The 144,179-nt window shown below is 38.3% G+C and overlaps 6 protein-coding genes across 8 annotated transcripts; 5 read left to right on the forward strand and 1 right to left on the reverse strand.

Moving 5' to 3' along the window:
* The first annotated feature begins 36,546 nt into the window (after nt 1–36,546).
* Nucleotides 36,547–38,087, forward strand: LOC131990093 (complement C1q-like protein 2). Its single transcript, XM_059355497.1, has 4 exons — nt 36,547–36,736; nt 36,904–37,038; nt 37,557–37,682; nt 37,763–38,087. The coding sequence occupies exons 1-4, from the start codon at nt 36,553–36,555 to the stop codon at nt 38,041–38,043; spliced, it is 726 nt and encodes a 241-aa protein (XP_059211480.1). The 5' UTR covers nt 36,547–36,552; the 3' UTR covers nt 38,044–38,087.
* Nucleotides 38,088–53,882: 15,795 nt separating this feature from the next.
* LOC131989197 (tryptase-like) lies at nt 53,883–80,486 on the forward strand. Its single transcript, XM_059354396.1, has 6 exons — nt 53,883–53,940; nt 57,072–57,237; nt 58,131–58,396; nt 58,485–58,624; nt 59,630–59,965; nt 80,451–80,486. Exons 1-6 carry the CDS (start codon nt 53,883–53,885, stop codon nt 80,484–80,486), a joined length of 1,002 nt encoding a protein of 333 aa, XP_059210379.1.
* Nucleotides 80,487–84,483: 3,997 nt separating this feature from the next.
* Nucleotides 84,484–85,977, forward strand: LOC131989915 (A-kinase anchor protein 9-like). Its single transcript, XM_059355275.1, has 2 exons — nt 84,484–85,169; nt 85,648–85,977. Exons 1-2 carry the CDS (start codon nt 84,543–84,545, stop codon nt 85,891–85,893), a joined length of 873 nt encoding a protein of 290 aa, XP_059211258.1. The 5' UTR covers nt 84,484–84,542; the 3' UTR covers nt 85,894–85,977.
* A 6,046-nt stretch (nt 85,978–92,023) lies between these two features.
* On the forward strand, nt 92,024–107,179 carry LOC131989198 (tumor necrosis factor alpha-induced protein 2-like). Its single transcript, XM_059354397.1, has 15 exons — nt 92,024–92,042; nt 92,233–92,406; nt 93,234–93,320; nt 94,367–94,404; nt 96,095–96,493; nt 97,151–97,380; nt 98,173–98,287; nt 98,415–98,537; nt 99,108–99,205; nt 99,284–99,376; nt 99,638–99,758; nt 99,825–99,950; nt 105,236–105,385; nt 105,460–105,581; nt 106,181–107,179. Exons 1-15 carry the CDS (start codon nt 92,024–92,026, stop codon nt 106,359–106,361), a joined length of 2,076 nt encoding a protein of 691 aa, XP_059210380.1. The 3' UTR covers nt 106,362–107,179.
* An 11,113-nt stretch (nt 107,180–118,292) lies between these two features.
* Nucleotides 118,293–132,939, reverse strand: ccnb3 (cyclin B3). Of its 3 annotated transcripts, none has more exons than XM_059355598.1 (13): nt 132,801–132,939; nt 132,436–132,573; nt 132,152–132,235; nt 130,313–130,351; nt 127,997–128,109; nt 127,749–127,905; nt 126,779–126,877; nt 124,598–124,690; nt 123,084–123,221; nt 122,250–122,405; nt 121,367–121,516; nt 119,858–119,988; nt 118,293–118,969 (listed from the first exon to the last, which is right to left on the reverse strand). In XM_059355598.1, exons 2-13 carry the CDS (start codon nt 132,517–132,519, stop codon nt 118,900–118,902), a joined length of 1,314 nt encoding a protein of 437 aa, XP_059211581.1. In that variant the 5' UTR covers nt 132,520–132,573; nt 132,801–132,939; the 3' UTR covers nt 118,293–118,899. The 3 variants fall into 3 exon arrangements, with proteins under 3 accessions (XP_059211581.1, XP_059211582.1, XP_059211583.1); XM_059355599.1 differs by having other exon boundaries at nt 132,436–132,570; nt 132,801–132,931; XM_059355600.1 differs by lacking the exon at nt 130,313–130,351.
* Nucleotides 132,940–133,079: 140 nt separating this feature from the next.
* On the forward strand, nt 133,080–143,062 carry si:dkey-171c9.3 (uncharacterized). Its single transcript, XM_059355407.1, has 2 exons — nt 133,080–133,301; nt 142,041–143,062. The coding sequence occupies exon 2, from the start codon at nt 142,047–142,049 to the stop codon at nt 142,851–142,853; it is 807 nt and encodes a 268-aa protein (XP_059211390.1). The 5' UTR covers nt 133,080–133,301; nt 142,041–142,046; the 3' UTR covers nt 142,854–143,062.
* The last annotated feature ends 1,117 nt before the right edge of the window (nt 143,063–144,179 follow it).

The raw sequence follows: 144,179 nt of genomic DNA on the forward strand, positions 1-144,179 counted from the left end.
ATTGATGCATTTATGTAAGTGCTTTAATTTTTCTAAAGACATGGCTCATTTTAACTACTTAATATACTGTTATAGGATTTAATTTTTAATTAATCAAGTTTGTATATGTTAAATCTCAACCTGAAAAGTAACTAAAGCTGTCAGCTAAATTAAGTGGAGTGAAAAGTACAATATTTAACTCTAAATGTAGTGAAGTAGAAGTATAAAGTTACATAAAATGGAAATACTCAAGTAAAGTACAAGTACCTCAAAATTATACTTAAGTACAGTACTTGAGTAAATGTACTTAATTACTTTCCACCACTGGGAAGGAAAAGGTGATTTTTTAACATGTTTCAAGTCAAATATAAGCAAAGAAAAGTAACCTTTTTAAATGTGAATAGGTTGAAGGAGATTTTCTAGGAAGTCTGAGAAAAGAAAAACTGAAAATAGTTGTTAAACTGTTAAATGTTGACATTTTTGACAGCAGGGTTTTTAAAAAAAAATAAAAAAACTGAATTTTAGTCTCATTAAGTTGTAAAAACTGCTGTAATGGTCTACTGAAGCACAGATTAAAAGGCTTCCTTGTAAGCCCAGCAGCTCTTTATTTGCTTTTTCCATATAACAACCTTCAAACAATGAAGTCTTGGATGCAGAATTCATTTACAAAAACTATTAAGTGAATGATCAAATGTGAAATGAAAGGAAAGTCTTACTGCAGCCTTCACTGAGGAGAAATGACTGGCTGCCATGTCTGGCCAGCCTGTCAGACAATCGATGCTGATGCATCCCCAGAGAATAGAAAGGATCTGTGTGTGAATGTGTATTATGGTGTGTGTCTGCACAATGGCCAAAGCGTGTGAAGAAACTGCGTATAAAGAATGGATGAGTCTGTTGATGTCAAAGAAAAAGGTTCAGTAGAGAAAAAGAAAATCACAGTGCAGAGAGGCAATTTCTATCCTAAACAATATTTCTGGGTTTTATTTTCAAGGTCTGACAGAAAAGGAAGTGAGAGACTCATCAGCTAAAATGTCAGTAATTTTTTACTGGAGGTGTGATCACACCAATTTCACTTTCTTCCAAGATCTTTCACTGGGCTCAGATGAGAGGAACATCTGGCTCGTCTCAGACATCAACACCTCCCTCCTTTTTAACAATCAACTCTTGTTTTTTATGGATTTTGACAGTCTTACACAATGAGGATCACATTTTTTAGGCATGCAAGCTTGAATAGCATTGTTCCCATTGAGGTACATGAGTCACAGGCAAGTCAGCAAGGATGATAAAAGTAAAGGTTTTGTTTTTTTATTATAGCAGGAGTTAGAGACGTCCTTCCCCAAAAATGTACCCCATGGGTCTGCTTCATTCAAAATTCCTCATGCGATTGATTGGGCGTTATCATTCCAGAAAGTATGGACAAGTACGATTTCCACCTACTAGAAGGTCCAGCAGGTTGTTATCAGCTCATTCAATGGGCTGCTATATTAAACCTCTGAAGTCCAGAAGAAAAACACACAAAAAATGACAGGAAAGAAAACACAAAAATTACAAAAAACACAGATAAAAACACACAAAAACAAATACAAAAAATACAAAGAAACACACGAAAATGACAAAAAAACAGATAAAAACACACAAAAAATTACAAAAAAAACACACACAAAACACAGAAAAAAACACACACAAATTTACAAAAAACACACAAAATACGCAAAAAAACACAGATAAAACACACAAAAAATAACACAAAAACACACACAAAATAGCCCCAAATCCTCCAAAACCATCTCCATCTCCATGGCCTCCGCTTTCACTGTTATGCTGACGACATCCAACTTTTCATCTCCACCAGAACCATCTCCAATAGCCCAAAATCACACAAAAAACAGTAAACAAAAAAAAGATTGCATTAAAAATGTTGAAACAAGCTTGAATAGCATTGTTCCCATTTAGCTACATGAGTCACAGACAAGTAAGTGAGGATGATAAGAGTAAAGGTTTTGTTTTTTCATTATAGAGTCTGCTTAATTCAAAATTCCTTAGGAGATTTAATGGGCGTTATCATTCCAGAAAGTATGGACAAGTACGATTTCCACCTACTAGAAGGTCCAGCAGGTTGTTATCAGCTCAGTCAATGGTGGATTAACTAACCCTAACCCAACTGGAGGGATTAAAGGTAAAAAAAAAACACTTACTTTTAATAAAATCACACTTCTCAAGGTATGAACATTTTTGAAAAAATCTGGATAATGGGAGTCCACATACGTCTAGTCAGTGCAAAACAGTTCAATGCGAAAATATTAACCATGAAAGTATTTCCAAAATTCCTAAAGTACTGAATGGTTTCACTTCCTACACCAACGCAAAAGTGTTTGCTTTGTGTTGAATTTCCTGTTTAAAAAGCTGTTTAGAACTCCACTGTCAAAGCAACACTAAATGTTCACATGGTAACTTCATTAAAGTCTGAAATACTTCAGATGTTACTGATGTTTCCACTGCTTCAGGGTAAAAACGGAGCCTTGACAGAATAAATATATATATTTAAGCTGATTTCATGTCACATGTAGTCTCATAATTTGTCACGGTGCAGAAAAAAAGAGAAAGCATGACCCAAAACAGTCATGAAATCACAGCTTTCACAAAGACACCAAACTTCAGAGCAGTTTGTTCAGGCTGAGTGATCAAAGTCGCGTCAATAAAGATCACATCAGTAAACTTTACATCCCGAGGCTGCATGTTCACCCTCTGAGCTTCTTTAGCTCTATGGAGTCTTGGACTATTTCATCCATTCTTGAAAACCTTTCCATGTCTTTTTGTCATTTTGTGTCTTTTTTGGTCATTTTGTGTCTGTTGTTGTGTCTTTCTTTAGTTATTTTGTGTCTATTTTGGTCATTTTGTGTCTTTTTTGGTCATTTTGTGTCTGTTGTTGTGTCTTTTTTTACTTATTTTGTGTCTTTCTTGGTCATTTTGTATCTTTTTTGGTCATTTTGTGTATGTTGTTGTGTCTTTTTTTAGTTATTTTGTGTCTTTTTTTTGTCATTTTGTGTCTTTTTTTGTCATTTTGTGTCTGTTGTTGTGTCTTTTTTTTTTTAACTTATTTTGTGTCTTTTTTGGTAATTTTGTGTCTTTTTGTGTCTTTTTTGTCATTTTGTGTCTTTTTTGTGTGTCATTTTTGTGTGTCTTTTTTGGTCATTTTGTGTCTGTTGTTGAGTCTTTTTTTTAATTATTTTGTGTCTTTTTGTGTCTTTTTTGGTCATTTTGTGTCTGTTGTGTCTTTTATTGGTCATTTTGTGTCTTTTTTTTTGTCTTTTTGTGTCTTTTTTGGTCATTTTTGTGTCTTTTTTTGACGTCATGAAGAAGTCTTGCTCTGGAGGGTTAACTGAAAAAATCTGAAATGTACTGCCATACAGAATGCAAACAACATCAAAAACAAACCTACACAACAATAAAAAACATCAATACAAATGAAGTAATAACCGCAAGATACACAAATATTACTATTGCAATTAATCCCCCCCTCCTTTTCTCTCATTATGTATGACTCACTGGGGATGGAGATAATTGATACATGTAGCAAAGTATCTGTGAGCTCGCTGCATTTATAATTGGCTCTAATGTAATTAGTCTGCGGTGTCACACACACACACACACACACACACACACACACACACACACACACACACACACACACACCATCATGGTACTAATAACTCCTGAGAATCTTGTGCAAAACTACAAAGGTAACATGAACACTCACACGTGCAGTCCATGAAGATGCCAGCAGCCATAATTGACACTGATTCACTGCGACTCCGACATACTCACATGTTCAGTTACACAGACACACAGGTGAAGGCCCACGTGTACCTGACAGCCATTAACCCATTTAGGCCTAAAACGCCTGGAAAAAATGCCTGTAAAACCTCTGGGCGATTTTAAATCAAGTAATTAAGTAATCAAGAATTAAGTTTTTCTGGAAATTCAACAGAAGTGTCAACTCTTCCTACTAAATAATAGATTTTTCAGCCTCTGTAGCAGATAGAAATGAAATTCAAAAAGTATTTGAGAGCTTATAGCTGTTATATCTGAGCTCCCAAACCTATAGTCGTCTTCCGCCATGATTGCAGTTCTGGAAAAGTCCCATGTTGCATTGTGACACTCCCACATGTATTCTGATTGTGTCTTTTTTTTTTGTCATTTTGTGTCTTTTTTTAGTAATTTTGTGTTTTTTTGTGTCTTTTTTTTGTCATTTTGTGTCTTTTTTTTTGTCATTTTGTGTCATTTTTGGTCATTTTGTGTCTTTCTTTAGTCATTTTGTGTCTTCTTTTGTCATTTTGTGTCATTTTTGGTCATTTTGTGTCTTTCTTTAGTCATTTTGTATCTTTTTGTGTCTATTTTTTAGTCATTTTGTGTCTTTTTTTAATCTTTTTGGGGTTTTGTTAGTCATTTTGTGTCTTTTTCTGGTGATGATTTCAAATGTCTGGAAAAGTCCCATTTTGCATTGCAACACTCCCACATGTATTCTGATGCATTTCATTGGCCAAGAGACCGAAAATAGGTAGAAAAAATTACAAATACTACAAAACGACGTATCTGATTTCCCAGCTTTAATGGTAGAATAACGGAACAGCGCCCCCGGTTTTAATGGTAGAAATGCGGTAATGCTTTCTGGCTTAAATGGGTTAACACCGTGTCCATCTCATTTCCAGCCCGCCCAGACTTTTCTTCTTCTGTTCCTCAAAACTTTCTAGTAATTTATTTAGAAGGAACGAGTAGAAGTGAAAGACCCTCACGGAGAAATAAGGACCCTTGCACAAAGGAAAATTACCAGGCGGCAACCTCCTGGTCTGAGCAGGGAGGCAAACCAGGAAGTGCCTTAAGCTGCATTCTACCCAAAATTCCAGCAGGGGGCGCTAAGTTTGGCTGCAAAAAACATTTGTCCATTCATTTCATTGCAAAATGAGGAAACTTCTCACTTGATTTGTTACCTCAGAAATGTTTTTTAGGACAACACTATGGTCTCAATCACTATTAAAAAATCTTCTTCAAGACAATTTGATGTTAATAGTGCAAAAAATGGCCCCATTTAGAAGAAAATAGAAGATAAAGAATCGTATGATTTGGATGTTAAGGGACTTAGTTTGTCTTTAATTTTGGTAATGATATTACTATACTATTGTGTATAGTGATGCAACTACTATACTCACATAATTCTGGGTGTGTCTGGATTGGAATAAGAATTAAAAGAACAAAAACTGAAGATTGCAAAAGTTGCCAATCACTTACTGTTAAATAACTGGGTTTTACAGTTAATTTATTTTAAAAAATGGATAACATACGGTAAATATCTGTACTTAAAAAAAAAAAAATATATATATATATATATATATATATATATATATATATATATTCTCTCTCTCTCTCTCTCTCTCTCTATATATATATATATATATATATATATATATATAACTATAATATGTTGGTAAGTGTTCTTTCTTTCGTTCTTTTCACATTATTTTTTACTGTAAGAAAACAGAAAGTTGCCTAAATTTACATTCAGCAATATGATGATTTTTGAAAAAAATTAAATTCACTGTAATTTAACATTCAAGACAATTGGAAAAAAAGCAATTAAAAAAATACTTTAAAAATCTTTTATATTAATTTACAGATTTCGACTTCCATTTGATCATTAATATTTGAAATAAAAGTAATTAACTTTTTTATGGAATTAGCACATGTAGAAAAAACAATAAAAACCCTGTAAAATGATATAGCATATTTCTGTGAAATAACTTTTGTACAGTGTACAATTACACCAAATATGTTGTTAAAAATGCCTATTAGCTATAGATATATATTTTCTCTTATCTCCTTCTTTCTTTCACTTCCTATCTTCTTCCTCCCTCACATGTTATCTCCTCCTCCTCCTCCTCCTCCTCCTCCTCCTCCTCCTCTCATCTCCATCTTTAATCCTCCGTAGATGAGTCTGGTAAATGGAGGATAAAACAGGTTTCAATTAAACGCATCAGAATTCAAGTCACATTTTCCAACAGCGGCTACTGAATGAGATAGAAGATCACACACACACACACACACACACACACACACACACACACGCATTCTTGTATTTCTACCTTTGTGAGGACCCTCATTGAAATAGGAAATTCCCTTGCAAGGCTATAATAGTTTTGAATTTTTCATTAGTTTTAAATTTCGTTGTGAATTTTTGTTTTCAAATTCAGTTTTAATGAGTTTTTAGAGTGAGTTTGCTAGTTTTAGTTCAGTATTTTTTTTCAAATTATTTAATTTTAGTTTAGTTGTTATTAGTTTTAGTTCTTTGTAATGGGGTATTTGTTGGGTGGGAGATTAAAAGAGGTCACAGTAAATTTTGCCTTTATTTCCTTTGTCTGATCCATCTTCATTGTGTATGCAAAAAGTTGACAAAGACGAAAACGAAGGACATTTTCACTATTATTTTAGTTAGTTTTGTAACCACAAAATACAGTTTCAGTTAATTATCTTTTTTTTTTAACCCTCTTTTTTATTTCAGTTAACAAACATGTTTTTTCAATTCTAGTTTTCGTAATTTCGTTAGTTTTGGTTAGCTATAATAACCTTGTAGCTGACATGTCCTCACATTGCAAAAATGTCCTCACTCTGTTGGTTAAATAAGTGTCCTGGTCCTCATTATGTAGGAAGTACAAGAACACACACACACACACGGACAGATCTTGAGGCTGTTTGGTGTAAGCACTGCATTGTTTTCAGCCATATCCTATTAAAATGCGTGTCGTGTCTGTGGATGATTACAATCGGTGTCACTGTGTACGGAAAATTGACTGTCCTGAGGAATGTGTGTGTGTTCACACTTGCAAAATTGAAATGGTTTACTTATCTGTTTGGAGCCTCTGTGTGTGTGTGTGTGTGTGTGTATGTGTGTGTTCTCTTAAGAGGGACACGTCGCAGCTCTTGGCATGTTTTTCACCGTGGCGGCATCTTCTAATCGCTTTTGTCTGAGCATTTGTTGTGGAGCAGCCTCTCTGTGGGTGTGTGGGTGCATAAAAGTGCATTATGATTGCCTCTGCCTTTCATTTCGAGAAGGCTTTTGAATGTGCAATAAACTGTGGCTGCAACAAACAATTAATCAATTAATCCGTCACAAAAGAGTCCACCCACTGCCATGTCCCAGCGGACGGCAGCATGGCTTCAGTTTTACTTTCTATGTCCGAACAGACGTTCAACTCATGAAACAGAGAAAAGGCAAATCATCTCATTTGAAGAGCTGAAACCAATAAATATGGCATTTTTTGCGTGACAAATAACTAAAACAATTGCCTATCACTATTGCTGATTAAAACCAATCAGCAGAGAGTCATGATTATTTGACTAAGTTTTGCAAAGCGATTTGCAATTATGACAAATATTACACTTTGTGTTATTGCACGTTTTAGTCCAACCAAACTTAACACCAGTCATACCTTGTTTCATCTATTTACTTTAAATCAGGGGTCTCAAACTCAAATTACCTGGGGACCGCTGGAGGCAGTATCAAAATGACCAAAAAAGACACAAAATTATTAGAAAAAGACACAAAATTACCAAATTTAATAGTGTACACACTGCCGGTGTGTGTACACTATGATGAGATTCTTCAGAGATTTCAAACAATTAATACAAGTAATGTTATGATACTATATTATATACAAGGAGCACACCTACAACAAGCATTCATTTCCAAGTATTTATTTATACAGCAACCTATGCCATTTAAACTCAAAATGTGTGTATGTGTGTGTGTGTGTGTGTGTGTGTGTGTGTGTGTATGTGACCATAATACCTATCATTGATCCGACTTCACTTTGAGCGTCCTGAGTTCTTCCTGAATGTCTACATATGTTTGTTTTTTTAAGAAAAATGAAAAAATAGCCAATGAGGCTGTTGGTGGTGTTGGTGGTGCATCTTTGCGTCCTACGCCCAAACTATAACTCTGACAGCTTTACCAGAGGATTGTGAGTGAGAAGACTAATTTTCCTACATTTCTATGTATAAATTGTTTCTGTAGAGTGGAATTTGCGGCCTGGAGCACAGTTTTCAAATTTATATTTTGACAATTTTTTCTCTCCCTCCACACTCTGGCGATGATGTCACACACTGTGACACGAACATTCCGTGCAATAGACACTCATTATAATCTCAGAATTTCTCCCAAAATGATCATGGTCATTGAACAGGGATTGATAAAAAACTATATGACCTATCGAAACGTGGATTGATACACCAATACACAACTGTTTAAAGTTTAAATGGAGTCTCTAGGTGAAATTATGCCGGAGAAGAAGACGTTTAAAAATCTCCAATTATTGTTCTTTTTCACTCATTTTTTGTCGGCCGTCCCATTCATTTCAATGCAAAATTTTGGGCAGTTCATATTCTGTAGAGAAAAGTAATAGCACACCGATCCCGATCAAACCGCACGTTATGATATATAATTTGTCCTGCAACTCTTCAAGTTGTAGGACTAGTAGCGGGACGAAATTGCATCCGGAAGAGGAAGAAGAAAAAATCCACAGTATAACAATAGTGCTCGGTGCGATTGCCCCGTGGCCCTAATAATATATAATCAGTCCGGGAGCAGGATGTGTAAAAGAGCCGTGCTTCGCGCGTCCGGTGAAAGAGGGAAATTAGAGACGCTCATGGCCGCTGCTGATTGGTCCGATGGTGTGATGTCACTATCTGTGACATAGCCTAATATTTGCTGATTGGCTGAGAGAAGTCATGTGGTTCTCCGACCTCCCTGGGCTGCATAGCAACGGCATTTTGGATGTCTGCGGAAGTGACCATATATAGTTCCTTACCGGATAAAGGCTTAAATGTACCTGTGTTGCTAAATTAAAGATGAATTCTGCTTCAAAAACTGAACAATAACAGGTGGTTTATAACATAAGTTTATAATATAAGTGATGACAGTATTCACAGTAGGTTTCACCAATTTCAAATGGAGTGTTGCTCTTTGTACGTAGGCTGGGTGGCTAAAAATAAATCACATTATCCTCCTGGATCATCTTAAGACGAAAAGTGGAGAGAGGGAGGAGGGAAGACGGAGACTTGGGGACCAATTGAGACACAGTGAGAGAAGACAATGGGGCTATTTATGCTGCATCTTGAAGACGGATGAGTCATCCCCGCTCTTATTCCCCCAAAAGAACAGACAGAGTGAAGAACACGGCTAAAGGGATGTCTGGGGTTTAAAAGGTTTGATTAGTTATTCGTTTTATTATGAATGATAGCGTTGTTGTTTAAACCTCTGAAGTCCAGGAGGTTTTGGTTCAAATTTGTAAACTTCCTATGCATTCGTTTCTGTTTCTGTTTAGCTTCTTTCAGTCTGTCCTTACATCACATGTATAGCTCCTTTTTTTCACCAGTCAGATTTTACATTTTATTTTAATTAACAAAGTATAAAGCTGTCAGGAACCGAAAATACAAACAAAAGACACAGTCTATGGAAATGTACCATTATTATTATTTTTTTTTTACCATTTATACACAAAAAAAAAGAGCAGAAAAAATAATAAAACTACAAAACAGTCAATTCGCATGTAAATTAGAAATAGTAATAGTTTTCATTGTAGAAAGAAAATTCACATTTTAAAAATGGTCGACATCAGGGGTCTCAAACTCAAATTACCTGGGGACCGCTGGAGGCAGTATTAAAATGACCAAAAAAAGACACAAATTAATACAAAAAAAGACACAAAATGACCAAAAAAGACACAAAATGACAGAAAAAATACACAAAATTACCAAAAAGACACAAAATTATTAAAATAAGACCCAAAATGACACAAAAAAGGCACAAAATGACCAAAAAAGACACAAAATGACACAAAAAAGACAAAATTATTAAAAAAAGACACAACATTATTTAAAAGACACAAAATTACCAAAAACACACAAAATTATTAAAATAAGACCCAAAATGACACAATAGGACCAAAAAAGACACAATGACAGAAAAAAAAGTACTTAAAAAAGAAACAAAATTACCAAAAAAGACACAGAATTACCAAAAAGACACAAAATTACCAAAAAAAAGTAACTTTACTCAACACGGTAAAGTGCCATTCATATCACATAAAAGACATTAAACTTTCATATCAAGATGGGGGCCACATGATTGAACTTTAAACTGGCTTTCTCAGCTTGTCTACATAGCATATATAAATTAAGTTATCACTGTAGATAAAATGTGTATTTTCAATAAATAAATGGTTAAATAAATGTTACGAGACTTAATATCTGCACAATATGCTATTATATCCTGGTACCACGTAGTGTGTGTTTGCTCATGTCACTGTTCATGCAGTGTATCTGCCTTTGCTGCAGCTCATTTTTACCCAATAAAGCCAGACTGAATCTCACAGGATCAGATCTTTATCTGGGAAACGCTGACTGAAAATTGATTGAGTCTGACAGTCAGAGCATGAACCAAACGGCCAATTAAAGAAGTCGTTTAACTGATAATGACGACTGGCTTCGCTCGTACATTTTAAATTCAAAGTCAAGTTCAACTCCCAAAATTCAAAGTCAAGTTCAACTCCCTTACCGCCTGAAGAGTCTCCATAAGCAGTAAAGCATGGCTTCTTCATCACATTCAAACATAAAAACAAAGCAGACCAAAAAAAGACACAAAATGACTAAAAAAAAGACACAAAATGACCAAAAAACACACAAAATGACCAAAAAACACACAAAATGACCAAAAAACACACAAAATGAGAACACAGAATAACCAAAAAAACCCCACAGAAGACACAAAATGACCCAAAAAAAAGACACAAAATGACCCAAAAAAAAGACACAAAATAACTAAAAAAGACACAACAACAGAGACAAAATTACCAAAAGAAGACACAACAGACACAAAATTACCAAAAAAGACACAAAAATGACCCCAAAAAAGACACAACATAACTAAAAAAGACACAACAACAGACACAAAATTAACAAAAAAGACACAAAAAAGAAACAAAAAGACACAAATGACCAAAAAACACACAAAATGACTTACAAAGACACGAAAAGACATGAAAATGATTTAAAAATGGACAAAATATCCCTATTAGACTCCAAAGAGTTAAAGTCACAAAGTGCAGGAGGTGGTATCAAGAACGTGCTGCATGCTTCTTCTGATGTTACCACTAGGTGGCGCCAAATAAGTTTAGTCTTTAGTAGCTATGTAGAATAGTATATGAACTACATATAATTGTCCGGATATGAACCCTTAGGGCCATTTAGGCCTTCAGAAAAGGCTATCAACATTTACATTTTAACTTTTTTTCCTTTACATCAGAAGACTTTGAAAAGATTTGGAAAAGACTCCTGGAAAACTATCAGCTCACATCTAAAGACAAGTGTTTAGAGTATTTAGTCTCAGACTGAGATTTTAGAGATTAAGACTACAACTAGATTATTTTAGCATTTTTTTCCCATCATGCTATTAGTAAAAACTTACAAAATGGAGGAGAAGCAGCTTTTGGCTCAAGCTGCTCTAGTGCAGTAGTTCTCAACCTTTTTGAGTCACAACCCCCAATTTAACATGCATGTTGTCCGAGACCCCCGCTCACTGAACAGGATCTCACAGTTGAGATCATACAAACTCAAGTTGATACGACGAATATTGGACAAATAATGAAGCAGACAACAACTAAGACATCTCTCTGACCAAAATTACCAAAAAATGACATGAACTTAAGCAAAAAAGGACTCAAATTGATCACAAAATGACAAAAATGACCACAAAAAGACACAAATTGACCAAAAAAGACACAAAATGACCAAAAAAAAAGACACAAAATGGCCCTTAAAAGAAACAAAATGACCAAAAAAAGACATAAAATGACAAAAAAAAGACATAAAAAGACAAAAAAAAGGAAACAAAATGACCAAAAAGACTAAAACACATGAACACTTAAACACAGTGGAGACAGAGCTGACTTCCAAAATGATTTGGCGACCCCCAGAAATCATCTCGCGACCCCAATTGGGGTATAATAGTATCTTTAACCCTCTGGAGTCCATCTTTTTATTGAAAATACACTTTTTTTTTTTGTTTGTTTTTTTACAGTAATAACTTTTTTTTTTACAGTAATAACTTTATTTATGTATGATATGTAGCTGAGAAAGCCAGTTGAAAGTTCAATCATAGGAGCTTTCACAGTGTGCCATTTATGTTTCTAGACCATTTTTAAATTGTGAATTTTCTTTCTTCAATAAAAACCATTACTTTTTTAAATTTACATGCAAATAGACTGTTTTGTAGTTTTATTTTTTTTTTCCTGCTGTTTTTGTGTGTATAAATGGTAAAAAAAAGTAAAAAAAAAATGGTAAATTTCCATAGACCCCAGTGTATTTTGTTTGTAGTTTCGGTTCCTGGCAGCTTTGTTAATTCAAATAAAATGAAAAATCTGACTGAAAGCCAAGTTTGTGTGGAGAAAAAGGAGCCATGCATGTGATGTAAGAACAGACAGAAATTAATGCATAGGAAGTTGACAAATTTGAACCAAAATCTCCTGGACTTCAGAGGTTTAAACAGGACAATTAGATAGATTTACGGAGCATATTTTTAACACTTCCCAGAGAAACCACCATGTTTTTTTTTTTTACCAGTTTGCAAATCTGGGGAAAAGCTATGACACCCCAGTGACAAAGATGTTTACTCATCACCATAAATCAATTTTAATTCCTGACACAAAGGAGAAAGCATGCCAAGCATTTATGAGTTCAAGGCGGATCTACTGACCTGCCAAAGTCTAACCTGGTAACCAGCTGTACCTTTGGTCCACACCCACTGACTCACCTGTTCCTGTGACCTTCTAGCCTCCTTCTGGAGAAGAAGGAGGCAATAAACAAACCATAACAACAAACCATGACTCAGACTAAAAGTGCACTCATAGGCAAGGCAAGTTTATTTGTATAGCACAATTCAACACAAGGTCATTCAAAGTGCTTTACATAAACATTAAAAACAGCAAGACACAATTGAAAACGGTAAAAACAGTCAATTAAAACAGGGAAATGGAAATAAAACTACAAATAAGATAAAATGGAGCTCATGGAGCGAAGACCTACACCAAGGCTATGCCCTATCTCGCAATGTTACTACTGAAACTGAAAAATCACTTCTGTATCTGCCCTGTGATTGAAATCATCTCTAAAATGTATTTGGCTCCTCCTTGGCCAATGCTACACCCTAAACGACTAAACGTTAAAGTTTTGCAAAGACGTTTGCTATTATGACTGATATTACGCTTTGTGTTATTGCACATTTTAGTCCAACCAAACCTAATACCCCGTCCCTAGTCATACCTTGTTTCATCTATTTAAATCTAAATGGAATTGTAATTTACAAAATTAACATCATGCTGTATTAAAGAAGGCTCGAAATTAGTGATTGGGACAAAAAAATCGTGATGAGAATGTTTGTTTTGGACACAAAATGATTTTAAAAAGACACAAAATTACCAAAATAAGACACAACATTACCCAAAAAAAAGACACAAAATTACATTACATAACATTTCCACTTCTTCCGGTAACAGCAACACGGCAGATAATAAACGGTCCGGTAGCAGCTGCCTTTCTTTTTGTTAACCTCGTCATAGAAACAAGTGAAACAAAGCTCTAATACTGTATTAAAGAAGACTTGAAATTTGTGATTAGGACCAAAAAATCATGATGAGAATGTTTCCTGAGGTAATAAATCAAGTGAGAAGTCGGGTCATTTTCCTATTGACTTACATAGAAATGACTTTTTTTTGCAACCAGTGGAGGCGCCCCCTGCTGGCCACTAGAAATAATGCTTCTTGGGAACAACACAGTTAATATAGCTTTGTCTATTTTACACTCTCCAGCTCTCCGTTCCCTTAGCGGTGGGGAGACTTCCTGTGGTGAATTATTGTAGTATTAATTAGTATAAATGTAGTATCTGCCCTGTGATTGATATCAACTCTAAAATGTATTTGGTTCTTCCTTGGTCAATGCTACATCATTTGACCAAGTTTCATGAAAACTGGGCTCGAAGTTTTTCTGTAATACTGTCAACCAACAGACAAAAAACACTCATAACCAACCTTTAAGTTGATAATAGAAAGAAATAATTTCGTTTTTCTGGGGTTTTCTTGGGAATTGAAATTATATATTAATTTAAGAGCTGATATCTAGCCATTTTCCATGGTTTTCTTGTTAATGATTTTGGTTATTATCTCGTATGAGCTATTTCTGTTGTACCAGGCATTAAAATGAACAAGAAATTGAGGAAAACAATGGTGGTCTAATCTTTTTTTTCCATGACTGTATATGAAAAGTTATGTTTCAGATTTCCTTGATATTAATCCTCACCATTACATCAGCAGGATTGAAACACGTTTTTTTTTTAATCACCAAAAATAAGCTATTTTAGAGAGAAACACTTGAATGGATCATAGGTTACAAAAGTTTCAGTTCGAAAAAGTAACCAAAACAAAGCTTAAAATTGGGATATTTCTGTTACTGTGAAGCCAATTGAGGCAATTGTGGCAATTCAAGCCTCAACTTTAGATAACCTCTGAGTGAATAACATTTAAACCTTCCACACTACTGGTCAAACCACAGAGCTAAGACATTGTACATTGTGTAATTTGCCCTTGCAAAAAGTGAGTTTGTACCGAGTCCTTGTAGTGGAGCGGCTAAGTCCTCATTTTTGGCAGAATCGTTCAGTTTATGATACAAGCGTGAAAATTGGCATGAACACTCTCCATGGGTCACTTAACAAGAAAATTGTCTGAGACATTTGAAATTTTAAGATGGCGGCCATTTTTCAAGATGGCTGACACCTAAGTGGAGCAGTTAAGTGATAAAATGATTTATTTGGTGATACAAGCATACAAATTGGCATGAGCAGTCTCTGTTGGTCACTTGACAATAACCCACCCACAGTTACTTGAAATTCCAAGATGGCGGCCATTTTTCAAGATGGCAGACACCTTAGTGGAGCAATTGAATGATATAATGGTTTATTTGGTGATACAAGCATAAAATTGGCATGAGCAGTCTCCATGGATCACTTAACAAGAAAATTGTCCGAGACATTTGACTTTTTTTTTTTGGAGCTTAAAATTTCAAATGTCTCGGACAATTTTCTTGTCAAGTGACCCATGGAGAATGTTCATGCCAATTTTCATGCTTGTATCATAAACTGAACGATTATATAACTTAGCAACTCCACTATTGCCAGCTTCAGGCAGGTATGCTGTGACGCAGGTCCATGTACTGTTCTCTTCTATAAAACCTCCCCAACATAAGCTTCAAATTACTTCCCTCATTATACCAGATGTGAAAGTGGTCGTGACTTTTCTTCCTCTGCTGGTTGAATGACCTTCCCTCCTCAGCCTGTGAACAGCAGGGTCTCTTTCTGTCTCGACTGCAGGGCTGAAAACCCATCTATTTGAGAAAAGCCTCACGTTATTCTCTCCCCGATGAGTCATACCCCCTCGCCCATAACCGTCCTCGTGGGTTTGCTCTAATAAGCTCTTATCATGAAAAAGAATAATCCTTTCTACCTCTCTTCTTGGCTGTTATTGCTCTTTTTCCTTGTCCTGGTGCCGCTCTTTGTCATGATCACTCAAGGGTCAAAGCAATAACGTCAGGTCAATAAGGCTCTTCGACCTGTTCACCTCTTGCTGTTTGTTGCTTGTAGCAGTGAAGGAATTGGATTTAATTCTACTGTTGCCTTCACTGTGCCAAATATTTGAAATTCTGGAGTAGCAGGGCTCCTCACAGTTTGCTGCTGTCTTTCAGAGAAGACATGAAAAAAAAACGGCTTGGTTTGACAGACACCAATGACTTTCAACTCTGTGCAAAGAAATTGAATTACAAACTTTGGTAACACTTTATTTGACGTGGTATGCATAAGATTGACATGACATCTGTCATTAACTCTATGGAATCTACTACTATCGACTAGTAGTAGTAATCGACTATTTTGTCCATTTTTGAAAACCTTTTCATGTCTTTTTCTGGTCTTTTTTGGTCATTTTGTGTCTGTTTTTGTGTCTTTTTTTAGTTATTTTTTGGTCATATTGTGTTTTTTATTTGGTCATTTTGTGTCTTCTTTCTAGTCATTTTGTGTCTTTTTTTGTAATGTTGTGTCTTTTTTGGTCATTTGTGTCTTTTTTCTAGTCATTTTGTGTCTTTTTGTGTCTTTTTTTGACGTCATGAAGAAGTCGTGCTCTGGTGCTTTCGTGGACTCCAGAGGGTTAAGGTAATACAACCTGATAATGTAATAACTTCCTGATAATGTAATAAAGTGCATTTCCCAATAATGTAATACATTTTTTACCAATATTGTAGTAAAGTATAACATTAATGGGAGGTTATTACATTATCAGGTTAGCCTTCATTTCGCAAGCCCTGATAATGTAATAATTCCCCAATATTGTAATAATTTAACAGCAGACCACCCATTACTTGGGTTCAAGTGGTGAAACTGTGTAGGCAACTCTAGCTCAAGAGCTCTAGCGCCACCAAATCTACCTCTTGGTATACCAAATCTACCTCTTGGTATAAATAAAGTATCAAATAAAAAAAAACAGGTCAAAGTTGAATGTTTATTAACTTTTGACCCGTTCATCCATTTTTCACAAACGAGGTATCCATGACACACGAATGCATTCAACAGCTTCTTGAAATCTAAAGGTGCTTGGTGTTATACTTTATTACATGAACTGAAATCAAATGGGTTAATAAACATCCAAAGCTCACCTCTGGGATGTCTTTGTTTCTCAACAATGACTTTATTTGTGGAAATGATTGGTAGTTGTAGTAGTACATCTGTTTATTTGTGGAAATGATTGGTAGTTGTAGTAGTACATCTGTTTATTTCTGTCACTGGGTCATTGTAGCTTCCCATAAAAGGAAAGGCTGGCAAGTTCGCATAAGCCTCGTTCAGAAGCAAACAACATTAATGATTTGGGTTAAACTGTTGGCTGTGACCTTACTCCAAATAAATTTTTCATTTAGTGGTACCAGCTGCTCACAAGCATTGAACTACTGACCATCTTGCAATAGCGTTACACCATTTGTGAAGTCAAATCAATCCAGGGGCGTAAAGCACTACTTCCTATTCTAATACTTTCAGTGATGTTGCTTGGACTACACCCATTTTTAAAATACACACCTGTAAAGTTCCATGACTGCAAAGTTGTCACACGCATGCGTTTACATGCACAGTTTAATCGAGCTATGCTTAAAAATCGATATTTGCGTCTACATTACATTACATGTCATTTAGCAGACGATTTTGTCCAAAGCGACTTACAATAAGTGCATTCAACCTGAAGGTACTAGACATAGACCACAGGAATCAAGTAAGTACATAACTTTAAGAGCTAACTGTCATCGCTACAGGAGTGCTATATGTTAAAGAAGAAAAGAATAGAAAAGAAGAAGAAGAAGAGCAATTTTTTTTTTTTTTCAGACCTGCCATGAGGGAGTTGCAGTAGTCCAGGCGTGAGATGACCAGCGCCTGGACCAGGACCTGAGCTGCCTTCTGAGTGAGAAACAGGCGGATTCTCCTGATGTTATGCAGCAAGAATCTGCAAGATCTGGTGGTGGCGGTGATGTTTGTGGAGAGGGACAGTTGATTGTCAAGAGTCACGCCAAGGTTCTTGGCGGTTTCTGTGGAGACAACCAGTGTGTTCTGGACAGTGATGTGGAGGTCAGTGGTGGGGGAGCCCTTCCCTGGGAGGTAGAGTAGCTAGTCTAATCAGACTTCTGTCCTTGTCCCAGTTTACATGCAACTGAGAAAATCGAATAACTGACGGGAACGTGTCCTCCTCCTCAACACTCGTGGCGATATGTGTCATTTCAGTGGGTTAATATGGCGCCCTTTCCAGTTGACCTCAGTTCGAGACTTTGTGCCGTCGCTACTGACTGGCTAATGTGCGACCGGCTAATGCGAGACCGTCTAATTATCTGGGTGTCCTAATCGGAGTTGGAGAACTCCGACATCAGTACGACTAACACCTTTACATTCACTTCAGTTGTCCAGTTATAGTCAGATTAAGGGAATAATTTGTTCTGAAACTTCGTGAAATTTGAGACTGAAACTTCTTACAAACTTGTCTTGCTTAACTTTGTGCTTACATGGTTAATTACACAGAAATGCATCCCTCCTCAAGTCTAAACCCCAAACAGGCCTTTCAACAACTGAGGACTGGCTGAAATGTCCTCACTCTGTTGGTTAAACACTTCCCATCCTCACAATAGGAAGTACAAGAACACATTTACACACAAACAGGGTTACATGGTGAGAAAAATACCAGCCACATGCTGTTACAGCTGGAAATATCACTTGTTGAAGAAGCTAAGCAGGGTTGAACCTAATTACAGCCAGCAGGGGAGAGGCCGAAATGGCATTTTCAAAATATTTTAGTGCCAAATTGGATTGGATTTAAATAATCTAATTCAGTTGATTTGGTATAGTGATTTTTTTTCGGCTCTGGCGGTCGGCCCAGCAGGGTATGCCCCCGTAAAAAAAAACACTGTAGCTTGTGCCAGAAAAGTTGAAACAAACTCAACTTCTGGAGAAAAAAACAGTCCAACGTCATGCTGCAGTGGCCAATCACATGACCAGCAAGTTGGAGCGAGAGTACTGTAGCACAAGCACTTATCTCCAACTGCTCAGTCTAATAGCTGACTTCATGGATGCTCGTTGGAAAAATCTGTTGGGATTTTGATCACGTTTCCTTCAACAAGATCCAACACAAGGCACAGTCTCTTTTTTACCGGTGCTGTGAAATGAATGAAGCTGCATTAAAATGTGGTTGGAAATGTCAATAACACAAAAAACTCTGGTAGAAAGCAATAATTGTGAACTATACTTTAGTATAACTATGAGGTTGCAAAACATGTTTTTATGTGCAACATAAATTCATATATCTTCAAAATGTGTGAAAAGTGCTGATTTTGAGACGTTGCAGACACAAGACCACAACACATTATTGACTTGTGACTGCCATTGCTAAATCCTATGTCATGATCGCTGTTTAAAAAACTATGATTTTAGAGAAAATGGGTTAGGTTTAGCCACCACACCCACTTCCTTAAGGTTAGGAAGAAAGACAAGGGTTAGGCTTAAAAAATGACTATTTGCGACTTGTTTTTGATATCTGACTGCACAAGATTAGTGAAATGCAGTCACAGGCACAGTTTTAAACACCAGAATTGCCCATTACAAACACTTTGTAAATGCTGCACAACAGTTCCAAACCACTTCCTTCGGGTTAGGAAAAAAGAACAGGTTTCCAACAACGGGACACAAACTCCAGGTTGAAAGAGTCGAGGTTTGACCCATCTGCCACACACACCAAAGGCGACTTACTTGGCTTTTTTTATTATGTTGCATCGTCACTAGAGGTAGATCGATATTTCGGCCGGACGATATTTCGGCCGGCCGATATATCGGGCCAATATTTGTGTTTTTTACTTGTATTGGCATGGGCAAAGAGTCATGATTATTTGGCTAACATTAAAGTTTTGCAAAGAAGTTTGCTATTATGACAGATATTACCCTTTGTGTTATTGCACGTTTTAGTCCAACCAAATCTAATACCCCGTCCCTAGTCATACCTTGTTTTAGAGGTAGACCGATATATCGACCAATATTTGCGTTTTTTACTTGTATCGGCATCGGCCATTACATGCGTGCGTACGCCGATCAATTAGCCCATTTCACTGAGCCAACACCAGGCAAGGCTCGGTGCAACATCTGCCATTCTCTGGTGAGCTGCTGCTGATACCGGAAAAAATAAAAACACATCAAATATGTGGATCATCTGAGGCGCCACCACCTCCAGGCCTAGAACAACATACACATTGTTGCTATCCAATTGTTAATATGTCTTGTTTTTTTATTAATAAAAGTTTATTTTTTTGTTTAAATTGAGACTTGTGTAACATTTGTTATCATTATGTCATTTTTATCATGTAAATGGAGGGAGAAAAGGCAATATCGGCTTCAAGAATCGGCCCAAAAAAAATCGGCAGCACATATCGGGGATCGGTTAAGACTGATGTCAAAATAATCGGTATCGGCAATCGGCATTAAAAAACCCGTATCAGTCGACCACTAATCATCACAGATAAAAGTTTTGTGGAATACCTACGAAATCCGGTGCATGACTTTTAAAAGGAACCAGTCCTTCGTGGTCTGAATGCACCCATATTTCAACTGAAACCTAAATTAAACAGTAGTACTTCTAGACTTAATTTAAAAAACAAATCTTGACTCTTCAACAGCTCAGAGTCCAAGTTGGAACTGGACACTCGAGAACACACACATACACACTTCCTCCATGTGTCTCAGCTACAGATTAGGAGCTGCCACTGTGAGTCTGCAGGCTAGAGGAAGAATATTAACAATGGGCCCGACTCCCTCTGCATGGTGCAAACAGCAGAGCATGACTCATCCAAATGGAGCTCATAGTGGTGAGTGGGCTGCAAACAGTTTGGAGCAAAACACCCCTTAACATCTTAACTCGTCTGGGGTGAAAACACACACATGCAGACGTCACACATCCATTGTTCCATGATCTCCCAGCGGGCCAATGGATGCAACACTTCTCAAAGCCACCATGTCCTCGGCCCATGATCCTCTTTGATTGTTGCCAATCCAGGGTCTTAACCCGACCACCGATCCCTTTCATTCCCATTCCCCGCCTGTCACCTCGGCTCCACTCAGCTCTAATTTACCATTCCCATCCAGGTTTGATCAAACTAATCAGGTCAGCGGTTCTGCTTCCTCACTTCCTAGTCGTCTTGGCTGTCCCAATTGGTCAAACAGAGCGGAACTGGTAGAGTCAAGGGGAAGGTTGAGGGTAATTCATTCATCAGGAAATTAGATGCAGGGAACACAAACCACACACAAGGAGCTGGATAAAAACATACACTGTAAACAATTGTCTTGTAAATTAACAGTAAAATACAGGCAGCAAGGTTGCCACGTTTTCTACTGTTAATTTTACAGTTCCTCTACTGTTATTTACTTTACAGGATGTTACTGTGATAAAACCACATACTGAATCACAGTAAAATCCTGCATTTCATTGATTTTTACAGTAGACTAAAACACAGTGCTGTAGCTAGTTGCAATATTGTTGCAGTATACAATGCAGTCAGTTTTGTAAATAGAGCATATTACTGTCTGAAAGCCAATTACTATGAATTAAGTGCTGTCTAGTATCTCAAAATAATGACTTAGTATCCAAAAATTACTTAATATCTCAAAATAATGGCTTAATATGTAAAAAAAAAAAAAAAAAACAGACTAAGTATGTCAAAAATATGATTTAATATATCAAAATAATGACTTAATTTCAAAGTAATGACTTGGTACATCAAAATTACTTAATATATCAAAATGAATGACTTAATATCTCAAAATTATGACTTAAAATCTCAAAGTAATGACTTGGTATACCAAAGAAATTACTTAATATCTCAAAATAATGATCGTTATACAATGCAGTCATTTTTTGTAAATAGAGCCTATTACTGTCTGAAAGCCAGTTACTATGAATTAAGTGCTGTCTTCACTGTAACGTCAGTAATTTTAATATATCATATACTGAATGAGTTAGTTAAGTAAAATACAGCCATTAAAAATGTATACAAGAAGAACCTTAGAAAATATCATATATCATATATTTTATGGGAAACGGCAAGCTACCTACAAATATTTCCCAGAATGCATTGCTTTCTACAGTATAATACCTTTTTAATGGAAAACAGTATGTTACTGTCATAATTTGGCTGTTTTCTTACAGCAATCTGTTACAGTGTATTTAGTTTGCAGAGACCACATACGCTCACGGTTTCCAAATTGCCTGAGCCATGACAAAGCGTTTTCAAGGTGAAGCATTTGTTTAAATTATTTTTATTTCATCAGGGAAGTGGGTTGTTTGTCTTTTTCTCCTTCATTGACTTTTGGAACATGAGAGAAAGAGGCAGACAGACAGAGAGAGAGAAAAAACGCCCTTGCAAAGTCTCAGTGTTAAGTATAAACCAATTAGTTCTGCAAGAGTTGGTGACGGCCCAAATATCATCGGCTGTTTATGCCACAGTTGTAAATCAATTATTCAATCAGGTCATACTTTGTCATTGGCACTAAGCTTCCCTCTGGCAGGATCACGGGCAGGTTGTGACAAAGACGCAGGCAGAATGGACTAACAGACAAATGTCACAGATATTTATACTGTGGAAATGTTCCGGTAGTTGTCCTCCCAATGTTAATTTTTCCAAACCCTTATTTCTATTATTGCTAGAATCCACGTGTCAACTGTGCAGATGCTTTGAATACTAAACTTGCTACATTTATGCTTAACCCTCTGGAGTCCATCTATTTATTGAAAATACACATGTTTTATTTACAGTAATAACTTTATTTATATATGATATTTAGACAAGCTGAGAAAGCCAGTTGAAAGTTCAATCATAGGAGATTTAACAGTGTGTCATTTATGTTTCTAGACCATTTTTAAAATGTGAATTTTCTACATTTTCTATTTATTTTTTTCTACAATGAAAACTATTACTATTTTTAGTGTGTATAAATGTTAAATAATAAAATAAAAATGGTACATTTCCATAGACACTTTCGTCTTTTGTTTGTATTTTCAGTTTCTGGCAGCTTTATACTTTGTGAATTAAAATAAAATGAAAAATCTGACTGATAGCCAAGTTTGTGTGGAGAAAAAGGAGCCATGCATGTGATGTAAGGACAGACTGAAAGATGCTAAACAGACAGAAATTAATGCATAGGAAGTTGACAAATTTGAACCAAAATCTCCTGGACTTTAGAGGTTTAAAACTCAAATACGACTGCAAGCATTTAATTGTTACATGACTATTTTAATAAATGCATGCAGTTCCATGTATTTTTTTAGTAAGTAAATGTGTTGTATGTTATTATAATGACATTGACATTTTGTATTTCCATGAAATGCTGCCGATTGCAAAGTGTACATGAAAAAACATTATTCAGCTTTGAGATAATGACCTGCGTAAAATTACAAATAAATTCAGTTCTGAATATCATAATTGGAATTACAAGGATAACATTTAACTGACCTCCAACTCTGGCATTGAGTGGGTAAAAGAAAGAAGATTGCTTCAGTTATAAAGTCTCTGTGGTCAAATGCTGCATACTTATTTTGAAGGTAAATGAGCAGTTCAATCTGATTTACACTGGAACATTGCTTCCTGTGTAAATGAGGCTTATTTGTGAGCCGACAGGTGTAACTCGCTGTCTGTTAAAATATCAATATTCCGACTACTTACCAGAGTAAATCAGATATCACTTTTGGTTGTAACCCATCTTTGTGTTTCGCTATTGTGATCAAAGTGACGTGCATTAACTTTGGTTATGTCCCTTTGTCTTAAAGTGGAGAATACTGTATGTAATAAATAATTCACTTTTATTAATAATTTAATTAGATTCAATCAATTTCCTGTGTTATCTACTGGCTACAATGCTGCTGAAAATAATGACAACCAAGGTGTTGACGCTTCACATTTATGACATCATTTGACAGGGTTTGATTTGAGTAAAAGTTTTACAACTGGGTGAAGTTTTGTTACCAATTTTAAGCTTTTTGTTTTTTTGTTATGATGCTAATGAGGGTAGCCATTCGTCCGGCTTTTAAATGCCCTGTCTGGCTACAGGCGCAGCCTAAAGCCGGACACTCATTTGTCCTCCTTTTGAAAAAATAACAAAAAAGGTCCGCCTTTTGACACGTTACCTTGTGAGTTTAATACTTATTGGCTAAAAATGTGTGTCAAAAAAGCTGTGTCAAAATAAGTAATTTCATTGGTTACATTTTCCTGTCTTGACCTATCAACACATGGCTTATTTCAATATTCAAATGAGCCATGACAGTTGATTCGCCACAACACGTGCTCGCAGTTGCTACCACCAGGCTGGCAATCAAGCTCTCAGACTGAAAGTCTGAAAATGCCAAAGCAAAAGTCCTCCTCTAGCCCAAAATGGGCAAGAGAACATGGGTTTGTTACAAGAAGTAAGAGGGAGTTTCATTTTTTTTGTACATTATGTTGAAGTGATGTAGATGTGAGCAGCAAAGGCAAAGCAGCTATCGAGAGACATGCTAGCACTGACTAGCATCGAGCTAATCAGAGTAGAACTCTCTTAAAAAAGGATCATACCAAACAAATATCTGCTTGCTTGTCCCTGTGTGTGCAAAGTGTCCTCCTTTATCCTACCTGGTCTCACAGGACTCCGTGAAAGAGCCACAGATTTGCTTAACTCAAAATTTGTGGAATAGCAACGGAATCAGTCAAATTTCCGTGAAACTGACACGGATTTCGCTACAATGCAAGTTAATGACAGTCATATCCTGTGGCTATTCCAACATACAAAGTGATTATGTACATTCACTGAGTGAATATTTAGAAAATAAAACATATATTTCTCGCTAGAAATGTGATCAAAATCCTTTTTTATGCAGAAACTAAGTTAAAATCTTGATTTTTTTCACTAAAAATGAGAGAACTGTCAGGACCTTGGAAGTCACGTGACTTGGACACAAACCAATAGGAAAAATTATCCATGGAATAACCATGGGATATGACTGTCATTAACTTGCATTGTAGCGAAATCCGTGTCAGTTTCACGGATTTTGAGTTAAGCGAATCCGTGGCTATTTCACGGATTCCTGTGAGACCAGGTTCCCTTTATGATGTGAAGGAAATGGCCACCGTAATGCTAATGCAAGCCAGTAGTAGCCATCAGCTAGATTAAAAACCATACAGATGCTACTGATTAAATCATCCTGTTGTATAAAGCCATCATATGTGGCGCTTTCAAAATTAAGTCTGTAATACACATTGTCAGAGATTTTTTGGAAGTTGTAGAACCTTTTTGCCATCTTTCGTTCAGACTCCAGTCTGTTCATACTGAAATGTACTTTTGGCGCTCTGCTCTCCTTTACTGTTAGAAAACTATTTTGAGGACCTTAGAGACCAAAGAAGCGAGTATGACACACGATTTATATTGTTTTTTGGTTGAACTATTCCTTTAATATTGCAGTAAATTAGCCCAAATATGTAGTTTAAGTAAAATGTATGCAAACAACAAAAAAGCACCCATAAGCAGAGATGAGCATTACAAGGGTGAGTGGTGTATTGGTTTTTTTAAGGCTCATTATCATCAGTTTCCCCATTTCATGCAGTATTTATTCCCTCTACTGATCAAAACAATCTGGAAGTAATGGATCTGAAACTTTCAAGCGAGCCATCTGCTGTCTATCATCACAACCATTTAAATTCACTCAAAGAGCACTGATAGACTTTTACCCGAAAACGGTAAAAAGGGTCTTGCAGCATACATTTTTTTTTCAGTTGGTTTTCCTGCACAGATTTCCCATTGCTGCAGCGCAGTGCTCTATGTTCAAGTCCTCACGGGATTCCCTGATTTTCCAATATTCTGATAAGCATCTTCACTCACTGAGTTTTTCCACACTAACACGGACAAAGAAAGGACACAGTCATGTGTGTTTATCCTGGGAAGGGTATCAAAAGAATCAAAAGCTCCCAGGATCCACTTTCCATCAAATAATCAACTTCTTAAGGACTCTGAAAGTGTGTGGTGTGTTCAGGGACTCTCCTGAGAGCTGCTGTTTGCTCGCAGTTAGGAACAATAAACAGCAGCTCCTAAGATATCAGTTACAACCTTGAATAGTGCCGGAAAGACAGCTTATACCGACATAATCAGCCGGAGCGAGACAGAACATCTTGTGCATCATCTAATTTAGCTCATATGCTGAACTACCCCTCCGGCTGCTTATCTTGAAGAAGGGTGCCAGCTAAAAATCAATGTTTATGTGACCACAAATCAGCAATCTGTAGAAATGACATTTTAATAGTACAGAACAGGACTTATCTGCTAAAGTTATCACTGCTGAACAACTACAGTGACACTGACATGACAGGCACATTAACTATCTATTGATGGAGTCTGAAGCTCTCTGCTGAATGTGTGCAGTTGGAGTTGTTTTTTTTTAAACAAAAAAAAGAACAGTGGATTACTTATTAGGAGCCACAATATGAAAACAAGACACTAAAACACAATTCTAGACCAGCTATTCTCAACCTTGGGGTCGGGACCCCAATTGGGGTCGCAAGATGATTTCTGGGGGTCACCAAATCATTTTGGAAGTCAGCTCTGTCTCCACTGTGTTAAAGTGTTCATGTGTTAATGTGTTCTAGTCTGGTCATTTGGTCTGTGATATTCTCAATAGCTTTAAATGATTCTTTGACCCAGAAAATGTAGATTTTGACACCAAGATTGACCTTCTAAGTGGCTTGGAAGACATATTGGTTCTCATAGACTTTATATGGCTGCCATCTCCGATTTGCAATCTCGATGAAGTGGCTCCCACCAAAAATTTAAACTTAAGGGGTTATAGAGAATGTGGAAAAAATGCTTTTGTGCGTCTTTTTTTTTTATCTAAGCAGCCTGACTATTACTATTAGGTTTAGGTTTAGGTTAGTGTGTGTCTGTGTGTGTGTGTGTGTGTGTGTGTGTGTGTGTGTGTATGAGTCTATTGAGCGTGTTCTTCAGGAAACCCCTTCTGAAGACACCATGCATTGGTGAAAACCTTTGAATTAAATTAACTTCACGAGCGTTCTCTCACCACAGCTTCTGATCCCCCACTGAGGTTATTTATTACCCACCGAGGCAGAAACACCAATACACACAAAGACTCAGGGAAATATTTGCATTCACACACTCTCATGCCACACACTTTACCCACCTGGCATTGCTTTGTAACAGATGGGTGACATCTATGAATGCCAGACTAAAATATGACAGCCAATATATCGCCGTGTGCACAAGCTAACAAATCCATTCACTTTGCTCTGCGCTTGTTCACTGTGACATCCACTCACTCACCATGTGTGTGATTCGCCAGCTGTCAATTTACTATTTCATGCTATTTCACTTTGCCGGGGATTCAAGTCTTTTTGGTGTGTTTATGTGTGTGTGTGTGTGTGTGTGTGTGTTCTTGTACTTCCTACATAGTGAGGACCACAACACGTTTTTAACCAACAGAGTGAGGAGATTTTTGAAAAGTGAGGACATTTCGGCCGGTCCTCACTTCTTTAAAGGTTTTTTTTTTTTTTTTAGATTTCAGACTTTGTTTTAAGGGTTAAAGGTTACATGATGATGATAATTAACTGAAACTGTATTGTGTGGTTACAAAACTAACTAAAATTATCGTGAAAATGTTTGTCAACTTTTTTCATACATAATGAAGATGGAGAAGACAAAGGAAATAAAGGCAAAATTTACTGTGACCTCTTTTAATCTCCCAGCCAACAAATACCCCATTACAAAAAACTAACACTAATAAAAACTAAACTAAAACTAAAGCATTTCAAAAAAAATAAATACTAAACTAAAACTAGCAAACTCACTCTAAAAACTAATTAAAACTAACTGAATTTGAAAACAAAAATTCACAACAAAATTAAAACTAAAACTAATGAAAAATCCAAAACTATTATAACCTTGCAAGGGAATTCACTGTTCCAATGAGGGTCCTCACAAAGATAGAAGTACAAGAATGTGTGTGTGTGTGTGTGTGTCAGCAAATCACACAATCACACAGGAAGGACACATTTGCAGTAGATTAAATTATGTTACTAATTTGAAGCAAGTAATTTAAAGTAATGGAACACATGTGCTGACACTAAGTGCTGAATGTAAAAAAGCTACTGTTCTAAAGAGGAAACACATAAAAGACAGCCTGAGAGAGTAAAATAGTTACCCACAGGGGAAAAGAAAATATGTCTTTATTTCTGTAAGTGTTTTCAAATGATGTTTAACCCTCTGGAGTCTCCAAAAGCTCCAAATCCAGACTTCTTCATGACATCCAGACTAGAAAACAAAGCAGCGTGGAGCCCTACTGTAAATTTACCTCTAAAGTTCTGGCTGTAAACTCCATGAGGCCAGTTTCAGTTTGATGATGATATACCAAGTAAAACTGGAGACAAGCTCAAATATATTTAGTATAAAATGATAGAACTGGATGTAGCCCTCTTATATATTATATTCTACACCTTTGTTCACATTTGCTACATCTAAAATTCTTTATTGAGCATTATAGTGTTTTGGAAAAATAAAAAGATTCTAAATCACATTTTATGTTGGACTAAAGGACTAAAAAAAGACGCAAAATGACAAAAAAAGGACAACAAAAGACACAAAAAGATGCAAAAAGACTAAAAAAAGACACAAAATGACCAAAAAAGACACAAAATAGGCAGTTCTCTATAAGTGCTGATTCATGGATGAGGAGAAGTTGTGATAAAACACAATATTAGTATGTGGAGAAAGAGGTCCCAACACAGCTTCAGAGCAAAACACAAATCAGAAATAGAGAAAGACTGATGTAACTGTAGGCAGTTGTCTAAAGCTGTGCGTCATGGTTACGGAGAACAAATGATTAAAAAAAACAATAGTAGTATGTAGAGACAGAGGTCCCAAAAACGGCTTAAGAGCAATACACCAATTAGAAATTCAGAGAAACTGATGTAATTGTAGGCAGTTGTCTAAAACTGTGTGTCACGATTAAGGAGAACAGATTATTTAAATAAAAAAAAAACAATAGTAGTATGTAGAGACAGAGGTCCCAAAAAACAGCTTAATCGCAGTACATCAATCAGAGATAAGCAGTAATGTTTTATCTATATTGACTGACAGCACAGATAGTCACTCCCAGAAACAAGCACTTCATTCATGGTTTTGGATTTTTTTTAATTTAACTTGGCACATCATCTATATATCCTTTGGAAGCATGTGTCATAGCATTTACCTTGATATGAGGCCTCTCAGATATCCCCTTCCAGCAAAGAGTTATTAAGCAAGTTGTAGTCCCCAAATTCCTATGCAAGCACTGCTTACTAGCCCACAAATTCATAAACTTATTGGAAGGCCTGCAAATATTACAATTCCTGCATTAAAAAAAGTAAATAAACAAAGTTAACACAGCTGTATTAATTAGAAACAGTTGCCAGGTATGTATGTCTAACATAGATTAACATGGAAATACTGAAATTTACATCTGAGTGATGATCATGTAGCAGAAAATAAATCAGCTGCAGCCATAAAAGCTTGGCCCGAATAAAGTTAGTAATTATGGTGTAGGTGTATTCACTCGAGAGAACAACAGGTAAAATGTTGTGTTGAGTCACACAATTATTTCTATTACGGACATAAAACAACCAAAGCTGTTTGATTCATTATTGCTGTAAAATAAACAAAGGGACCTTAACTTGTAATTACTGAAGCATTGTTTATTGACAGTGTGACATCTGCAAAAAGACAATCACGTCCCAGAAATGCAAAAATCCCAACTGTGACGCTCCCCTGCAGCCCTCAGAGGAAATTATAATTATTTTATTGTTCCCTACAAACTCTGTTTCTCTCTGCGGTTTCATTCAGCTTTCTTGATTGATTTCACTCAAACTATTTGATTGAACTTTGTTCTACAGTACATTGATTTGATGAGAAAGTCGTGAGATTGTTCTTTTCTCTTGTACACTCTTTTTGATTCAATATTGTCTTTGATTTCTTGCTTTTAATGAACGTCACTTGTGCCTGAAAAACGAAACGCCAAAACTTTGATTTCTCTGCACAAACACACATACAGTTGTTCTTATAATTCTACCTGAATAGATATTTGATCAGGTTGATGTTGGGCGCAGCTTGAAGTTACACTGATGCAAAAACAGCAAGTATGACACAGAAACAATGATGCATAAGGAGAGGAAGGTCATGAATATTATTAATATCAAATCTACAAATCACAATTTGTCATTAAATTGTCTTTTAACCCTCTGAACCCCAAGCTGCTTCAGTGTTTTTTTTGCTCTTTTTACATTTTACTCACTGTGTCCTTGTATTTCACAGCAAAAAAAACAAACAAGTCCTGCAGCTCTATGGAATCAGTACACGTTTTTTTTATCTTGATCAAATTGAATTTCCAAGTGACATTATTATTGGAGAAAAAAAATTGGTGTCAACATGTTATACATATTGAACTATTTACACTTTTACAACCTCTACGTACAACCTCTCCTGTCCTCAATCATGTTTTCAGTGTCTCTGAGGAGCCGAATTTTATGTTTTTAACAGGATCTAGTTATTACAAACGGGTTATTTCTTCTTTTAAATGAGACATGTAGCATAAAGAGATTTTGACATAAATATCACAATTAAATAAAAATAGTTATTCTCAGGGGAAGAGAGGATATGTCTTCATTTCTGTAAGCATTGTCAAATAACGTTTAACATTTTTGACTCCATCAATTAGCTTGAATAAAAGGGTAGAAGGTTCATGTCTTCAAGTAATTTCCTGCAAAAGGAAATCTGTGTTTATATATTTATGTCTTATTTATGCAGCATGTTCAGTGATTTATCTCATTGTGATTTTTAAAAGACAAAAATTTGACCCACATTTTTGGCCTCACCGACTCTCCTGTTAGTTTTCCTGTATTTGTTTCGGTGGAACAAATAAAACTTTACCATTTCTGTCGTCCTTTTATATCTTTGTTTTTGTTCCATTGAAGTGTCCTGATAAACCATGACACTGTGCACAATATGAGGACACTGAAACTGAGACATCAATAATAATATAATATACAAATGTGCTTCAAAGACAAAAACAGACTGTTTAACAGATTGTTTATTTTTGTGATGTTTTAAATGAGACATGTAGCATGAAGTGATTTTGACAGAAATATCACAATTTTAAGCTTTGTTTTGTTTTGTTTTTTTGGATGGAAACTTTCATAACCTATGATCTGTTCGAGGAATGTTGGAAAGTTAAACTTCCGATAATAGTGCTGATTTTTACAGTTTCTATCGACAATAAACGGTGTATTTTTGGTAATATTTTAAAGAAAACATAAATTTCGATCCCGCCGGCAGGACACTAAAAAAAAGAATCTTGTGCTTCTCTGCTCTGACATGCCAACAAGGAAATGTTAAAAGGGCATATTGTACTTTAAAGTTCTCCTGCTCTAAAAGGTTAAAGAAAACAACATTGACATGTCGGGCAACAAAAGCAAAGAAGAAATTGACCAACGAACACCACAGTGCTCGTCTGCTGTATCCACAAGGACACACACACACACACACACACACACTCATGAGTGCGCAGTGTGGCTTATAACAGCTGTGGGTTATTAAGAGATAAGCAGAGTGAGGTCAACAACCACTGCAAGCTTTGACACAGATGCAACACACACACACACACACACACACACACACACACACACACACAGTCACGGCTTGCAAACAGTGCTGTACTCTCTCAGGTCAGCAAAAGAGGTCAGGAGAGGTAACGCCTGGCAGGTGGTTGGGATGTTGGGATGTGTGTGTGTGTGTGTGTGTGAGAGTGTGTGTCTGTGTATGTGTGTGTGTGTGTGTGTGTGTGTGTGTCTGTGTGTGTGTGTGTGTGTCTGTGTGTGCGTTTTTCGAATACGTTTTGCATAATGTCTGGAGGCGTACAATCTTTCTTTTGCATTTTCTTGAGCTGCACAGGTGTGTGTGTTCCTCTGTGAATTTATATAAGACACCAGAGTTTTTCTCAATATTTTCACTGTGTGTGTGTGTGTGTGTGTGTGTGTGTGTGTGTGTGTGTGTGTGTGTGTTGTTTGCATAATGTTGCATAATGAGGGACTAAGAGTGTGTGCATGTCTCTGTGAATGAAAATTCATTCCTCCTGGTGAATTTTTCTGACATGCAGGGTGTGTGTGTGTGTGTGTGTGTGTGTGTGTGTGTGTGTGTGTGTGTGTGTGTGTGTGTTATTTAAAGAAAGGATTAGACCCACCAGAGACTCAACACCTGATTAATGCAGAGAGATGGATTGAACAGGGGATCTGAGCCATTGGGTTTAAACACACACACACACACACACAAAGAAAATTGCTATTAAATACAAAAATAACCCCCTTACGCAACACTCAGACAGAGTCGATGTGGAGAAAAGTTCACAGCTCTGATGTCTGTCTCTATTGACATTTGACAGACAAACAGGGAGATGCTGAGTGACAAATGACACAAAAACATCAAGTGAGAAAGTAAGACAACAATAAAACACACAAAATATAACAACAGGAAGTCAGCGAGGCAGTCAGTCAGTCAGCAGCAGCAACAAAGACTTCCTAAGAGAGGGGGAGAAGTTTTAAGCATCCAGATTTGGGCTCACACCGAAGCTGGGAGAAGTTTTCTAAAGATTGTTTGACGTCATCGAATTGACTCCCGATTCTCCGTCGTCTCCCCCACAGAGCAGCGTTGTTGTTGTTGTCAACTCTCGTCAGATCAGAAGGAAAGTCAGAGTCACAAATAAACAAGCTGCATGACAACGCAGGAATGGAAAAGAGATAAAGAGAGAGAAAAAGGCCAAAACTGATGGACTGAGCAGAGAGAAGCTTCTGCAGCCGAGGCCGGTCGCTACGGTAACTTTTTGTTGGACGACATATTCTCCCAGAAATAACTGTTATAAACTATATTATTATCATTTTAAGACCAATTTAATGCCACTGATATTATGATAATATAATTGGATTATAATAGAAGTACCCCCCTGCTAAGAGCAATGACCTTTCAATCTTGAGAATATTTGGAAATTACGATTGCAATGTGAACATATATTATTTATTGTTTTTATTTATTTTTTTATTGTTATTATCATTGTTATTGTTATTATTATTATTATTATTATAATTAATAATAATAATAATAATAATAAATTGTCACATAATTGTTAATAATAATAATAATAACAATAATAATAATAATAATAATAATAATAATATCCTATATAATAATAAATAAAAAAATACACACAAAATTACAAAAAACACAAATAAAAAACACAAATAAAAAATATAAAAAACATACATAAAAACAAACAAGAAACACACAGAAAAATCAAACACAAAAACAGTAAACACAAAAGATTGCATTAAAAATGTTGAAACACACACTGCAAAATTTTAAAAATCTCTGCAAAAAAAAACAAAAATCATGTTACTACACTTGACTTGGACTCCAGAGGGTCAAAATGTAACTTTTCTATACATTTTTTGTCCATAAATAACAAAAAAAATTACCAAAATATCAAAAAGGCGATTAGTCTAAAAAACAACAACAACCCAACATATAAGATTTTCTTACAGGCTTCAAAGTGTAAGCTCCAGCTTCTAACGCCTACCACTATTAAGTTACATAACTTATTTGGCTTCTGAAATTAATAAAAATTAATATTTTAATTTACCACACTGATGTTATTAATAATGCTATTTTTATCATACATCCCACTGAAGAGCAAACTTAAAACCTTTAAGCTTTTCAGTGAAGTGTTCGCCTTTAAAAATATGATACAAATAGCAATCTGGAAACTTTATAAAGTGTGAATAAGTGCGTTCACAGTTCAGTTCCTGATGAGTCAGATGGAACAACATGATAAAAGTATCACTGAATCCCCTGTGTGGCTAATTTGTGGAGCTTTTTTTTTACAGCAACAAGCAGGCAGAACGGTCCTGAAAAAGATTATACAGAACATTATTAATTAGCCGTGAAAGGAGTACAATGTCAACGCACTCTGGTGTGTGTGTGTGTGTGTGTGTGTGTGTGTGGGTGTGTGTGTGTGTAGCTGCCATCCAAATGCTTCCCTGCTGCTATATCCATATTTGAGTCACAGAGCTGCAGAGAAAGAAAGAGAGTCATAATTGGTAGTGATCGCTGCAGCTTCTCCTATCACATCACAGCGTGCTCCCATGAATGAATTATGTTCTTCCGTGTGTGTGTGTGTGTGTGTGTGTTCTTGTACTTCCTACATAGTGAGGACCAGAAGGCATTTTAACCAACAGAGTGAGGACAATTTTGCAAAGTGAGGACATTTCAGCCGGTCCTCACTTCTTTAAAGGCTTTTTTTGAGATTCCAGACTTTGTTTTAAGGGTCAAAGGTTACATGATTATGATAATTAACTGAAACTGTATTGTGTGGTTACCAAACTAAATAAAATTATAGTGAAAATGTCCTTCGTTTTCGTCTTTGTCAACATTTTTCATACATAATGAAGATGGATCAGACAAAGGAAATAAAGGCAACATTTACTGTGACCTCTTTTAATCTCCCACCCAACAAATACCCCTTTACAAAAAACTAACACTAATAAAAACCAAACTAAAATTAAAGCATTTAAAAAAAAATAAATACTAAACTAAAACTAGCAAACTCACTCTAAAAACTAATTAAAACTAACTGAATTTGAAAACAAAAATTCACAACAAAACTAAAACTAAAACTAATGAAAAATCCAAAACTATTATAACCTTGCAAGGGAATTCACTGTTCCAATGAGGGTCCTCACAAAGATAGAAGCACAAGAATATATGTGTGTGTGTGTGTGTGTGTGTGTGTGTGTGTGTGTGTGTGTGTGCGTGTGTGTGTGTGTGTTGCAGAGAGTTAGACACAGAAAGAGAGAAATTTTAAAAATCTGCCCACAGAAGTAAAGCCAATATTTGATATTTGCCGTTGCATGCTCTGAATTAAATGTTAAATCGGGACGACTTCAGCTTCGTTTAACACGCCATTAAGTGATGCAAGTGCACACACACATTTACACACTTGCACAGGTCTCCGAGACGCGCCGTGTGCCGGCATGACTCACAGGAAACAGAAGCAAACAAACTTCGAAAACAACAGCAACCTCTGGTCACACACACATATCATTTGTTTTGTCATATTTATATCCTTTCTCTCTCACATTTCATCAAATCGCTTCACACAGTCGACTCCTCCACACACACACTTCAGTTTCTTCCTCTTCTGAGCCTGTACAGCCGGCATGAAGGCAAAAGGTTTCTGCGTTTGTACTACTAATCAGCATGAAATAGCTTGTTAGCTGCTAATCTGATTGCATTCTGCCTCAAAAGGCCAAAAAACAAATTGATCCAGAAATATCCTCCAACAAGGCCTCAGCTCTGCATGTTTAGTTTTCTTTTGTTTCAAATACCAGAAGCTTTTTTGAGCAGCTGTGAAGAAGAAGCTCTAGCGGGGACATAAAGGCGTGTGTGTGTGTCCGCTGCACGCACACACACACACACACACACACAAACACAGACACATAGGTGCAGGTGAGATTAAAGGTAGAAATGAGTGAAGGTTTGTTTCCACTGCTGATTCTATGAAACAATCATTGACAGTATTCTGGAGCAGGAGGAGGAGGAGGAGGAGGAGGAGGAGTAGAGGAGGAGAGGAGGAGGAGGAGGAGGAGGAAACACGCTGCTGAAGGTTTTACAGCGGGACATCATCCAGAATACTGTCAATGATTGTTTCATAGAATCAGCAGTGGAAACAAACCTTCCCTCATTTCTACCTTTAATCTCACCTGCGCAACTTGATGCTTGTTTTCTGTTTTCTCTGAAAAAGAAAACAACAAAATAACAACAAGGAAGGAGAAAGTGGATTCTAATGTATAAAATGTTTTCATCAAATAAAGTTTATCCAGCAGTGGAAATAAAAGCTTTAAGATGTGAGTCACTCAGACGCTGCAGGAGGGTTTCTACCTCATAATCACTTTAATGTTAATGTTTGACTATCTGACCTTTGACCCCTGACAACAGTTTTTATTGTCCAAACTGAGTATTCATGAATGATTCAGAAATGATAATATCAGATGTCAAAGACTGTCCCAATGTTCTGACAGAGGAGAGTTTTTCTAGAGAATGAGGTCAGTCGTGAGATAAAGTGAAGAGAAGCTGATAAGCATCAGTCAAACTAAAAGGCCTCAGCGTGATGACGCAAACGTGATGAAGTGTGTGTAAATAAAATTAGCTTTCCCCCCCAAGCAGATTTGCCACTTTATATCTCTTAAAATCTGCAACTTTTTTTTCTTGTAAAGTGGCAACTCTACGAGAAAAAAAAATGCAGATTTATGAGATTTGAAGTGGCAAATCTGCGTGAAAAAAGTCACAGATTTAAGAGGAAAAAAGTGGGGGGAAAAGCAAATTTTTTCTTTACCACTTTAAATCTCATAAATCTGTGCATTTTTTTCTCGTAGATTTGCCACTTCAATCGCATAAACTTTTTTCTCAAAATATTACCCCCCTCTACACATTCCACAGTCCACATTCTGGCTGTATGTAATATCCTCCAAAATTCTCTAGGGTTGAAATTTGGAATTTGCAAGTATTTCAATGAGTGCCGTATTAAGGGTTAAACACGCTGAATGCAGAGCTGGGACTGCATGAGAGGCTTTCATGGTCAAAGTGTTCCAGCAGCCTGCAGCAGCTGGTATCTTCTCACCTGCACACAGATCATATCGGGTCATCTGAGGCAAAACTAGAACACGTCACCCCAAACAGGATCCTTGGAGTATGGGGAGGATATAAGACTGGCAGACTGGACCTCTGCACCTTTGTGAAGACGTTTGAACTGAACAATGAGGGCTGTTGGTTTGCTGCTGCTGCTGCTGGTTCTGTGTGGGTCAGGAGCTCAGGGGGAGCTTCAGGAGACGGAGACCACAAAGACAACCACATCTGATATCTGGGCGGAGATGAGGGCTCTGAGAGACATGACGGAGCAGCTCCACGTGTACGTGGAGCTGCTGCAGAGAGAGAACTCAGGTACACACTGATTACTGTTCATGTTGTCTCTAAGTTTTCATGGATATTTACAGCAGTTTTCAGTGTATTTCTGAGGTAAAATGAGGGTCAAACTACTGTAAATAATGTGTTGTGCATGTTAACAGCGTGCTCTGCTCTGTAATTCACTGTCATTGCATCAACTCCAGACCTGCAGACCAGACTGAGCAGCAGTGAGAGTGAACTTCTCACCAGCAAGTCCAAGATCGAGACGCTGATGTCTTTGGAAACTCGACTGACTGCCACCGAGAGCAAAACAAGTCGCCTAGAAACAAAAAATACAGGTATTTCACTGACACCCACACCTTATCAATAGATCTCCATCATTGTTTCTCTGTTTCTGATTGAAGCATTGCTCTCAAACTACATCAGCACTTCTACTTAACCATGACTCAGCACTTTTAGACAAAACAGGGCGTAAGTCATGGGTCTCAAACTCAAGGCCCGTGGGCCAATTGCGGCCCTCGTGATGATATTTTGTGGCCCCCACCTTGATATGAAAGTTTAATGTGAGTTTTATATGAATGGCACTTTACCGTGTTGTTTGTGGAAGGTCCCTTTAATGACTTTTTTCGTAATTTTGTGTCTTTTTTTGGAATTTTTTTTCTTTTTCTTAAATAATTCTGTGTCTTTTTCAATAATTTTGTGTCTTTTTTCGAATAATTTTGTGTCTTTTTTCAGTAATTTTGTGTCTTTTTAAAATAATTTTGTGTCTTTTTTGGTACTTCTGTTGGTTTTTTTTTGGTCATTTTTTTAAGTAAGGAAGTTCAACGACTTACACTGACTTTTTTTCTGTTCTCAGAGACGAAGATCGCCTTTTACACAGGTCTGACTGATGACGGATATGTTGGACCGTTCAGCTCAGACACCACATTGACATACAGCAAAGTCTTCACCAACATCGGCAATGCTTACAATCCATCTACAGGTAATTTACTGCAGCTCACATCAACATGTTTACTCATGTTTATCTACATTTGTTACAGTTTTTCTTTTTCTGCTCTGTAGGTTCCTTCACAGCTCCAGTCAGAGGGGCCTACTACTTCCAGTTCACTATGTGTAATGTGCTGACAGGTCACATGGGTGTAAAGGTGTACAAGAACAACCAGAGGATCATGTTGAATCTAGAGATTAAGGAAGAGACAAGTTATGAATACATGACTAACTCTGTTATCTTGGAGCTGATGGCAGGAGATGAAATCCGCCTCGTTCTCCCATCAGGCTTTTCTCTCTTTGACGATTCACTGAACCAGAACACCTTCAGTGGCTCCCTCCTCTTCACACTGTGAGGATCCTTCAGCTGCTGTGTGACTCTTTATTGGCTACCCTGTGCTTTACTGCATGTACCAAATAATGAGATTCTGCATCTGACTTCTCTGTTGTGTCATCACATGAAAACAACATTGAAATAAATCTATGAAGCATTCAGAAAACGATGTTTAATCCCTCTGATTTACATCTGTTTGGTCATTTTGTGTCTTTTTTGGTCAATTTGTGTCTATTTCGATAATTTTGTGTAATTGTTGTGTGTGTGTGTGTGTGTGTGTGTGTGTGTGTGTTTGTGTGTGTGTGTGTGTGTTTGTGTGTGCTCACACACAAACACGCACACACACACACACACACATAAACACACACACACACACACAAACACGGACACACACACACACACACACAAACAAACACAGACACACACACATAAACACACACTCACACACACACACACACTCACACACAAACACAGACACACACACACACATGAACACACACACATAAACACACACTCACACACACACAGCCTGTTTCTCTCTCTCATTCACACACTCAGAGTCAACACTGCGCTCTGAATACAAGTGTTAGCCTGGGGGGATTATGAAAGGAGCCGCTGTTTGTACGGGTAAAGACGTTGTCGATATATTGACCAGACAAATGTACAAGCTGAGATAAATGAGCCAACAGCTGCAGCTGTGAATCTGTTACATTAACTCGAGTAGCAACAGCAGCGGAAGTTAAAAGCAGATAGTTTATGTGATGTGACACAGGAGAGCGAGAAAAGCTGAGAAAAAGAGATTTTCAAAAGTACTGTTTAAGAGGGAAAGTGCTGCAGTGTTGTATAATTTCAACACGTCTACTTTCAGTTTCAAGTGATGTTGTTTTTAGAAATAGTAGACCAGATGATGATAGATTTCCGCAGGTTCAAGCCCCCTCTTCAGCCAGTGAATACCTGTGGGGTGGACATGGAGGTGGTGCCAAGTTAAAAGTATCTAGGTGTATACCTGGATAATAAGTTGGGCTGGTCCCTAAACACAGACACTCTACAAAAAGGGGCTTTTTCTTCTTGAAGCTCAGATCTCTGGACATGTGTAGTAAGATGCTGCAGATGTTTTATCAGTCTGTGGTGGTAGTGTGTTTTTTTATGCTGCAGTCTGCTGGGGAGGCAGCATCACACACAGAGATGAAGGCGGTTGTAGTATATTTTATTTTACTTTTAGAAGTTCTGCTTTACTAAGAGAAGCCACAGTCTGACCTTTTGTTCAGAACAGAACTGTATTAACTGGTTGAAACCAGAATTTTGAACTTTAATATATGGGAGTTGTCAGACAGTGAAGGTGTTGGAATTTTTTAACATAAACAAGTATAGGTTGTATCCTTTTAAGGTTAAAAAGTAAACTTAGCAATGTGCTCATGCCCGGGAAAACGTGCCCATGTGTTGCGTATGGGCTGGAACATTCGAATTAAATGATCTTACACACAGAGAGAAAAGTCAGAGAGAACACCTGCATCATTGGAGGGACACCTTTTTTCACAAACACACACACACACACACACACACACACACACACACAAACAAACACAAACATACACACAAACACACACACAAACAAACACACACACACACACACAAACACACACACACACAAACAAACACAAACATACACACAAACAAACACACACACACACACACACACACACACACAAACACACACACACACAAACAAACACAAACATACACACAAACACACACACACACACACACGCACACAAACAAACACAAACATACACACAAACACATACACACACACACACACACACATACACACAAACAAACAAACACACACACACACACACACACACACATTATGATGACATAAGAAATCATGACTGTTTATGTCTTATATTACAGCAGTGTATTCTGATGTTTGATAATAAAGAAAACTAAAAGGAACTTCGACTTGGTCTTTAATCCTTTAAACTTTTCTCACTCAGAGAGGTAGTAAATTTACACCACACGGTTGGACAGACTGGTCTAAAGAGCTGGTTCTGTGGTTGGAGCCAGGTTGGACACACTGGAGGAGGTGGTGGAGAGATGACCTGTCAAGATGTTCCAGGCCATCTTGAAATACCTGGATCATCCACTACACAAAACCTTTATGGAGCAAAAAAACAGCGGCGGACGGCTCCTCTCTCTCTGTTGCAGGACGGAGAGATTCAAAAGATCCTTCTCTCCTACAGCCATCAGGCTGTCTCATTCTAACAGAGCTAACAGACTGAATTTCCCCTCAGGGATTAATAAAGTCATTTTGATTTGATTGATCTGATTGATCATATCCAGAGCAGAGACATAAGAGTGACACCAGTGAACTGAATGAAGGATTGGCAACATGACAACAGGAGGAAACTGAGCAATGGATTACAGGTTTATTCTGTCTGCCGAGGACGCCTAGTGGACAATAAAGGAACCGTCTCTATGCAGCCATCAAGGCCCTGTAAACTTTTTTCAGGGTGGACAGTTTGACTTTTCATAAAGTATTTCAGTGAGTTGGCCCAATGATAGGTTACCACATCTAGGTGACAATTTAAGATATTCATATTAGCCAGGGTACGGCTGGGCGACACAGCCAAAATCTTCTATCCTGATATAGGTAATTTCGTATTTCAATAACGATATACATCACGATATAGAATGTTTTCTGGTTATTTGGTGAATACATTGTCTATATGAAATAAACAACATGATAAAGCTTATTTGTTTATGTTGCATACTCAGAATGCAGGATGGTTTGCTCAAGCTTTGCCCCCACTTGCAAATATCAGAACGTAAAGCATAATCTAAATAATGAAAACCTTGTGGTAACTGAATTCAGCCACTGATTTTTGACATTGTGATACAAACATTATAGAAAAATATACACAATACAACAAGCATTTTTATATTGTTCAGGTGATATATAGTAATATTGCCCAGCCCTGGTGTTTGTTAGTATTAAATTAGACAGTGTAATTTAGTATCACAATATCTCAATTCTTACTGTATTTCTCTTGCAATCTGACTATATCCATCTATAAACTATAGACGATCACATGTTCAATGTAAAAAAAAAAATGAGTAGCCTATCTGAAATGAAGACCGTTCCTCCTAAAAGTCTAATACCATCGCTGTTGGTATGGTTCAGTGAAATCTCCCCCTTTTAGTATGTAAGTACTCATCTAAAACATGCAATTTACAACAGGTGAAAGATACTGGAAAAGCTTGAAAAATTACCTTGAAAGTCCTTGAAAAATGCTTAAATTTGACCACAGCTAAAGCGTACGAACCCTGTGAAAGAAGTGTTTCACATTAATATGAGTACAGTAGAATGTAAAAGTACATTTTTTTGGACACAGATGATTCATCTGTGAAAAGAACACATCTCCAAAGTGCCAAACACCATCGAAGGTGAGCCTTTGCTCGCCCAAGTCAGTCATGACAAGCACTCCAAGAGCCTCCCTGAGACAGAAATATTTTGGTTGTGCAAACCAACTGTTGGTGGCTGGACTTGGTTGGTTGATTTGGCAGATAAAGGAAGTCAGAGAACCGGTTGTGAGGCCAGTTAAATGTACCAACTAGTTCCAGAAACAGACAGTTCAAGGTAGTCAAAACAACAAAGAATTGGTGGGACATTTGTGGTACTGTTTCGCAAAACCAGTAGCCTTTTATTGTGACCAGCCCAAGGCAAGGATCATGCCATTTAATCAGCATCTTACTCATCATCTGATGTCAAAATCATGTTTGAGAAGAGATGAGAAGTTTTGTTTTGAAACAAAATTTTTAACTGGGCCATGTTGGTTTTGAAAAAACTGACTCTTCAGAATGAAACAGATCACTTTTCAGTTGCAAATCTTACTTAGATCTTTATTGTTTTTAATTACATACATTTACACCGATTTTAACGACTTTTTGCTCAAACTTCGAGAGAAATAAGCCTATCGTCTGCATAGAAAAAGTCTCAGATTTTTTATTTCAACTTGGGAAATATATACTGCACACAGGGAGTAGTTTTTCATTTGAATGTGGTTGGAACTTGTTTAGATAGGAGTCCCCAAGAAGTAGTCTCACTAATATACCTTTCTGTTTGTGTTTTTTTAGTTATTCTCACACTATGATAAAAGAGTGGGCGGTCTTGGCTCATTGTTCAGTGTCTCTAGACATTCATATTCAGCTTTTTCCCCAAAATACCTCCTGTTGTCTTGCACTTTGTTTGAACCTTATTACGTGATGTGATTTGCTCCACCTGCTCAGCTTCACTTGAGAACAGCCAGTTCTGTACCCCAAACCGAGCCACAAATATTTTTGCAAAAGCTCCAAAAATTAATGCTTTTATAATTTCCTCATTTTACTGAAGAGCAAAGAGATCATTTGCATTTGAAAAATGACTCAATCAAGATGATGCTGTTCCGAGTGAAAGTAGAGGGAGAGAATATGGAAATTGGTAGTGGATGTGATTCATCAGCACCGGAGGCTGATGTCTGCATAAGGTACAGACTATTCAGACACCAAGAAATGTATGTGTTAAAAACTTGGCTGCATGCTCGGCTCTGATGACGATAGTATGGTGGATGCTTGGCCAAAAAGTTATAAGGGAATTCTGCTCTGCATCCCAATAAACAATTTCAATGGTTGTCTTGACGTCTTTGTTACCGTGGGAAGCAAAGTAACCATTAAAAATCAGTGGAAAGGCATTTTCATGTGATCACTACTTGGAGGAAGAAGGGATGCTCAGCTTTAATATTTAATTATAGATGATGATAGTCCTAATTGCACTCGCTCATTTAAGCTCTTAGGTTGCACACTAATGACTAGTTTTAATTGCTAATCCTGCCACGTAATTATCTAGAATCTAAAAGACAAAAACGATGCATAGAATTTGAACTTATATGGTGAAAATGCTTTGAACAAAACGTCATAATGCTCACAATGCTGTTATAATGCTCATTAGCATGCTAAAATAGCACATATGTCATTATACACACATGTACGGTTCACGGTTGTAAAAAAAAGGCTGCAGTTTCTGAGAATTTATGCTACAGAATCACTGACCTAGGTTTAGAGCAAAAAAAACCCTGGTAAGGTGTTATAAAAGACAGTTTAAACAGTAAATAAATGTACAGAAATGTTGGCAGTGAAGTAGTTACAAGGGTGGCGTGAGCCAAAGAAGTTACATAAATTAATATGTGATTCACAAGCAATGAGTCATGGAAGTCGTTACTGAAGTTATGTAAACAAAATAAGCAAAGTTCAGCTGAGGCTGTTGGAAATGATAACTTCAGTATTGGACAACTTGAATGTCTATACTTTACATTTTTTTTGCAACCCATCCACTAGCTTTTGAGAAACAAAAACTTCAGAACCAACGTTCAGAAGATATTGTTGGCTACTAAAATGTTACAATTAACTTTGATACATTGAAAACTCACAGTTCTAAAATGCAAACTGCAGTGCACCATGGTAGTCAACTGTCAATCATAAGAAAGCCACACTTCAAAGCATACCCTGATTATAGTCTTTTTTTACTCTAATTGGGTCTTTATTTAACACGCTGTATTAAAAAAGACTTGAAATTAACAATTGGGACCAGAAACGTATTATGAGAATGTTTATCGAGGTATTAAGTCAAGTGGGAAGTAGGTAATTTTCTCATAGACTTCTATACAATCTAACTTCTTTTTTTGCAACCAGTGGAGTCGCCCCCTGCTGGCTGTAATCGGAAGGTTGGTTGCACAATATCACTTCTGAAAAAAAAATCTAACACAAGTAATGTTTTGAAAAATCACAACCGCAAACTTTTTCTGACTAATGGCTGAAAATGGGATATAATTAAAACGCCAAATGTCCCCAGCTTTGTGGCCGGCTTGATTAGTTTAAGTGGTGCACTGATGGGATTTTAAATTGTCTTTGAAAATGTAACCTGATTTTTTCACAGCAGTGTGTTTGGAAACACAAGCTGTGTGACAGCTTGGTGATTATAATTTCTGAGTCAGACTTGGCCATTAACCCGGCATGAGTCGTTATACTTCATCATGCGTCACCAGTCAAAGACTCTAAGCTTCATAAAAAATGCAGCTGGATGTTGAGTCGCAGGAACTGACCTTTGCTTCTGACGCTCTACTTACGACAGAAATAACTAATGAGAAAGTTAAATAAGAGAGAGAAAAGGATTTAGTTTTTGAAAGACTTACACAGCAAAGTCCAGTTCACTTTACATCCAACTCTCCCTCTCTCTCTCTCTCTCTCTCTCACACACACACACACACACACACACACACACACAGATTCTTGTACTTCTATCTTTGTGAGGACCCTCATTGGAACAGTGAATTCCCTATCAAAGTTAAAATAGTTTTGCGTTTTTCATTATTTTTGTTGTCAATTTTTGTTTTCAAATTCAGTTAGTTTTAATGAGTTTTTAGAATGAGTTTGCTAGTTTAGGTCAGTATTTTCTTTTAGTTAGTTTTGTAACCACAAAATACAGTTTCAGGTAATTATCATTATCATGTAACCTTTAACCCTTAAAACAAAGTCTGAAATCAAAAAAAAAAAAGAAGCCTTTAAAGAAGTGAGGACCGGCCGAAATGTCCTCACTTTGTAAAAATGTCCTCACTCTGTTGGTTAAAACGTGTTCTGGTCCTCACTATGTAGAAGTACAAGAACAAACACACACACACACACACACACAGGAGGAGACCTGCCCTGTTCGTTGCTCACCTCCAATCAATATTCCTCCCTCTGTCTCCGTCCATCTGATTGAGAGGGATGAGGAGGTTTCATGTGATTGCATCAGTTAATCAGCATCATTACAAGAGTCCGGCTGCTGCATATCAGCCACAATCAACCTCCCCCCACCTGTCAATCTATTCTTACCGTCAATTTACTGATACTTTTTTTTCCTCTCTCTTTTGAATTCAGCTTCCATGTCTTTGTACATTTTGGCACCATAAGACACCTTTAATTCCTCCTCTCTCGCCTCAAAAGATTGCCATTGATCCCGGTCCGGACAGCCTCAGCTAATTGCGACAATTTCCTCTCATCACACCTATTTTCTGTCAATAAAACTTTTAGACAAAGTTGAGACTTCTTATTGGACAACACACAAAACCAGTTGCTGGTTTTATCTTGATTGGGAAACTGCACTGCACAAATTTACTTAATTTTACAGGGGTTTTCTTGTTTTTTTTTTTGTTTTTTTTTGGGGGGGGGGGGGGGGGGGGGGGGGGGTTTACATTAAATGGAAAAATAAAAAAAATGTAAAAAACGGTAAAAAGTCTCGCAGCAAAAGTTGTTAAACACTTACCATCATAGTAAAGTAAAAAAAAAAAAAAAATTCACAAAACTTGATTTAACTCTTCTTAATGTGTTCCATGAAGCTGAGCTTCTGAGAAGTTTGTGCAAAAATTGGTAATTTTTTTTTTTGGGTAATTGGTAATTCTAATAAGTTATTTAATGAAATAATCATCTTTTTCGTTTTAGTTGTTTCATTGATAGTTGAACTGCATATAACAAAATAAAAGCCTTAACCCTTAATTCCTAGTTCTGTGAACTTAAAGTCATTGCTTTCTTTGCTGCCCTGAGATTTTTTTGCTGTCAAACAAATTGATGAAAGGTGACTTACTGACCGAAACAAAATGGTTAAAGTGGCCTCGCCTCGAAAATGACCTAAAAAATTCCAGACCTGAGTGACACTGACCTCACAAACAATATCAGAAGTATACAAATTGGATACTCATTAAATCTTTTAACTGTCATTAAGTCTTTAAACTTCACGTGAAAAGGTCTCGTGCTGCATGCACACGTGATTTATTCACCGAACACGTGAATCAGATTTTATAGATGTGCACGTCATAGCTTTACAAACCATGCCAGCCATCACAGCCACTTGTTCGGGCTACTGGAACAATAAAAATGTGACGCCTCAGGTGTTACTTTTAACTATAAGCTGAAGGTGCTCCGTGTTGTTGCTGCTTTTGGATAAAGATTGGTAGTATTGGTTTAAATAGTCTTCTGATTTTCATGATTCTTCATGATCTAAAAAACTGTGTTTAACAATTAACCTCCCATTAGTTTCATGTGCACAAGGGCATAAAACTTCATGCGGCTATTTCGCAACACCCTGATGCTTGTATGTCCATTTCTGAATTATTTTCATGTCTTTTCGTGTCTTTGTAAGTAAGTTTGTGTCTTTTTTGGTAATTTGTGTCTTTTTGTGTATTTTTGGTAATTTTGTGTCTGTTTTTTTCTCTTTTTTTAGTTATTTTGTGTCTTTTTTTTTGGTAATTTTGTGTCTTTTGTGGTCATTTTGTCTTTTTTGGTCATTTTGTGTCTTTTTTAGTCATCTTGTGTCTGTTGTGTCTTTTTTTAGTTATTTTGTATCTTTTTTTAAGTCATTTTGTGTCTTTTTTAGTCATGTTGTGTCTTTTTTTTGGTCATTTTGTGTCTTTTTTTAGTCCATTAGTCCAACATAAAATTTGATTTTTGAATCATTTTTTTACTTTCAAAACACGATCATGCTCAATAAAAAAAAAAAAAAAGAAATGTTGCAAATGTGGTAAATTTACAGTAGGGCTCCACGCTGCTTTGTTTTTACGTCTGGATATGATGAAGAAGTCATGCTTTGGCGCTTTTGGAGACTCCAGAGGGTTAATAGCAATGGGTGGATCTGTTATGCACACCATTATTAATTTCTTATTTTAGCAATGAGGTCCCTGCTGCGTGTAGACTAACAACTCACGCCTTTTTATCTGAACAATAGGTGCATACTTTATAGCGTGAGGTGCCAGAGAGCTGTCGGCTACCGCTGAAGAATGAAAAGCAAGTTCAGTGTTATGCAAATATGTCGAGAAAACAATTACCACACATACAGAGCGGGGCATGCAAAGTGGCGAATCAATGCTCAAAAAGCTGCAAAATAACCTAATGCATCATTAGTTCATCATATTTGGCAAAGGACAAGGTTTTGCTTGTGTTACATGCATGTCAGATATTTGACCTAATGCTCATTAAAGCTTTGCAAATCTTTTTAATTCGCTTTTAGTATCAGTGCAAGAGGGTGCAAACCACCATAAATATGGAAAATTATTTTTTAAATGCTGTCATCAATGCTGTTATCATGATAAAATAAAATATGAAAAATATAATTTAAAATGAGCATTAGCATCAGAATCAGAATAATTTGTATTGCCAAGTAGGTTTTCACATGCAAGGAATTTGCTATGGTGCGATTAGTGCAAAATATATATACAGATAAAGGAAACAAGGACTTCCTAGTCAAAATAACAGCAGCATAAATGGAAAATATTAAGAATAGAAAAAGTAAACATGCAATCAATATTAGTAGTAGAAACAATATGTACAAATATGGAGTCGTTTAGATGAGGGAAGGAGCTGTGCAAACAGGAATGTGCAGGTTAGATAAGATCATGACGAGCTTATTGAGTAACTTTTAATTAACCACATGAAAACAAAACATGATGCACTCGTTCCATATCTTGCATCTGCCTCTGTGCATATTGTAAAACCCTTTCTTATAAGAAGTTTAACCCTCTGGAGTCCATGAAAGCGCCGGAGAGAGATTTCTTCATGACGTCACAACGTAAAAACGGAGCAGCATGGAGTCCTGTCGTCCAATTTATTGCGTTAACCCTTTTTTTAGCAAAGGTTAAAAAAAAAAACACCTCGAAGTGTATTAACATGATTTTACTTGTAATTTAGCTTTGTGCATTTAGCATTTGTAATGCAATCTTTTGTGTTTGCTGGTTTTTTTTTGGGTTGTTTTTTTTTGTAATTTCTGTGTGTTTTTTTTATTTTTATTGTGTTTTTGGTGTATTTGTATGTGTTTTTTGTAATTTTGTGGGTGTTTTTGGTTTGTTTTTCATGTTTTATGTGTTACGTAAAAAAATTTGTGTTTATGTGTGTGTTCAATATGTTGATCCAGTAAGTCAAAATGAAAATAATAATCAGGTCATATAGGTGAGGTTGTGCTGAAAACAATGATACCAACTAGTCATGGTAAAGATTTTTAAGTGGTTTATATACAGGCAGAATGAAAAGGAGTCCAAAACCAACAAAAGAGCCCCAAACTCCAAAGGGTAAAGTATTGTGAATGCTTAGACTTCTAAGGATTAAACAGAAGTTCTCCTGTTGTAAGTTCCCCTCTCATTTGCCAGGGCAGAAATGAGCCCTGAGGAATAAGCTGCCAGCCTTTGCAGCTGCTTTTCACACAAAATAAAAATGAGTTTTCATTGATTTTTGCCGTGTCATATTGCGTGATGGAATGCCGGGCCCATCCTGACTGTTTACTGGTTGTGTGTGAAATATGTCTAGAACATATGTGGGTGTGTTTAGTTGGAGATGTGGAGGGAAACGCATCCTCATGCAACCAGTAATTAAGTGACATGATTCACCTGTTGCAAGGTAATTAGATAAATATTTTAAAGGCGTTATCATCGGCTGAATCCCCGTGAGTTTTACAGTCTGGTTTACGGAGATAATTGGGACCTTTGGTTTTCTTGGGAAATTTTGTTAAGGATCCAGATCCTACAGGGGATTTTCTTTCACAATTATAAGATATTTTAACCCTCTGGAGTCACCAAAAGCGCCTAAGCACAAAATGACATAAAAAGGACACAAAATGACTGAATAAAGACACAAAATGACCAAAAAAGACATAAAATAACAAGACAAAATGACCACAAAAAAAACACAGAAGAAGACACAAAATGACACAAAAAAAGACACAAAATAACTAAAAAAGACACAAAATGACCAAAAAAGACACAAAATGACTAAAAAATACACAAAATGACCAACATTTTTACGCTAAACACACAAGACACAAATAAAATAGAGTCCCACTAGAATAAAAACCAGAATTGGATGACAGGATCACACACAATCACAAGATCACATTTATGTTGGTTTTTCTTTGTTTCTTTTTGGTTCAAAATGTTGATCCAGTAAGTCAGAATAAAAAAATAAATTCTTATTAGGTCATATAGGTGAGGTTGTGCTGAAAAAACATATACCAACATGGCATTGAAACATTTTTTAAGTGGTATATACAGGCAGGATGAAAAGGATTCAAAAATGGACAAAATGGCCCAAGATCTCCGACCTAAACGACACATATTAGCATTGTTGTGGCGAGCTGTACCGAGCATTTAAAAAATAGCACACAAGTCATTATACATACACGCATGGTTCGCGGTTGTAAAAAAGGCTGCAGTTTCTGTAATTTTGGATACAAAACCAGGTTAAGGGCAAAAACCTTCTTGTTTAGGCGTTATAAAAACAGTTTAAACAGTAAATAAATGTATGTAAATGCCGGAAGTGAAGTAGTTACAACGGTTATGTGACTACTGACAGTTACGTTAAAAACGTAAGATACATTCAAAAATGCGAAACACGTCATTATGGCTTGTATTTCGCTGCCTGTACACAGGACCTGTATTCAGGTTTTTGAGGGGAAAACAGGCTGGAGCCACAGAAGTTGTTACGCAAGTTACGTAAACAACATAAGTTATGTAAATAATGTGAGTTACGTAAAAAAAAAAAAATGTAACACGTAAACTGTGAGCCACACGAAAGATATATGTTACAAAAGACATATGTGAGTTACGTAAAAAAATGTAATTCGCAAACCTAGACCCACGGAAATAACGTAGACAACGTGAGTTAAGTAAACAACGTGAATTAAGTAAACAACGCAAGTTATGTAAAAAAATATACATAAAATGCAAACCCAGACCCACCGAAATGACATAAACAACCTGAGTTAAATAAACAACATGAGTTACGTAAAAAATAAATAATTAATTCACAAACCCAGACCCACGGAAATTACGTAAACAACGTGAATTAAGTAAACGTGAGTTACGTTTAAAAAAATGTAATTCGCAAACCCAGACCCAAACAACGTGAGTTACGTAAAAATATATATATATTATACGCAAACCCAGACCCACCGAACTCACGTAAACAACGTGAGTTATATAAACAACATGAGTTACGTTAAAAGAAAATGTAATTCGCAAACCCAGACCCACGGAAATTATGTAAACAACTTGAGTTACGTAAAAAAAAAAAAACGTAATTGGCATCTCAGACCCACAGAAATAACGCAAACACCTGAGTTAAGTAAACAACTTGAGTTACGTTTAAAAAAATGGAATTCGCAAACCCAGACCCATGGACGTTACGTAAACAACGTGAGTTTTAAATTTTTAAAATTTAAAAAGCGTAAAAAAACGTGAGTTGTAAAAGGAAAAATGACTTTTGCTCATCTACGCTAGATAATGGGTTAATAAAGTTACAGTAGACTCCAAAGTCGCAAACACAAGATGCATTGCTCTTTACTTTGACAAGTCTGCACAGGCAGCACAGCAAAAACACATTTTACTTGTGTTTGGCAACAGCAGAATGGGTTACTGTCAGTCATGCAGCAAAGCACAGGTAATGAAAACAGCTCGGGCCAGAAGTTATCTAAAGAAAGAAAAAAATAAATAAGTTGGATAGCAGAGGGAAAAGCCGGGGTGACAGGGTGTTTTTCTGCTCCTCGGAAATGAACAAACTTGGATCATACAGTTTGTTTCTCACACAAAGAAAACATGAGTCATCCGGAGCTCTAAACCAGCATTTGAAAGTAAAATTAAAGTCTCACTAATAATGTGATTCTAGTCACAGTCACACCTACGAATTAAGTTCTGAATTAAACGTATTTAAAAGCTTGACTGATATGACTGATAACATGAAGTACTACTTAGCTTTTTGTGACATTTTGATTTATTTTCTATGTAAATGGTCAGTAAATTACAATAACATGCAGTACTAATTACTTTTTATTGTATTTTTAATGATTCTTTATTTAAATGGTCCGAAATTGATTAATACTGAACACACAATACTGAAATTTACTTATTTTATTTGTATTTATTCTTATTTTTTCATTTCTATAATTGATTGACAATGTTACATATTGTATGTTAAATAATGTGCAATAATATTAAATATTCTTTAATAAAGTTACTTGTTTAAAATAGTGTATCTGTGCAAAATCTAACAAAGGAATTCAGACTTTATTGTGTGACTTCATCCTCTGGTCATAACTCCACTATATCTTTATGTAGTAAATGTTTACAGCACTTTTAAATATCTGTTTAATATCAACAAAACCTGCGAATAAAATACACACTTTTTTGTGGGTTTTTTTCCCACACTGGATGCATTTTTTAAGAGGAGGCTCTGGGAGCTGATTTTGCATTTTGAAGTCAACGTATTTACAACAATTTATAAGATATAAGACCATAATGGTGGCTTCAGGGAGCAGAACCTCACAGAAAACACACCAACAAAACAAAACAGATTCTTTCCCCTTATGTGATATGAGCCAATGTGATGTGTGTGTTTGTGTATTGTAGCTCTACTTCTCTAATCTAAAAGGGCAAATATTTTACTTTTTGCTCCACTACTTTTATTTGATACCATAGACTGTATATAAATAATGGATGTAGTCACCGTGACGTCACCTGTTGGTTTGTGGACTGAGAGAAGTCGCTGCTAATTCATGTTAGCATTAACTGGGATGTTAGCTTTGGCTAGCAAAAAACAAAAACAAAACTTATCTGACCAGCGACTCCTTGGAGTGTCTGTTAGTCCAACCAAATGCTGAACAAGACATTTTTAAATAAATAAACTTTAAAGTCATTAAGTGAAAATACAGTGAAAGAGTCAAAGTTATGGGACCAAACCGCTAAACGTCCTTTTTAAATATCTACATAACGTTATATATAACTTTATTGACACGTTGCCGTGGATACGCATTGCTCTGCTTCTCTCCTGGTGACGGCTCGCCTTGTTAGTGACCTGTCAATCAAAGGTAGCCACGCCCCAAATCATATGATTCTTTATCTTCTATTTTCTTCTAAATGGGGCCATTATTAGAACTATTAACATCAGATTGTCTTGAAGATTTTTTACTAGCGATTGAGACCATAGTGTTGTCCTAAAAAAATTCTGAGGTTATAAATCAAGTGAGAAGTTTTCTCATTTTTCACTGAAATTAATGGACAGAAATGTTTTTGCAGCCAAACTTAGCGCCCCCTGCTGAATTTTTTTGGGTAGAATGCAACTTAAGGCACTTCCTGGTTTGCCTCCATGCTCAGACCAAGTATTGAATCATATAGATGGACATACTTTTCAGAGGTCAACATAGTTTTTAAAATTGGTCTTTTGTAATTTTACATTTTTTATTAAATGTAGACCATAATCATTTAATTATAATGATTATGGCCTACATTTAATTAAAAATGTAGAAATTAAATAAATAAAGACATGAAATGTTTCATTCTGTGTGTAATAGATCTATATAATGAGTTATTTCCACTTTTTGAATTGAATTACTGACATAAATAAACTTTTCTTTGATATTCTAATTTATCGATGCACCTGTGTGCCATGTGTCAAAATACCATTCTGGATTTGTTTGGTCAAGATCCTCACAAAAAACATTGTTTACATTTTTTTTAAATAAATAAATATGATAATTTCACTTTTATCAATCATATAGCAGCTGCAGAATCAATCAAAAATCATCACAATTAGATATTTTTCTGAATAATTCAGTCATTTTAAAAGTAAAGACATATAACTGGTTGTATATAAAAGGTATGAAAACATAAAGACATAATAAACCCAGTTGTGTCTGCTGCTGTGCCAACCATAATTATTATAATCTCATAAAAAGGGAATGTGGGGAATTCCAACCTGTTACTCAATATGACGCAACTGCATTCTTCTGTGTGTCGCTGCAGCCAAACAGTAAACAAGACAAACAGGTTTGACTTGTTGCTTTTCTCACGACTTCATGCCGAGCTAATTAGAACACGGGTATTATAGTATTGAAATTAGTCAAAAGAAAGTTACACATTGACCTGTCAAAAATTAGGTAATGAAACTACTTAATTACTACTACTTAACTACGTAATTACTTTATTTTTATTCTAATAAATGTGCAATTCCACATCATTTTGGAGTTTGTTTGTTTTTCTGGGCCAATAAACTGATGACGTTGACATAGGAGTCTATGGTAGATGGGCTCTTGATGATTATGCAGGGCAAAATTGCCCATAAATTAAATATTCAGATCAAGGTTCTGAATTTTGATTCTAAAAATCAAAAGATCTTTTTTTTTTATTTTACAAATTGAGTCTTTAAGCTTAATAATAAAATAAAATAATAATAAAAATAATAATAATCCCGCGACTTGATTGCAGATAAGCGATTAAGAATAATGAATGAAAGAATTAATTAATAATAATAATAAAATAATAATAATAATAATGGTCCAAGATGAAGTGAAATTGGACATTTGTTAGAAAAATAATAATCATATAATAATATTAACATAGTCATTCAGATTCAGATAATATTATAGAAAAAAACATTTCCATAGGAATCTTCCCAACACTGCAGATTTGCACGTGAAATAATATCTATAATCCTCATTTCTTTGTTGTGTGTGTTGCATTGTCTCCTTGCACGTCTTCTGAATATTGTTTGTGTATTACGGGAATCATTTTTAGTTGTTTCCCGTTGCAACGTTATCAATTGGCCTTGATAACTATAATTAATAGGTTTAGTTTTACGGTAACAGCACTATGCTGTAATTAGTGTGCAGGCTGCAAACAAACAGGCATGAAGTCAAACATGTTGCGCCTATGAAGGGGAAGTACCAATGATGAAGGTTACAGGAAAGTGGGGGTGGAGCTGTAGAAGGATCTGGCTATTTAATGGAGAGGGAAAAATGAAATCGACACAGCTGACATGGCTCTCTACCAGTTTCTGTGCACCTCGGCGGTGATGATCACTCTCTTATCCAAAGGTAGGAAAGACAATTTGATTTTCCTTTACAATATTGTTTTATTCTTAGAACACGGCTGATATTAAGGATAGCAAAAATTACTTTCCTGAAGTTTATGCAAGCTCACTTTGGTTGGTTGTTAGTCTACTGTAAAATTTTTCCATGTGTCACTTTGCAGTTCAGCGATGTTCCTCTTAATTACTTTTCTATATCAAAACTAATGCAGAAAACCCTCTTAACTGTGTCAAAACAGCTTGATTTTTATATATCATCTTTAATTTTCTCCCTTCAGATTACAGAGCAACTATTTAATCTACCAATGACAAAAACAAAATTACCGATTTAAAATTACCGAAAACATAATCAATTAGAGCCCTATGTGCTTGTAATCAGTTGATTTCATTCATTTGGAAAACCCTTTTTTGCCGGATACAGATTGGATCTAGGTGTGAATCAGCGTATCGGCCCCACGATATAATTTTATCCCGATACTTGAGTGACGAAACGATATTATTACGATTTTATCCAGATACTTGAGTCACGATGCAGTATAATTACGATGTTATCCCGATACTTGAGTCACGATACGATATTATTATGATTTTATCCTGATACTTGAGTCACAATACGATATTATTACGATTTTATTAAGATTTTATCCCGATGCTTGAGTCACGATACGGTAGTATTATGATTTTATCCCGATACTTGAGTCAGTTGAAACATGTACGGACGACAACAACTGCAGCGTTTTATCAAACTTTCAAAAACTTTAAGCTTCACTGCTCTGAATAGCTTCGATACGGCTTTGTCCGAGAAAGGACATCACATACCTGCGTCTTTAGCATGCGCAACTTTGCAGCGTTATTTCGACAACTTCCCGACATGACATCCTGACGCACATGGCACCTATAGATTCCTTAGATCTTCTAGTCTTATATGATACTGACGCTAAATATCGATACTTGGCGGCCATGGATCGATATTATTACGTCGCAAAATATCACGATACGATGCTGTATCGATTTCTTCCCCCACCTCTTATTGGATCCCATCTTTTCTACAATTGATTTTTCTTTGACAAATAAACATGGACAGCTATAATATTGGTACATTTATCTAAGTTATTCTTTTACCTGAAAGTGCAGCGTCAGTACAGAACTGAATAATTTTGAATCAGATTTTTCCATTAGCGTTCACATACAGCAGGGTATTATGAAAAGTCACATAAACAACAACAATAAGTTGCAACTAACCATTATTTATTATATTTATTATTTTCCTCTATCAATTGTTTTGTCAATAAAATGTCAGAAAATAGTGCTGGGTTTAATTTCCAAAGGAGGGGCTTTAAATGCTGTTTTATCTGACCAACAGGCCAAAACGTCGAAGTTGTTCAGTTTATTATTACAAATGACAAAGAAAAACATAAAAATATCGCATTTAATAAGCAAAAAAAACAGAACGGCAAGTGTTTGACTGTTTTGCTCAAAAAAACAAAAACCTAAAATGATTTAAATATGTTGCAGTTCTATTGTTTTAATAGTTCAAAAATGATTCACTGTCATTAAAAAGCTGCTTTCTTAACAACTAATTAACAATTAAAATGAAAAAAAATGAAATATATTTTTTGACTAGGTAATTCTGCATATAATAAAGTTTGCCATTAATCTGCACAATATTTTGCCAATTGATTCCATAATTTTATCATAAAGAAAATAGTGAAACAAGCCGTCTAATTTACCAGAGCGGTGACGGTAATCAATAATTAGCTCTACTGTGGTGATCTTTAAAAAGTCAGACTGCTTTTCTAAGACTGAGGGAGAGTCCAACAAGCTTTTAACCCTTTATGACGTAACATAGAACAAGTCCACCAGAGCAGATATTTTGATTTTTAAATGCTGTGTAAAGTGCCATTTTTTGGAGCATTTTAATATGCTATAAATCAATACAACCCTTACATCCCAAATTTTAATATATTTAATATTTAATATATATGGACTTGTGACCATACTAATGAAAAAAATTGCTTGAAAGTGAAACAACAACAAAAAACACAAAAAAATTAAAATAGTTTTTGGTTTTTACACATTTTTTTAAATACAGAAATGTCAAAAGTGTAAATGGCAAAAAAAGATGCAAAAAAATCCTTTTTTTCATCCTTTATCCTCATTCATAATTTATTTTGAGTGTGTTCATATTTAATTTTTATAAGCAATAACCAAAACGAAAATAAAATGCTCATTGAGCACAATTTGCAAAAACACAGCATGTATATCAAAATAAACTATTTACAGTTACTATTTATAGTGTAATAAGAGGTTGATAGTTTAGCTGGAAGCTCCAAAAAATGAAAGCAGTTTTTAAAACATTAACCAAATTTGCATTGCATGATTTTCCACTTTTGCTCTTAGTGTCCTCTGTGTCACAAGGTCGTTGTTTTTTATATTGTTCCTGAAAACAATTAGCAGTGATTTAATTCACAAAGCATGTCAAAGTAAACGCCCTGGCTATGACCAAAGTAAAGGTGTAGCTCTTGAGTCATGGTTAGGTGCAATAGTTTAAGTCTCTTCTCAAAAGATTCTTTTATCGGAGAGCCTTTCATGGTTTTACTTTAACTTTAACTTTCCTTGAACTGTCTTTTACTTGCTCAGACTGTTGTCATTTTCTTAGCAGACTGTTTTGTTATTTCTACACTAGAATTACTTTTATCTGTTGATTTTTATGTCTGTTATTAATTTGCATTTGTGAAGCACTTGTGGTTTGAAAAATTATACTATAGCACAACGAGACAGTCACCATTTCAAAAATATTAAATCTAGACCTTAAAATTAACTGGTGGGTTAAATATGACTTTTAATCAACCTGGGAAAATTTTGGAAGTGGGGATTTCTACCTTTATGTGACAGTTCGGCTGTGACTCTTAGTGGAATGTGCTCTTAAAGTTCATCATCTGCTTCACCCTGTCGAGGTTTGACTGACCGGTTTTTCTTTCTTGTTTTTTAGGATGTCATTCACAGAAACTAGGTAAGCATCCAGGAACAACATTACATTAAGTTCTTCTTTTGTTTCTTCCTGCTATAAACAATATATGTCAGTTACATGGAGGAGTTGTTTATACTTGTTTTTATTCTCTTCACTTCACTTCACAGCCGAATGCGGTCGTGCTTTCAGCAACAACAAAATCGTGGGAGGTCAAAATGCGTCTCCAGGAAGTTGGCCCTGGCAGGTGGTTTTGACCGCTAACAACATTAGCTTCTGTTCAGGGTCCCTGATTCACCACCGCTGGGTGATAACAGCTGCTCACTGCCTCACAGGGTAAGAGATTAATGTTGCATGTTTTTCTCTCATTATCTTTATGTTTCGTTTGTTTGAGACAAGCAATACACTTAATATTAGTGAGAGTCAAGCTCATCGATGCTTAGTATCTACCTGAAAACGAATGTGGTGGTGGTCTGTCTTGCATTGTGATCCAATCTCAGCCAAATTATTATTTGTAAATGCAATATAGTGACACTATATTTTTATAGGAATAGTTTTTATTTCCCTTATTGGTGGAGAATTATTGGTGGGAATTTTGTTTGAATTCCCTGTTTATTCCAGTTAATTCCCATAAATCCCTGTTAATTCCCATTAATTCCTGTTAATTCCCATTAGTTCCTGTTAATTCCCATAAATTCTTATTAATTCCTAAAAAATTCTGTTAATTCCCACAAATTCCTGTTTATTCCCATAAATTGCTGTCAATTCCCACAAATTTCTGTTAATTCCCATAAAGTCCTGTTGATTCCCACAAATTCCTGTTAATTCCCATAAATTCTTGTTAATTCCCATAGATTCCTATAAATTCCTGTTAATTTTCAATAAATTATTGTTAATTCCCATAATTTCTTTTGAATTCCCATAAATCCCTGTTCATTCCCATAAATTCCTGTTAATTACCATAAATTCATGTCAATTCCCATAAATTCTTATTAATTTCCATTAATTCCTGTTAATTCACATACATTATTGTTAATTCCCATAATTTCCTATTAATTCAGATAAATTCTTGTTATTTCTCATAAATTCTTGTTAATTTCCATGGAAAGTTTCCACCTTGAAAAATTCCCAGAATTTTGCAATCCCAGACACAGGTCACATGTTAATCATGTTAACAGATTCCCAAATTACCTTAAATTTACAAAAATTCTCCTTTCTTTGTCTTCCAGAGGGGACCTGGACACCACCGAGGTTGTTCTGGGCCGCCACAGCCAGTCAGGAACACACTTGAACGAAGAGACTCGGGGACTCGACAGGATCGAATGTCATCCTTCATACAGATTCCTGACCAACGACAATGACATTTGTCTCCTGAAGCTGTCGGCGCCGGTGACGTTTACGGAGTACATACAGCCGGTGTGTTTAGCATCGGCAGACAGCACCTTCCACGCCGGAGTCATGAGCTGGATCACTGGTTTTGGCTCCACCGACCCTGGTAAGATCACAGACTTTCACCACATTATGATGCAAACAGTTGTCTTGTCTTGAATATTAACCTTATATACCTAAATATCTCTGATTAGACACAGATTCTCCGGCCGACGTGCTGCAGGAGGTGGATGTCCCAATAGTGGGAAACAACCAGTGCAGATGTACGTATCCGCTAATCACAGACAACATGATCTGTGCCGGACACGAAGATGGAGGGAAGGACGCTTGTCTGGTAAACAAAACTCTGTGCTTTGTTATCTGATGTCTTGTTACTTAAATCCATAGTTTAATTGATTACTATACTAGAAATTCCACTTAGATCCATTGTTTACTTGTTTACTATACTATGAATTCAACATAAACCATTGTTTACTTGTTTACTATACTATGAATTCAACATAAACCATTGTTTACTTGTTTATTATACTACATATTTTACATAAATCATTGTTTACTATAAATTCAACATAAGTCTTTGTTTACTATACTAAAATTTCAACTTAAAATTATTGTTTACTTGTTTACTATACTATAAATTCAACATAATACCATTGTTTACTTGTTTAATATACTATAAATTCAACATAAATCTTTGTTTACTTGATTACTATACTATAAATTCAACCTCAAATCATTGTTTACTTGTTTACTATACTATACATTCAACCTCAAATCATTTTGAGTTCAGTTTATTTGTTTATTATTAATTCAACATAAATCATTGTTTAGTATACTATAAATTCAACGTAAGACCATTGTTTATTTGTTTACTACTAAAAATTCAACCACAAACCATTGTTTACTCGTTTACTATACTATAAATTCAACCAAAAACCATTGTTTACTCGTTTACTATATTATAAATTCAACATAAAACCATTGGTTATTTGTTTACTATACTATAAATTCAACCTAAAATCATTGTTTGAATGTTTACTATACTATAAATTCAACATAAATCATTGTTTACTTGTTTACAGTGCAATACATTCTAGAATTGAAACGGTTACATGTTCCAGCAGATTTTAACCCAAGGCTAGTGGAGGTTCAGGTTAACTCCTTGTTAACAATGCTATTGAACAGGTTGAAAAGCCCTAAAGACGTCAGGCTTTAACAGTTAGGGATTGAGGGATGATTCAGCAGGTTGGATACTTCAAAGACACATGCTCTGCTAAAACATACCTATGCTATGCTATGCTATGCTATGCTAATAACATTAATACATTTCTTTCTACAGGGAGACTCAGGGGGGCCTTTGGTGACCAAAAAGGGTTCTGCCTGGATCCTGAGTGGAATTGTGAGTTTTGGTAAAGGCTGTGCCGTGCCGATGATACCTGGAGGTTACACCCGTGTGTCCCGGTACCAGGAATGGATCAAGAGCATCACCGGCTACAGTACACCCGCCTTTGTTACCTACGTCTCCTCAGGAGAGGACAGTGATTTAACATATACCTGTTCAAAATCATTAGACAGCGAACCGATCGCAACCAACACAATTAAAACCACCACAACAACAACAACCACCACAACCCCAGCTACCACAACAACCACCACCAAAAAGAATAATAAAGAGGTTAAACCAAATAAAAAGGAAAAAAAGGAGCATCAAATTGCGATTAGGAGTGTAATAGACAGTGGTGAGAACTTGAACCATTTCTCACACTTCACCTCACTCTTTCTTCTAGCTGTTTCACTCTACGTGCTGGTTGGTGACACATAGCATGAAAAATGTGAAACTGTTAAAAGCCAATTTAAAGTATATTAGGTGTAATTCAGTGTGTGAGCACATCAAAGGTTAGTAAAGTTAGTTGCATATAAGACTGACGCTGTAGCTGTACATCTATTTAGCTAGCTAGCAGCAAGCTAAAGCACTCTCTCTCACACACACACATACACACACAGAATCCTAATGTCTGTATAAAGCAAGATTAACATACAACTTTGAATTATGTAGCTACACGAATATCACAACAGATTTACTTAAAAACACACATATAAACCAAATCATTAACCCTTCTAATGCACAACATGGGTCAAAAATAACCCCCATTCATTCCCCATGTTATTTCATGCTTGCTGTGTGTTTCGGTGCTCAATCTTTTGATATCAAATTGTTTTATGATTGAATATTCCAAGTATTCTTTAAATATCTTGTTTTTGATAACAACAGATCATTATTTCCATTTTGCCTCTCATACTTTATGAAGAAAAAAACATTTTTGTATTATTACATAGCTAACTACTTGGCTAAGTAGCTTGCTAAGCTTACTATTTAGCCAATAAGTTAGCTAAGTAGTTAGCTTAGCAAGCTACTTAGCCAAATACTTAGCTAAGAAGTTAGCTAAGTAGTTAGCTTAACAAGCTACTTAGCTAAAAAATGGATTTGGGTCATTTTTGACCCATGTTGTGCATTAGAAGGGTAGCGACTCAAAAAGGTATTTTATTCACAAATTAATAAAGGAAAGCATAAAAAAAAATAGGATGTATGATGATCAAAAACAAACTAATTGAGGAAAACCTGCAATACTGAATGATGAAAATAATTTATAACAAAGATATAGAACATAAAAACTCTGTCGGGTCACTTTAGACCCATGTTGTGCATCAAAGGGTTAGTTACAGGTCAAATCCTTTGACTAAAAAGGGGCATTACATTGAGAGTAGGAGCGTATTTGTCAGTGGTGAGAACTTGAACTATTTCTAACACTTCACCTCACTCTGTAGCTGTGTCACTCTATGCACTGGTTGGTGACACAAAACATGAAAAATGTGAAACTGTTAAAAGAAAAAATTAAAGTATATTAGGTGTAAATAAGTGTGTGAGCACATCAAAGGTTAGTAAAGTTACTAAACTGAGCCTTCTTTCAATGGAGAGAATATGAAAGTAAAACCACACAGCTGAACTATTGTTGTTGCAAACAACGAAAAGTCTTTAGGAAGGAATTATATTACAATAAAAGTATATTACGTTACATTGTAACAATGGGATTGCAAAAAGTTTGTAAAAAAATGTCTTGTAAAGAAATGTTTGTTTTGAAATTGTAATAAAAACATAAAATGCACATTTTTGGTTTAGGTTTTTTTTTTTTACTTCTTGGGGGCAGCAAGAATTTAAAGCAGCAGAAATAGAAAAATACATGAATACAAAGGATGCTAAATATATCTAATTTTGCCAAAATGTGAAGTACTACACAGAAAAAAATATTTTAGGGTAAAAAAAAACAAAAACCCCAAATGTCTTTTTTAATCCGTGTATCATTCGTTCTTTCGAATTTTCAAAAATCAAATAATGAAAAATTGACTGGTCATTTTGTTATTTGTTTTCAATTATAAAACAAAAAACTAAAAATGTATTGGCAATTGAAAATGGAAAGAACGAATGATACACAGATTTTTTTAATACAAAAACCCAAATGTCTTTTATACAAAGTGAACATTCTGTCATAAACTGTCTTTCTGTACCTGAAACAGTGGGAGCATTGGTTTGTTTTACTGCTCTGTCATTTCCCATAGAGGATTACTCATGCTCACACTCGCACACAAACACACACACACACACACACACACACACACACACACTCCTGTTAACCTGGCAGATAAGTACAACACATCTCCCCTGGCCTGCAGGATCAATCAGGTGAAAAATTACATGCACTGATTCCAAGTGTGTTTCAGCACTCATTAGGTGTGTTAATGTGTGTGTGCACATGCTGGCATTGGTGAATTTGTACTTCACGTTGTCCTTAAATGCCCTTCAAGGTCCACAAACCTCTGAAATGAAACCTAATTGCCCCAAATGCATCATATTTTTATATTCCCTCTCACTTTTTTTAACATTCATTTTCAAATATTCACACATGAATGTCCCCAGCAGGTACAGCGGATCATTTATGACGATCCTGCGCACTCCAATATGTTCTGGGTGGCTGGTCGGAAAACTAACTAGCAAACAGCCCGAAGCAACAGCCTCATTGTTATTCTGTGGCTGTGATGGTGTATTATTATTTTAGTCTCAGTGGTGTAAATTGTGTGTTTGTGTGTTTTTCTCACACAGAGCAACACAAAGATGACAAAAAAACAAATCTACCTCGAGGGCGAGGAACCCCCTCCTGAAAATAAAGCGGATTTCTTTCCCTGATGTAGAAGCACTTTGTTTCTTTGTGTCACTCCCTTTCGCCTCTTTCTGAGTGAGAAATATTCTTCATTTTCATTATACTGTTACCAGCCTTTTTCTATCAGTCCGAAGGCTTAAAAGAGAAGAAAAACTATCAATTTTTGTGCCCATAATCATTATTACTGAGTGCTTGTGTTTCTTACATAATAAATCTCATTTAATCTCTTTTGTAATGTGTACTTTATATAACATAATTTCTTCCAAAGGAGAAAGGAGAAAATTGTTCAAAGAAAGAATATGTACCTGCAATATATTTTCCACCATGTGACTCAGAGCTTGTTGAAGGTTTTCTTTTCATCATATTGGTGTTAAGAAGAGAAGAAGAAAAAAGTGACCCTGTAAGAAAGTCAGAGAAAGAGCTAATTAAGAGACAGAGCGCGGTGACTCTTTAATGACATTGAACAAAAACACATGGAAATGTGGCCGTTATTACGAAATGACAGTCAGACACTGTGTGTATGAGAGTTTTGTATCTGGTCTGTTGAGAATTTTTTCGCAAGTCTACTTTTTAAATGGAAATTTAGCGTATATGTCAGCACATAAAGACATTCTGTCTGTCCTACATTCACCACAGTGGAAAATAATTAACCTGTGCAGCAGCATTAAGATCCTTAAATACAGAATGTCAGGAGTAATGGCAGATGAAAAAATGAACCTTTAATGGAAGAAGTTCATAATAGAGAGAAGTGGTGCTTTAGAAAAAACTAAAGCTGTATGTGAAGTGGCAGAAAATCGTTGCAGCAGTTAATGCCTTTTTTTTTTAGAAACTCACACATTTAAAAAAAGAGAGATCACACTGGGAAAATGAGGCACATCAGAGCACATAAAGGCAGAAACACCAGTAAACACTGGCGGTTTTAAACAGGACTAAAACAGTCGTAAACATTGGCCTTAAACAGAGTTATAATACCAGTAACATTTGCCTTAAACGGGGCTAAAACAATTGTAAACATTGGCCTTAAATAGGGCTCAACACCAGTAAACATTGGCCTTCAACTGGGCTAAAACACAGGTAAACATTGGCCTTAAACAGAGTTATAATACCAGTAACATTTGCCTTAAACAGAGTTATAATACCAGTAAACATTGGCCTTGAACAGGGCTAAAACTCCAGTAAACATTGGCCTTAAACTGGGCTATAACACCAGTAAACATTGGCCTTAAACAGGGGTAAAACACCAGTAAACATTGGCCTTAAAGAGAGTTATAACACCAGTAAACATTTGCCTTAAACGGGGCTATAACACCAGTAAACATTGGTCTTAAACTGGGCTGAAACACGAGTAAACATTGGCCTTAAACGGGGCTGTAACACCAGTAAACATTGGCCTTAAACTGGGCTATAACACCAGTAAACATTGGCCTTAAACTGGGCTATAACACCAGTAAACATTGGCCTTAAACTGGGCTGAAACACCAGTAAACATTGGCCTAAAAGAGAGTTATAACACCAGTAAACATTTGCCTTAAACAGGGCTATAACACCAGTAAACATTGGCCTTAAACTGGGCTGAAACACGAGTAAACATTGGCCTTAAACTGGGCTGTAACACCAGTAAACATTGGCCTTAAATGGGGCTAAAACACCAGTAAACATTGGCCTTAAACTGGGCTGTAACACCAGTAAACAATGGCCTTAAATGGGGCTAAAACACCAGTAAACATTGGCCTTAAACTGGGCTGTAACACCAGTAAACATTGGCCTTAAATGGGGCTAAAACACCAGTAAACATTGGCCTTAAACTGGGCTGTAACACCAGTAAACAATGGCCTTAAATGGGGCTAAAACACCAGTAAACATTGGCCTTAAACTGGGCTATAACACCAGTAAACATTGGCCTTAAACGGGGCTAAAACACCAGTAAATATTGGCTTTAAACAGGGCTAAAAAGGCTATGAATACTGGACTAAATAGTGCTAAACACCAGTCAAAACTAAAATAATAACGGGGCTAAAACACCAGTTAATATCTGGCCAAAACAGGACAGAAACAAGTTATATTAATATATTATTAAAAAATAATAATATATTATTTAAAAAAAACCTGAATAAACCAACAGCAAATAATAGACAAAACAACAGTAAATATTGGACTAAACTGCCTTGAACTTTAAATGTGAATAATGGAGTCAACAGGGATAAATACCAGGCAACAATAAATATCAAACAGAATATATCACCAGCAAATAATGGACAAAGTCAGGGCTAAATCAATAATGAGGCTGAGCTAAAATAATTCAATATTCAGCCAACTACTTTAAAATATTGGTCAATATTAGAACAAACCAGTACTAAAACACCAGTGGATATTGGACAAAAGAAGAGACACCCATAATAAATAAAACCAGGGCTAAAACATAATCAAGTAAGAGCTAAAACACCAGTGAATATTGAACCAAACCAGGGCTAAAAATCAGTGAATAAGAGTCACAGCACCAGTAAGTATTGGCATAGTAACAGCCCCATTATCAGTGTAAAAACAGGACAAATTAGTTCCAATGACACATCACTTTAAAAAGAGAGCATTATAAACAGCAGCACACTGTGCAGCTTGTTGCTGCTCTGTCTCAGTGCTGACTCACTGTTATGTGTAATGACTCATGGTGAAGTTAAGATTCTGCCATTTGTTGCTGTTGAACCTCAACACCTCATCACTGTTACACAACCTAATGCCAAAGAGTCATCATCAATCTCTGTGGATGTCTTATCCTTACCTCGATGGAGTCTTGGACTATTTTGTCCATTTTTGAAAACATTTTCATGTCTATTTTGGTCATTTTGTGTCCGTTGTTGTGTCTTTTTTTAGTTATTTTGTGTCTTTTTTGGACATTTTGTGTCTGTTGTTGTGTCTTTTTTTAGTTATTCTGTGTCTTTTTTGTCATTTTGTGCCTTTTTGTGTCTTTTTTGGTCATTTTGTGTCTTTTTTTGGTCATTTTGTCTCTTTTTTTGTCATTTCGTGTCTTCTGTTTCTTTTTAGGTGATTTTGTGTCTTTTTTCTAGTCATTTTGTGTCTTCTTGTGTCTTTTTTGGTCATTTTGTGTCTTTTTTCTAGTCATTTTCTGTCTTTTTGCGTCTTTTTTGGACGTCATGAAGAAGTCATGCTCCGGCGCTTTCGTGGACTCCAGAGGGTTAAAGCACTATTAATGATGGCCCACATTTCCCATTGTGCCTATTGCTGAGCTTGGTTTTCAAAAGGCAAATGTTAGTTGTTTTTTGTTGGTTTGTTATATATCTGTTTACAACATGTTAGTTTGGTTATTGTCATTTTTGTGTGAAATGTGTGTTCAAAATTAAGCTCAATTAAGGCCTAAAAAGTGACATTTAACAAAGACACATGGACATTTGGCCAATATTACTAAATGACAGTTAGACTGTGTGAATGAGAGCTTTGTACCTGATCTGTAGAGATCTTTTTTCGCATTTCTACTTTTTAAATGGAAATTTAGCATTTATATATATATATATATATATATATATATATATATATTTTCAGCACATAAAGACATTCTCTCTGTCCTACATTCACCACAGTGAACACAATTAACCTGTGCAGCAGCATTAAGATCCTTAAAGACAGAATGTCAGGAGTAATGGCAGGTGAAAAAATGAACCTTTAATGGAAGAACTTTATAATAGAGAAAAGTGGCGCTTCAGAAAAACAAAAAGGAGTATGCGGAGTGGCAGAAAATCGTTGCAGCAGTGAATGCCGCCATTTAAGAAGCTCACACAAAAAAAATAAAGTGATCATGCTGGAAAAATGAAGCACATCAGATCACATAAGGGCTAAAACACCAGTAAACATTGGCCTTGAACAGGGCTAAAAAAACAGTAAACATTGGCCGTAAACAGGGCTGAAATACGAGTAATCATTGGCCTTAAACAGGGTTATAACACCAGTAAATATTGGCTTTAAATTGGGCTAAAACACTAGTAAACATTGGCATTAAACAGGTCTAAAACACCAGTAAACATTGGCCTTAAATGGGGCTAAAACACCAGTAAACATTGGCCTTAAATGGGGCTAAAACACCAGTAAACATTGGCCTTAAACAGGTCTAAAACACCAGTAAACATTGGCCTTAAACAGGTCTAAAACACCAGTAAACATTGGCTTAAATGGGGCTAAAACACCAGTAAATATCTGGCCAAAAAGGGGGCCAAAAACACAAGTTATATTGGACAAAAACCTGGATAAACAACAACCTTCTTCAGCCTTTAAACTCTATTACCCAGAATGCATTAGTGCATACAGCTCAGGACAGGGTTCTCTCACCATAATAATGCAATTTGCAGTTCAAATTAAAAAGAGTAGAGCTTGGAAGATCTAGTGTGATAGCAGTAGCAGGTAAAGAGTAATAACAGTAGCAGCAGGAGCAGAAATTACAGAACCATCAATCATAGTAGCAGCTGAATCATGCAGTCATGGATTTACTTTATATTCTCTTAAAAAATATGTACATCCTTGAAGCACTGAGTCACTGTTACGGCCTGTGATGTGTGTGAATGTCTTCTTTCTTTTCACCTCAACTTTCTCATTCCTCCATCTTTGTTTTCTCTTTTTATTTCTCCGCTTGTGTTGTCTCTCCTCTCTGTCCTCAGTCTCCTGCTCTGGGCTCGAAACAAAATGAAAAATCACTGAAGTCAGCATCTGTTGATTCCTGTGCAAGTGTGTGAGTGTGTGTGTGTGTGTGTGTGTGTGTGTGTGTGTGTGTGTGTGTGAGGGGGAGAGAGAAATCAAGTGTGTTTGAGAGACACAAGAGTAAATTGCTTTAATCTTCCTCTTTGCAGCCTCAGCTACAGTCCTGAACTGGATATTGTTTGCTTCAGTAGCCGCAAGTGTCTCACTTACACACACACACACACACACACACACACACACACACACCTACACAATCACAGTTATACACATTTTATTCACTCCTTTGTTATAAATCATATTGATGCAATTGTCTTCACAGTGCTATGAGCAAGGAAAAAGTTTTTAGGTATGCAAGACGACTCGGAAACCTTTAAGCAAACAACACACACACACACACACACACACCTGCTTGTACTTCTATCTTTGTGAGGACCCTCATTGGAATTGTGAATTCCAATTGTGAGGTTATAATAGTTTGGGATTTTTAGTTTCGGTTGAGTTTTAGTTTTAATTTTCGTTGTCAATTTTTTTTTTCAAATTCAGTTAGTTTCAGTAAGTTTTTAGACTGAGTTTGCTAGTTTTAGTTCAGTATTTTTTTTCAAATGCTTTAGTTTTAGTTTAGTTTTTATTAGTTTTAGTTTTTTGTAATGGGGTATTTGTTGGCTGGGAGATTAAAAGAGGTCACAGTAAGTTTTGCCTTTATTTCCTTTGTCTTATCCATCTTCATTATGTATGAAAAAAGTTGACAAAGATTTTCAACTTTTTCGTTTTCACTATAATTTTAGTTAGTTTTAGTTAGTTTTGTAACCTCACAATACAGTTTCAGTTAATCATTTTTTCTTAAAGGAACACTCCACCGTTTTTTCATATTAAAACATGTTATTCGGTCAAGTAAGACGAGTTGATACAGACCTCTTGCGTCTCAATGCGTGCACTCAATCGCCCTGGCGCGCGGCGCCACTTGGCTAGCACTTAGCTTAGCCCAGTTCATTCATTAGGATCCAAACAGATGGACAGTTAGAAGAGACCAAACTCCTCCACGTTTTCCCTATTTAAATACAGCTACACGAGTAGTTAAACGACCAAATATGGCGACACAAAATAAAACGTGGCGCTTTTCTAAGCGGATAAAAAGGATAACTATAATGTATGGCGGAATAGCACTTGGGAGCACTTCGACTCGGCGCAGTAATATCATCACTCCTGAAAAATCTTCTCCCCCTCCCTCTCCCTCTCCCTCTCACTTCCGTCAACAGAACCAACGTGAGCTGCACCAGGAGTAGTAGTTCGAGCAGAGCTGACGAAGTATCAGGTTGTAGGAAGATATTTGTGAACAATCATGGTTATAACGTGCATCGTAAAGGGTTGCGATAACAAGCAGAAGTGAAGTGAGAGGGAGAGGGAGAGGGAGGGGGAGAAGATTTTTCAGGAGTGATGATATTACTGCGCCGAGTCGAAGTGCTCCCAAGTGCTATTCCGCCATACATTATAGTTATCCTTTTTATCCGCTTAGAAAAGCGCCACGTTTTATTTTGTGTCGCCATACTTGGTCGTTTAACTACTCGTGTAGCTGTATTTAAATAGGGAAAACGTGGAGGAGTTTGGTCGCTTCTAACTGTCCATCTGTTTGGATCCTAATGAATGAACTGGGCTAAGCTAAGTGCTAGCCAAGTGGCGCCGCGCGCCAGGGCGATTGAGTGCGCGCATTGAGACGCAAGACGTCTGTATCAACTCGTCTTACTTGACCGAATAACATGTTTTAATATGAAAAAACGGTGGAGTGTTCCTTTAAGCAAAATATTTTTTCAATTCTAGTTTTCATTATTTCGTTTAGTTTTCGTTAACTATAATAACCTTGTTCCCTAGCCCCTTAAGTTAACCCTAACACATGGTTACCTTTACATAAACCTAATTGTAACCTTTAACCCTAAAACAAAGTCTGAAATCTCAGAAAAGCCTTTAAAGAAGTGAGGACCGGCCGAAATGTCCTCACTTTGCAAAAATGTCCTCACTCTGTTGGTTAAAAACGTGTTCTGGTCCTCACTATGTTGGAAGTACAAGAACACACACACACACACACACACACCCTTTTACTTTCCTTTCTTCTCCCTGAACTCTTTCTGTAGGAGGAAAGCCTCTGCAGTGATGACAGTGCAGCTGATATTAGGCTCCAAACTCCCCCACTGATACACAACTTTATCCCCCTGAACTTTTATTTTCTCGACTTATAGCTGCGTAAAATTCAAAGGAAAGATTTCTTTACTAAATGGGTATTAACTGTCTGGGTGGCACCGACATAAGCAAAACTAAAGACCCGAAGTACTCGCATCATGCCCTCTCATTTATTAATTTCATCCAAAAGTAAAACATCCAGTAAAACGAGGAGATCAGATCTCAGGAGCTCTTATCCTTCAGACCCCTCATTGTGCAACATTGTGGGAAGTAAACACCAGATCCAGACAAATCCGTGTATCATTCGTTCTTTCCATTTTCAATTGGCAATCACAAATCAAATAATGAAAAATTCACTGGTTATTATTATTATTATTTTTTTATTATAACACAAAAAACCAAAACAAAATGCTTGTTTTTTCATATTTCAATATTAGGCTCGGATCAAAAACCAAATGGAAAAACGAGCACCAGGACTGAATTTGATTTTAATATTTAATTGGTCGGGTTTTCGTGACCCAGAAGTTTCTCTCTGCTATTTTAAAATGAATAAACTAGACACATTTTCTGCTTACAGAAACACAAATTTGACTTTGTCTTTGCATCTCCACAACATGTATCAAAATTGTGACATTAATAGTGTTGTTTAACAACAAATTATTTTTTAAGATTTGTTTTTAAGTAAGAAATTAATAATAAATAAAAACAATTAATCATTTGCCTTTTAGGACACCCTATTAATGGGTTTTAGAATTGTTAAATGGGTTTAATGTTAGATTTTAGAAGATTTAAAGTGTTTGTTACAAGGGTGTCACCATAGGTTCTTATGGGTTAATTAATGTATTTATTTTTCGTATTGACAGCACAATGGGGATGGGTTTGGGATAAGAAAAATTATATACACTGTAAAAAAATATCTGTTTAATTTACGGTAAAATACCGGCAGCTGTGGTTGCCAGAACATCACCATAAAAAATACAGTGGGTGTATGTAAATGTAAATATCAGCAAAAACTGTAATTTATACAGAATAATACCATTACTTTTAGGATAATTGTTTCATCATGGTATTTCTCCATTAACTTTACATGAAAAATGTATAGTTTTACAGCAAAACTTTGTGTTTTCTACAGTTTATGGCGGTAGAATTTAAAGTTTTATACTATTCTTTGATTTACAGTAATTAAAAGTATCTACTACGGTGATGTACAATGTTTAATTTTGCGACCTATTTCTGATGCAATTTGACAGTGTTTAACTGTAATTTCCACAACCATTTTTTACAGTGTATGTTGAATATCTGTAATCAATATTCATTTCTTCAAATAAAAGCTTGTTAAAAAAAAAATACAACTCTAGTGAGATATGAAAACAAGCTCATATGTAACAGGTCTTTTGACAGCAGCCAGGAGGGAAATCTGACTCTGGAAGTGCTCAAACTGCGAGACGGCCAACCAAAAGTTCTGACTTGCCAGAAATCCGTCCGACCACTCAGGAGCCAGACCGTTCAGAATATTAATCATGACCCTCGTCCCGTTCCAGTTTCCCTGCAGCTTTCCATGCTGCTCTTTCCTTGGCATTGCCTTTGATGTGTGATTGACAGGTTCATTAATCAGCTATGCATATTTGTATGCATCGGGCATTTGAGCCAGTGGAAGCGTTGCCCTTCACTTCTATCAGAACGGACGGTGCTGATGAATGCCTTTGTGATTGATTGATTAGAAGGATATAGTCGTCAGGTTCTCTGATGTCGACTAAATTACGTCTTCTTCAGCATTTCCCTTGCCTTTTTGGAATAAGTGGCCGCACAAAGACAGACTGACGGTGGTGTTTGTCATGTTGACAGAACCATAATTGGGGGAATGGCATTTAGATCTAAATACATGGGCGCCAAGAGGATCTTAAATTTATAAGTATAGCCTCTAAATTGGAGCAAACCTCTTGAATCCCAAATGAGTCCATCTTGTTTTGTCTAGAAGACCAAGCCTCCTCTTTTGATCTCCGTCTCAGTGGAGCGTTGCACCATCTCAATTTATACAACATGGCTTTGCTTGGAAGATAAAATTAATTAATCTTCCTCTTCATACATATTATACATATTTGATGAATGGATTGCAATTTATATGCAGACGCTGACAGTTCCCAGACAAAGGACTCCACTGATTTTGGTGAATCAGACTTTTGCTCAACATTTTCAAATATCTCTCCATATATAAGAGGTAGACTAGCATTAGTGCCATGCAGGTGTATATGTAGTGGCTTGATACTCTCTCTCTCTTGCGTTGTGTATTTTTACGACGAGACAAAGACGACCATCTCAATTCACCTATGGCTAAGCCCCGCCCCCTCCACTCACTCGGACAAACTGTCAACATTCGGTGACGGGCGCTATGGCAGCTGTGACAGTCAGAGAAATTTCACAGGAGGCAATTAATCACTTTTGGAGACAGAAAAATGAAATATCATCTCGAAGTCACCAAAAGGGCCTTCATTAACAGGTTAGAGGTTTTCACTCGTCTTTTCACCCCACTGACACCGCTCATTCCGGTGCTTGTTGTAAACAAACAGAGATCGCTAAGTGAACACCTCCTGCAGCAGCAGCACATACACACTGTACTGCTACAGCGCTAACTGTAGCTAACCGCCGCTAACGAGGTCGGCCGGCTCCTTAACAAGAGGCTGTTGTTAACGAGCCGGCCGACCTTGTTAGCGCTCGTTAAGACGGAGTTGCTGGATTTGATATTGATAGATATTGATTTCTTACGGCACACTTGTGTGCCGCGGAACAGCGGTTGGGAATCACTGCCATAGGGAACCGGGTTACTGCTCCCATAATATTGGGCTATACCTTGTGTCAGAGTTGCATGTACCCCATGCACACCGTTTGACCATCTTAAACTTAAAATCTCAACAAAAAACACATAAAAATGATTGAAAACGGACTAACTCCAATGCATTTCAATGGATGTGGAAGCAGAGAATGTCCGAGTGTATTGAGTTAGCTATGCGCACTGTGATTGGCTCATCACGTTTGGGGGTGTGGCTTAGCCATAGGTCAATTGGCATCCAGCCATTTATTCTGGCACAGGATTCAATTGTACAGTCAGTCAGTTTTGCTCTCTCACACACACATAGACATCTGAAAAATATAAAATGAAAAGACAGTGCAGGTTAGCTAACTTATAGCACTAGCCATTTTGTAAACAAAAATGAAAGAAAAACACCGTCAACTTTCTACGAAAAAGGATGTTCAAACAAACACAACGTAAACCACCCATTTGCAGTGAAATTAAAGTAATTAATATAAAAAATATAACAAAAGACACAAAATGACCAAAATTGTGATGCTAAACACAAAATGACAAAAAAGACACAAAATGACTAAAAAAAGACACAAAAAGACACAAAATAACTAAAAAAAGACAACAAAAGACAGAAAATGACTTAAAATAGACACAAAATGACAAAAATGACACAAAATGACAAAAAAGACACAAAATGACTAAAAATGACACAAAAAAGACAAAAAAGAACTAAAAAAGACAACAAAAGACAGAAAATGCCTTAAAATAGACACAAAATGCCAAAAACGACACAAAATGACAAAAAAGACACAAAATAACTAAAAAAAGACAACAAAAGACACAAAATGCCTTAAAATCTTAAATTAGACACAAAAGGGCCAAAAAAGACACAAAATGACAAAAAGGACACAAAAAGACACAAAATAAAAAATGTTGGACTAAAGGACTAAAAAAGACACAAAATGACAAAAAAGACACAAAATGACTAAAAAAAGAGACACAAAATAACTAAAAAAGACACAAAAAAAGACACAAAATAACTAAAAAAGACACAAAATGACAAAAAAAAGACACAAAATGACGCTAAACACACAGAGGTTGTGCTGAAAAAAACAATTCAAATTCAAATTTTTCTTTGTACCATCTGGGAAACATCAACCCAACACATTCAATTTTCTGAATCTTTTCCAGCACTTAGGAACTGAGGAAACTCAGACCCATTGCTGTGTGTTGTAAATCTTCTCAGCCAATCACAGTCATGCGAGAGACAAGAATCAGTTTCAAGGTGAACACCAAAGATTAGTGTACCTGACCAACCGTGATAGATGGCTACAGACTCCTCTTCGGTTTCTGAGGTGTCATGATGAATAACAGCCAGCAAACCTTGAAGAAAACAATGATTAGACAGTGAAGTTGACCCTTGACCTTTTGGGTAGACATTTGCTGTGAATTTTGTCAGAAATAATACTGCATATTACTTAATTCAATCAGTGCAACATTTTTTACGCTTAAAAATATTGAGTTGATTTGAAAGGTCTCAAATCGGTTAAACAAAACATTTCTGTTTTTTGGCAAATATGGGATTTGTGATTTTGGGCTATATAATAAAATTGACTTGACTTGATCTTGATCTTGCAATCAGTCCATCCTTGAGTCCAAGTGGACGTTGGTTACTTGAAACGCACACTTCAATTATGGAGCGTGAGGATGTAGTTGACGCGTGTCTTAAGCCGAAAAAATCCCACAGTTTCTTTCTTTTGGTTTATTGAAACCTTTCGTTTGAGCATTACACTCAATAAACTGCAGCAATCCAAAAAATAATAATAATTATGAGCACGGTCAAAAACTAGTGTGCTCTCCTCGTCTCCATAATCCTAATTAAAACAAAGTATGCAATTATGACGTTACACAAGTCTCAGCCAATAAGAAGAGTGCAATTCCTACGAACCAATAGGCATTCTTACAACTTCAATAAAGAACTATGAACTATGAAATACAAATCTGAATTATTTATCATCTTTTCCACAGGTCTGCCTGCCAAAGCCATCCGACCTCTACAACTCATCCAGAATGCAGCTGCTCGATTGGTCTTCAATCTTCCCAAATTTTCACACACAACACCCCTCCTCCGCTCCCTGCACTGGCTACCTGTGGCTGCGGGGATACGCTTCAAGACTCTAGCTCTGGCGTACTCTGCTGCTAACGGTTCAGGTCCTACTTACATCCAGGACCTTGTCAAACTCTACACCCCTGCCCGTCCTCTCCGCTCTGCATCAGCCAAACAGCTGGCGACTCCCACCTTGCGTGGGTCAACTTCCCTCAGAACCACTTCCAGACTTTTCTCTGTCTTGGCTCCCAAATGGTGGAACGAGCTCCCTACCGACATCAGGACCTCAGACAGCCTGTACATCTTCCGCCGCAGGCTGAAGACCTATCTCTTCCAACAATACCTCGGTTAAGTCATGGTCACCTAACAGATATATTAAAAAAAAAACAAAAAAAAAACTCTTATTCTTTTCTCTTCTTTTCTGCTTTAACATATAGCACTCCTTAGCAATGACAGTTAGCTCTTAAAGTTATGTACTTACTCGATTCCTGTGGTCTAAGTCTAGTACCATCAGGTTGAATGCACTTATTGTAAGTCGCTTTGGACAAAAGCGTCTGCTAAATGACATGTAATGTCATTTAGCAGACCATACAAAATGGCTCTAACAGCCACATTTGAAGAAATCACCGTCCAGGCATTCCTGAGATACCTCAACCATGATGGGGACGACCTGGCAACATAATGCCTCGGTCCCCAGCATGAAACCAAGGTTGGCAGACACTGGGAGAGTCAAATCAACAAAACCAAACTAAGAAGCAGCAGCAGCCTGGAAGAAAAACCAGTGTGACACTAATAAAGTTATTGCACAGGGAGGAGGAAGTGAGCAGAAGTGATAATTTGATGTTTTCCCACTGCTGAGCCAGATATTGATAAGATTCTTCATCAGGTACAGAAGTGGAGAAGAAGGCTCCTTGCAGGTTTAATTCGCTTTCTTCCCCTTTTATTTTCCTCCCTACTTTTATTACTTTTATCACCCCATTTTCTTACCACATTCCCACTTTATTGCCCCTCCTCCCACAAATTTTAATCTTCCTCTTCCCACATTTTCCATTCCCTGAATTTATCTCTCCTCCTTCCCTCGTCCTCTCATCAGATTCCTCCACTTGTACATACGTACGTTATTTTACAGTCACTGTAAAACGAGGCAGCGTCGGAACGAAGAAGGAAACCTCCCAAAGGCTCGGTTTCAATTCAGCATGAAGGGAGATGAGATGGATATCATTTAATTCCATATTTCTGTGGAATTTGTCGGATGTTCCTGGAAGATCCATTTCATATGAGATAAGACTGCTGGAGGGACGATTTAAGGGATTCATAAGGAATTGGCTTATGTGAATACTTTGTCCGAATCTGATGTGTAAAATGCAGATAAGAGTCTGTGATAGTGGATATTATTTGACCCTAAGCTAGTTCTCATTAAGAGGACTAATACTAGAAGCTTTACTGGCTGCTGCACATGGAGGTGTGACTTCATTACCTTCCAATAAGAACAGAGGACCCAGTTCACCTCAAGTCACTTAGTAATGAATTTGTCCTCATTTTGCATCAGAAAAGGTTATGAAGTCAAAAAAAAAATGTTTTAATTTGCTTTAAATCATTGTATGGTAAGTTAACTTCTTGAGTTATTCTAGAAATGAACTTTACACTCATGGCAGTTCACAAAGTTTAATTAAAATGTAAAACAATTCACAAAATAAGACTTTTTGTGACACTGAAACACATTTGTGTGTGCGTGACAAATATTAAATACATTTTTGTTGCGTTCTTTCAAAGGGCTGTTGTTTGTTTTGTTGCTTTGCTGCTTTGTTGTTGATTTTTTTTAACAAGGTTTGGTCTAAATGACCAAAAAAGACACAAAATAACTGAAAAAAAACTAAATTACTTTAAAAAGACACAAAATTATTTAAAAAAGACACACTTATTGAAAAAAGACACAATTGTTTTTTTTTTTAAATACACAAAATTACCAAAAAAAGACACAAAATTACCCAAAAACAAGTAATTAAAGGGACCTTCTACACACAACACGGTAAAATGCCATTTATATAAAACTCACATTAAACTTTCATATCAAGGTGGGGGCCACAAAATATCGTTACGAGGGCCGCAATTGGCCCGCGGGCCGCGAGTTTGAGACCCATGGGTCTAAAGTGACCCGACTAAGTTTTTATATTCTATATCTTTGCAATAAATTAATTTCATCATTCAGTATTGCAGGTTTTCCTCAAATAACTTCTTTTTGATTATCATACATCCTCATTTTTTGTTTTCATTTCTTACTTTTTAAATAAAAACCCTTTTTTTATCACTACACTTCTAATGCACAAGGTCATTTTTTTACCCATGTTGTGCATCAAAGGGTCACCAATTTCAAACAAACACACACTCAGACTCACGCACAGCACATATTAAAATGCATCTTTTCGATTAAATCAACAGTAATTATTGGATTCCCTAAACATCGCTTCCATGACAATAAAGGCATTTTAATTGTGTGCAAAAGGAGCTTTGGAGTATTTTTTTTGTGAGCAGCTTATTCACACATCCAGCAGACGTGAAATGACATTAGCATTCATTCACAATCCTGCATGTACCGGCCAAACAAATGTCAGTCCAATTTTCACCCTGCTTTTAGTTGCCTTTTTTATATTTAGGAAAGGATAATATCCGTCTTTACCTTTTCAAATACATTTCTCCCCTCCTGAGCCTGTGAATTTCACCTTTCCCCCACCTCAACTCCACTAAATTCTTTCTTTACGGCAGATTTCTCTCTCATTACAAGCTGCTCACACCGTCCCACGTTTAAAAAAGGCTTGACATTTCCGCTTCATTTCACGGTAAACGGCTGCTATCTGCGTGAATGTATCGATATGAATATCACTTTAAGTGGGAAATTAAATTCGGGATTAGGGATTTAGTCCTTTCTTATCCTTCATTCATGCCTCGTCCTCATCCTGTAATCTTCTTCTCCTCCTTCTAAAGAGCAGACAGCTGGAATCAGAGCTTGTTCCTACAAACAGATTTAGCTCTTCATCAAAACTGTCACTCGTCTCCTCCTTAGTGTCTTTCTCTGCCTTTAGAGTGGAGGCTTCCTATCATGGAGACCTTTTCTGCCACAATTAGAGACGTTTCTTGATAATCTCTCAGTTGTTCCCTAAAAGTATCAACAACTTTATTAACATATCCTCAGTTCTGCTTCTAAAATCTGCTCTAAAATTAAAGAATCTCTTCCGCTGACACATATGGGATAAAATATCGTCCAGATGGACGCACACGAAAAGCCAAACAGCAGATCGGTCCGCAAAACAAAACGAAAAGCATCTTAAGGGGGAAATAAAAGACGGTGTTTTCTAGTTGTGTAAATTAAGGTAAAATTTTCATAATTTTTCAAGCCAATTAGCTTTACTGTATGATAAATAAAATAATAATATAAAACATTAAATTAATTTACAGAAATTTACAGTAAGACTTTACAGGATTTTTCTTTTTTCTACATAAACTGACTAATTTTTTTTTTAGTCTAATGTCTTTTTTTAAAGTCTAATGTCTTTTATTTATTTGTTTTATATTATTTATTACTTAATTCATTATTTTTCATTCATGTATTTATTGAGATTATTATTTTATTTATTTTATTATTTTTATTTATTTAAAAAAACACGTTTTAATTAATAAATTAATAATATTTATTTATCATTTTATTTATCTATAATGATTGTTTGTTTTTATTTACTTATAAGACATTAGGTCGTTTGTTCCTACCTTCTAATACTATCCACAGGAGCAAAATTTGTCTTTAATGAAACACGGCTATTGGCATGTAGTTTATGAATATTGTGTCTAAATTTCAAACGAAAATGCACCTAGCATCTTATTCTACCTGTTTTTTAAAGGCTCACCTACATTTTGATAACAAGTCCAAATTCCCATATAAAGTGTGTCTACTGTATTATCTCCTTCATTAGCTCTGCAGTCTTTGGGAAGACTCAGGAGTCAGCAGAACGCTGAGCTGTAAACTCTGCGGTTGGTTTCCTTCAGCTCTTCACACATCTAATCACTGACTTACTGTGTTTGTGTGGCTCATTAAACAAAGCAGAGCACTTGTTGTGATTGTTTCTGTTTCTTTCCTCTCTGAGCCTCTGTGAGTCTCTGTGAGCGTGTTTGTGTGTGTGTGTGTGTGTGTGTGTGTGTGTGTGTGTGTGTGTGTGTGTGTGTGTGTGTGTCGGATAATGTACGACGGTTGTTTCACGCACTCGTTGCTTCCTGCATCATTTGTCTGGCTGATTGTTACTCGTTCTGCCACATGAATGAACACAAACACACACACACACACACACACACACACACACACACACACACACACAGAGTAAGGGAAACAACTGTTTGTTGTGAGAGTGACAGCAGTTTATAATGATGGACCACAGGTACGGAGGATGGAAGCTTAAATTATTTAAGTTGCATACACAGACGGATTGAAAAAGAGTCAAAAACCAACAAAACAGCCCCAAACTCAACAGATTGAACTGTCTAAAACAAAATGTAAAACAAACACTTTGCAGGTCAGACATCAGTCAAACAGTTCCCACAGATCCTCGATGTTTGGTGTCATACGGCCTCATCAGTCAGGGAGCTTATGTCAGATATCAAACGGTTTGATGCTTTGGCTTTTATGTCCAAATCGAGGCAGATCTGACAGCCGGCTGAGATAGAAACTACTGAGGAAGATGGACCAAACAAACTAGAGGAAGGACGGCAAGAAGAAAGGGGGAAGGAAAGGCAGCAAGTAAGATAATTTACATTCTAATTTACAGTATTTAAAATTATAAGGTTGTTAATGTTATTCCTGCCTCCACTCTCTCTGGTTATTTCTGTCAGATGTTGCAACCTGAGTGAGTTAGACGGATTATAAGGTCTGGTTCAAAGTACACGTTAGAAGCTTAAAATTGGGATATTTCTATAAATTCAAGTTGAAGGACTTCAACCCTCATCCACCATCCTACCGGCAGGATTGAAACGTGTTTTCTTTGAAAGATCACCAGACATCCACCTTTTATCGTAGAAAGAAACAGCTAAAACAGGCATTTCGTTGGAATTTGAACTTTCCGACAGTCCTTGAATGGATCACAGGTTCTGAAAGTTTCCATTAGGAAAAGTAACCAAAATGAAGCTTAAAATTGTGATATTTCTGTCAAAATCACTTTATTCTACATGTCTCATTTAAAACTGTGCCAAAAAAGAACCTTTTGTAATAACTAGATCCTGTTAAAAACATTAAATTCTGCTCCTCAGAGAGACTGTGAAGCCATGATTGATTCTGCTGAGAGAATAACGGTCACGTGACATATTAACGGAAAACCTGTAATTTTTTTAGGGGGGGCACAGCGGCGCAGTTGGTAGCGTCCTGGGTTCGATTCCCGCCAGGACGCTGTGGGCGTTGGAGGCGTGTCCCCAGCTCCATGTCTCCGGTGTCCGTAGCGCTGGTCGGTGTCGGCAAAAGGGCCTTTCTGTGTAGAGTTTGCATGTTCTCCCCGTGTCCCCTGATGATCCCCTTACAGGGACCTCTCACAAAAACATGCATTGATCCTGGTCGCTATAGAGCCTCCCTCTGGTCGGTCGGGTCGCCTGATGGGGGATGCGGTCTTCTAACTCTGCATGTATCGGTTCAGCACCCAGGATCAAGATAGGACAAACTGGGTGATAAATAAAATGGGTTACAAAAAAAAACTGAAGACCTGTTTACATTGTTGAACTATTGACATTTGTAAAAATGTCAATAGTTCAATCATATATTATATATATATATATTATATATACACATATACAGTGGCTGAGGCTGGACTCCAGAATATTCTCATTACGGGAACTTCAGCTTATGAGAGGCTGCCTCTGAACATTAAACAGTACAGAAAACCTAATAAAAAACATACATTGTCTTATCCACTTTAATGAAGGTTAACAGGTCAGAATCACTTTTACTGCTGCCGTTTCTCTTGGAAATCACAGCTACAAAAGCCAGAGTTTCATGGATTTTCGCCCCTCGAGCTTGATTTCCCAATCACCATCACCATCACCATCAGGTCTTCTTGAATCGGTGCGCGAGGCCAGCCACCCAGAGAAACCTCATTTCAGCTCATTCTCTCTATCTGCCGTCTCATTCTTTCAGCCGCTGACCATCACCAGGAGTCAGAATGAAGACTGACCGCTGGATGGAGAGATCTGCTCTGTGATCTCCTCTCTGACGGGACCTTTAATGGATATGGAAGCTATTTGACACATGGCCCTGGTGCCTAATAATGCATGAAAATAAAGACTTTTTCTCAAAACCCAGACTCATATAAACTGTTCATTTGCAGAAAAATGGGGCAGCCTAAGTTCTCTCAGATTGTGTTCCAAAAATGTGGGATTCTTGCTTTGTTTTCGGTGAAACGTTCGAGGGCATCCCACTTCAAATAGAAGATCTGTCTGTGCAACTAACCCTGAAACACAATATCGTGAGCTCATTACAGACTCCATGCAAAAAAGGGCTTCTAATATTGATAAGAGCCTGTTTATTGTCTCTTTTTTGTCTCTTTGTCATCATATTGTATGTTTTTGTTGTTGTTTTATGTCTCTTTGAAGTCTTTTTGTTGTAATTTTGTGTATGTTTGTAGTCATTTAGTTTCTCTTTGTAGTCAATTTGCATGCTTTTTGTTTTATGTCTTTGACATCATTTTGTGTCTCTCTTTAGTCATTGTGGGTCTCATTGTGGTCATTTTACATGATTTTGTTGTTGCTTAATGTCTCTTTGTAGTCATTTTGCGTCTCTTTGTAGTCATTTTTTGTCTCTTTGTCGTCATTTCCTGTCTCTTTGTAGTTATTATGTGTCTCTTTGTCGTCGTTTCATGTCTTTTTGTAGTGATGTTTTGCTTCTTTGTGGTCATTGTGGGTCTCTTTGTAGTCATTTACCGTGTCTTTTTTGTCTTTGTAGTCATTTTGTGTACCTTTGTAGTTATTTTATGTCTCTTTGTCATCATGTTTTGTTTTTCATTTGTCAGTCTTTTTTTTACATGATTTTGTTGTTGCTCAATGTCTCTTTGAAGTCTTTTTGTGTCTCTTTGTAGTAATTTTGTGTCTCTTTGTTGTAATTTTGTGTATCTTTGTAGTTGTTTTGTGTCTCTGTAGTTTTTGTGGGTCTCTTTGTAGTCATTTAACATGTGGTCGTTCTTGCTTTAGGTCACTTTGTAGTAATTTGTGTCTTTTTGTAGCTGTTTTGTGTGTCTGTAGTCATTGTGCTCGTCATTTAACACGTTTTCGTTGTTGCTTAATGTCTCTTTATAGTCATTTCGTCTCTTTGTAGTAATTTCCCATGTCTTTGTTGTAATTTTGGGTGTCTTTTCAGTCATTTTGAGTCTCTTTGCAGTCATTTTGCATGCTTTTTGTTGTTTATCTATGTCTTTGTCATCATTTTGTGTAAGAGCTCACTATGAGTCAGTTCTTTCATCTAATGGTGCCACCGTCTTATCACCAACAGGCCAAATTTAGACATCAGAGGTAAAAGCTTTAGTATCGTATCCCCTCAGCTTCATTCACCCACATTCAACACTCACACCGGGTTTCAAATTCATCACAGTCGAGGCAGAGATACCAATTTTCCCCCCACAGCGGCTGAAAATAGACCAGAATGCAATTCAGCCACGAGACAGGGACACAGCTGCAATCAGACCAACGGCAAAATGATCATGAACTGAGCAGCAGCGGGCTTTATTACATGACCGTAGGCCTGGCCCTGATTGAAAACCACACGTTTATGTCATTGCCATGTGGGCTGATGAAAAGCATCCTGGGAAATGTAGTAAATCGTATATCATGGCTGTCACATTGATGAAATGAAATAAAATTAATCTATGAGGAGATTCTTTACAGGTTGCCCTTTTTAAAGGTAGAATGCACCGCCAAAATAAAAGCCTAAAGTGAATTTTCATCTCTTTAAGATTAAACTAGGGATGCACGATATTATCGGCTCCTTATTGGCCGATATTGGCTTGAAAATGAATGAATCGGACATCGGCCAACACTCCGATATCCCCCGATATAATAAACTGATTAAATAATGACATCACCTCTCTGTTGCACCTTGTTTGTAGCTCATAGAATTGTGCAGTTTAGTCTGAGCCCACCTATTTATTATGTTCTGATTAGGGACTGGAGCTTTTTGCATGTTTTTGTTGTTGTGTTGTGTCTGTGTTGTTGTTGTTTTGTGTCTCTTTGTAGTCATTTTATATTTCTTTGTCGTCATTTTGCATGTTTTTGTGTTGCTTTACGTCTCTGTGTTGTTGTTTTATGTCTTATATTTTTTGTACTTTTTATGATTTTGTTTGCACAGTGCAGATTGAGTCGTCACATATTGGGCTCCTGTTTTAAGTCAAATTTGAATTTAAGGTACATGTAGTTTTATTCAATTTGGGTTTAATTGCTGCTGTACAGTTACACTTTTCACATGTTCCCAGTGAACACAGGTTATGTTTACTCATTATGTCAACTGGGAAATTGGCCAAATTTGCCCTGATTGTGGGTATTAGTTGTGCGGGAAAAAAATATCGGTATCTGTAATCGGCGAAATGAGTTGTAAAAAATCCAATATGGTGCATCCCTAGATTAAACTGCTCTAACTTCATCTGACACACACATTACATAACATTTATGAGATGTGATTTAGGTCAGACATGAGCTTTTAGTGGCTTTGAGTGTTGTATCCAGTTCCCTGGATGGAAATTTCACCTCTTTGTTATTCTCTGGAGGTTTCAGTGGCCTTGTATTGTTCCTCCAACATGAACCTGCTGAGGTTCACCGTGTGTTTGTGTTCATGTCTCGGTGTCTTCACTTTCTACATTTTTCTCCCCAGAGGCTGGTCTCTGTCTTTATCCTCTATCTTTTTATTCTAACACCCACACACACACCAGTCTGAATTCTGATGAATTCTGGCTACAATGATTTACTTTAAAATTCTAATAATTTTTTTTTTGTCTTATTTTTCTCCTCTCTCCTGTAATTATATATACATATATATATATATATATATATATATATATATATATATATATATATATATATATATATTAATTCTATTTACATTTTAGTAGTACCACTTTCTCTGCCTAATAATGATACATAATATTTATTATCATATATTAATACTTAAGTGCCAGATCTAAAACTGAAACACACACACACACACGCACATGTTCTGAACACACACACACCTCTTTTCAGCCCGGAGGAGGAAAAGATCAGCCTGTTGATGTATTGTTGGTCGTGACAGATGATAAAGGCTGCCATGTCTCAGTGTAATGGAAGAGAGGAACTCTTTGAAATACTGTCTTTTGTTGAATCAGAAAATTGTAATTGAGGCCGGTCGGCACGCAGACATCCATCAGAGAGGTGACGACCAGACAAGGTCAACATGACGTATATGGGACAGTTTATTTTGTGCTTTATTTTGACAGGTGGAGGAAACTTCTAGAAGTGCAATGTTTTTATGAAACTTACAACAGACTGGATACTGTGATAGAGAACTTTTAATAAAGTTTGAGTGTTGTTGTGAGGTTAACATTTACATTTTTAGCACTTTACAGCTGTATAACCCAGTTTAAAACTTTTGTTAGAAAAGTAATCAAATATAATAGGATTTATTACATTAAAGTGACTAAAATGTTAGATTATTCATGACATTTTTAACAAGGGAACCTAATCTGTAAACTATTACATTTCACAACTAAACTTCCCAACATTTGAGGTTTAAATCAAAAGTTCCATCACGATATCAACACAAATCTTCTTTTTTTAATATCAAATATTTGGACAATGATACAATCATTGCTGAAAACACAAAATTATTTTTCTTTCTTTCCTTCTTTCTTTCTTTCTTTCTTTCTTTCTCTTTCCTTCTTTCATTCTTTCTCTCTTTCCTTCTTTCATTCTTTCTCTCTTTACTTCTTTCATTATTTCTCTCTTTACTTCTTTCATTATTTCTCTATTTTCTTCTTTCATTCTCTTTCCTTCTTTCTTTACTTCTTTCTCTTTCTTTCTTTACTTCTTTCTCTTTCTTTCTTTACTTCTTTCTTTACAATTAAATGGAATAGAATCTACGGTAAGAATGGAATGCTGCATGTGTTGTTACATCACATTCTAGAATGTTGAGACTCCAGCTGGAGCGGATAGGTTCAGTTCTCTCAGTCAGATGTTTCACTGAAGCCAGAAAGAACCAGAGAGAAGAAACATGGAGAACCAGAATAACAAAGATCTTGATGGCAGCTGGAGAAACACCAGGGACTTTGCTCGTCAGGGCAAGTTAGACTTTAAACTCAAGGATGTCAGAGTCAGACACGATCACATGGACGAGATCTCGGCTCTGGAAGCCCAGCTGGAAGACTCCAAGTTCCAGCAGCACCTGTATCGCTGCAAATGGGCGGCGGCGGAGAGAAAGAGCTGCGATTTCAAGGCCCAGCTGGAAGACGTTCGCATTAAGTTTAAGTACTCCACTGTAGAAGCTGAAGGAACCATTAAGGAGCTCAAAGAGCAGCTGGAGCGAGCTAGCAGCAATGAGACCAAGTCTTACCAGGAGGAGATTCACAAGCTCAAATTTGAGCTGAATGAGGCCGGAATCGTAAGAATCAACGCCGTCAACAGGCTGATTCTTGCTGATACGATCATGGCAAGGCTGAATATCAGACTGGATGAGGCCAGCGAGAAGCTAAATAGCAACCCTGCTGAAGACCCGAGACCAGGCCCTGTGGAGCTCCAGCAGCAGCTCCTAAACACCAAGAAAGACCTGAAGGAGCAGGCTGCTAAACAAGAAGCTCTCTGCTGTCAGATCCAGAAGATCAGATCCAAACTCTCCACCAAGGTTATAATAGTTTTGGATTTTTCATTAGTTTTAGTTTTAATTTCGTTGTTAGTTTTTTGTTAGTTTTTTAATTAGTTTTTAGACTGAGTTTGCTAGTTTTGATTAGTTTTTATTTTTTGGAAATGCTTAGTTTTAGTTTAGTTTTTATTAGTTTTAGTTGTTTGTAATGGGGTATTTGTTGGGTGCGGGATTCAATAAGGTCACAATAAATGTTTCCTTTAGTTCCTTTGTCTTAACCATCTCAGCTCCAATAAGTTTATTAGGTCATAAAACCAGATGGATGAAATAGATTTCATATCAACCAAAAACGTTTTCCTATGAAAAAAGTTGACAAAACGAAGGACATTTTCACTTTAAATTTAGTTCGTTTTAGGTTGTTTTGTAACCACAAAATACAGTTTCAGTTAATTATCGTTTTTTTTAAAAACTCTTTTCGTTTTCGTTAACTATAATAATAACCTTGCTCTGCACCACCGAGGTCCTGAAAGAAAAGAGTGAGGTGTGCGTCCAGGACTTGGAGGAGGAGGTGAAGAATCTCAAAGCTGACTACCTTGCAAAGCTAGAGCAGCAGCAGGAGGAGAACTCCAAGCTGGCGTCTGCGGTGCAGAGAGTAGAGGAGGAGAAGGTGTCGCTGCAGCAGACCCTGCAGACGAGAGAAGACGAGTGGGCTCAGAGGGAAGCCGCCATGCAAGCCAGGCTGGACGAAATCCAGTCCACCATGTAGAAAATGTCGGATCACCTTGCTGCTCAGCTGGGTGGTGACAGGACATTGTCTCGTGACTTGATTCTGCATAGTAACAATAAAAATGTCATAACTGTGATGTTTGACTTCTGTAGAAAGTCATAAGTTGCACATGACAACATGATTTTTAGGGGGAGATAGTAGGTCAACAGTAGATGTCATATCCAAGTGGTGTACATCATCTAAATCATGGGTCTCAAACAACGATATTTTGTGGCCCTCACCTTGATATGAAAGTTTAATGTAAAAAGACACAAAATGACAAAAAAGACACAAATCACTGAAAAAACACTAAATTACTAAAAAAAGACACGAAATTACCCAAAAAAGACACAAAATGACAAAAAAGACACAAAATGACAGAAAAAAACTAGATTGCTTAAAAAAGACACAAAATGACCAAAAAAAGACACAAAATCACTTAAAAAAAACACATTATTAAAAAAGACACAAATTACCAAAAAAGACACAAAATTATTAAAAAAAGATACAAAAATACCAAAAAAAGACACAAAATTATATATATATATATATACATATAAAAGACAAAAAATTAAAAAACACAACGCGGTAAAGTGCCATTCACACAAAACTCACATTAAACTTTCATATCAAGGTGGGAGAAACAAAATATCGTCACGAGGGCCGCAATTGGCCCGCCGGGCGCGAGTTTGAGACCCCTGGTTTAGAAGCTACTTAAGCGGAGCATCAGCTGGTATTGATAGGGAGGCCGACAGAGGGAATAAATTCACTTGGTGGGATCAGAATCTGCTGCCAAGAGAGGAAGAAATTTAATGACGGCGGTTTCTGAGTCTTGGTGTGTAAATGGGCGAATATTTTTATATGATAAAAACCTCGTCTTTGTGGCTCAGAACAAAAATAAGAAGAAAAGCAAAAGGGGTGAATTGTGTGCCAGAGTTTGGAGAACAAACTTTTTTATAAAGGGTGTGATCATGGGGAATGAGACTGCCCTGTGTTGCAGAGTGAAGATGAGGCTGCAGTATCTAACAAAAAGAAAACTGAAAGGAAATGACAGTAAAGGAATTTGCTCGGCTGCACAGCTGAAATAACCTTTCAGAGGTGGTTAGAATCGAGGCAGGGGAGGAGAGGAAGTACCCTGGTTTGGTAAAGAGAAGTGACAATAACAGATGACTTGATTAATGTCCAATTTACCTCAGAGGGATGAAAAGAGCCCAGGCAAAAATCCAGAATAGCCTCTCTTCAGGGACGGATGTGATGCAGAAACACCTCCAGAGATGAAGTGAAACTGTATTTCATAAAACCACAGAGATCCAGATCAGAGGGAAGATACTGGACCAGATTCAAACAAACCCGGAAGCACTTTCTTCACCGACCTGGTATCGTTCCGTGGCCCTCGACAACCAACCGGATTCATCCTCCGAACAGGTTCAGGACTCGATTTCAAAACGTTTGTTCCCAAAGTGAGCGTGGCCTTGTGATTTCAGAGGAACAAATTGTGCACTTGACATCATGACAAAGAGCTAAAAGCCCGTTGCATGCTTGCCAAAAACTCTTTGCTGCCATGGCAACTAGATCTCTATACCCGTTTCCCTGTGAAATATTTTTATGTCTTAATTATTTAAAAAAAAACAACAACAGTGCAATGCAAAAGACTGCTCACAAAAATTAAGGTAATACAGACACTATTGCTGCTGAATATAATTGACTACGAACTTGATTTGGAGCTGACATTAAATGATATTGTTGCATTTGTAGTCTGAGGGAAAATGAAATGTGATTGTTTTTACTTTTTTTAAGTATTTTAAATGTATTAAAATTATTATTATTGGGAGTTTTAAGTACGTACCATCCCACCGGTGGCATTGAAACGTGTTTTCTTTAAAAGGAACAGCTAAAACAGGCATTTTCGTCGGAATTTTAACTTTCCGTCAGTTCTTGAATGGATCACAGGTTCCGAAAGTTTCCATTAGGAAAAGTAACCAAAATGAAGTTTAAAATTGTGATATTTCGGTCCGCCGGCGGGATTGAAACATAGGCTATGTTTTCATATGTTTAAGCTGTTTTGTTATGGCGTTTTTATCACAGGCTAAAGATCTGGGCCACTCGGGTCAGAAAATGAGACGTTTATGCTGTTATTATTCCAGTGGTTATCCCCTTTAGGCTCTTTTTTATTTTACCCACTAAGCAACATTAAAGCGACCTTTTAAGATATTGTTGCATTTTTAAAACACACTCACACAGCGGTGTCTCTGATGATGCATTCATTGGCTCTGCAGCCCCGGCCGCTGCATCCATATTCATGCTGCTTGTTTCAATTCTCAAACGTCTGGCACATGCACACACACACACACACACATGAACACACACAATCACAGGGAGCAACAACAGCCAAATCCAAGGAGCTCTATTGTTTTGGCTCATCTGTTTTCTCGCCTCCCGCTCCGTCTTTCCTCTCCTCAATCCCTCTTTCCTCCGACAGGGTGAGTTGCCCTTTCCTCTCCGTCCAGCTGGGGAATGCTAATGTCGGCGTGGCCAGGCCGAGACAATTAACCACATACACACACACACACGGACGGACGGACGGGAGCCGGTGAAAGCTAACGGCCCCCCAAAACACAGAGCGAGTATCAGTGAGCAACAGGAAACACAGTGTGACACATTCAGACACACAATGAGAGCAGAGAGGAGACAGATTCTGTTATAAACCTGAAGAGCTGTCCAAGAAACAGAGAGACAGACAGGGAGAGAGACAGGGAGAGAGAGAGAGACAGACAGACAAAGAGGAACAGAAAGACAGATAGACAGACAAAGAGAGACAAAGAGGGACAGACAGACAGACAGACAGACAGACAGAGAGAGACAAAGAGGGACAGACAGACAGTGTGGAAAAATAGTATTCGATTCTTGATATTTAAACAATAAACATTTCCACAACATTTAATTAAATCACGTCTCATAGACAAATGGGCAGACAGGCCAACTGCAGGGGATTAACATGTGTATTGCATTGCAATTAACTGAACTGGTTCCCAATCCACGTTTCTATTGTTTCTTTGAAGCTTATGTGTCTCACTACTTTGCAATGTCTGGTTCCTGTATGTTAATCTCATTAAGACGCTACTTCACCTGTAACTTCCTCCTTTCTTTGATCATGTAAGACTAAAATTTTGTATATAAGGAAGAAAGTTTACTTTGTCGGGAGAGATTGCTGAGGACTCTCTCTCCGTGTACACGTAACTAAAGGCTTTGATTGATCACAACGGCTCATTTCATTTTTCTTCAATATTTTGGGAAGAAACTGCATCTACATTTTTGGCGTTGTTGGCAGGGTGGACGTTCCGCTGGCTTTCACCGCGAGGGATTAACAAGTATGCGCCGGCAAAACAGGGAAATTCCGCTCTGACAAACAGAGGACAGGTGTGGGACAGCGGACGCTCCATCCACTTTAATACGTGAGTACGGGTGTTATTAGGGACCGAGCACTAACGGTGCGAGGACCCTATTGAAATTGAAGGAATTATTATTAGGGACCGAGCACTAACGGTGCGAGGACCCTATTGTAATTGGTCCGTTTATTATAACGGCAAATGAATCGCCTTTTTGAGGCCTTTATCATATTCAAAAACTCCCCAAACTCGGCACAAAATTCAATCGTGTTGAAAATGTACATATTTCATTGCTTTCAGAAATGGGCGTGGCAAAATGACCTACTAGCGCCCCCTAGAATTCAGCCCCTCACACAGGTTTGTCATAGAGACACGAAATTTGGTACAAACATTTATCATGGGAAGACGCACCAAAAAGTCTCAAGAATCCATACCCTAAAATGTACAGGAAGTCGGCCATCTTGGATCCAATACGGAATTTTTGCCATTTCCAGGTCGCATACTTTAACGGACTTCTCCTACAGATTTCACCCGATTTACTTCAAACTTGGTCAGTACCATCACAAGGCCTTTGGGATCTAAAGTTGTATAAATCTTTACCAACGATCACACTATGTGGGCGTGGCATTGCGGCAAAATATGGCGTCTCGCCATAAAACACGAGATCGTTATAACTTTCCCATTCTTTGTCCAATCTGGTCCAAGCTTCTCATGCTTCATCAGAGTCCAGCCCCTAACACTTCTAAATGACAATTTTTCATAAAGCCCTGCCCCTTATGCTTTATCCACACCCCCTTTCATCACATGACCACCTTGCATACTTCACATAACTCCTCCAACAGATTTAATCCCATTGACTTCAAACTTGGTCAGTACCATCACAAGGCCTTTGGGATCAAAAGTTGTATAAATCTTTACCAACAGTCACACTATGTGGGCGTGGCATGGCGGCAAAATATGGCGTCTCGCCATAACACACAAGACTGTATAACTTGACCATTCATTGTCCAATCTGTCCCAAATTTCACACACATGATTAGGGTCCAGCCCGGAACACACCCACATGTCAATATTGACACACAGTCATAGCGCCCCCTGCTGGCAACAGCAAGTAACTTGTTTTATACTTAGCCCTTGCACTAGGTTTCACGTAGAGATACGAAATTTGGTACACACATGAATCATGTGAAGACGCACCAAAAAGCTTCTTAGACCCATACCTCAAACCCAATAGGAAGTCCGCCATCTTGGTTTGAATATCGCACTTGTCATCGTTTTTGGCCATTTCCAGGTCGCATACTTTAAAACGAGATTCTTTGTATTATGTTTTACACCTACCCCAAGCACAGTGGTAGGAGACACGCCATTTGGTACGCATAGGGACTGAGCCCACAGCGTCGCGCCCGACGTGGCCTCCCCCGACGGCTCCACTCTGCTCGGTCCCGTTCAGTCCTGCTTGCAGGCTGAGTTATTGTTGTTATTGCTATTATATTAAATGATAGTAGGCCTATAGTACAGTAGGTGGCGCTGTCGGCCTGAAACTGCAGGATTCCCTGGTGGAGGTGTTTTTATTTACCTGTCCCAGGTGTTTGGATCATTCTTCTTGTTGTTGTTCGCCTGTGTTGAGTGTTGTCTGTATGTTTGTTGTATCTGATGTCTGAAACATTAAACTTGTTAATTTAATCAACTGTCTTGTTTTATCCTGTTCCACTTCATCCCAGAAACCCAATGAGAGGGTGTAGTTGTGTTATGTGTCCACTAGATGGAGCGAACTACCGTCTGATGAGCTGAAGATCAGCTGTGTTCTAATGAAGCATCATGTGACACAACGTCACATTTACATGGATTTATTTTTAAATCAACGATTTACAATAATAAAAAAGACAAATGATTATGAACTGCACTCTTTTGCAATAATCTGTACCCTTCACTCTGTTCTTCAGTCTGGATTCACTAAAGTGTTCTTAAGATAAAACTTAAGAAAATTCTGAAGAAAAAAATAACATGTTCCTCAGAATGTTCTACTGTTATACTATTATAACTACTGTAATACTATTATAACTACTGTGATACTATTATAACTACTGTAATACTATTATAACTACTGTAATACTATTATAATACTACTTTAACCCTATTATAATACTACTGTAATACTAATATAATACTACTGTAACCCTATTATAATACTACTGTAATACTAATATAATACTACTGTAACACTATTATAATACTACTGTAATAGTATTATAATACTACTGTAACACTATTATAATACTTCTGTAATACTGATATAATACTACTGTAATACTATTATAATAGTACCAGGAGGTTTAAAAAGAATAATTCTGTGTCTATTGAGTCTTCTGCTTTAAAAAAGGGCCCAGTCTGAGCTTTTGATCGGTCTAAACCAGAATAACATGCTGGAGGATCTGGGATTAGTCAGACAGTAGAAATATAAACAGTATAGGTTGAATCCTTTTAAGGTTAAAAAGTAGACTCAGCAGAGTAAAACGTGGCCATACGTTGGTTGTGGGACGTTACAAACAGAATTGTTTAAATATTCTTAAAGACAGAAAATCCAGAGAGAACAAGGCTTCATTGGACTCGGGGACACCGTCTGTTCAGCAGCCTTGAAATGTCTGATCATAAAGGAAACTAAAAGGAACTTTGATTGAGCTTTGATTGATCTTCTCACTCAGAGAGGTAGTAAATGGAACTACAATGGCCGCCGTATAGAGACAATGGTGACATCCAGCTATGGTCAGACACACAGAGGAAGCAGGTTGTCATGGTGATGCTCACGTGATCAGCAGAGTCTAAGCAGCCAATCAGCTGCCAGAGACTGTGTGTATGTGTGTGTGTGTGTGTGTGTGTGTGTGTGTGTGTGAGTGAAACATGAAAGTGAAAGTAAACTGCTGACAGAGAGGAGGAGATGCGCTGACTCACCCAGACTGTCCAGACCTGATCCGACACATTCTGGACCCTCTGGACCCTCTGGTTCCTGGTCTTGGACCCTCTGGTTCCTGGTCTTGGACCCTCTGGACCCTGTGGTTGTGGATCCTGGTCCTGCTGAGGATGTGGAGCTCCTTGGTGTCCAGCAAGGGGCAGCAGAGCAGCTCAGCAGGTGATGATGGTCGAGATCACATGTTGATGCAGAACCAGAGATGGAGAGGAACCAAGTTAATTTACTCTAGTACCCTACAACTTGTCTTATTTAGTCATTTTGTGTCGTTTTTGGTCATTTTGTTTCTCTTTTGTGGTCAGTTTCTGTCTTTTTTTGGTAATTTTTGTGTCTTTTTTTGGTCAAATTGTGTCTGAACAATTAAATGTCATCTACAGACATTAATTATTACTATTAATACAGACAGACAGAGAGACAGACACGCAGACAGAGAGACAGACAGGCAGAGAGACAGAGAGACAGACAGACAGACAGACAGACAGATGGCAGCCCGCATCATGTTTCCAGCCCATATCATGTGTCTAGCCCCGCCCCCCCGGCGGGCTGCCCCGTCAGAGCAGAGGAGGAGATGAGTGGTGAGACGGTTCTCTCTTTATTTACCTTTAACTCCACTTCACTGGCTTTTATTGTGAAAGGTGATTTATTTCCGCTCAGATAGGCAGTCGGGTTATTGATCGGGTTATTGATCGGGTTGTTGATCGGGTTCTGCTCCGTCAGTTGAAAGTGTTGGAGCGTTAATGATTAACCATTAATGAATGTGACATCACACGGAGCAGGGGAACTGATCCCGGTTCAGCTGGAACCCTCTAATATCTGGACCAAGTCCGCTAGAACTGGACTGGTTCAGGTTCTGCTCTGTCTCTTTTCCTCTGTTACCTGATTTATAACAACATGTTCCAGGAGGTTCTCTGAAGAACTGGTTCCCTCTGTTTGTTAGTTCTAAACCTTCTGAAGATGGAGAACGTGTTGTTGATAAAAGTTTTGTTCAGCAGAAGGAGAGAGGAGGATGCCCCACCTGAAAAACCCCGTCAAGGCCTGGAGGAATCGCAGGCAGCAGAACCACACCGACACTGCAGGTCAGAACCAACAGAACCTTTGATAGAACACCGTCAGGTCAGAACCAACAGAACCACACATAGAACACAGTCAGGTCAGAACCAACAGAACCACACTGACACTGCAGGTCAGAACCAACAGAACCTCAGAGAGAACACCGTCAGGTCACAACCAACAGAACCACACTGACACTTCTGGTCAGAACCAACAGAACCTCAGAGAGAACACAGTCAGGTCAGAACCAACAGAAACTCAGAGAGAACACAGTCAGGTCAGAACCAACAGAACCTTAGATAGAACACCGTCAGGTCAGAACCAACAGGACCTCAGGGAGAACACAGCCAGGTCAGAACCAACAGAAACAACAGAACCTTAGATAGAACAACATCACGTCAGAACCAACAGAACCTTAGAGAGAAGACCATCAGGTCAGAACCAATAGAACCTCAGGGAGAACACCGTCAGGTCAGAAACAACAGAGCCTTAGAGAGAACACCATCAGTTCAGAACCAACAGAACCAACAAAACCTTAGATAGAACACCGTCAGGTCAGACCCAACAGAACCTTAGATAGAACACTTACAGGTCAGAACCAACAGAACCTCAGGGAGAAAACCGTCAGGTCAAAGCAACAGAACCTCAGGGAGAACACCGTCAGGTCAGTACCAACAGAACCTTAGATAGAACACCGTCAGGTCAGAACCAACAGAACCTCAGGGAGAACACCGTCAGGTCAGAACCAACAGAGCCTTAGAGAGAACACCGTCAGGTCAGAACCAACAGAGCCTCAGAGAGAACACGTCAGGTCAGAACCAACAGAACCAACAGAACCTTAGAACACGTACAGGTCAGAACCAACAGAACCTCAGAGAGAACACCGTCACGTCAGAACCAACAGAACCTTAAAGAGAACACCATCAGGTCAGAACCAACAGAACCTCAGGGAGAACACCGTCAGGTCAGAACTAACAGAGCCTTAGAGAGAACACCGTCAGGTCAGAACCAACAGAACCTTAGAGAGAATACTTACAGGTCAGAACCAACCAGGATGTCGTGCTTGTTGCAGAGTCGGAATGTGAGGAGGATCTAGAGCAGCTGGAGGAGGTCAGCAGGACGCTGATCTTCAGGGAGGAGCAGCTGTTCTCTCAGGACTCCCCCAGCGAGGAGGACCAGGACCAGCTGCACACGGACCTCGAGGCTCTGACCCTGCAGCTTTGGACCGCTGTCGACAACACTTTCACCTCCTCCTGCTCCTCCTCCCCAGACCACCTGGAGGTCCTGAAGAGTGCTGTGGCCTCCATCCAGCAGCAGGAGGAGCAGGACCGGCGGTGGACCGACTGTCCTGAGGAGCGCGTCCCGCCGTGGCGTCCTCAGAAGTGTCTCAGCAAACATAACACTCTGCTGCAGAACCTGGTGGAGACCAGACTGACTCATGCCGCCCAGAACCAGGACAGCAGCACCGACGGCCTATCCTCCTCTCTGAAGAGACAGGTGAGTCCTCCCTCTGGAGAACCGCAGAACCACACCAACACTGCAGGTCAGAACCAACAGAAGCTCAGGGAGAACACAGTCAGGTCAGAACCAACAGAAACTGAGGGAGAACACACTCATGTCAAAACAAACAGAACCTCAGGGAGAACACAGTCAGGTCAGAACCAACAGGACCTGAGAGAGAACACAGCCAGGTCAGAACCAACAGAACCTTAGAGAGAACACAGTCATGTCAGAACCAACAGAACCTTTGATAGAACACCGTCAGGTCAGAACCAACAGAACCACACATAGAACACAGTCAGGTCAGAACCAACAGAACCACACTGACACTGCAGGTCAGAACCAACAGAACCTCAGAGAGAACACCGTCAGGTCACAACCAACAGAACCACACTGACACTTCTGGTCAGAACCAACAGAACCTCAGAGAGAACACAGTCAGGTCAGAACCAACAGAAACTCAGAGAGAACACAGTCAGGTCAGAACCAACAGAACCTTAGATAGAACACCGTCAGGTCAGAACCAACAGGACCTCAGGGAGAACACAGCCAGGTCAGAACCAACAGAAACAACAGAACCTTAGATAGAACAACATCACGTCAGAACCAACAGAACCTTAGAGAGAAGACCATCAGGTCAGAACCAATAGAACCTCAGGGAGAACACCGTCAGGTCAGAAACAACAGAGCCTTAGAGAGAACACCATCAGTTCAGAACCAACAGAACCAACAAAACCTTAGATAGAACACCGTCAGGTCAGACCCAACAGAACCTTAGATAGAACACTTACAGGTCAGAACCAACAGAACCTCAGGGAGAAAACCGTCAGGTCAAAGCAACAGAACCTCAGGGAGAACACCGTCAGGTCAGTACCAACAGAACCTTAGATAGAACACCGTCAGGTCAGAACCAACAGAACCTCAGGGAGAACACCGTCAGGTCAGAACCAACAGAGCCTTAGAGAGAACACCGTCAGGTCAGAACCAACAGAGCCTCAGAGAGAACACGTCAGGTCAGAACCAACAGAACCAACAGAACCTTAGAACACGTACAGGTCAGAACCAACAGAACCTCAGAGAGAACACCGTCACGTCAGAACCAACAGAACCTTAAAGAGAACACCATCAGGTCAGAACCAACAGAACCTCAGGGAGAACACCGTCAGGTCAGAACTAACAGAGCCTTAGAGAGAACACCGTCAGGTCAGAACCAACAGAACCTTAGAGAGAATACTTACAGGTCAGAACCAACCAGGATGTCGTGCTTGTTGCAGAGTCGGAATGTGAGGAGGATCTAGAGCAGCTGGAGGAGGTCAGCAGGACGCTGATCTTCAGGGAGGAGCAGCTGTTCTCTCAGGACTCCCCCAGCGAGGAGGACCAGGACCAGCTGCACACGGACCTCGAGGCTCTGACCCTGCAGCTTTGGACCGCTGTCGACAACACTTTCACCTCCTCCTGCTCCTCCTCCCCAGACCACCTGGAGGTCCTGAAGAGTGCTGTGGCCTCCATCCAGCAGCAGGAGGAGCAGGACCGGCGGTGGACCGACTGTCCTGAGGAGCGCGTCCCGCCGTGGCGTCCTCAGAAGTGTCTCAGCAAACATAACACTCTGCTGCAGAACCTGGTGGAGACCAGACTGACTCATGCCGCCCAGAACCAGGACAGCAGCACCGACGGCCTATCCTCCTCTCTGAAGAGACAGGTGAGTCCTCCCTCTGGAGAACCGCAGAACCACACCAACACTGCAGGTCAGAACCAACAGAAGCTCAGGGAGAACACAGTCAGGTCAGAACCAACAGAAACTGAGGGAGAACACACTCATGTCAAAACAAACAGAACCTCAGGGAGAACACAGTCAGGTCAGAACCAACAGGACCTGAGAGAGAACACAGCCAGGTCAGAACCAACAGAACCTTAGAGAGAACACAGTCATGTCAGAACCAACAGAACCTCAGGGAGAACACAGTGAGGTCAGAACCAACAGAACCTGAGAGAGAACACAGTCAGGTCAGAACCAACAGAACCTCAGGGAGAACACCATGAGGTCAGAACCAACAGAACAACAGAGAGAACACAGTCAGGTCAGAATCAACAGAACCTTAGGGAGAACACCATGAGGTCAGAATCTACAGAAACTCAGATAGAACACCGTCAGGTCAGAACCAACAGAACCTCAGGGAGAACACCATGAGGTCAGAACCAACAAAGCCTCAGGGAGAACACCATCAGGTCAGAACCAACAGAGGCTCAGATAGATCACTGTCAGGTCAGAACCAACAGAACCTCATTTAGAACACCGTCAGGTCAGAACCAACAGATCCCGAAGTCCTCCCCCTGAGGAGAATCTGTACCTGTGCAGGTGTGTGGTATGGGGAGGCGTGTGAAGGAGGACCTGCTGGTGGTGGTCCGGGCGGTCCAGGACTGTTACCCTCCTCAGATGGACATCCTGAACCTTTACTCCGGACTCTTCCATCGGAGCTTCTCGGCCCGGCTGACTGAACTCGCTGCTGCCGGACCCGAACCAGAACCAGAACTAGAACCAGACGACCGCAGCTACCTGCTGTTTTGGATCAACCACTGCTATCCACAGTGAGTCCCCCAACAGGCCTCTGGCAGTTTTAGGTCTTTAGGATCACCTGTCTCCGCTCCGATTGTTCCCACCTGGGTCCTTACCTTGTGTCTATATAGTCCGTGTCTCCCTTTGTCCTGTCAGTTCATCTTGTCCATCAGAACCAGAACCAGAACCAGCGCTGTGTCTGTGTCACTGTCAGGTCTTGTTGCTTTCATACTTTGTTTTATTAGAGTGATTTTTTTGTTTGTTTAATAAATCAGTATTTTGCAGTATTTTGAAACTTTGGTCAGAATCTCAGGGAGAACACCATCAGGTCATAACCAACAGAACCTCAGAGAGAAAAACATCACGTCAGAACCTCAGAGAGAACACTGACAGATCAGAACCAACAGAACCTCAGAGAGAACAAAGTCAGGTCAGAACCAACAGAACCTCAGGAGTTGTGTCTTTGGGTTCTGGTCCATGGTTTTGGTCTTGACCCGCATACGCTGAATGTTCTCCAGGCTTCAACCTGTCTCCTCTTTACTGACACTGTTACTCTTGATGTAAAGTTAAAAAAACACAAATCAAAAGGTTCTGAAACCAGATCAGAGCACGGATTATTCCCAGTCTGAATGTGGGACTCTGGAGGAAACAATTACATTACATTACATTACATGTCATTTAGCAGACGCTTTTGTCCAAAGCGACTTACAATAAGTGCATTCAACCTGATGGTACTAGACATAGACCATAGGTCTAATGAGCTCTCTCTGATCTGGAACCAGTTCTACCTGTTCAGTCTCAGGTGTGTTTGTTTCCTCCGGCAGTGAAATATTAAACCACGAAGAGCTGAAAGGAAAGATAAAGACCGCCTGTCTGGGTTCTCTGCTGCTGCAGGACCATCTGGACCGACTGGAGGACCAGTACCTCAACCACCAAGAGGTAAAGACCAGCAGACTGATGGAACCTGGTCCTGGTCCCAACAGGTCTTTAAGGGGTTCCAAGTGTGTTGAGAAGAGTTCAGGTGTCAGTTAGAGAAAAACAGAGTGACATGTTTTTCTTTCTTCAGGACAAATTGAAGCTGTGGCTGAACGCAGCTCTGAGGAAAGAAGAGGAGAGCTGGCTGAGCGGCCAGAACCCAGAACTCCTGGACCGGTACCGCTTCAGCCCGCTGGCCGTCGACATCATACAGGTGAGACCAGGAATGCACCACAGGTGGGATTCACAGGTGGGACCCTCAAGTGTAGGACCCTCAGGTGTGACCCTCAGGTGTTACCCTCAGTTGTAGGACCCTCAGGTGTTACCCTCAGGTGTGACCCTCAGTTGTAGGACTCAGGTGTTACCTCAGGTGTAGGACCCTCAGGTGTTACCCTCAGGTGTTACCCTAACGTGTTACCCTCAGGTGTAGGACCCTCAGGTTTGACCCTCAGGTGTTACCTTCTGGTGTGACCCTCAGGTGTAGAACCCTCAGATGTGACCCTCAGGTGTTACGCTCAGGTGTTACCCTCAGGTATTTCCCTCAGGTGTTACCCTCAGGTGTGACCCTCAGGTGTTACCCTCAGGTGTTACCCTCAGGTGTGACCCTCAGGTGTGACCCTCAGGTGCGACCCTCAGGTGTTACCCTCAAGTGCGACCCTCATGTGTGACCCTGAGGTTTGACCCTCAGGTGTTACCCTCAGGTTTGACCCTCAGGTGCGACCCTCAGGTTCGACCCTCAGGTGTGACCCTCAGGTGTTACCCTCAGGTGTTTGTTGTGTTACAGGTGATTGACAGCTCCCTGTCGGAGGTCAGCCATGTGATCAGAGACCAGAGCAAAGGGCACAACAGGGTCACAGCTCACCTGGACAGCTTCCTCAGCAGGTAGGCCCCGCCCACTGACCTCATGAATATTAATGAGCTGATCCAGGTGTGAGTAACGACCAGGTGTGTGTGTTTCAGCTATGAGAAGTGTGTGGAGGAGTTTATGAAGGGAAACCACGGTAACGCCCGCTCAGTGATCAAAGCTCAGCTTGTTTGTGAGCAGCAGCTCAGGTACGTCTCACCTGTCTCTCCACCTGTCTCACCTGTCGCATCTGTCTCCACCTGTCTCACCAATCTCACCTGCCTCACCTGTTCCATCTGTCTCATCTGTCTCCACCTGTCTCACCTGTCTCACCTATCTCACCTGTCTGACCTGCCTCACCTATCTCAACTGTCTCCACCTGTCACACCTATCTCACCTGTCTCATCTGTCTAACCCGTCTAAACTGTCTCCACCTATCTCACCTGTCTCCACCTGTCTCACCTTCTCAGGGATTACATCACAGCTCAGACAGGAAGTTTGTCTGAGCCCCAGAGACAGCGCTGCGTGGATGCTCTGTCGGCCCTGAAGGATTGTGGGTACAGGTGTCTCACCTGTCCACCCCAGCTGAAGGTAAACCAGCTTCAGCTGTCCCCCCCCCCACACACACACACACGTTAACTCCTGCTTCCTGTCCAGGTGGGTCTGGCACAGCTGTGGGCGCCGGGCTGGGTGGACGGGTCACTTCCTGTCGTGGACTCGCTGCTGGACTCTCTGGACCGCCAGCTGAGCGACCTGTCGGACCTGAAGCCCACCTGCAGACAGGTGAGCCGCATCGACCATTCACAGATCAGACATCACTGCTGAGTCAGCATCAACGTCTGCACACTGTAAAACACCCTGTCTGTCTGTCTGTCTCTCTGTCTCTCTCTCTGTCTCCCTGTCTCTCTGTCTGTCTGTCTGTCTGTCTGTCCATCTGTCTGTCTGTCTGTCTCTCTCTCTCTCTCTCTCTCTCTCACTCTCTCTCTCTCTCTCTCTCTCTGAGATGGCGGAGTGTGTGTGGAGCTGAGAGGTTTTTGTTTGAAGTGTGTGGGGTTTTTGTAGGAAAACTTCCCTTTAGCTTTTTTTCTGTTTATGTGTTTGCTTTGTGTTTGTTGTTTTCGAACACAGTATAGTTTTGGTGTGTGTGATTGTGTGTGGGGGAGAACTTTGTGTGTGTGTGTGTGTGTGTGTGTGCTGACTCGGCACCATGCTGGTGTCCGGGGCTGCAGCGGCTGACTTTGAGCGTTTAACTCGCCGTCATGCCGTCAAGCTGGTGCCCACGGTGCCGTGCAGTGTGGAGGAGGCTGGCCTGGCTGTGGGTGAGGTGGTGGGTTATGAGTGTGTGAAGTCAGCCTCCAGGATGAACGGGGCCATTGTTAGCCCGGCAGCCAAGGTGATCATTTCCAACGTTCCCCCGTTTATTAAAAATGAGGATCTGATGAAGGGACTGTCTCGGTATGGTCAGTTTGTGTCACAAATAAAGATGGTGTCGCTTGGCTGTAAGTCAGACAGGCTGAAGCATGTGGTTAGTCACCGCAGACAGGTGTTCATGGTTCTTAAAGATCCAGCCCATGATCTCAACCTGTCGTTCTCTTTTAAAGTTGATGGCTACACTTACATGGTGTTCGCAACGTCAGAGACGATGAAATGTTTCGGTTGTGGAGTAGAGGGTCATCTTATCCGGTCCTGTCCGGAGAGGAGTGGGGCAGGGCAGCCGGCGGCTACCGGCGCCACCGCTGCTGCCTCTACTCCGGTACTGCTGCTGCCCGGGGCGGAGCCGCCGCGGGCTGCGGGGTCTGAGGCGGCTGCTGATGGAGATCCACCGCAGCCGGTGCTGCTGGCGGGGAACCGCCGCGGTCCGCCCGGTCCGGTGCTGCTGGCTGGGACCCGCCGCAGCCGGCCGGGTCGGGGAGCAGCAAGGGCGGGGAACCGCTGCAGCCGGCCCGGCCTGAGGGAGCCGTTGGCGGGGAGCCGTTGGCGGGGAGCCGCCGCGGGTCGCTCGGTCGGAGGTCGCTGCTGCTGGGGCTCTGTCGGCTGCGGGGCTGGAGCCTCTCCAGGTACAGGAGGCAGTCAGCGTTGAGGTGAGTGACCCAGGGGAAACCCCCCTTATTTGTTTTGACACATCAGCTGAGAACGATCAGGAGCGAGGTGAAATCAGTGGGTCTGGTGCGAGCCAAAAGGTAAATAATGATCACGTGACACCACAGTCTGACACAGGACTGGATGATGACGATTTAAAGGTCTCACAGAAAAGAAAGAATTCTGTTTCAGGGAGTAGCAACACTAAAGGGTCCAAAAGAGCAGTGTCGCTCAGTCAGGATGGGGACAGTGACTTTGTCCTGTCACAGGAGTCACATCCCTACACTGGCATTGAAATAAAGAGATTCTTGGAGAGAACTAAAGGTCAGAGGCTCATTACAGTAGAGGAGCATTTCCCAAACCTGAGACAGTTCCTGATTTCAGCTAAATTTCTGACAAGAAAATCTGGGACAGGAATCATTTAGAGCCCCATCCTGCTTCTTCCAGCAGGATCACACAGATGGTGAAAACACATAGTCTGTCTGATGTATGGAGGGTTTTTAACAGTAATCACAAACAATACACTTGGAGTCATTCAAAAGAGAATTTGTTATCATTAGCTCGGCTGGACCGTTTTTATTGTTTTACGCAACATTTAAATATTTTTAGAAGATGTTATATTCAGCCTGTGGGTTTTCGTGATCATGCTTTAGTCTCCTGTTCTGTTTTTATTAAGAATATTCTTCTAAAAAGCGCCTATTGGCATTTTAACACAGCTCTTTTAGACAACCAGGCTTTTAGGATTGCTTTTAAGTATTTTTGGGAGAGCCATAGGGAGAGCAGACCTGCCTTTCCCAGCACTCAGCAGTGGTGGGATTTTGGGAAGGCGCAGATCCAACAGCTGTGCCAGCAGTTCACTTGCAATGTCACAAGAGACTTAACTCGATCTTTTAAAAATCTGGAGTTTGAGGCGGAAGAACTGCAGTCCCTAGCAGAGTCCTCTGGAAATCGAAGGCTTCTAGACTCCCTCAAACAAAAAAAGGCAGCCATAGCCAACCTGCTAGGGGTGTCAGCACAGGGGGCTCTGGTCAGGTCCAGGTTTTTAAATGTGGTTCAGATGGATGCCCCATCTCAATTTTTTTGGGCTGGAGCGGAAAAATAGACAAAGGAAGATCATTCATTGCTTACGTACGGATAGTGGCTCTGAGGTCTCAGACTCGTCTGAGATCAGAAAGTTTGCTGTCGGTTTCTATAGAAACCTCTTTAGGAGTGAATGGTCAGATAATCCAGATGTGCACAGCAGCTTCCTTGCAGGTCTCCCTCAGGTAGACTCGGAAGTAAACTCAGAGCTCGGGGCAAATCTGACCCTGCAGGAGCTGTACACGGCAATGATGAGTTTGCAGAGTGGTAAAGCACCAGGGATCGACGGTCTTCCTATTGATATTTACAAGTCCTTTTGGTCCATCATAGGACATGATCTGCTGGAGGTGTTGTCAGACAGCCTTCAGGGGGGGCGGCTCCCTTTGAGCTGTAGGAGGGCCGTCATCACCCTGTTACCAAAGAAGGGAGACCTGCAGTTGATAAAGAACTGGAGGCCGGTGTCGTTGCTGTGCACGGATTATAAAATCCTTTCCAAAGCTCTGGCCCTTAGATTGAGAGAAGTGATGGCATCCATCATCCACCCTGACCAGACCTACTGTGTTCCTAGCAGGCTTATAAGTGACAATGTCACTTTAATTCGAGATGTTCTGGCAATTTCCAGTGAATTGGGTCTTGATACTGGTCTGATTTCAATAGATCAGGAAAAGGCGTTTGACCGGGTTGAACACCAATACCTTTGGCGAACTTTAGCCGGGTTTGGCTTCAACCCTGGGTTCATTGCCAAGATCCGGGTTCTCTATAGTGACATTGCGAGTGTGCTAAAAATTAACGGTGGGCTGAGTGCGCCCTTCAGTATTGGGAGGGGGGTGAGGCAGGGTTGCTCTCTTCGAGCCGCTGCTTCATCAACTACGACAAAGACTGACAGGTGTGTCTTTTCCCAGTTGTCCTGTGTCTTTTAAAATGTCTGCCTATGCTGATGATCTTGTTGTACTTGTAAATTCACAGAAAGACATTGATGTTTTAATTGACACTGTTAAGTTATTTGGTTTTATTTCTTCTGCAAAGGTCAACTGGGGAAAAAGTGAAGCAGTGATGGTGGGGGAGAGGCTGGGGGGCCAGCTCATCCTGCCTGCTGAACTCACCTGGAAGAAGGGTGGGCTGAGATACCTTGGTGTCTTCCTGGGGGATGAGACCATGATAAAAAAGAACTGGGATGGTGTCCTTGAAACAGTAAAAGGTCGACTTAATAAGTGGAGGTGGCTCCTCCCCAAAATGTCGTATAGAGGCAGAGTCCTGATAGTCAACAACCTGGTCTCATCCTCCCTGTGGCACAGGTTGGCCTGCATGGACCATCCAGCCTCTCTCCTCTCCCAAGTACAAAGGGTTTTAGTTGATTTTATTTGGGACAGGATGCACTGGGTCCCACAGAGTGTCCTCTTCAAGTAGGGGTGCTGCTTTTCGTTTACAGTTTATTCAGAGACTGTTAACTGGACCAGAGGACACTGTGTGGAGGCCTCTAGCCTGCTGCATCCTGAAGCGTTTTAACAACCTGGGTTTAGATTTTAATTTATTTTTAATGAACAGCACACAGATTAACAGGTCATCATTTCCTAGTTTTTGTAAGAGCGTTTTTAGTGTCTGGAGCTTAGTAAAAAAGGAGAGACAGAAGCAGGCAGACTCGCTGCACTGGTTGCTGCAGGAGCCGGTCTTCCATGGGACAGTACTGGACCTTCCGGGCTGGGCGGGCCCCTCTCTGTCCTCCTTGTTCCGGGCTGCAGGAGTCACCACTCTGAGCCAGGTGGTGGAGCTGGCTGGGTCCCGGCTGCAGGACTCTGATGCTCTGGCTTCCAAGGTGGGGGTGAGGTCCAGAAGGGTGATGCAGCAACTCCTGGATCACTGGAGGGAGAGGCTGAGTGGTCACGAGCTCCGGATGCTGGACAGCTTCTCCTCAGGTGAAACAACAGCCAACACACAGGACCCCTTCCCCCTGATCCAGCTGGGCCCAGACCTGCAGGACTGTGCAGGCCCTTATCTGGACCGCTGCCCTCAGGCCTCTCTGCAGGAGGCTTCAGGGAAGACTTTGTATCACCTGATGGTAAAGACTCTGAACAGGGACAAGCTGAGTGGGCGGACCGACACTCCCTGGAGGAGTCACTTTGACCTGGGGGGGTTGAGACCGGCCTGGAGGTCTCTGTACAAACCTCCACTGACCAAGAGGCATGGGGACTTACAGTGGAGGATTCTCCATGGGGTAGTCGTCGTCAACTCCTTCATCTCTGTGATCAACAGAGATGTGGAGGACAGATGCCCGTTCTGCACGGAGAGAGAGACAGTGTTTCATTGTTTTTCTGAATGTCACAGATTGTCGGTACTGTTCTTTTTCCTGCAGAAGGTTTTCATGGCCTTCACTGAGGTCTTCACACGAGGGGTTTTTATATGTGGTTTTAAATGCACTCGCCAGAAGAAGGAGAAGAGCCAGCTCCTGAACTTTGTGTTAGGCCAGGCTAAAATGGCTGTGTATGTGAGTAGAAAGAGGAGGGGGGAGGGGGGAGAAACCATCTGCCCTGTCCTCATGTGTGGAGCTGATCAGGGCCAGGATCAGGCTGGACTTCAGCTTTTACAAGATCTCTGGAGACTTGGACTCTTTAAGGAACTTGTGGTGTTACCAGGATGTGTTGTGTCAGATGTAAGGTGATGACCTGGTGTTTGGGGATGTGCTTAGGGTGTGATGTGTTTCTGTATGTGTATGTGGGATATGTGCTGTAAGTTATGTTTATGTATAGTATGTGTGCATACAAGTGATGTCTATGTTTTTTTTTTAAACACAAAGTGAAGCTGTTTTAAGTGTGGCAAATAAAGTTGTGTTTTAAAATATCAAAAATCTCTCTCTCTCTCTCTCTCTCTCTCTCTCTCTCTCTCTCTGTCTCTCTCCGTCTGTCTGTCTGTAGTCCGTGCTGTCAGTCCTCCAGGAGGACCTGGTCCTGCAGTATGTGAAGAGGACTCTGAGGACCAGGACCAGGAGCAGAGAGCAGCAGGTGGGCGGGGCTCAGAGGATGACTGAAGACGCTCGTAAGATCAGCGACTTCTTCCAGCAGGAGGTGAGACACGTGCACGCTCATACATGTGCACGCTCCTTCACGTGCACGCCCTCACTGCCGTACGTTGTCCTCAGGGCGGTGGCACTCCGTGGCTCGGCGAGATGCTCTGCAGCGTTGCTGAGGTTCTCCGTCTGCAGGACCCAGGAAGTGTTCAGCTGGAGGTCGTCAGTCTGGCAAGGAGGTTCCCCGACCTTAGGTAAGGCTATAAGCCCTGCCCCCTGGTGGCTACAGTACAGGCTATAAGCCCCGCCCCCTGGTGGCTACAGTAAAGGCTATAAGCCCCGCCCCCTGGTGGCTACAGTACAGGCTATAAGCCCGCCCCTGGTGGCTACAGTACAGGCTATAAGCCCCGCCCCCTGGTTCCTACAGTACAGGCTATAAGCCCCGCCCCCTGGTTGCTGTAGTACAGGTTATAAGCCCCGCCCCTGGTTGCTACAGTACAGGCTGTAAGCCCCGCCCCCTGGTTGCTACAGTATAGGCTATAAGCCCTGCCCCCTGGTGGCTGTAGTACAGGCTATAAGCCCCGTCCCCTGGTTGCTACAGTACAGGTTGTAAGCCCCGCCCCCTGGTTGCTGTAGTACAGGTTATAAGCCCCGCCCCCTGGTGGCTGCAGTACAGGTTATAAGCCCCGCCCCCAGATGGCTACAGTACAGGTTATAACCCCTGCCCCCTGGTGGCTACAGTACAGGTTATAAGCCCCGCCCCCTGGTGGCTGTAGTACAGGTTATAAGCCCCGCCCCCTTGTTTGTTGTTGTGAATCTTGTTGTTATTGATGTTGTCATTTCGTCTCCCCAGCAGCGCTCACGTGGCGGCACTGCTGTCTCTGAAGGCGGGGCTCTCGGCGGCAGACATTCGCTCCATCAGGCGCAGCGTGGAGGAGAACCGCCCCCTGGGCGCCTCCACCAATCAGAGCCCTCCATTCTTCTCCAGGGTCAAAGTGAAATGGATCAATAAGATCAACAAGATGTTAGCCTGATAGAGTGTTAGCCTTTTACCCTGTTAGCATGTTAGAATGTTAGCATGTTAACCTGTTAGTCTGTTAGCCTGTTAGCTTGTTTTATTATTAGGGCCTCGGGGCAATCGCACCGAGCACTGGTCCCATACAGCAGTATACTGTTATACTGTGGATTTCTTCTTATTCCTCTTGCGGACGCAATTTCGTCCCGCAACTTATATATAAAAATGTGCGGTTTGATTGGGATCGGTGTGCTATTACTTTTCTCTATGGAATGCGAATTTTTCGCGACGTCGCATCGCGAAGTCGCAAAATTTTGCATTGAAATGAATGGGACGGCCGAAAGAAAATCAGCAAAAAAGAACATTAATTGAAGATTTTCAGACGTCTACTTCTCCGGCATAATTTCACCTAGAGACTCCATTTAAACTTTAAACAGTAGACACAAGTCTTGTGTATTGGTGTATTAATTTGCATTTCAATAGGTCATATAGTTTTTTATCAATCCCTGTTCAATGACCATGATCATTTTTGGAGAAATTCTGAGATTATAATGGTTGTGTATTGCACGGAATGTTCGTGTCAGAGTGTGTGATGTCATCGCTCAGAGTGTAGAGGGAGAGGTAAAACTGTCAAAAAATAAATTTGAAAACTGCGCTCCAGGCCGCAAATTCCACTCTACAGAAATCATTTATACATAGAAATGTAGGAACATTTGTCTTCTCACTCACAATCCTCTGGTAAAGCTGTCAGAGTTATAGTTTGGGCGTACGACGCAAAGATGCGCCACCAAAACCACCAACAGCCTCATTGGGTCCCATATTAAAAACGCAGGAAGATTTCGGAAAAAGTGAGATTTAACTGTTTTTTTAGTTCGCTCTAACAAAGCTATTTTTTCATTTTTCTTAAAAAAAAAAACATATGTAGAGGTTCAGGAAGAACTCAGGACGCTCAAAGTGAAGTCGGATCAATGATAGGTATTATGGTTTTGCCAAAAATGCTTTCTGTTCGAGGCCAGAAATTTCACTCTGCCCACCTCTGGCTGCTTTCACTCTGCCAGAAGATTCCACAGCTGTTAATTCCGTTGATTGCTCTGCTCTGATTGGTCGACCCCAACGCTATGATGATTTAATGTAATAACAGTTAAAGATACACGCACGCACACACACTGGTCATTTAATGTAATATCAGTTAAAGATACACGCACGCACACACACACTGGTCATTTAATGTAATAACAGTTAAAGATACTCGCACGCACACACACACTGGTCATTTAATGTAAAAACAGTTAAAGATACACGCACGCACACACACACACACACACACACATATGCGCGCGTAAGCGCGCACACTCCTCCAGATACAAATGTTTCACACACACACACACACACACACACACACAAACACACACATTTTGAGGTTAAAGGGCATAGGTTGCTGTATAAATAAATACTTGAAGAGGAATGTTTGTTGTAGGTGTGCTCCTTGTATATTATATAGTATCATAACATTACTAGTATTAATTGTTTGAAATCTCTGAAGAATCTCATCATAGTGTACACACACCGGCAGTAGCCCCCGTGGCCCTTTCAAAATTTCCCCCAGAGGAAATTTTCTAGTTATTATTATTATTGTTATTGTTACTCCAACTATTATTATTATTATTATTATTGTTAGCCTGTTAGCATGTTAGCCTGTTAGCTTGTTTTCATTTTTATTATTATTATTATTATTATTATTAATATTAGCATGTTAGCCAACGTGTTAGCGTGTTAGCCTGTTCACTTGTTAGCCTTTTAGCTTGATAGCATGTTAGCCTGTTAACGATCAGTCAACCTCTGTGATGCTTCATCACAAAGCATTTTCTTTTGGAAGTGTCAGTGTTCCTGTGTTTTGATTATTAACAGCGTCATGGTAACGAGCTCCAGAAAACATCAAATATGACTCATTAATAAATAAATAAATAAATAAAGTTTTTGATCATGAATCATTTATTTAAGTTAAATGAGAATCTTTTTCAGAGCAGACTCCAGGTCAGTTCTGTGTTTTAAGATCAAACAGACTCTAATAACTCGTCCAGGTCTCTGGGTTCTCAGGTCTAAAGATCTGAATCAGTGGGACGGTCTGTGATCTGAAGCTCAGACCAGATGTTAGAAGAGACCAGAGACCAGATGTTAGACCAGAGACCAGATGTTAGACTAGAGACCAGATGTTCGACTAGAGACCAGATGTTAGACCAGATGTTCCAGATGTTAGAGGAGAGACCAGAGAGCTCAGCTGTGATTTATATTGATATATTCTGATTCCTCTCTATAGAACAGACTCGGTGTTGACGTGTTCCCACTCACCCAAATCAGAGCTGCTCATATCTTAATCAAGCAGAAGTTTCCTGTAAAGAGACTGTGACTGTTGGTCAGATTTCTGTGTGTTTGTGATGCATTTTAAACTGAAGCCCACATCCATGTAAATATATATATATATATATATATATATATATATATATAGATAGATAGATAGTTGTAGACTGCATCTACAACAGACAGACAGAGACAAAGACAAAGAGGGACAGACAGAAAGACAGACGGACAGACAGACAGACAGACAGACAGGTCTGAGTCATTCCATCAGATAAAACTCAGTTCTTTGGCAACTGAATGAAAAATATTGATTGAAGAAATCATGACTCAGACTCAGACAGAACCATCATCTGCTACATATTATCACCAGAACATAACTTTAAAAACTACTTCTCCTCCAGTTTAGCTCTGCATTCCCACAGCACTGTCAGACTGGAGATGGACGGCTCAATCAAAAATAAAGTCGATGCAACAGGTTTCAGCTCTGAGATGCATTTGAGTGGATAAAAGTTTGCTCAAGACCTGTAAATGGACTTTAGTGTGTAAAGTCAGCTCGCCTTTCCAGGTAATTTCATTCAAACATTTTATGCCAATTGCAATGGATCAATTTTAGCTGAAATATGAAGCCAAGTCTGTGTAAAAAAAAGTTTCTGTTAGAAAAGTTAACCAAAACAAAGCTTAAACTTGTGATATTTCTGTCAAAATCACTTTATTAGGGCCTCGGGGCAATCGCACCGAGCACTACTGTTATACTGTGGATTTCTTCTTATTCCTCTTACGGACGCAATTTCGTCCCGCTACTAGTCCTACAACTTGAAGAGTTGCAGGACAAATTATATATCAAAACGTGCGGTTTAATCGGGATCGGTGTGCTATTACTTTTCTCTACAGAATACGAATTTTTCGCGACGTAAGTTGCGAAAAGCTGCCCAAAATTTTGCATTGAAATGAATGGGACGGCCGACAAAAAATGAGCGAAAAAGAACAATAATTGGAGATTTTTAAACGTCTACTTCTCCGGCATAATTTCACCTAGAGACTCCATTTAAGCTTTAAACAGTAGACACAAGTCTTGTGTATCGGTATATTAATCCACGTTTCGATAGGTCATATAGTTTTTTACCAATCCCTGTTCAATGACCATGATAATTTTTGGAGAAATTCTGAGATTATAATGGGTGTGTATTGCATGGAATGTTCGTGCCAGAGTGTGTGATATCATCGCCAGAGTGTAGAGGGAGAGAAAAAACTGTCAAAAAATAAATTTGAAAACTGTGCTCCAGGCCGCAAATTCTACTCTACAGAAATAGTTTATATATAGAAATGTAGGAAAATTTGTCTTCTCACTCACAATCCTCTGGTAAAGCTGTCAGAGTTATAGTTTGGGCGTACGACGCAAAGATGCGCCACCAAAACCACCGATAGACTCATTCGCTCCCATATTAAAAACGCAGGAAGATTTCGAAAAAAAGGGATATGGAACAGTTTTTTTAGATCGCTCTAACAAAGCTATTTTTAAATTTTTCTTTAAAAAAAACATATGTAGACGTTCAGGAAGAACTCGGGATGCTCAAAGTGAATCGGATCAATGATAGGTATTATGGTTTTGCCAAAAATGCTTTCTGTTCGAGGCCAGAAATTCGAGTCTGTCCACCTCTGCTGTCACTCTTTGGGAACATTAACAGCTGCAGTTAATTCTGTTGATTGCCTTTGATCTTTGATGTGATTACAGTTACAGATACACACACACACACACACACACACACACACACACATGCATTAAAGTGCGCACACTCCTCACACATGCATAAACATGCTTCATACACGCACACACAGGTAACTTTATGTGATTTTAATTACAAACAAACGCACACACACACACACACAGGTAACTTCATGTGATTTTAATTACACTTATACACACACACACACACACACATATTTTGAGGTTAAAGGGCATAGTTTGAATCTCTGAAGAATCTCATCATAGTGTACACACACTGGCAGTAGCCCCCGTGGCCCTTTCAAAATTTCCCCAGAGGAAATTTTCTAGTTCTTCATGTTGCATTTAAAACATCTCCAAAAATAAAGCATTTTTAATAACTAGATCTTGTTAAAACCATTAAATTCTGCTCCTCAGAGACACTGTGAAGCCATGATTGATTCTGCTAAGACGAACGGTCACGTGACAAATATTTAATGAAAATCTGTTTACACAGACCTGAGAGGAGAGGACAGGAGAGGTTGTAAAAATGCAAATAGTTCAATATGTCTAGCATGTGGAGGACCAATCTTTTTTTCCAATATTCATGACACTTGTGGACTCTTGTGAAAAGTGTTGAGTATATAAATTACATTTTATTCCATTTAAAAAAAAAATTTGTTTACACAGAGCTGAGAGGAGAGGACGGGAGAGGATGCAAATAGAGGTTGTAAAAATGCAAATAGACCCAACTGGATAAAAGTTTGCTCAAGACCTGTAAACAGACTTTAGTGTGTAAAGTCAGCTCCCCTTTCCAGGTAATTTCATTCAAACATTTTATGCCAATTGCAATGGATCAATTTTAGCTGAAATATGAAGCCAAGTCTGTGTAAAAAACCAGACCGAGCAGCTCCATCTTGATCTACTTGCAGCCCAGCAGACCCCCGAGCAGGTATCTCTCTAATTGGACGAGCTCGGCACGTTCAAGATTTATAACAAGCGTGTCTCAAAGGTCTTTACAGATAAAGAGTCTGCCTACATCTCACTAATCAATCAGGCTGTTAGGTGGGCAGGATGAGAGACAGCCTCCACACACACAGACAGAGGCAGGTAGATAAAACCAAACAATTAGCACACTCTGAGCCATCCGATTCAATAAATTGGAGAGTCTTGAAGAGTTGAGTTCGTAAATTATTTTCACACCAACAGGAATTCAGCTGGCACAGCCTCTGATTATTTTTCTTGGGAGTTTTAAGAACGTACTTATATGCTAAATAAGTTCCACCGGCGGGATTGAAACATATGTTTTCTTTGAAAGACCGCCAAAAATAAACCTTTTATCATCGCAAGAAACTGTAAAAACAGGTATTGTCATCGGAATATGAAATTTCCTACAGTCATTGAACGGAGCATTGGATACAAAAGCTTCCATTCGAAAAAGTAACCAAAACGAAGCTTAAAATTGTGATATTTCTGTCAAAATCACTTTATTCTACACAACTCATTTATTGCTGAGACAACGGTCATGTGACAAATACTCACTGAAAATTTGTTTACACAGAGCTGAGAGGAGAGGTCAGGAGAGGTTGTAAGAATGCAAATAGTTCAATATGTATAGCATGTGGAGACCCAACGGGATAAAAGTTTGCTCAAGACCTGTAAACAGACTTTTAGTGTGTTAAGTCAGCTCCCCTTTGTAAGTCCTAGGCTGGAAAAACAATTCTGAGTTATAATTATCTAAGTAACAGAAAACAGAAGTACACATTTAGGCGACAAATTATCATGTCAAAGTATACAAATCACACCAGATAGATAGATAGATAGATAGATAGATAGATAGATAGATAGATAGATAGATAGATAGATAGATAGATAGATAGATAGATAGATAGATAGATAGATAGATAGATAGATTGATTTAGATTTATTTAATTTCTTCTAATTATAATGATTATAGCTTACATTTAATGAAGACCTCAAATTCAGTGTCTCAATAACATTTAATATGACAAAAGACCAATTTTGAAAAGTATGTTTAATATGGAAATGGCCTTTGACCAGTATGTCCATCTATATGACTCAATACTTGGTTGAGACTATTTGACTTGAACTACTGGAAATGGACTTTTCCATCATATTATAATTTATATATATATATATAGAAAAAATAAATACACTTCTCTATATGGTCTATATGTGTGTAGCATGAAGAAACAATGTTGAAAAATGATAAATAAATTAATTTGTAACCTTTTGAATGTCATAAAAACACTATATATGATTAAACATATTTAAAGGGACAGTTCATCCCAAAATCCAAAATACATATTTCCCCTCTTACCTGTAGTTCTATTTATCAGTTTAGATTATTTTGGTGTGAGTTGTCGGAGTTATCGTCCTTCTCTCAAATATAATGGAACTAGACTCACTTATTGTGCTCAAAGCAGCAAAGAATACATTCGAAATGATTTTGGGGTGAACTGTCCCTTTAAATGCAGGTATAATTACTGATTTACTGGGGAGGAACTGTTACAAGTAAAAAAAAAAGAAAAAAAAAGCAAATGTTGATATCGACGTGGCTGCAAGTCATTAATACAATATTCCAGAGTTATTATCTGTAATAAATGCACGCTTTCTGATGTGAGCCATCATTTGAATCTTGTAAATGTGCAACCACACTGTGATGCTCAAGACAAACTGATGACTCTGCAGGCAGTTATGGCTGCTTATCTCAGCTCAACCCATAGATATCTATGGGATCTGCAGCTCCGGCTCGAAGCCTCAGAACTGCTTGGAAAGACGTTAAAGAATTGATGTGACTGGATAAGTGAGAAAAATGGAAAATCCCCCCGAACTAAAGGAAGGATCCCTTTGATTCTGCAGCTCAGACGTCTTGAGCAGCAGCTGCACCTCAGAAGTGAGAGACTGAAAAGCCGCCAGCTGCTTCTGATTCTGCAAAGCTAACAGAGTGAGAGCCCGTTTCCCTGCAGACCGCTGATCAATAGCTCATATGCAGTTTGGCAGCGATGGTTTAGATGCGTATCTGGCCGGGACGAATGGGCTCTATCTCCAGCAGCACACTTTAATCAGAGGAGGTATTGGGATCTGTGGCTCACACTGAACTGGGGGGGATAACACACACACACACACACACATATACACATACACAATGTGTGCGATCAATCACTTTAATTGATCGAGTGAATAACAGAGGAAGAATGGGCTCAGAAGTCTCCAGTCAGAAGCAGCAGCAGGGTGTTTGTGTGAGATGATGACGGCCACTGAATGCAATTGGCAGGGATCCATAAACTGTGTGTGTGTGTGTGTGTGTGTGTCTAGTCTCAGAGTCAGTCCTCTACACTAGTAGTTCTCAACCTTTTTGAGTCGCGACCCCCAATTTAACATGCATGCGACCCCCGCTCACTGAACAGAATCTCACACGCACAGTTCAGATCATACAAAAAAGAAAGAAAATGACCACAACAAGACACAAAATGACCAAAAAAGAGACAAATTGACCACAAAATGATAAAAACGACACAAAATGACCAGAAAAGACACGAAATGACCAAAAGAAGACACAAAATGACCCAAAAAGAAACAAAATGACCAAATAAAGACACAAAATGACTAAAAAAAGACACTAAATGACTAAAAACACTAAAACACTTTAACACAGTGGAGACAGAGCTGACTTCCTAAATGATTTGGGGACCCCCAGAAACCATCTCGCGACCCCAATTGGGGGTTTCTATTCATTTCTATGGTTTTTAGGTGGACTCCATTGGCAAAAACAACCATTTTACCGTGTAGAACACAAGAGTTGCTGGTGATTTTCAAGTTTATTTATGTTATTTTGTGACTTTGGTGAATGCAAACTAACTTTTTAAAACCCAAACAAACAACTGATAACGAGGCAGCGGTAAACCGGCACGTCCTGTTCTCTGCAAGGTAAAATTACTGTTTTTGTCAAAGGAGTCTGGTGGCGTTGAAGAGAGCATAATTGGATATAACAGCTTCAGTTTTTTTGTCAGAAAAGGCTGTTGGACAGCAGGAAAGTGATGAAAATACACTTTTGAGCTGATACTGATGTTTTTTAGGGTGCTTTTACACGTTTTGCTGCTGACCCCTTTCACCGCAGTACATTTCTCAGCTTCTGTGTCAGTACTTCTGTCTGATTCTCTGAACTGGAGGCGTGCAGACCGCCATGTACTGCAGGAAATACACTGACTCTGGATTAGTAACTCATACAACCCCACTTCAGAAAAGTCAGAACTTTCCCTTTAAACGCTGTTAACCCTCTGGAGTTTGGGGCTGTTTTGTTGGTTTTGACTCTTTTTCATTCTGCCTGTATATGCAACTTAAATAATGATCACCATGCCATGCTGGTATCATCTTTTTTAGCACAACCTCACCTGATAATTTTGTCATTTTGACTTACTGGTTCAACATTTTGAAATACAAAAAACACACAAAAATATATACCAAAAACACGTTTTTTTTTTCAAAAACACAAAATTATTATTATTTTTTATTTTTTTTTACAAAAAATACAGAAAATTACAAAAAAACAACATAAAAACACACAGATCACACACATTAAAAACACAAAAACACACATAAAACCCACAAAAATATACAAAAAAAACATGTTAAAAAAAGTACACAAAATTACAAAAAAAACCATAAAAACACAAAGAACACACACATTAAAAACACAAAAACACACAAAAATTACAAAAAACACAAAAAATGAAAACATTACAAAAAAAACACAAAAAACACAAAAAATTACAAAAACCCATAAAACACACATAAAAACCAAAAAACATACAAAAAACACACACACAAAAAAAGGAAACACAAAAGATTGCATTGACCCTAACCCTAACCCATTGCTGAAAAAGAGTTGATGCACTAAATTGGACATGGAAACTTCGTTTGTACGTCATGAAGAAGTCGCTGCACTCCAACAATCATAAAGAGAGAAGTCCATCAGTGGCAGGCAGAGCTCCGTGATGTGATGAGACATCAGGATGTTGGTGAGAGGATCAGGACTCGCTGGCTGTTTGTCGACTGGAAAAACTCTCTGGGCCGTGGTCGCTCAGACGTAAAATCCACAGCTGAGTGCAACAGCATTTAAGTGCCAAGTTCACTGTTAAAAGTCACTCTGGGAAATGTAGGACATCTGAATGAAGTAGAGGGGGAAAAAAACTCCGGCTGGGGGTCAAACTGACACAGAAAACATGTGGATGTCAGTGAATAAATGTTTGGTTTGTAGCTTCTCTGGAGAGTTGTTAAAGTTTCCAAACATTCACTGCGTCGTGGTGGAACTTTAAGCGTGTGTGTGTCCCAGATCTGCCCGACGACACAAAATCAATTTCCACACCTTTACCTCGGCCTCTCTCAGGCTGTCACTTAGCCTCAGCAGGTTTCTGTACAACCAGGCAGCAAAGGGGGGATTTAAGAATCAAAGCTGTCATCTGGTCCACTTATTGATCTGGACAAATCTCTGCAGAGCAGGAAGGAGCCGGCTGCTGCAGCGGGGATTGTCATCTGAAGATTTTAGGGCGGAAAAAAGCCTCATGAGACAGTTTGACAACAAGGAGCAGTCAAAGTTTGGCCACAAGCCCGAAACTTACATGTAAAAATATATACGATTCACGTCCATTTCTGCCAAGAAGATGAAGAAAAACCAGCCTGTTAGTCATTATACATGGATTAAAATTATACAATACACCTTCATAGTAGATTGGAGCTTTAACAGAAGGTGCTGAATATTCTGTTGACAGAATTCCTTACTCAACTTTCACTTCATATCCAGAAAATGATCCTTGAGCTCAGAATTATCTGTCAAACTTGTTTCAGACAGAACGAGCTGAGGAACGTGGAGCATCACTGACCTCTAGTGGCCGTTTAATGTAATCACACGTCCTGCACACATCAGGATCTACAGATTAACCCTATGGAGTCTTCAGCTATTTTGTCCATTTTTGAATCCTTTTCATCCTGCCTGTATACACCACTTTAACCCTCTGGAGTCCATGAAAGCGCCAGAGCACGACTTCTTCATGACATCACAACGTGAAAACGAAGCAGCATGGAGCCCTGCTGTCAGCTGAACTCTAAAGCTTTTGGCTTTTTATTTACTCAAGTTTCCATGTCCAATTTAATGCATGAACCCTTTTTTAGCAAAGGTAAAAAAATTTTTAAAAAAACACCTAGAAGTGTATTAACACTTTTACTTTTTTTTGCAGAGATTTTTCCAATTTAGCTTTGTGCATTTAGCATTTGTAATGCAATCTTTATTGTTTACTAGGGTTTTTTTTGTTGTAATTTCTGTGTTTTGTATTTTTTATGTTTTTGATGTGTTTGTATGTGTTTTTTGTAATTTTGTGTGTGTTTTTGGTTTGTTTTTTGTGTTTGTGTGTTTTTTTGTAATTTTTGTGTTGAAAATGTTGATCCAGTAATTGAAAATGAAAATAATCAGGTCATATAGGTGAGGTTGTGCTGAAAACAATGATACCAACACGTCATGGTAAAGATTTGTAAGTGGTTTATATACAGGCAGAATGAAAAGTCAAAGTCAAAAACCAAAAGAATAGCCTCAAACTCCAAAGGGTTAAGTAATGTGAATGCTTAGACTTCTGATTAAAAAAAATGTTCAAATGCCATGTTGGTATATTTTCTTCAGAACAACCTCACCTATATGACCTGATAATAATGATTCCATCCTGACTTACTGGATCGACAGTTTGAACCCAAAAGAAACAAAGAAAAACGGACATAAAATGTGATTTTGAATCAGGTTTTTTCCTGTTGACCTTTGAGTTTGGGGCTATTTTGGCCGTTTTTGAACCCTAATTCTGCCAGTAATTACCACTTTTAAATAATGTTTTCCATGCCATGTTGGGAGATTTTTTTCAGCACCATCTCAATGATTTTTTTTCCCACTTTGACTTACTGGATCAACGATTTGAGCACAAATCTGAATTACTTTTCACTTCCAAGACACTATCATGCTCAATGAAGAATTTTAAATGTTGCAAATGTGAACAAACATAAGAGTTCTATCATTTTATACTATATTTGTATATGGAGTTTACAGCCAGAACTTTAGAGGTATAGGTAAAAAATAAAATAATCCTCATGATTCTCATGAAGCCAGTCTAAGTTCTGTCTGTGAAGATTATAAGGACATACTTTATTAAACTAAATATATTTCACCTTTATATGAATGAACAATATAGCCATAATGAGGCACAATTGATTGTTTTGTGTTAAAAATAATATTTTCTATATTTTTAAACATATTTTTGATTCGCAAATTACTGTGATGCGTCCAGATAAAAAAAGTCATGGTTTCCCCACACTTATATACAATTAACTTTATAAAAAATAAATAATTTGTTTAAAAATGTATAATTTAACATAATATAATCAAACAATGGTTTTTAACAATGTACAAAGAACAAAATCTGAATGAAAATTGATGAGAAAAAAATGGTTAAATGTTACGTTAATAATAGAATTGTTTGCATTAAAATGTGTATTTTTTATAAAATACATTTTGGTGATTCCAGCTACCCTTGAGCATATTTAAGTGCTTGCCAAGGAAAAGAAAGAAAAACTTTAGTTTAAAAAAAAAAAAAAAAAAAAAAAAAAAATGTGTTACGATAATGAATTTTGCTCACAGTGTCTCTAAAAATGTCAGAAAATACCTTAAAATGATTTAAATAGATTATAAATTCATATTAAACAGTGACTTTAGATTGTATTTGTTATAAAGGGTCAAAGAAAATATGTATTCAATGCTCTTGGATGTTTGTTATGAGCTGCACCATGTTCATGAGAATCACCCTATAACCCGAATGATGATATTTTATCCAATACATTTAAAAAAAAAACATCTTTATTTTAAGAGTACGCATGACAGCCATTTAAAAATAGCACATTATCATCCGGTCGTCTTTTATACAAATAATTAGCATAGATATGGACATGATAATAAACACTGTACAACGTACGGAAATACACAAATACCTGCTAACGTCAACATTGTTTGAAAACAAATAAAAACTTGTGGGCCGGGTGATAATTATCAGTGAAAAGTAACTTTCTCCACCATTATCGTTCACAGAGGGCTTACAAATGACTAATGAATTAAGATTTTTTTCCCCTCTAATCCTTTTGTAAAAATCTATAAAAATCAAATCTATTAAATAAAAAAAAAAGTTCTGAAATGTAACACTAAGAGAGCCATTATTAACCTTAAACTGGCCAAACTTCTTAATAACAAATGCCCACATTAAAACTCTTTTCCATCACAAACTGGACTTAAAGGTTTATTACCAATATTATATAAAAGACAGGCTGGACTACATGTATAAATATTAAACATATTGACAAATTATATACAGGTTTGAGGAAATATATTTTAAAAACATTTTCACTCATTTTAGACTGGCAAGATGATATTTTAGTGGAAGGAGACGTCTCACTGAGATAAAGCTTCTTCCAAAGTGTCGACGTCGACCAGCGGCAGGGAGGCCACTTCGAAAAACACCCTGAAAGATAAAAAACCATCCATTCATATTCAGAGGAGATATTAAAGAGAGACACTACAGGCAAAAACACTGTTTTTCATGCACTGGTCAATTTGGGCCATTTTTCTCCCATAACATGTCTTCTTTCAGAAAAGTGGAAAGAAAAGATCCAAAAAACAAACATTAAGATGTTTTTCTTTAACTATATTTTGTAGATTTCTCCCAACTGAAACTTAAAATTAAACTAAAAGTTAGCGTTATATTGCAGCGTGTAGCACCGTGAACCAAGTTTATAATAGTTTTGGATTTTTCATTAGTCTTAGTTTTAATTTCGTTGTGAATTTGTTTTCAAATTCAGTTAGTTTTAATTTATTTTTTGAAAATGCTTAGTTTTAGTGTTCACTTTTATTAGTTTTAGAGTCCGTTTTAAAAAAAAAAAAAAAATTTCTGTATCCAATGGTCAGATTTCTGTCACATGCAAATTAGTGCATATTTAATGAGTTCCTGGCGAATTTGCATATGTAAACATAACATTTCAAAAAACTTGTGATCCAAAAAAAATATTGTCTTAATGTAAATAAGAAACTGGGGAAGTTTCATGGTGATATCTATAAGTTTAAAAAAAAAAAATTTCACCTATAGTGTCTCCATTTAGGTACGCAAGTAAATTTTATTCATAAAGCGCTTTTCACAGGAAAAAAAAAAAAAAAAAAAAAAAAAAAAAAAAAAAAACACAAAGTGCTTTACAAGGTCATAAAAAAAAAAAAAAAAAAAAAAAAAAAAAAATCATACAAGCAAACACAGAAAAACACAATGCTAGAAAACATTAAAGAGCTATTTATTCAAAGGCTCGATCACCCCGAGTATTTAAGCCGCTAATCTACTTTAAACGCCGTTTTTATGACTTACTTGTGCGAGTATTTGTTCCTGATGGCTTTCAGTTTATCGTCTGGAGGAGCTCCGAGCATCTGGTGGAGTTTTCTGACGACGGGCGCCAAATCCGACGTCTGGTAACCAGAGTGGAACTGCAGGATGGGACGCTGCAGCACAACAAGAAATGAGAAAAGAAACACATTTGTATACAAAAATGTCATCATGTTGAATCCTTGAAGCCACACAAACTCTTTGCTCGGCTTTCATTACCCGTCCTCTGCAGATTTCTTTTTACATAAAAATCATCATTTCTAAATTGGAGGCGATTCTGGAGTCAGCCGGGAACAAAATGAAATTACCCGCTGCCCCTTGCACTACTGCTGCCATGAGAACTCATTTGCATGGGAAAACTATTTGCATTTAAATTGAAGGGAGGCGGATCATTCTCTGCTCTTTGTTCACGACTGAAAAATTCTGAACAGTTTCACCTTAAACGGCCCGGCAGAAGCATCAGGAACTGTTCCTTTAGCGCCCCGGGTTTGTGTTCCTACTACACAAATTAAATAATTGCAAACATGCGGCCAATTACACATTTAGCTTCTTTTAAAATGGCCAAAACCTCCATTACACAACCACTGGTGGACGACATCAAAACCCATCCGCCGTTTTGAAGTTAACTGGAACCAGGCCACTCGTTCACAGTTTAAGTGTTTGTGACATGTAACCTAATTCCCACATCCAAAACCGAGAACACAATGTTAAAAATCTGCTGTGTAGGAGTGGATCAACGCCTAAAACTTTGGCAACCGCAACGTTTGTCCTTTGTTAATTATGGACAGCTACCACAGGACATAATATATGTCAATTAATTTTTTTAATGTATTTAATGTAATTTTTTAATATATGTTAATTAATTTAATTAAGGAGTGCACCGATCGATACGTCAAACCGATCTTATCTACCTCCCCAAGGGTCTGAAAATTTAAAGCATTTTCAAGGATTTCAAGCAACCGTACGAACCCTGTTTATTGTTGACCTGCTATCTCCCCCTAAACATCCACTGCCCACAACTTCTCAAAAAAAAAAAAAAAAAAAAAACCCATTTAAGCTGGGAAAGCATTACTGCATTATTTTTAAAACCGGCGCGTTCTTACGTTATTTTTTTATTTATATTATTTATTATATACGTTATTATATTATTATTCTTGAGCTATTTTCGGTCTCTTGGCCAATGAAATGCATCAGAATACATGTGGGAGTGTCGCAATGCATCATGGGACTTTTCCAGAACTGAAATCATGGCTGAAGACGACTATAGCGGAGGGAGCTCAGATATAACAGCTGTAAGCTCTCAAATACTTTTTAAATTTCATTTCTATCTGCTACAGAGGCTGAAAAATCTATTATTTAGTAGGAAGAGTTGACACTTCTGATGAATTAACAGAAAAACTTCAGGTTTTAGGGGGTTATTTTAAAATCGCCCAGAGGTTTTACAGGCATTTTTTTTACAGGCGTTTTAGGCCTAAATGGGTCAAGTGAGCGTACCCATCCTCCCAGGTCTTTGGTGAGCAGCGCCATCAGCAGGCAGGCTGAGGCGAGCCGCGAGCCCCTCTCCACCACCAGCTCCATCTCCATCAGACTCATCTCACAGAAGTATCGGGCCAGCGTCAGCGTGTCCATCCCCGCGTTCACACACTGCAGAGAGAGCACAGAAACACTCAGAGAGACTGGAGAGCTACAGAGCTTCCAGTCGTTCCTTCCTTCTGCAGTAAGACTATACTATTCATCTAGCTCTGCCGGAACCAACATTACTGAAATGCACTAAACCTACGCACGACACTTTGCTATGTTATTAATATTATTACTGTTATTATTATTGTTATATATACTGTTGCTGCCATTACTATTATTACTATATACTGTAATATACTACTATTATTATACCGGCCTTATTTATTATTATTACTATTATTATATATCATATTATTTTACTTATAAAATTAAAATGAAAAATATAAATAAAGTAATTCTATTGTTTATTATCTATTACTACATATTATATATATTATATACTGTACTATTATTATTATTATATACCGTCTAGTCACTATAGCATTGTTGCCATCATGTCACCAGTTTAATTATTACCATCATCTTGCCAACCTACCAACTGATGTTCTTTTTTTAACTTCTTAAGTGTCCTTGTTCTATTCTGTGCTTTGTTTTCTATTGTTGTTTTTATTTATGCTACCTCAGTATTTTATTCTATTGTATTTTATTGTACTTCAATACCGGACTGCTGTGACAACCGAATTTCCCTTCGGGGATGAATAAAGTAATCTATCTATCTATCTATCTATCTATCTCTTTCTGAAGAGCTGGAGATTTTTTAAAGTGCTGTCAAGTAAGCCGTCCACTCCACACACACCTTGGCGTAGCGTCTGAGGAAGCGGTAGGGGATGGGGATGTTGATGTCGAAGGAGAGCGCCTGCAGGATGGTGGCCTCCATCGAGATCAGCTCCTCCCTCTTGTACGCATCGTCACAAATGTAGAGGAAGTCGTCGACGCACGGCGGACTGCGCTCCTGCAGGAGAAGAAAAAACATGAAACAGGAGTCAGGAAAACTAAAAGTCGCTCCTACAAGATTACAGGAGCTCCTTAAAACAGCTATAGGAAGCCTGTATTTTAAAAAAGATTTCCAGGCTCTGAAAGCCTTTATCATCCTATCTAAGTTGTTACTATGGATACAAGCGTGAAAATAAACTTTACAGAATTTATACCCACATCAATCAATCTATATTGACTTTTTTTTTTTTAGCTGTTCATATTTGCATTGATTATTAAAAGGTTTGTAGCTCATTTCAGGTTTACGTCCTCTAAATTAAACGGGATTGCTTCATTTCAAATATTAAAAAATTTTGATTTCATGGGTGATTGTGCGGATGAAACACCAGATAGTGTATTTAAAAAAACCCCACAAATAAGACGCAATTCTCAAGGAGGATAATGACATTTAAATGTATTCCTAACTTTGAAAACCTAACAGTTAGAAATAAGCATTCTCCAAACTGAACTTTAACAAACTAGGGAAAAAAGGCCATTTAAAAAAGAAACCTTTAGTTACTAATCTGAGTTAATCAGAGTCCAGTTGAATACTTGGGAAAACCATTTTATTATAGTTGGTACGTTAGTCCTTTTAGTAACCTGGACTTTATATGCTTAGACTATTATTTAATTTTAATTGCACACTGTGCGTCTTTACCTCAAACTTGGAGGCTATGAGCATGGTGGTGGAGCCGACGAGCTGCAGCATCTCTCTGTGGACGGGAGTCTTGGCGAGGAAGTGGTCGGCCATCTTTACGGCCAGGTACAAGGTCTCATGGTACAGCTCAAAGTTCTCCTGAAGAAACATGCATATGGGTCAATGACGTGATCTCACCCAGTGTCAGTTGGTGTAACCAGTATTTTTCCCCCCATAAAAATCTGATTATATACAGGGGGAAAAAAGTGAATTAAAATGAGAAAAAATACAATCCACATTTACATTTCAACACTATGGTTTCCAACAAATTTTACATAATTTGTCAAAACTTTAGAAAAAAAAAGGGTTGTATTTAGAATATGTTCCACTCAATATTGACAAAATGTGTAAATAGAAATACTAAAAAAAAAAAAAATAAATTGTTTTTTAAAAAAGTAATTATATGTAGACGTCCACTTAAATACAATGTAGGTGGATGAAGTATTTAATATTTATATTTTTTTGTGGCTACACCATTTGACATCTTGCCAACCCTTATTTGTCACTGACACAGTCAACACGCTGCAGTACGGCATGAGCTTTAACCCTCTGAACCCTTTGCATTTCTTTGAAAGTTCCCCCCAAAAACCCTGTTTATCATAGAAAAAAGAAACTGTATAAATGGGCATCATCGTTGAAATTTGATTTCAGCAGTGCTGAGCAGTAGCACAGTGCTAATAGGCTAACAGTTAGCTCTGTAGCAGTACAGTGTGTACGTGCTGCAGCAGTAGACGTTCACTTAGCGATCTCCGTACAATTAGCCTGTTAAAACATAAAATTCTGCTCCCCAGTGACACTCTGAAGCTATGATTGATTCTTCTGAGACAAACAGTCACGTGACAAATATTCACTGTAAATCTGTTTACACAGATCTGAGAGGAGAGGACAGGAGAGGCTGTAAAAATGAAAATAGTTCAATATGCATAATATGAGGAGACTTATGAATATTGTAAAAAAAAAAATATATGTATATGACACTTGTGGGCACTTGGGAAAGTATTTTACATATAAATTCTATTTCATTCCAATTTTTAAAATGTATTTATCAGAGAAATTCAACTTTGTTCTTATCTTTTAAAATGATTTATATCATAACTGTTATTTTGCACAAAAGACAATTTTCAGTTGTTCCCACTTCTAGCCGTGATTGTTCCGATTCCATAGAGCTGCAATACTTTTATATTACAGTGAAATACAAGGACACAGTGAGTAAAATATAAAAAGAGCCAAAGACACCCTGAAACTGCTTGTTGGGGTTCAGAGGGTTAACAGACATACACAGGCAAATTAGTTTTGCTGTAATTTAATTTCCAGCTGAGCAGCAACATCAGCGTCCTCTTGAGTTGTGTAATTACATGCTTGAAATTCAAAGTTCGCTTGAACCCCCTGGAGTTTAAATTAGCAATGATTTTACTTTAAGTTGACTAATGTGATAACGCTTTAAATACAGCAACAGTCTGCAAGGAAACACTCACCTGCACCTCCACCAGCCAGTCGATCAGGATGGCCCTCATCTCTGGGTTGAGGCTGGGCTGCTTGGGCATGTAGTCACACAGGACAAACTTCTCCTGAAGACGGAAACAGAAAGATGACCTTTGGGTTAAAATGGATTGAAGTAAAAAAAAAAAAAAAAAAAAAAATCTGACTGAAATTTTATTTGCGCTACAGCCAAGTCACGTGCAGTGTTTGAAACATATTCCAGGTTACTTGACACCTGCTTAAGAAATACTAATGCATAATAATTCAGCACCAATTACATTTAAATGCTCAACCAATACTGTTTTACCGGAGACACACACACACACACACACACACACACACACACACACACACACACACACACACACACACACACACACACACACACACACACACACACACACACACACACACACACACACACACACACACACACACACACACACACACACACACACACACACACACACACACACACACACACACACACACACACACACACACACACACACACACACACACACACACACACACACACACACACACACACACACACACACACACACACACACACACACACACACACACACACACACACACACACACACACACACACACACACACACACACACACACCTCCAGGGATTTAAAAAAACAAAAAAACAATGGGTGCAAATTTCTATTGTGTTTTGTCTTATTAAATAAAAAATAAAAAAACAGAACAAGCAACAAACACCACAATTAAATTGCTAATAGGCTAAAAGAGCTCAGTAGCAGTACAGTGTGTATGTGCTAACAGGCTAACAGTTAGCTCTGTAGCAGTACAGTGTGTATGTGCTGCTGCTGCAGGTGTTCACTTAGCGATCCCTGTTTGTTTACAACAAGCACCGGACACTGAATTAACCAGCATCGCTTACTGTGCACAATCACTATGTTAATGATCAGCTGAGACGCTGTGCATAATTGGCCATGCTGGTTTGTTTATGATCAGCTGAGACGCTGTGCATAATTAGCCATGCTGGTTTTGTTTTACATCAGTTGAGTCTCCTGTGTTTAATATGTCGCGTTTGTGGTCGCGGTCGAAACTGTGACAGTCGAAAACAGAGTCTCTAAATCCCTCTGGGGCCTTTTTGTAATGAAGAAACAAGTGAGCGGACATTTGAGGGGGCGTGGCCTGAGACCTTCCCAGCGGCCACACTTCCTCCTAAAGGAAACACGGCAATAATGATCTTAGGGCGCTTTCACACCTATCTCGTTTGGTCCGGACTTTCGGACTTTTCAGTTTGATCCGAACCCAAATTCCAGGTGTGAAAGGTGCCGCGGACCACGGTCCGGACTAAAGGACCAAAGTTTGGTCCGACCAAAAGAGGTGGTCTCGGTCCGGACCAAACGAACCAAGGTCCGAACCTTTTGCAGTGTGAAAAAAACTTTTTTTTTTTTATAGTTCGGACCTTCGTATCAATGACAGGAAGTTTTCTTCTTCTTCTGCTCTCGAATTACGGTACTTGCGAATACCAAGCACTCTCACATAATGCTCATTAAGCTGGTGCTGCTGGTTGCAAAAGACCAGCAAAAGTATTTGTTGCGGCGATCTGCCTGGAGGTGCAGCTGCGTGTGTGTGACAGCGGCCGTGCTGGTGCATGCGCGCTACGGCGTGTGCGTTGCTCCGCGGCGCCTCAGCAGGTGAGCACAATCACTAATCAGCAGCAAGGTAAACATTTAATTGTGCGCACAACGGAGCTGAGGACAGCAGCAGAAACCTTCACTGCCACAAGACTGAAATAACGCATGGGAAAAGGACTCATACGGAGTAAAAGGTGTCTCGCTGGATTCATTTTGTGTAAACACGTTAAGAAAGTAACACTGACGTCAGATGCCGGCCGATGTCACTTATTCCTTTTGCAGTGTGAAACCAAAACCAACAGGACCAAATGTATACAATGTAACAGAACACGGACCTTGGTCCGGACCTTAGTTCTGACTTTCAGGTGTGAAAACGCCCTTAAGTGGCCTCTGTGAACTCCAAATGACGGAAATCTGTCGTAGCGACGGAGAACTTTAATCCATGCGTTAAAAATGGGCCTTTTCAGAAACCACATAGGGAGAAAGGCCGTTTCAAATCCTGGAAACACCTCAAACTCTTTTAGACTGTATTAACAGCTTTGGTTTTTGCTCACCTCTCTCCGTTTAAGGTAGTCAAAGATCTCCTTTGCGTACTCCGGACACATGTAACAGTCCTCAGAGTTCTCCGAGTCAATGTCAAACTCCTCTGGGATCTGCAGGGATGGAGATAAAAAGTAAGCGTAAAGGGGTGATTCTCATGAAGCCAGTACAAGTTATGTCTTTAAAAGATTATAAGGACATACTTTAAACTAAATACATTTCACTTTTATATGAATGAACAATGTAGCCATAATGAGGCACAATTCATTGTTTTGTGTTAAAACAATATTTTCAAAACATATTTTTGATTCACAAATTCATTACTGTAATGTGTCCAGATAAAAATGTCATGGTTTCCCCACACTTATATACAATAAAAAAACTAATTTACTTACAGATATACATTTGTTTAAAAATGTATAATTTAACAGAATATAATCAGACATTATGGTTTTTAACCATAAAGAACAAAATCTGAATGAAAGTTGATGAGAAAAAAAATGGTTAAATGTTACAGTAATGATAGAATTGTTTGCATTAAAATACATGTAAATTTTAATAAAATACATTTTGGTGATACCAGCTACCTTTGAGCATATTTAAGTGCTTGAGGAAAAAAAAGAAAAAACTTTCGTTGTTTTTCTATTTAACTTTAATTTATCTTTTTTGGTCATTTTGTGTCTTTTTTCGACGTCAAGAAGTCGTGCTCCAGCGCTTTCGTGGATGTGTTACGGTAATGAACTTTGCTCACATCTTCTCTAAAAATGTCAGAAAATACCTTAAAACTGATTTAAATATATTATACATTCATATTAAACAGTGACTTTAGATTGTTTATGTTATGAAGGGTCAAAGAAAATATGTATTCAATGCTCTTGGATTTTTACTATGAGCTGCACCATGTTCATGAGAATCACCCAAAAGGAGTAAAAGAGGAGAAAATACACCTTTCCAGAACATTTCAACAGGTCAGAAGCTTCTTACGTGTGGTTTCTGAAGGTGTGCTGGCACTTGATGGGCAGCAGGGGGCGCAGCAGCTGCCAGCTCATCTACTGGAGCTGCTGCATCCTTCTGCACCTCCTCTTCCTCCTCCTCAGGCTGTATTTTCTCCACAGGAGTCCCCTCGGAGCTGGTCGAAGAGCTGCAGAGAGGTTGTAAAATAATGAACCTACTGCTAAGGAGAAAGATTTTAAATCCATGCAGACTTTAGAGAAAAGCAAAGGCTGTGTTACTTTTTCACATTTGCTTGACTCTTTGCAGACACTGAAGTGGCGCTCGTTTTCCTCGTCTGCTTCTTTGCTGCGTCCTTTTTCCTGCCTGGAATGCTGATCTGAACCTTATGAGCCTGTGAACATGTCAAAGTGGGATTAGGAAGGAAAACCACAGTAGTTTACAGTCAGTGGCACAAGATGAGCAGTGATATTAAGGATCAGTGGCCTAAAATGTCCTTGTGAAACAGTGTAGAAAGTACAAAAACAGACCAATGTCCCAGAGCTGGAATACCGTATTTCCTCAAATAGTAGCCGGGGCTTCTATTAATGAAAAAAATCAGTTTGGGACCCGGCTAATAATAGGGGCAGGCTATTATTTGAAGGAGGCTTTTATTAAAAAAAACAAAATCACAGCACTTTTTAGAGTGTTTTACACGGCGCATTGTAGCCAGTTACCTGGATGTCGGCCATATTGGAAGTACTCGGATGTTAACAAACAATGAACAGCACGCTGAATGTTCATTTGAAGCAGGATTTAAAATGTCTAAACTACTAAAAAGCCCAGAAGAACGTGTGTAAACGGCTCGACTTTACAGAGAATTACTAGGACAGCGGGAGAAACAACCATATTTACCTACAGTACTAACTCGTGTGGCCAAACTTCTAAATACAGGTGTTGTGTTGAAATCTGTTACCGTCAAATGATGTTTCCTGAATGGTGTTCTCCATAGCATCACCTCCACGGTTAGAGTTAGGATTTAAGTTTAAGGTTAGTCCTTGTAGAGAGAACTGTTTGGGGTTCAGGTAAACTTGGGCTCATGTTAACCCTTAATAGGGCACTTATTGAAATACTTGCAAATTCCAAATTTCAACCCTAGAGAATATTGGAGGATATTACATACTGCCAGAATATGTAAAAAAAAAAAAAAAAAAAAAAAAAAACATATGAAAATAATATTTTGAGAAAAGCTTTTACGAGAATAAAGTGGCAAATCTACAAGAAAAAAGTCGCAGATTTAAGATTTAAAGTGGGGAAAAAGCTACTTATTTCTCCCAGATTCACCACTTTAAATCTCATAAATCTGCACATTTTTTTAATCTAGTACATTTGCAACTTTTTTCTCAAAATATTACCTGAAGTTACCAAATATAGTTCTTTGTCCAATAAAGGGTTAAGCAACTTAAAGGAGGACTGGTTGGGGTCAGGGGTCAGGTTGGTGCAGGTTAAGGTAAGGGGGACACATATCGACGGGGGAACAGACTTTGACATAACACCGGTAAGACACCCGGCTTATAAAAGAGGCCGGCTTTTATTTACTAAAAAATGTTTTTACACCCGGTTACTAAATGAGGCCGGTCATTAATAGGGACCCGGCTTTAAATTGAGGAAATACGGTATCCTGATTTTGGTACGAGTGCGTCACTGCCTCAAACTGCACTGATCAGCCGCCAGAACAGCTGCTGTGAAGCCAACAAGGTGGCGAACAAACACGGAGCTCGTTTGACACCCGGGTGAGGCAGCAGAGTGCATCGAGTCACACCACAGTGGAGAACTACCAGCTACACCAGAAACACAACACAGGGATGCAACGTGTCACTCACTCAAACACACAAACACATGACAGCTTAGGCCTTAGGGTTGTCAAAAGTATCGATGCTAAAACATATCCGGATACGATACTCATTTTCAAAAGCATCGATAAAAAATTGTTCCAATCGTTATTGTATTTATTTGTTTTTTTGCACTACCTCAGACCTGAAGCTTGTTATCATGGTTGCAGTTTCTTTTTGCACAACTGTTTTTTATTATAAATATTTAACCTGTGGTTATGTTAAGTTTTACATGTTGCATTTCTTTTTAATAAGAATATTTCTGTTAAATTTGAGTCTTTGTTTTTATCCTTGTGGTATCAAAAATGGTATAGAGCATCGAATATTTTATTGGTGTATTGGTATAGTTGAAAAATGTTATATCGTGACAACCCTAGCAGGCCTCTGCGATTAGTGATCACGATAAATTTCAGGTTAGCTACGGTGATCAGCTGTCATATTTTAAGGTTCATATGCTTTGAGTGGTCAAATTCAAGCACTTTCAAGGTCCATTTTTAAGCTTTTCCAGGACCTTACAACAGTTATAAGTTGCATGTTTTAGATGAGTTACATGACATGCTAAAATGGGTAATTTCACTCAACCACAACAGCGATGGTTTTACATTTTTAACAACCAAAAGTACAGTTTGAAAAGTTATTCAAAAAACTGAAAATTTTGCCCAAAAGACAGTGGTGTCAAACTGAAGTGTCCTCTCAAACTGGATGAGAGAGAATGGTTCCACTTACGGTTCGGAGGCTGCTGTCGCTCTTGGGCGGACACTCTGCCTGTCGTTAAGAGGGACGAGCACTTGAGACAAATACCATCCAGAACTCATTTTGCATTCAGACAGCAGCTCATCGGACATTCCCACTTTGAGGAGGACAACTTTGTCAGAATTGTGCAGCAAAGAGCTCTGCTGCATGCTGACGATTGTGAAAGCTACATACAGTACAGGCCAAAAGTTTGGACACACCTTCTCATTCAATGCGTTTCCTTTATTTACATTGTAAATTAATCAAAACTATTAATGAACACATGTGGAATTATGTACTTAACAAAAAAGTGTGAAATAACTGAAAACATGTCTTACATTCTAGCAAGCAAAGGGTGGCTACTTTGAGGAATCTAAAATACAAGACATGTTTTCAGTTATTTCACACTTTTTTTGTTAAGTACATAATTCCAGATGTGTTCATTCATAGTTTTGATGCCTTTAATGAGAATCTACAATGTAAATAGTCATGAAAATAAAGAAAACGCATTGAATGAGAAGGTGTGTCCAAACCTTTGGCCTGTACTGAATCTGTAAAAAAAAAAAAAAAAGGTACTTTCCAGGTCCTCTGGCTAAAATTCAAAACCTTTAAAGTCTCTTTATATATTGATATGACAGCAGCATAGCATCTCCAGCTACTGTGGGTTTGAAAACCCACATTTAAAAACAGATTTATTTTGAAATTTAAGGTTTTTTTTAGGATGCATTTGTGTGCATTATCAAGCCAAATGTGTTAAAAAAGGACAAAGTTATAAACATCTCAGGGTTGACCAAAGGACTCTTAGACTCCATAATGCCTGAACTGTTCTATGCATCACCGTGGCTTTGGTATAAACAAATGCAGCATATTTGCCACTGATAGATGGTATGTAAAAAGCTCAGACATGTACTTTAGAGCAGCTATTCTCAACCTTGGGGTCGGGACCCCAATTGGGGTCGCGAGATGATTTCTGGGGGTCGCCAAATCATTTTGGAAGTCAGCTCTGTGTTAAAGTGTTCATGTGTTTTAGTCTTTTTGGTCACTTAATGTCTTTTTTTGGTCATTGTGTCATTTTGTGTCTTTTTTGGTCATTTTGTTTCCTTTATTTGGTCTTTGTTTCTTTTTTGGGTGATCTGAACTGTGCGTGTGAGATTGTGTTCAGTGAGTGGGGGTCACGGACAAAATGCATGTTAAATTGGGGGTCGCGACTCAAAAAGGTTGAGAACTACTGCTTTAGAGCACTTGTTGAATTGCTCCACTTCCCAGAACACAACCAATAAGCCAATATTGATATTAATTATTATGTTCAGGTCTACAGCACACAAAGAGTCTGTAGCCTAGAAGCTTAATCGAACTCATTGATCTTGCACAGGGATGGGCAACTTAAATGCTGCAGGGGGCCACAGTTTTTCATGTTCACTACCACAGGGTCACATATAGGACCGTGCACTTAACCAGATATGAAGAAACTGCAATTTTAAATATGTTTACAGTGCAGTAACTTAACATATTTCATGCTCAAATGCATGCATAACAGTATAAATAGGAATACAAAAGGTTTGAAGCAAATAAATAACCACTTACTGTGATTTCTTTTTTTCAGTGCAAGAACAGCAGACCAACATTAATTGCAAGAAGTAATTTTGTGCATTTTTACACTGCACTTTGAAGATTTCATGCTGAAATGCATGTAGTTGTACTGAGGGCCACTTCAAGTGAGGGTGCGGGCCGTATGCGGCCCCCTGGCCTCCAGTTGCCCATCCCTGATCTAGCTTTAAACCTGAATCAGAGTTTCTCTCCACCAAAACCACAAACCTGCAAGACTAGACTCACATTAGTGATGTCGATGAAGGCAGTCCTCTTCTTCGGGGCTCCATGGGGAGGAGAGGACGACCTCTTCACGTGTGGGCCTTCATCCTGCAACACAAAAAAACAAGGAAAACTGAATGCATTGACTACCCAAAAAAAAATGATGTTGCTTGCATACAAGCACACGTCTCCTAACGGTGTCCTCTAGGTGTCATGCATCTTCCAGGAGCTGCTGCTGCACCAATGTCTGCTTAGTTTACAGCCTCGCCTCTGCAAAGAAGTTGGTTATTTTGGCAAGCATATTTTACCTGGTTCTCACTGGTCGAGGCACTCAGCTTGGGTATCTTGCTCCCAGCGGTGACGGCGGATTTCTTCCCCCTTGGTACGGGCATGGTGGCTCCTTTATCCTCCGACAACAAACTCTGCAGCCGCTTCCCCCCGATCTGCTAAATGCATGAAAATGGCGGGTCGGTTTTTTAAAAATAAAATAAGATAGCTTGTTACTGATGGTTTACGGTTGATTAGCTAAGCTAGCTGAAGATAAGATGTAAAACAAGGTAGCTAAACTAGCCTTTCCGTCGTTGTATTTACCGGATGCGGCTTCCACAAGTGAACCAGGTTCTGCATTTAAAATACCGAGCTAAAAACCGCACAAAATATTATTTTGTCTTACCGTGTCTTGCAGTTCCCACTCGTTAGATTCAGTCGCTTAGTTTAGGAGCGATAAACACCGCAAACAGCGTCTTTAACGGTTGTAAATAGTCCAGGTTTGCTTTGTTGCTTCGTCGCCGAGTGTTCAAACAACAGTGTTTCAGCTGTGGACTCAAATATGATGCGCCTCCCTCTGATTGGCTGGAATTTGAGCAGGCGGACCAATCAGAGAGTCGCTAAGGATGCCGTTGCCAAGGAGCGTTGGTTTTGTATAAACGGCTCCGCCCGGTGCATTTATTAACTGTAAAAGCAGTAGTCGCAACAAATTAACTGATTATATACGAACATTTTTATGTTATATTTATTATATTATGTTGTAGAATTGAGAGAGTAAAGAAAAATCTATATAAATTTTGATTTTTATAAATAACCCCTCCCACCTTGCTTTCTTGGTTTCAAAATCCAACGAACCCTGGAGGAGGAGCATGTTCAAACATTGCAACAATTTGCAGCAGTTTAAACGGTAGGGATTTCATAGATGTTTTCCTTCAACTGATGGTGATTATTTCAGGCCAGATTTACACGTGACATAGATTATTTACATAGCAGACAGGACCACGTTTCTTTACACGCATACCATAAATTTATATGCTTGTTTACATTCAGTATTTTCCACTTTTATCTTTTTAAGTATATTTGAATTCACCATGTCAAGATAAGATGAGATAGTTTAATTTGCATTTACACATTTAAAAAATAAGGCATTATATACATAGATAAACATAGAAACATTTTAGATACATTACATATAATACTTGCATGGCTGCTATTGAACGTCATTAATATTGCACATAGAGGTTTTTCTGAGTATATTTTGGGTATTGCACATTAGTAAATATGGATTGTTGTTTGTTGTAATATAACCAATAAATAATATATATATGTATATATATATATATATATATATATATATATATATATATACATATCTTTTTTTTATTTAAATATAGGCCTATATTTTATTAATTGGTTATATTACAACAAACAACAAAATAATAATAACAAATAACAAATCACAAAATACACTAAGGAAAACCCCTATATATATATATATATATATATATATATATATATATATATATATATATATATATATATATATATATATATATATATACATATATATATATATATATATAGGGGTAAGACACAAAATCATTTAAAAAAGACAAAATGACCCAAAAAAAAGTAATTAAAGGGACCTTCCACACACAACATGGTAAAGTGCCATTCATATAAAACTCACATTAAACGTTCATATCAAGGTGAGGGCCACAATTGGCCCGTGGGCCGCAAGTTTGAGACCCATGGTTTATACCCTCCGTGGTTTTGGCTTATCTTATTCAGGGTCATGGGAGGGTTGGAGCTAATAGCCAAGTGACATTGCCAAACAAGCACAGGGCTGACAGAGAAGGATATATATCTCTCTTAAATGTTTTATTGTTTTTTATTTTCCCCCGGTAATGCAGTTATACAAGATGGAGATGACCCTTAAAATCTACTTAAGAGATCATGAGGAGCATGAGCTTACTGAACCGAGGAAGTATTTTATGAGCTTGTGCTGAAAGAACACAGTGGGCCTATTAGGGAAGAACAACATAAAGTTACTGCAGCAACAGTTTGCATAATAGAGGCTCGTAACATCACATTTGTGCACCCAGAGGGCAGGTTCAGTGAGGATACCGAAGGGAAGCTGGCGGCTCACATCCATCCAGCTGCCAGCAGTTTGGGAAACTGTTCTTTGATTTTTGTCTGAATGACGGGGATCGAGGCCATAAAGCATATCTCTGTCTTGTTGAATAAATCTTAGAAAACCTCATTTTAATTGTCATGTCACTTGAGGAGCACTACCAATGCCATATAGACGTACGTCATCTCTGAATACACCCTTTAAATGCTCTATCAAGCCTCATTAAATTCCAAAAACGAACAAACAATCCTTGGTTTTACTTCCAGCACAAATTAACAGGTTCAACCAAAACCAAGTCCCTGGGCCCAATCCAGTTTGGATATCCAGCCCAGTTTCGCTCTATTTGATACTCTTAACAACACAGCTTAAAGGCCTTCAGTTCATGCACTGCAATTTGGGATCTAATGAAGTCTCTATAGAGAGATATCATCTCACAACACTGCTTTTATTTCCTCTCCCCTCCCTGCTGTCCTCATCCAAGACAAAAACGCTTTCACATGAAAGAAGTTTCTATCCAGATTGCATCTCCATCAGAGCCACAAGGCATACTACTATAATTCACAGGGTTTAGTTGTAGCTATGAAGAAATCTACGTGGGTTGGGTTTGGTCACGAAATTAAAGGGGTATTGCATTACTGAAAATCACACACACATGACCTGTTTGTAAGATAAATTGTTCTGTTGTGCAGCAATCTGAAGTAAAACTACAAAAGTATTTACTGGATGCATACTGCATTCATCTTGACTCTTAACCCTTTGATGCACAACATGGGTCTAAAGTGACCCGATATGTACATTTACATTTACATTTAGTCATTTAGCAGACACTTTTATCCAAAGCGACTTACAGGAAGTATGTATTGTATGTTTTTATGTTCTATATATTTACAATAAATTATTTTCATCATTCAGTATTCCAGGTTTTCCTCAATTAGTTTGTTTTTGATCATCATACATCCTAATGTATGTTTTCCTTTATTATTTTTTCGATAAAATCCCATTTTGTGGGACTACTCTTCTAATGCACAACATTGGTGAAAAATTACCCGTATCCATTTTTTGGCTAAGTAGCTTGCTAAGCTAACTACTTATCTAACTTCTTGGCTAAGTAGCTTGCTAAGCTAACTACTTAGCTAACTTCTTGGCTAAGTAGCTTGATAAGCTAACTACTTAGCTAACTTAGCTAACCTGCTCCTTGCATGGTGTGTTCACTTGTGTGTAAAAAGGATGGGTGCAGAGGTTGAATTTCCCCATTGTGGGATTAATCTTCTTCTTCTTCTTCTTCTTCTTCTTCTTCTTCTTCTAAATTCTTGGCTAAGTAGCTTGCTAAGTTAACTACTTCGCTAACTTCTTGGCTAAGTAGTTAGCTTAGCAAGCTACTTAGCCAAGTAGTTAGCTATGTAATAATACAAAAACGTCTTTATAAAGTATGAGAGGCAAAATGGAAATAATGATCTGCTGTTATCAAAACAAAAATACATAAAGAAAAATTGGAATATTCAATCATAAAATAAGTTGATATCAAAAGATAGAGCACAGAAACACAACATAAACATAACATGGGGAATGAATGCAAGTCATGTTTTTTACCCATTTTGTGCATTAGAAGGGGTGTCAATATCTTGTGCATCAAAGGGTTAAACAAACAAATAAAAAGAATAAAACAGGCTAAATGCATTTCTATATATGCAAGTTTACATATTCGTCATTTGCTCTTTCTGTCAGGAAGGTAGACTGCTGCAGATAACACGCGCACACACACACACACACACACACACACACACACTACCCCTCTACACACACAGGAAGTGGGTGAAACTCATTTGTCAAACCATTTCCGTGTTAACTCATTTACACCAGAGACACCAAACAACGAAGCATCGTCCCTGTTAAATGGTGAGTTTCTTATATCTTGTTTTAATGTTTTGGGGGGAGCTTTTACTTTTACGTAACTGGCTTTAATCTTTTCCAACTGGTCTCTTCTGTGTCTTGCCAGGCATTAAAGTAAATCAAGAGGTGCCCTTTTAATCTGCCAAACTTCATTAATCTTAACTTTTATGAAGTTGAGCAGATCTTCTGGTCTCCTTTTGTAGTGCAGAATCTCCGGTATTATCCTTCCAGTTTTTCTTCTGCTTAACTTCTTATGTTTATAATAAAAAATTAAAAAATAGGCTATCAGCAAATGTGGATTCTAAAAGGCCCCAAAAAAGTTCCTTGCAGAAGGCCATCTCTTTTTCATTAAATTCACTTAAACTGGTGAGGAAGAAACACAGTGAAGGTCAGTTGAGGCATTGCATTTCCAATAATATTTTGCAGGGCGCTGAATGGCCTTTGTGCAGATTAACTATGGAGTTTTGGGCTATTTTGTCCATTTTTTAATCCTTTTCATCCTGCCTGTATACACCACTTAAAAATGTTTAAATGCCATGTTGGTATTATTTTTTTTCAGCACAACCTCACCTATATGACCTGATAATAATTTATGTTTTTATTCTGACTGACTGGATCAACATTTGGAACCAAAAAGAAACAAAGAACAACCAACATTCATTTTGTGTCTTTTTTAGTCATTTTGTGTCTTTTGTGGTCATTTTGTGTATTTTTTTGGTCATTTTGTATTTTTTTGTGTCTTTTTTATCTTTTTGTGTCTTTTGTTGTGTCTTTTTTTTTTTTTTTTTTTTGGCTATTTTGTGTCTTTTTTTTAGTCATTTTGTGTCTTTTTTTGGTCATTTGTGTCTTTTTGTGTCTTTTTTGTCTTTTTGTGTCATTTTGTGTCTTTTAGTCATTTTGTGTCTTTTTGTGTCTTTTTTGTCTTTTTGTGTCATTTTGTGTCATTTTGTTTCTTTTTTTAGTCATTTTGTGTCTTTTTTGTCATTTGTGTCTTTTTTGGTCATTTTGTGTCTTTTTTAGTCATTTTGTCTTTTTGTGTATTTTTTATTCATTTTGTGTCCCTTTTGGTCATTTTGTGTCTTTTTTAGTCCTTTAGTCCAACATAAAATGTAATTTTGAACCTTTTTTTTAACTTTCAAAACACTATCATTCCCAATAAAGAATTGTAATGTTGCAAATGTGAACAAAGGTATCAAATCTAACATATAAGAGGGTTACATCCAGTTCTATCATTTTATACTAAATATATTTGAGCTTGTCTCCAGTTTTACTTGGTATATCATCATCAAACTGAAACTGGCCTCATGGAGTTTACAGCCAGAACTTTAGAGGTAAATTTACAGTAGGGCTCCACGCTGCCTTGTTTTCTAGTCTGGATGTCATGAAGAAGTCTGGATTTGGAGCTTTTGGAGACTCCAGAGGGTTAAACTGAGACTGTAGGTAAGACAATGTTTAAACAGTGTTGTGTAACACTAACACACAGGAAGCCGACCAAGTAGCATCCTCATCTCACAAACATTAGTCTGCCCATCAGGATGTCCAAGTCAGACTGCCAAAAGAAAACATTCTTTGTTTTAGCTGTAATTTGTTCCACATCTGCGCTTAATTCTCCGTCTTGTCCTCCTTTCCCCTCTTTAACTAGTGGTGATTTGCCAGTTGTGGTGGCTAAGAGAATAATTGCAGGATAATGCTGTGGCACATTGTGTGTAGTTTGTAACTCTCACGCAGAGAGAGGACAATCATTTGGAAAAGTTACCTCTGGTGCTTTGGCTCAATGAAGACTTTATTCTGATCAGCATTATGAACCAAATGATCCTGTCATCCAACTCTGGTTTTTATTCTAGTGGGGCTCTATTTTATTTGTGTCTTGTGTGTTAAGAGTAACAATTTTGGTCATTTTGTGTCTTTTTTATTCATTTTGTGTCTTTTTTTATTCATTTTGTGTCTTTTTGTGTCTTTTTTATTCATTTTGTGTCTTCTTTTGTCATTTTGTGTCTTTTTGTGTCTTTTGTAATCATTTTGTGTCTTTTTTTTTAGTAATTTTGTGTCTTTCTGTGTCTTTTTTATTCATTTTGTGTCCTTTTTGGTCATGATGAAGAAGCCATGATTTGGCTGAAGAAGGAGCTTAGAGAAGAAACAGAAACTCTCTGAGTATGCACGTTTTCAGAAAGACACCATGACCACATAGAGTTTGTTCAGACAACTGCTTCGAATCTGAATTTGTTAACAAAATAAATCGTCATTTTGATAAGAGTTCATCATATTCTGATATCCCCCCAAACTGGGACCTGAAATCCTCATGATATAAAATACAATTAGGATTTTATTCTCATGATTCCATTCAATTTGCGATTTGTTTTTTCACTGTACTGAAGGTGACGCCATTGTGAGGCAGGGTTCGACATAACTACATTTTAAAATTCTTTAAAACTAAAAGCTTCATGGTATAAACCATGGGTCTCAAACTCGCGGCCCGCGGGCCAATTGCGGCCCTCGTGACGATATTTTGTGGCCCCCACCTTGATATGAAAGTTTAATGTGAGTTTTATATGAATGGCACTTTAACGTGTTGTGTGTGGAAGGTCCCTTTAATTACTATTTTTGGTAATTTTGTGTATTTTTTTGTAATTTTGTGTCTTTTTTTTAGTAATTTTGTGTCTTTTTTTGTTGTTGTAATTTTTCGTCTTTTTTGGTCATTTTGATACTGCCTCCAGCGGCCCCCAGGTAATTTGAGTTTGACACCCCTGGTATAAAGTGTAATATAATGGCTTTTCATTTTGAAGGTATGTGCTACACTAAGGTCATATTGCCAATTTTAATTAACTTTTTTAAAGTATAATGACAATAGTTCACAAGTAAACTGGGAATAAACTGAGCCACTAGATGAAGGAAGCAGAAGGGTACTTGACAACAACAGCTTGAGTTTGTCAGATGTGCACCTGAATTATAAGTTTTTAAGTTTTCCAAGGGTGTCAAAAATGCATTCACAGACTAAAACTATTTAAGGGCCATGTGTAGAGTCAATGTGCCATTGGACCGCCCAATTGTGACATCACAATTGAATTACTTTTTAGTCTGAACACGGGTACAAGGGGTGAGGTTTTGCACATTTTAAAGTCCTCAAACATGTGTTGGTAAAACAATTAACAAACAAAATTCAACATGGGTGATGGAAAATTTGGCGGAATAGTAAAATGTTGTTAAAAATGAGAGCAATGATTCTACCAAATTCCATGTACATCAAAGGAACTTTATCCTGACATGGCAACCGTTTGGGGGCGCTATGGAGCCAATGGGCCACATCCATGTGCAATCCATAGACTGTATATAAAAAAGGTCCAATCACTACGGAAATGAGTCATTTAGCCAGGTTTGAGCATGCCCTAATAATATAAATCTGTAATTAATAGGACTTGATTCTGGAATTCACTCAATGTTTGGGTAAATAGTCTGAAAAAATGGGTCTCAAACTCAAATTACCTGGGGGCCGCTGGAGGCAGTATCAAAATGACCAAAAAAGAAACAAAATGACCCAAAAAAGACACAAAATGACCAAAAAAGACACAAAATGACAGAAAAAAACTAAATTACAAAAAAGACACAAAATGACCAAAAAAAGACACAAAATTACCAAAATAAGACAAAGAATTACCAAAAAAGACACAAGATTATTAAAAAAAGACACAAAATGACCCAAAAGACACAAAATTCTTTAAAAAAGACACAAAATTACAAAATAGACACAAAATTACCAACAAAGACACAGAATTATTTAAAAAAGACACAGAATTATTAAAAAAGACAAAAATGTTTTTAAAAAGACAGAAAATTACCAAAAAAAGACAGAAAATTACCAACAAAAGTAATTAAAGGGACCTTCCACACACAACACGGTAAAGTGCCATTCATATAAAACTCACATTAAACTTTCATATCAAGGTGGGGGCCACAAAATATCGTCACGAGGGCCGCAATTGGCGAGTGTGAGACCCATGGTCTGTTTGACAATTTCAATAAAAAAATTGTTTAAAAAAAACATAACTCTGTATTCAATTCTGAAAACATGCCCTGGAGAGCAATAACTCTCTGAGTTTGCATGTTTGCATGTTACTAACAGCTGTTTGCACAAACAAATTTGTAGGCTTAGTGTGAAAACCAACAGTCTGTCCAAAGCTTTTGACCATCTAAACCGTGCTAAAATGAATACAGATGTCTTTCAAAATAAACAACAAAACACATTTATCAACTGGAGATTGCAATTGTTAACCACAGCTCTATCTCCATTAACCCTCTGGAGTCTCCAAAAGCTCCAAATCCAGACTTCTTCATCACATCCAGACTAGAAAACAAAGCAGCGTGGAGCCCTACTGTAAATTTACCTCTAAAGTTCTGGCTGTAAACTCCATGAGGCCAGTTTCAGTTTGAAGATGATATACCAAGTAAAACTGGAGACAAGCTCAAATATATTTAGTATAAAATGATAGAACTGGATGTTACCCTCTTATGTTATATTTGACACCTTTGTTCACATTTGCAACATTTAAAATTCTTTATTGAGCATGATAGTGTTTTGAAATAAAAAAAAGTTCAAAATCACATTTTATGTTGGACTAAAGGACTAAAAAAAGACGCAAAATGACTAAAAAAAGACACAAAATGACCAAAAAATGACACAAAAAGACACAACATGACAAAAAAAAGGCACAAAATGACTTAAAAAAAGACACAAAATGACCAAAAAAGACACAAAAAGACACAACATGACTAAGTTAACTACATAAATCAATACAAAGTGAGTTTAGAGAAAATGTCAGGTTTCTGCTGTGGACGCCAGCACAGTTCTTTGTGCTAATCTAATAATCGAGTACTTCCTGTTTGACAGCTCATATGGTAACAGACTGTGGTTGAGGCCTCAATCTTACTTTCCATCAGATGTTTCAGAGGGGACTTCCTGCTCAGTGTGTTACTGTTTTCTTCCTCTTTTTAACCCTCTGGAGTCCATCTATTTATTGAAAATACACGTTTTATTTACAGTAATAACTTTATTTATATATGATATGTAGGCAAGCTGAGAAAGCCTTATTTCAAGAAAAAAGTAGCAAATTTACTAGATTAAAGTGGCAAATATACAAGAAAAAAGTTGCAGATTTGAGAGATTTAAAGTGGCAAATTTGCGCAAAAAAAGTCACAGATTTACGAGAAAAAACTGGGGGAAAAAGCAAATTTTTTCTCGCAGACTCATCACTTTAACATCAGTCCTGATCACCTTTTTTTTTTTGTTTCTCACATTATAAAATTCCTTAAATGTGTAGCTTATTGGGTTATTTTCCAATCTCAAACAGCCGAGGAGTTGAGGAATATTCGTAGAGCAGAGACTAAAAGGGAAATGAAGCACCATTCAGGGGAAATATTTATGTCTTGTCTGGCTTTAACTGGATGTTGGCAAGCAATGTTCTAACAAAAATACAAAAAAGAACTAATTATAGGAATGAGGCAGCGGTTCAAACCATCTTTGGACTCTTCTCTGGGCCTGGGCCTTGTACTGGCCTTCACCAGAAAAGAGACCAGGAAAGGCAATGTTTCCTTTTCCTTTTACTAAAATTATTGCTTTTATCCTCACAGGATCCAATGCAGACAGCGAGTGCAGATCCAGAGCCCACTCTAGAAAGCCTCGAGAGACGCCAACCAAACATTTGGGTTCTTGAGGAGTTTGCCCAAAATATGGCCGAGAACATAACCCAGTCGTTTCTAAGCCAAATGGAAATGGTGGAACCTGAGGTGGACTGCAGATTTAATGAGAACCAGGAGATGTTAGCTGAAGAGTTAGCTGAAGAGTTAGCCTCAGCAGTGGTCGAGGATGCTCTGAGGGAAGTGTGTGGAGGCCAAAGTGTTGAAGATCAACCAAAGGGTTCAAGAGCAGCTTGGGTAAAGAAGGATGGACTTATGGGCATCCAGACGTCCAAGCACACAAAGCCCTGCCCCTTCCCTCTGTCCCAGTCAGGGTTCCCCATCGTGGGATCCCTCGACTACCCCGACGCCCCGCCCACCACGCCTCTCCTCCCCGAGCTCGAGAGGAGCAGACACAGTTTTGCCAGGAAGCTTAAAGGAGGCTTGGCGACGGTTTTCCTGCCTTCACCTCCTCCGCCGACCCCAAAAGACAAAGACAACGACTTGGACGAAGCCACCAACGACCCCCAGGTGGAGCTAATGGAGCATCTCATGCACTCGCTGTCCACACATGATTCGGCAAGAGACTATTTTGCAGTAGGAGCCAATATGGAGGCTTTTGCAGAGGCTCTTTCCTGTGACATCATCGACTGGGTCTTGAGTGACAGGAAACAGACGGCCGACGATAGCGATCTTCATCTACTGGCCCACAAGCTGGCAGAAACTATCATCACCTCCTCGCTTGTTGAAGCTAAAATGCTTGACTAGTATCTCAATAACACAAAATGACTAAAAAAAGACACAAAATGACTAAAAAAGACACAAAATGACAAAAAAAAGACACAAAATGACCAAAAAAGACACAAAATGAGATGACAGATTGACAAAATAAAACCCACAGAAGACACAAAATGACAAAAAAGACACAAAATAACTAAAAAAATAAGCAAAATGACTAAAAAAAGACACAAAATGACCAAAAAAGACACAAAACAACCAAAAAAGACACAAAATGAGACGACAGAATGACAAAAAAAACCACAGTAGACACAACATTTCAAAAAAGACACAAAATGAACAAAAGAGACACAAAATGAGACGACAGAATGACAAAAAAACCCACAGAAGACACAAAATGACACAAAAAGACACAAATGACCAAAAAAAAGACACAAAATGACTAAAAAAAGACATAAAAAAAGACACAAAATTACTAAAAAAAGACACAAAATGACAAAAAAAAGACACAAAATGACAAAAAAAGACACAAAATGAGACAACAGAATGACAAAAAAAGACACAAAATCACTAAAACAGAGGATGGAGTTAATGGAGCATCTCATGCCGACGATAGCGATCTTCATCTGGCCCACAAGCTGGCAGAAACTATCATGACCTCCTCGCTTGTTGAAGCTAAAATGCTCGACTAGGATCTCAATCTGATCCTGTTTTTGAGGACATGTGGACAAAGCAGACAAAAATAGCGACATCAATCCACATGTTGCCCTGAGGCTGACTGCTATGACCTGACATTCCCATTGAAATGTGGTTTAATAGATGATCTAATAGAGTTTATTTCCCCAATAAAGCTCTGTTAAAAGCTTGTCCAGATGAAGACTTTGATTCTGAAATGTTACAGATTTATTGGAAAACTGACCAGAGATTTGATTATTTAAAAAAAGATAGTTGACTTGCTGTTCAAACAATATCTGAATGCAATTTTGACTGGGATCCAACTGCAATAACCACAAATGTCCTGTAGATGGCATCACAGGAGCAAAGCAGTGAGGTTAACATGAGCGGCAACCTGACAGCTATTGGAATTAACCCTCTGGGCTCTGTGATCGTGCCGTCCTGATCAGATGATGTGAAGTTTAACAAAAAAACATTCAAAATTGACATTCCCAGGTCATGTAAGACCAACGATATGATAAAAAGATAAGATAATAATGATAATATGTAATTTTGCACAGTTTGTTTTGAAGAGTTGCAGCTAACAAGAAAAGAAAATGCCTATAAATATACATGTTTTTATGGGACTTTTTTGTATATAGTTTTATTATATTTAAATTTTACCTTTTTATATGTTCATAT

The sequence above is a fragment of the Centropristis striata genome, chromosome 17 (genome assembly GCF_030273125.1).
Source record: "Centropristis striata isolate RG_2023a ecotype Rhode Island chromosome 17, C.striata_1.0, whole genome shotgun sequence".
Classification (NCBI taxonomy): Eukaryota; Metazoa; Chordata; class Actinopteri; order Perciformes; family Serranidae; genus Centropristis; species Centropristis striata.

What these genes read in the sequence shown, in the direction of transcription:
- LOC131989915 (XM_059355275.1), top strand. Translation starts at nt 84,543, where the DNA reads ATGGAGAACCAGAATAACAAAGATCTTGATGGCAGCTGGAGAAACACC. An exon ending in GATCCAAACTCTCCACCAAG is followed by an intron (nt 85,170 to 85,647) that starts GTTATAATAGTT and finishes TGCACCACCGAG; the next exon opens with GTCCTGAAAGAAAAGAGTGA.
- ccnb3 (XM_059355598.1), bottom strand. Translation starts at nt 132,519, where the DNA reads ATGCCCGTACCAAGGGGGAAGAAATCCGCCGTCACCGCTGGGAGCAAG. An exon ending in GCGACAGCAGCCTCCGAACC is followed by an intron (nt 128,110 to 130,312) that starts GTAAGTGGAACC and finishes ACATGTTCACAG; the next exon opens with GCTCATAAGGTTCAGATCAG. An exon ending in CACACCTTCAGAAACCACAC is followed by an intron (nt 126,878 to 127,748) that starts GTAAGAAGCTTC and finishes CCATCCCTGCAG; the next exon opens with ATCCCAGAGGAGTTTGACAT.
- LOC131989198 (XM_059354397.1), top strand. An exon ending in ATCTAGAGCAGCTGGAGGAG is followed by an intron (nt 94,405 to 96,094) that starts GTCAGCAGGACG and finishes GAGGATCTAGAG; the next exon opens with CAGCTGGAGGAGGTCAGCAG. An exon ending in TGAAGCCCACCTGCAGACAG is followed by an intron (nt 99,951 to 105,235) that starts GTGAGCCGCATC and finishes GTCTGTCTGTAG; the next exon opens with TCCGTGCTGTCAGTCCTCCA.
- si:dkey-171c9.3 (XM_059355407.1), top strand. Translation starts at nt 142,047, where the DNA reads ATGCAGACAGCGAGTGCAGATCCAGAGCCCACTCTAGAAAGCCTCGAG.
- LOC131990093 (XM_059355497.1), top strand. Translation starts at nt 36,553, where the DNA reads ATGAGGGCTGTTGGTTTGCTGCTGCTGCTGCTGGTTCTGTGTGGGTCA. An exon ending in CCTAGAAACAAAAAATACAG is followed by an intron (nt 37,039 to 37,556) that starts GTATTTCACTGA and finishes TTCTGTTCTCAG; the next exon opens with AGACGAAGATCGCCTTTTAC. An exon ending in TGCTTACAATCCATCTACAG is followed by an intron (nt 37,683 to 37,762) that starts GTAATTTACTGC and finishes TCTGCTCTGTAG; the next exon opens with GTTCCTTCACAGCTCCAGTC.
- LOC131989197 (XM_059354396.1), top strand. Translation starts at nt 53,883, where the DNA reads ATGGCTCTCTACCAGTTTCTGTGCACCTCGGCGGTGATGATCACTCTC. An exon ending in GCTGCTCACTGCCTCACAGG is followed by an intron (nt 57,238 to 58,130) that starts GTAAGAGATTAA and finishes TTTGTCTTCCAG; the next exon opens with AGGGGACCTGGACACCACCG. An exon ending in CCAAAAAGAATAATAAAGAG is followed by an intron (nt 59,966 to 80,450) that starts GTTAAACCAAAT and finishes TCATTCTTTCAG; the next exon opens with CCGCTGACCATCACCAGGAG.